General features: G+C 41.4%; 4 protein-coding genes across 4 annotated transcripts in view; all 4 read left to right on the top strand.

Annotated features, from left to right (window-relative positions):
* The first annotated feature begins 4960 nt into the window (after window positions 1–4960).
* LOC308105556 (uncharacterized protein) lies at window positions 4961–18528 on the top strand. Its single transcript, XM_080456363.1, has 10 exons — window positions 4961–5057; window positions 9184–9226; window positions 10346–10542; window positions 11158–11304; window positions 11944–12144; window positions 14724–14954; window positions 16194–16439; window positions 16754–16939; window positions 17249–17452; window positions 18022–18528. Exons 3-10 carry the CDS (start codon window positions 10424–10426, stop codon window positions 18197–18199), a joined length of 1512 nt encoding a protein of 503 aa, XP_080312489.1. The 5' UTR covers window positions 4961–5057; window positions 9184–9226; window positions 10346–10423; the 3' UTR covers window positions 18200–18528.
* Window positions 18529–21523: 2995 nt separating this feature from the next.
* Window positions 21524–96208, top strand: LOC308104950 (transient receptor potential cation channel subfamily M member 4-like; the record flags this gene model as incomplete). The annotated part of the gene is made up of 4 exons (XM_080455589.1): window positions 21524–21596; window positions 94362–94535; window positions 95584–95645; window positions 96040–96208. The coding sequence occupies exons 2-4, from the start codon at window positions 94440–94442 to the stop codon at window positions 96206–96208; spliced, it is 327 nt and encodes a 108-aa protein (XP_080311715.1). The 5' UTR covers window positions 21524–21596; window positions 94362–94439.
* On the top strand, window positions 24851–65563 carry LOC308104951 (transient receptor potential cation channel subfamily M member 4-like; the record flags this gene model as incomplete). Its single annotated transcript, XM_080455590.1, has 25 exons — window positions 24851–24946; window positions 28235–28290; window positions 28676–28805; window positions 29202–29397; window positions 30499–30644; window positions 30994–31162; window positions 33460–33524; window positions 36486–36671; window positions 38527–38629; window positions 38827–39092; window positions 39600–39698; window positions 41264–41392; window positions 41734–41875; window positions 48850–48992; window positions 53937–54185; window positions 55184–55305; window positions 55455–55587; window positions 57986–58160; window positions 59036–59201; window positions 61304–61509; window positions 61975–62116; window positions 62216–62278; window positions 63600–63675; window positions 63889–63942; window positions 64267–65563. 25 exons carry the CDS (start codon window positions 24851–24853, stop codon window positions 64324–64326), a joined length of 3372 nt encoding a protein of 1123 aa, XP_080311716.1. The 3' UTR covers window positions 64327–65563.
* An 8414-nt stretch (window positions 96209–104622) lies between the features above and the next one.
* The window catches only part of LOC308104949 (transient receptor potential cation channel subfamily M member 5-like), a 97739-nt gene continuing 77387 nt past the window's right edge, over window positions 104623–124974 (top strand). Inside the window, exons 1-3 of the mRNA XM_080455588.1 lie at window positions 104623–104779; window positions 105146–105314; window positions 107040–107104. Of these exons, the coding sequence (XP_080311714.1) occupies window positions 107072–107104 (33 nt within the window). The 5' untranslated portion in view covers window positions 104623–104779; window positions 105146–105314; window positions 107040–107071. The remainder of the gene's footprint in view (window positions 104780–105145; window positions 105315–107039; window positions 107105–124974) is intronic.

The raw sequence follows: 124974 nt of genomic DNA, 5'->3' as shown, positions 1-124974 counted from the left end.
ACTCTCAGCCACACACACACACACACACACACACACACACACACACACACACACACACACACACACACACACACACACACACACACACACACACACAGTGCTGATGTCATGCCTGACTCTAGATAGAAGACCAGAGAAAGGTGCATGAGCTCGTCAGATCTTTGTCAGGAAGAGTCGTCTATGATGTCATTATGTTGTCAGTCGTCTCCATATGTGAGCAAAGCATCAGCTCTATCTGACCTGTTTTCTCTTGCCGTATTATTGAAAGGCCTAAGAACTAGGGCTCGCCCCCTGTGGTATAGGGCATAGCAGTGGCTGCAGCGACCGTGTTTATGAATAGGCAATGTAGGCAAATGCCTATGTCCTGTCATTGTTCTGGTGACTTTATAGAAATGATATGTGAATAAAAACGATGATTTCACAATGACTTTGACTTTTAGGTCCAAAATGAGCTCAGGGTATATTATTATAACTGAATCAGTCCTCTCTCTTCTGTTCAGGGAACCCTTATCCTCCTGTTGGGGGGTACCCCAACCACCCACCTCAGCATGGGGGCCATCCAGGGGGCTACACCAACCCAGGAGGGTACTCCAACCAACCCCCACATGGAGGGTATGGTCCCCCGGGCTGCCCTACTGGTCCTCCATGTGGAGGGCATGGACAGGGGCACGGGCACGGAGGGCATGGAGGATGCAAAGGTTAAAATGTTGTTTAGACTGTTGTTTAGATGTTAGGTTCATTGTTTACCTGGTATCCTATAGTTTCAAATGTGCAGTTTGTTATCTAAATGTTATTTAGATAGCATGTTGTTTAGAAAGATGCTACAGTAGGTTCATTGTTTACCTAGTTTACTGAGGCACTACAGTGTCTCTGCATTCTATGTACTGTATGTGTTTACCTTGCTTGTTGTAAGTCACTCTGGATTAAGAGCGTCTGATAAATGGCTACTTTGTAAATTGTAAATTCTAATTGTAGGACACGGGCACGGAGGTCACGGAGGAGGCCACAAGCATAAACACCCCCAACAGGGTCATAAACACGACAAGTGCCACAAGAAAGGGAGGGAGAGCCGTGGGGTAAGAGGCCAGTTTACTTCTTTATCAAAACATTCAAAAACTTTTTTAAATTTCAAAATGGAAAATGGAACAAATCCATTTGCACACTCTCAGAGTTACACACCCATAAGGGGCCATTTGGAACCCCCTCAAGGAGCCATGAGGGTACCTGGACCACACTTTAGAGACCCACTGGTGTAGCAGAGTGTTTTCAGTGAGCCAACATGCACAATAGCAGCACCCTGACTCTGTTTGACCAGAATGGAACAGAGAGAGGCTTCATTAATATCATTGGTAACACCTGTGAAGGAAGTTAGGAAGAGGCCCAATTTATCAGATATATATCAGATCTACAAGCTCATCCAGGCTCTTGTCATCTTCCGCCTGGACTACTGCAACTCCCTCCTCGCTGGTGCTCCGGCATCTGCCATCAGACCTCTGGAGCTTGTTCAGAAAGCTGCGGCTCGTCTGGTGTTCAACCGCCCCAAGTTCTCCCACACAACTATCCTTCTCCGTTCTCTACACTGGCTCCCCGTAGCGGCTCGCATCCAGTTTAAAACCCTGGTGCTAGCCTATAGGGCAGTGAAAGGAACAGCTCCTTCTTACCTCCGGGCTATGGTCGATGCCTACACCCCTGCCCGACTACTTCGGTCTGCCACCTTGGGCGACTGATTGCCTCGTCACTCAAGGGTCCTTCTGGCCGATCCACACGGTCACGACTTTTTTCTCTTCTGGCCCCACAGTGGTGGAATGAACTTCCCACTGATGTCAGGACAGCAGAGTCACTGCCCATCTTTTGCCGCAGGCTGAAAACCCACCTCTTCAGGAAACACTACCCTTCCTCTTTGCCTGGCCTACTTGTTGTTAACTAGTTGTACGAACGCTTGTTTTATTGTTGTATTGTTTTATTGGATCTTGTTTAGTCGATACAATTATTTGTTTTAGCTCCTGCTCATTTGACTTTGCTATTTTGTCTCATCTGTTTAAGGAAATAGGTAGCTCAGTAGCTGATATATTGCACTTTTACCTTAGCGCTAGGTATACTCTTGGTTGCTTGTTTTTGCAGAAAATGCACTTAAGACTTCTGGTGATTAGTAGTTTTCGTTCCCTACCTATGTTGAATGCACTTATTGTAAGTCGCTTTGGATAAAAGCGTCTGCTAAATGACTGTAATGTACAAGCTCTCAACACTTTCTGAGCTTGTAGCTTGGCTATTTTCAAATAGTAGGCCAGGGGTTAAAGTGCTTAACCAGAACTTTGATGCTTTATTGACAAATGTGTCTGGGGACCCCCTGGAACCCGACCCCACTTTGAGAACCACTGCTTAAGGAAACAATTTTGACACAAGCTGAAACTGAAACAGTGACCTCTACTTGTAGTATCATGTAATAACACACAGGGGACTGGAAAAATCCTGTATTTGGTTCTTATTCAACTTTACTCAACTGTAAACACAAAGCAATGATTTACATTTAAAATACATTTATATAATGATTATATTATAATATATTTATAATGATTTATATCACATCAATGTACTGACCGATGAAGGCTTGAATCTCATATTATGAACACACAAAGTATAGGAATTTATGTATATATTTAAAGACTCCACCTCACCCCCTAGCACTCACTTCTTCAGACTCCACCTCACCCCCTAGCACTCACCTCTTCAGACTCTTTCTCACCCCCTAGCACTCACCTCTTCAGACCCTTTCTCACTCCCTAGCACTCACCTCTTCAGACTCCACCTCACACCCTAGCACTTGACCTAGTTATGACGACCATGCAGACAGACCTCGGGCATGTGTTCTCATGTTTTTGTTATTTTAGGCTTGTTTTTCTTGATGTTAGAATTCCAATAGCTTGTCATCTATAGGTTCATTGTTTTACCTGGTTTCAGATGTACAGAATGTACAGAAGTTGTTCTCTTTTTTTCCTCCTCTCCCCTGGCTCCCACACACAAAAAAAAGCGATATAAGCGCTATATAAATTCCAGATATAATTATTCAAACAGATGCTAGGTTCAATGTTTACCTGGCATCCTATAGTTTCAATGTACAGATTATTATTATTTTGATAGTATAATGTTTCTAGACTGATGCTAGATTCTTGTTTTTTTCTGTGATCCTAGTTTACTGAGGCACTACACTGTCTCTCTGCTTTCTATGTAGCCTATGTGTTTACCTTGCTTACTGTCTGGATAAGAGCGTCTGCTAAATGCCTACATTGTAAATTGTAAGTAAGTGATTGATTGAATACTTTATTACATTGATTCTCAAAGTGGGGTCCGGGGACTCCCAGGGGTCCTTTGGGGGGGTACCAGGGAGTCCCCAGCAAAATGAGTTAATAAAGCGTCACAATCATTTTAACCCTTTTATCCATATTTTATACTTTGGCTATTCAAAAATAGCAGATCTACAAGCTCGTAGTGCCGCGCTACGAGCTTGTAGATCTGCTATTTTTAAAACCACTCGAAAATGTGTGCAAATATTTAAATCTTTCTTTTAAAAAAAAAATCATTTTTAACACAAATCTTTGCTTCTGGGGGTCCCTGGTACAACACATTTTCAGGTGGGGGGTCCACGGCCACACATATCAATTTGGGGGTCCTTGGCACGAAAACGTTTCAGAACCACTGCTTTATTAGTCAGAAGAACGTAAACAGCACGTGTAAGACATTAAAAAAGGATAACACAAAAAAGTCCTTGGGACTTTACTACGTATTCAATTCAATGCACAATAATACATGTCATCAACACATACAAAACACATAATTATGTACAAAGGAGAAAAAGGAAAAATGTGAATGACACCTCCTGTCAATTTATCTCCCCTTTGGGGTTCTTTTCAGGCCAATTTTGAAAGAACCCAGTGATTCACAACCTTTAATGCATTGGTTCTCAATGTGGGGTCTGGGGACCCCCAGGGGTCCTTGAGGGAGTTCCAGGGGGTCCCCAGCTAAATGATGGATAGTTAGGAACCCTATGTGTCTGTAACTCTGAGAGTGTACAAATGGAACCAAATGGAGTTAAATTAACATTGATTTCACTATATAAATTGGGGTCCCAGAGATAGAAATGCCAGTAAATGGGGGTCCGTAACCTAATGCATGTCAAACTGGGGGTCCTTGAAATTAAAATGGTTGAGAATCACTGCTAGATCGGTAAAAATCTTCTCTTATGGGGGTCCTTGGCATATATATTTTCAAATGGGGGGGGGGGGTCCACAGGCTAATAAGTGTGCATTTGGGGGTCCTTGACATGAAAAAGTTGGAGAAGCACTGCTTTAATGGATGGTGTCAGAGCATTTCACATTTTGGTGGCAGAGTAGGAGAATGAGAACTTTCACATGGCTTGGTTACAGGCTTAGAATAATTTAATTTATATAAATACTTTCGCACACTTTACACCACTAACGCTAACCCTTTACACTGTAAAGTAATTTAATTTTTTTTTTTTTTTTTTTTACACTGTAAAGTAACTAAGTACATTTACTCAAGTACTGTACTTAAGTACAATTTTGAGGTACTTTTACTTTCCTGGACTATTTCCAATTGTCTATACTTTACTTCTACTCCACTACGTCTCAGAGGCAGATATTGTACGTTTACTCCACTACAATTATTTGAAAACTTTAGTTACGAGTTACTATATAAATGATTACGTTATAAAGCATACATTAACCACTCTAGCCCTATTTTATACCTAGGCTATTTGAAAATAGATGATCTACAAGCTCACAATGCGTTGTGAGCTTGTAGATCTGCTATTTTCAAACATTTGACTACTTTTACTTTTGGTACTTTAAGTACATTTTGATACCAATACTTTTACTCAAGTAACATTTTGAATTCCGGACTTTTACTTGTAACAGAGTACTTTTCCACCACTGTGCAGTAGGAGCTACGGTAGAAGGGCCGGGGGTGTGGTCACATATAAAAGGTTGGTGCACTGGGAGAAACAGCTCTTCTACCTGCTGCCATCTGATCTACAAGACCAAGTAAGATCTGTCTGTCTGTCTGTCTGTCTAGTTCTCTCACTTTTATACTTTTTTCCCTCTCTTCAATATTCTGTTTCAGATGCACAGCTCTATCTCCATATTTCACCGTGTATGTTTGATCATGATGTTTCTTTTCTGTGAATTAACGTCCCACTTCGTCATGCAAGAGTGTCGCGCAAAAGTAGTGAAAATAGAAGATCTACAAGCACACAATGCGTCACGTTTACATTTCTTTTAACCCATTATTAAGACCTGGGACGCATCTGTGTCATTTTTAGATTTGAGCTCAAAAGCATTATTTTACACTTTTGGCTATTCAAAAATAGCAGATCTACAAGCTCAGGTGCCGCGCTACGAGCTTGTAGATCTGCTATTTTTGAAAAATCTCGAAAATATGTGCAAATCTTTGAATATATATATTTTTAAAGCAAACACTTTAAACTCAAATCTTTGCTTCTGGGACCCCCTGGAACAACATATTTTGAGATGGGGGTCCGTGGCCAAATACATATACATTTTGGGGTCCTTGACATTAAAAAGTTTGAAAACCACTGACATAGCAACACACGTTTAAAAAAAAAAAACTGTTAGGATTTACAAGACATTTCGTAGAATCGGAACCTCAGGTCTTAATGGGTTAAGTAATGCAAAAGGAACAGATTTTTTTAACATACCAGGTTTCCACCCAATAGCGACGTTTTTTCCGTTCAACCGCAATTCAAACATGGTGTAAGTGTGTGCCACATACTGTACAATACAAACATGGTGTAAGTGTGTGCCACATACTGTACAATACAAACATGGTGTAAGTGTGTGCCACATACTGTACAATACAAACATTGTGGTAATTGTGGTTATGTATACATACTTACATGCACACCACAAGCTTACGAAAGATTAGCTGTAAGGCTGAAAGGCTTCCAGGTGATTTCCTCTGAATGTGGGTGTAATTGCTCGACATGTAAAATTCTATTCATAGATTTTTTTTTACACGTGTCCATTTTCACTCACTTTCAAAGGAAGGCTTAGGGTGAGTGGCTCAGGATCAACGGTGCAATAGGAATGAGATTTTTGGAGAGTTTGTGCTGTTTTTAGGGCTTCATGTACAGCCATACCCTAAATCCACAATAAGCTGTGTGCCTTTTTTTGGGGGGGGGGGGGGGGCTTTTATGCCTTTATTGATAGGAAAGTAGGCTGACAGGAAATAAGGTGAGAGATGGTGGGGAGTGACATGCAGCCAAGGCCGTCGGGCTCGGGACTCGAACGCGCTGTCAGGCTACATTGAGCCTATGTAGGTGCCTGGACCGCTATACGCCAGCCGTCCAGCCAGCTGTGTGCCTTTTTACGATTATGACTAAATAAAAGTGACTTTTCAAAAATAGCAGATCTACAAGCTCATAGCGCGGCACAAAGTGACGCACTATTGCTTGTAGATCTGCTATTTTTTTAATAGCCAAGGTATAAAATAATGGCTAACGTGGTTACACAGATTCTTTCCATGTTTTAATGGGTTAATCTGTCACGTATCCTCTGGGTTTTTGTTGAGTAGATGTTCAGCAGTTTTGAGCAACTGTGTGTCTTAGATAAATGTTATTGCTGCATTATGCAATGCAAGACTGAATAGTCTTAGTATTTCAGTATTTTTCTTGGAAATAACCTCATGAATCAAGAAGGGTTCATTTGTCACAGCGAAATGTCATCTTGTTTACATGTATTTAAGTACAGTACTAATCATTTTCTTCTATAATATTTAGTCTTATGGTCCGTTTATTCACTGTCTGCTTGGAAACATTTGAAACAATCTGCACGATTACAATGGCATAAAGAAAACGCCCAAGAGAGAATGTAGAACGACCACAGATAAAAAGGAGATAATAACATAAAGAGGGATGATAGAGGAACATGTGTGATTCTACAAATGTCTTCTAAATCCTAACAGTTTTCTGAAAAACGTACTGTACAGTATGTTGCTATAATCAGTGGTTCTCAAACTTTTTCATGTCAAGGACCCCCAAAATGATATGTATTTGGCCACCGACCCCCATCTTAATATTTTGTTCCAGGGACCCCCAGAAGCAAAGATTTGAGTTAAAAATGTTCTGCTATTTTTTAATAGCCAAGGTATAAAGTAATGGCTAAAGTGGTTACACAGATGCTTTCCCAGTTTTAATGGGTTAATCTGTCATGTATCCTGTGGGTTTTGTCGAGTTGAGAAGTTCAGCAGTTTTGAGTGACTGTGTGTCTTAGATAAATGTTATTGCAGCATTATGCAATGCAAGACTGAATAGTCTTAGATATAATCAGTATTTTTCTTGGAAATAATCCCAAGAATCAAGAAGGGTTCATTTGTCACAGCGAAATGTCATCTTATTTATATTTATTTAAGACTGTACTAATCATTTTCTTCTATAATATTTAGTCTTATGGTCTGTTTATTCACTGTCTCCTTGGAAACATTTGTTATAATAAATTATAATAATAACTTTATTTATGTAGCACTTAAAAAAAAAAAAAAAACAGGTGTTACCAAAGCGCTGCACGAAAATCCACGCGATTACAATGGCACAAGGAAAACGCCCAAGAGAGAATGTAGAAGGACCACAGATAAAACGGAGATAATAACATATAAGGGGTGATAGACGTGTGATTTTAAAGACATGACACAATCATGGTATGTGTCTTTGTTTTCAACAAGTGATTTCAGAGATAAGATAACATGACTCATCGCCGGTATACAGCATTTCAGAGCTGAGGCGTCATTCAAGAAAAAAACTAAAGTAGGGAGTGGCAAAAAATAAAAAATGTAACCCTATTTGAAAAATAATAATAGTGTGAAAGTGAATACCAGAGGTATTGCTGCAGTATGATCAAGTAGGGCGTTCACTTATGACATGTTTTTAATATGGAGATAAGAGGCCAACCTGGTGCTCACAGGAGATAAAAATGATGACTTTTGACGTAGCAATGGTCTTATTATTAGTATATATTTTTAGAAATGTGCAGATACCCTGTATACACTTATACTATATGTTGGTCTGTTAACTGTTGAATGAGAAAACAATGTTGCACAAAAACAATGTTGCACATTAAGCAAACCATCTGGGGACCCCCCCAAATCATGTGGGGACCCCCCTGGGGGTCCCGGCCCACAGGTTGAGAACCACTGATCTGAGGTATCAGTGTGTTTTTTTTTTCAGAGGTAACATAACATGCCTCACCTCTGGCACAGTAGGCTATTTCAGAGCTGAGGCGTCATTCAAGAAAAAGAAAAAAACTCACAAAAAGTTAGAATATGGAGACAGCAACTGTAATCTCTTCCAGAGAAAATACACAGAGGCCAACCGAGTGCTTACAGGAGATTAAAATGTTGAATTGAAGGTGCTTCTAGGATCAGCGGGAATATAGACTTAAAAAGGAAGAGAATATCCGAGCACTCAGAAAATGTGGAGGAGAGGAAGTAAAGTTAAAATAAATGTTATTCTATAAAAATGCCAACACGTTTCGACCGTTTAAGGTCTTCATCAGGGTGAGAACTGATGAAGACCTTAACCGGTCGAAACATGTTGGCAGTTGTATAGAATAAAATTTGTTTTTACAAGTGTTTACAAGCAGTGTTGCAATGCTGAATTGGAACGTGGTTGCACTGTATTTTAATGACGTGATGCGCACGTCGCTTAACACCTACGCTACAGGTCACACAATGGACAATTGATATGCATCTAGGCTCATTCCTATGTTAATCCACCTGGGTGTGAGTCGGGAGCCTTTGTCGACTTTGTTGAGGTGTGAATTTAAAGTAGTTTTAAATCTATGTGTGTGCCTGCGCGTGCTCCTGGTCAAACAGGTTCATGCACGGCGTGCATGGCCATCCAGTGAGCATTGCACCTCTGTTTACAAGTAGGCTACCTTACTATGACTGAGCTGTCATTCTGAATATTAGTGGTTCACCATGTTTGCCTGTTGCCCACATGATCTGCCTCACGTACTGTACCTACTCACTGGTCCAACCGGTCCGACCACACCTCTCTGTGTGTGTGTGTGTGTGGGGGGGTGTGGGGTTGTGTGCGTGGGTGGGTGGGTGGGTGATATATCTTAAAGACAGTTTTTCTTTCTCCCTACTTTTCAGGATCTGCATTGAGAAGATTAAAACATGTTCGGTCACAACCAAGGTAATTCACAAAATGTTGTAGATTTGTCTGATTTATTTGTATTCATTTATTTATGCATTTTATTTATCACAGTAATTCACAAATGTTTTATCCTCAAAGAATAAATCCATGTGAAACCCTAACAATATTAATAAACTCAGAAACTTTGATTCGGTCGATTATTTCTCCCCTTCAATAATACCAATTGGTATTGTATTTTATATTGTTGGAAAGCCTGATAAATCACCTTTTACAACAAGGTACAACTTGTAAGGATCGTGCATTCGTGGAATGAGCAACACAGCTATCCGTGTGGGTAGCGCCACCCAAACATTTGCCAAAATGCCCTTCAATATTCTTCTGTTGGTATTCACCAGTGGTGGAAAAAGTACTCACATTTCTTACTTAAGTAAAAGTATCAATATTGCGTTGTAGAAATACTCTGCTAAGTAAAAGTCCGGAATTAAATATTAAAATATTTACTTGAGTAAAAGTACAAAAGTATTGGTATCAAAATATAAAAAAGTAAAAGTACTCTATTGTGCATAATTGTTCAAAATGTATAAAAAATCTTTCGAAAATAGACGATCTACAAGCTCACAATGTGTCGCATCGCAACGCATTGTGAGCTTGTAGATCTGCTATTTTCAAATGGTCAAAATACATACAGGGCTGAAGTCTAAAAAAAAGTCTAAAAAAAGTTGTAGTGGAGTAGAAGTACTGAAAATTGGAAATACTCCAGTAAAGTACCTAAAAAATACCTCAACATTTTACTTAAGTACAGTACTTAAGTAAATGTACTTGGTTACTTTACACCTCTGGTATTCACTCTCGTTTTGAGCTTCAAGTGCCGGCAGGTGTGTGCCAGTCACAGGTGTGTGCCAGTGTGACTGACACCTGAGCATGGGTCCTGCAACTTTGTTGAATTTGTGTGTGTGCTCCAAGCATCAACATGCCACGTTTGTCCCTTCAGGATAAGGCCTGTGTAACAGGTCAACTGGGGGATTTTGGCACATTGTCTTTCCAACTATACCATGGTATTATTGAAGGGGAGCAATAATCGACCGAAATAAAGTTTCAGAACCTTTTTTTTCATGGGTTTTGTAATAATTGATGCATTATGGGTGAATCTTTCTTCAGGGCACCAGGATCCTGGTGGAGGAGGGTACCCAAACCAGCAGGGGGTCTATCCAGGGGGGTACCCTAACCAGGCCCCACATGGAGACCAAGGGTACGGACCTCCATCACAATCTGGTGGTTGTGGACGGGGCAGGCATAGGCACAAACGCGGCCATAAGCATGTCAGTTGCCACAAGAAAGGAAGGGAAAGCCGTGGGGTAAGAGTCCCTTCTTTAATTATCAGCCCGTTCCACACTAGTCTATGACAGTGTTGCCATGCAGGTCTGCTTATTATAAGCGACTTTGGACTTGTTTTTCCCTGAAGTTGCTTGTAAATATTGGTAGTTGTGGGTTGCGTTTTTTTGGGCTTGTTTCTAAAGTGTAGTTGTTTTTTTGGGCTCTCTTCCTAAATGTTGATTTCTCAAACATTTTCATGTACCCCCAACTTAATATGTATTTGTCTGCGGACTGAAATATTGTTTTCCAAAATTCTTTTGAAGAAAGATCTACAATCTCACGACATGTCACAATGCGACGCGTTGTGAGCTTGTAGATCTGCTATTTTCATTTTAAAGGTCTCACATTATACAAAGGAGACAGGAGTTCCTATTGCCGCGGCTCCAGGGCTTGCAGATCGTCTATTTTCAGAGTGTGACACCCACGCGCAACCAAGCATAAAATGATTTGTCATCACGGCTTAGGGTTTATTTCGTTTTTATTTGTTTTTTATTTCGTTTTCGTCAGTGAAAAAAAGGTAGTCAACCAACAATTTTCGTCATAGTTTTAGTCAACGTAATTAACAATGGTGTGTGTGTGTGTGTGGGTTTGTTCAGTCTTCCAGCAGTTCTTGCAGCAGTGACTCCGACGGCGATGGGCATGGCCACCGCGGCCGTGGCCACGGCCACGGAGGGAGCAGGCATAGGCACAAACGCGGCCATAAGCATCGCAGTTGCCACAAGAAAGAAAAGGAAAGCCGTGGGGTAAGAGACCCTTCTTTACCAGCACGTTCCACACTAGTCTATGACAGCGTTGCCAGGTCTGCTTATTATAAGCGACTTTGGGCTTGTTTTTCTGTGAAGTTGCTTGTAAATATTGGTAGTTGTGGGTTGCGTTTTTTTGGGCTTGTTTCTAAATGTTGTTTAAACCAGTGTTTCTGAAACATTTTCATGTCACGGACCCCCCAAATTAATATGCATTTGTCTGCGGACTGAAAATATGTTGTGCCAGGAACTGCATGCGTACCAGAAATATTCCTAATTTTTTCCAAGATTCTTTTGAAAATAGCTGATCTGCAATCTCACGACGCGTCACAATGTGACGCGTTGTGAGCTTGTAGATCTGCTATTTTCCAATATCCGATATATATAGGTTTAAAGGTCTCACATTATACAGAGGAGACAGGAGTTCTACTTCCTAACGGCTCCACGGCTTGCAGATCGGCTATTTTCGGAGTGTGACACCCACACGCAACCATAGCATAGAATGACTTGTCATCATGGCTTAGGTTTTATTTCGCTTTTATTTCGTTTTCAGCAGTGAAAAAAAGGTAGTCGACCAACAATTTTCGTCATAGTTTTAGTCGACGAAATTAACAATCGTGTGTGTGTGTGTGTGTTCAGTCTTCCAGCAGTTCTTGCAGCAGTGACTCCGACTCCGACTCCGACTCCGACTCGGACGGCGAAGGCCACAGGCATGGGCATGGTCACCGCGGCCATGGGCATGGGCATGGGCATGGGCATGGGCACGGAGGGAGCAGGCATAGGCACAAACACGGCCATAAGCATGTCAAATGCCACAAGAAAGGAAAGGACAGCAATGGGGTAAGAGTCCCTTCTTTATCAGGGTTGCGTTTTTTGGGGGGTTTGTTTCTAAAGTGTAGTTGCTTATTTGGGCTGGCTTCCTAAATGTTGTTTAAACCAGTGTTTCTCAAACATTTTCATGTCAAGGACCCCCAAAATAATATGTATTTGTTTGTGGACCGAAAATATTACATTAACCCTTGCATTGTGTTAGAACACCCTTGTGGTGTTAGCGGGTCAAAAAAAAAATATATATATATTTTTTCCCCCCACCTCATAGCTGACTTGTAATGCATTCATATCCATGTAAACACGTTTTAAAATATTATGTTGGGTTAGGGTTAGGGTTTCATCTTTCAATATATGTCGTTTTCAATTGTAAAAATGTTAAAATTCACTCATTACATTTCCTATAATGAATACATAATGATGTTATCTAGCAATAATAGACCACACTTAAAAAAAAAAAAAAAAAAGGTAAGACTCTATCAAACAAGATGTCGACAAGGGCAAATATTGCGGCATGGTCATGCTGGACCTCCAGAAGGCCTTTGACACCGTTAATCACCCAATTATGATCAATAATCTCAAAGCAATAGGTTTTGATGATACGTCAGTGAACTGGATGAGATCCTACCTGGAAGGGAAGGAGCAAGTGGTGGAAGTAAACGGCACCCAGTCCCCCCCCCTAACTGTGACTTGTGGTGTTCCTCAAGGAAGTATAGGACCTTTACTGTTCCTGATATATGTGAATGATATGTCTTCAGCCTGCGACTGCAAACTGTTCCTGTTCGCAGATGACTCGGCCCTGCTAGTCTCCGACAGGGACAGGCTGCAGGTTGAGAAAACTCTCACCTCTGAACTCAACAAGATCTGCATCTGGCTCTCTGACAACAAACTTTCATTACACCTGGGTAAAACTGAATCCATCCTCTTTGACAACAAACTTTCATTACACCTGGGTAAAACTGAATCCATCCTCTTTGGGTCCAGTCCTAACCTTAGCAAGGCAGAGAGTTTCACGATCAAAGTGGGTGATGATGTCATCAAAAGAAAGGATGAAATTACCTACCTGGGCTCCATCTTGGAGGCAAACCTCTCTGGTAACAAAAACGCCGAAAAAGTGATAAAAAATTTCAACCAAACAACACGCAATTTGTGGAGGATTGATCGTCTAGTCAGTAAGAATACTCTGAAGATTCTTGCAGGGGCCCTTCATTATGCATGCACTTCATGGTATCACAACACCTCCAAGGCCTTAAAAACAAGGCTCCAAACATCCCAAAACAAACTTGTAAGGCTACTTCTTGGCCTCAATCACAAAACCCATCTAACCCCGCTCATTTAGCTAGGATTGGATGGCTTAGGGTTGAGGACAGAGTACAGCAACTTGCTATGGGCCTGGTCTTCAAGATGCACCACAACATTGGGATCCCCCTGTATTTGTCAAAATACTTCCAAAATGTTAATGAAGTCCATGATCATAACACCAGAGGCAGCTCCACAAATCATGTTCAACCCAGATTTGTCTCAACTAAGGGAATTAACTCGTTCTCATGCTATTCATCAAAAATGTGGAATGCCCTACCAAAAGGAGTAAAGGAGTGTAAAACCCTACTCACTTTCAAAACTGCCCTAAAGATACACCTTCAGGAGGCTGCAATTCGAAAATGGCCCCTGTCTAAGTCTTAACCTACCCCCCCCCTCTTTCATTTTCTTCTTTTGTATATATTTTTTTCTCTCTTCATACCAGTAACCTGAAAGCTGATTGTATGACATTCTGTATAGTAGTGTGTATATCTGTCTGTCTCCTATATGTCATCATGATTTGTGTGCATGGGGTTCTCATCTTAAAAAAGCTACGTGCTTAATGAGTCTTCCAGTTTAGTAGACCTTGTAATGTGAATTTGTACTTCCATGTACTGTGATTCTCATGTCTTACTAAATAAAAGTACATCAATCAATCAATCAATGAAATATACAGTAACAGCATCCAGACAGTCATTAATGTATATTTGACAGTTCAATATTGCCCCCACATGGTTATCTTAGGAACTGCATTTATTCTCCCCTTTTGAGTGAACTAATGTTTTACTTTGTTGGTTTCAGTGTTAATTTTTACAGAAAATGTTGAATTACTTTTAGTCAATTATATGTAATTATATAGTTATTTTCCAATTATTAGCATTAGTCTTATTTTAGTGAAATATTTTTCTGAAATGTTTTACTTTTAGTCTAGTTTTATTTGACTAAATATAAGATTTTAGTCGACGAAATCTACAGTTGATTTAGTTGACAAAAATGTACGTTGGCAGACCTTGATGGCCTGCCATCGTGTAATGCCTGATTTATACTCAGCTGTGTGCCAAAAATAGCCGATCTACAAGCTCAGATCGGCTTGTCGGTCGGAGTGTGACACCCATGCGCAACCAAGCATAAAAGGACCTGTCTTAGTTCTACTGGATCTGTTCTTTTTAGTCATCATGGCTTAGGTCTTATTTTGTTTTAGACAGTGAAAAAAAGCCGACCAACATTTTCCGTCATATAGTTTTAGTCGACGAAATTAACAGTGTATCTGTGTGTGTGTTTTTTTCTTCCAGTATTCCAGCAGTTCTTGTAGCAGTGACTCCGACTCCGACTCCGATGGCCACGGGCATGGGCATGGGCATGGCCATGGCCACGGGCATGGGCATGGCCATGGGCATGGCCACCGTGGGCGTGGGCGTGGCCATGGGCGTGGCCATGGGCACGGGCACGGAGGGCACAGGCATAGGCACAAACACGGCCATAAGCATCGCAATTGCCACAAGAAAGGACAGGACAGCCATGGGGTGAGAGACCTTTCTATATCAGCCTGTTCCACACTAGTCTATGACAGTGTTGCCAGGTCTGCTTATTATAAGCGACTTTGGGCTTGTTTTTCTTTAATCTCTCAAGAACAGCTTTTGAGCTGCGCTTGAATCTGTCGGGAGCTGTGTTGATAACCTATGCACATTGGCTACAAGTGGGCGGGCCTTCAGGTCAGGAAGCAGGCCGCGCTTTACCCAATCACATCTGTGAGCTCGCTTCCCACTGAAAACAAACCGAAACTCATTTAACAATAGCGTCCTCGAAGCCGACAAAACCACGGAAAGATATTCACATTTTAAGTTGTTCTTTCATCATAGAAACAAGTGGGCTTATAACCAAAACGATCCATGTTCTTTGGGAGAAATGGTGTTAGTGTTCCATGGAGAAATATTGTTAGTGGGAATGAATAGGCGCACCACCGGAAGTAGAGGGCTGAAGGTATGTCCAAACCCCGGTTTCCAGTGAGCATGGGGCCAGTTAATGCCCCCCCCCCCCCCAGAGTCAAAAGCGAAAGTGAAAAACAGCAGAGGGCGCTGTTTTCCCTTTTCCTGTGAAGTTGCTTGTAAATATTGGTAGTTAGTTGTGGGTTGCATTTTTTTAGGCTTGTTTCTAAAGTGTATTTGCTTATTTGGGCTTCCTAATGTTGTTTAAACCAGTGTTTCTCAAACATTTTCATGTCAAGAACCCCCAAATTAATATGTATTTGTCTCCGGACTGAAAATATTTTGTGTGTACCAGATTTGTGTTGTTTAAATGTTTCAAAAATAGTAAATTTTTCCCCCCCAAGATTCTTTAGAAAATAGCTGATCTACAAGCTTGCAGTATGTCGCAATGCGAAGCCGGTAGACTAAATCGGTATCTCTATAATAGTGATCAACACGGATCTGTAAAATTATGCACATTCCCACTATGCCGAGGAAGAAATGCCAACCTTTTCACATTAGCCTCTTACCACCAGCAGGTCAATTTTTGCTAAACAAATTTTTCTAACAAAATGCTTCAAATCATGAACTTTTCCATGTCCCATTGCCGTGAAAGGCCTAGGCCTAAATGGCACCCTTTTCACATTGGCCTATTATAGCGCCACCAGGAGGCCACAATAACCTACCTGACCTGGTGGAGACCTGTGCTCTGAGGAGCAGTTTATCTAGTTTAGTTTGTATTTCATTTTCCGTCATAGTTTTAGTCGACGAAATTAACAATAGTGTTGGTGTGTTCAGTCTTCCAGCAGTTCTTGCAGCAGTGACTCCGACTCCGAGAGCGACGGCGATGGCCATGGCCATGGACATGGGCATGGGCATGGGCATGGACATGGACATGGACATGGACATGGGCATGGGCGTGGCCATGGGCGTGGGCGTGGCCGTGGCCATGGCCATGGTCACGGGCACGGCGGGCACAGGCATAGGCACAAACACGGCCATAAGCATCGCAATTGCCACAAGAAAGGAAAGGACAGCCATGGGGTAAGAGACCCTTCTTTATCAGCCCGTTCCACACTAGGCAATGACACTGTTGCCAGGTCTGCTTAATATAAGCGCTTACTTGGTCTATTATAAGTGCTTATTTGGTCTTGCTTCCTAAATGTTGTTTAAACCAGCGTTTTTCAAACATTTTCATGTCAAGAACCCCCAAAATAATATGTATTTGTCTGCGGACTGAAAATATTTTGTGCCAGGGACCCGTGTACCAGATTTGTGTTGTTTAAATGTTTCAAAAATATTCATTTTTTTTCTCAAGTTGACGAAATTAACAATGGTGTGTGTGTGGGTGTGTTCAGTATTCCAGCAGTTCTTGCAGCAGTGACTCCGACTCCGACTCCGACGGCCACGGGCAAGGGCAGGGGCATGGGCATGGGCATGGCCATGGGCATGGCCATGGGCACGGGCACGGAGGGCACAGGCATAGGCACAAACACGGCCATAAGCATCGCAATTGCCACAAGAAAGGAAAGGAAAGCCATGGGGTAAGACTCTTCTTTATCAGCCCGTTCCACACTAGTCTATGACACTGTTGCCAGGTGTGCTTATTATAAGCGCTTACTTGGTCTATTATAAGTGCTTATTTGGTCTTGCTTCCTAAATGTTGTTTAAACCAGCGTTTTTCAAACATTTTCATGTCAAGAACCCCCAAAATAATATGTATTTGTCTGAGGACTGAAACTATTTTGTGCCAGGAACCTGTGTACTACCAGATTTGTGTTGTTTAAATGTTTAAAAAATATTCAAATTTTTTTCCAAGTTGATGTCATTAACAATGGTGTGTGTATGTTCAGTATTCCAGCAGTTCTTGCAGCAGTGACTCCGACTCTGACTCCGACGGCCATGGGCAGGGGCAGGGTCATGGTCATGGTCATGGTCATGGTCATGGGCATGGGCATGGGCATGGCCATGGGCACGGCCACGGAGGGCACAGGCATAGGCACAAACACGGCCATAAGCATCGCAATTGCCACAAGAAAGGAAAGAAAAGCCATGGGGTAAGAGTCCCTTCTTTATCAGTCCGTTCCACACTAGTCTATGACACTGTTGCCAGGTCTGCTTATTATAAGCGACTTTGGGCTTGTTTTTTCTGTGAAGTTGCTTGTAAATATTGGTAGTTGTGGGTTTCAGGGTTAGTTCTAGTCTTTTGAATACAATTATTAGTCAATTATTAGTATTAGTCATGTTTTACTCATCTGAAATGTTTTACTTTAGTTGACTAAATCTACAGTTGATTTAGTTGACTAAAATGTATGTTGGCAGGCCTTGGTGGAGTCGAAATGCCTGACTACTATACTAGAGTATACTTTGCTGTGTGCCTAAAATAGCTGATCTACAAGCTCAGATCGGCTTGTGTGACACCCACGCGCAACCAAGCATAAAATGACTTGTTAGTTCTACTTGATCTCTTCATTTTAGTCATCATGGCTTAGGTTTAATTTTGTTTTTATTTCAATTTCGTCAGTGAAAAAAAGGTAGTTGACCAACATTTTTTGTCATAGTTTTAGTCGACGAAATTAACAATGGTGTGTGTGTGTGGTGGGTGTATGTGTTTGTGTGTGTTCAGTCTTCCAGCAGTTCTTGCAGCAGTGACTCTGACTAGAACACACAACATGGGGGTCAACATAAGGCCCAGGGGCCAGGACTGGCCCGTTGGACGGTCCCCATCCGGCCTGCGGTGTCCTCAAAGGAAAACCTCAAACAAAGATTATTGTTTTTTATTATTATTGCAAAACATACATTAACCATGCACTTCAGCCCTATATATATGGATGGATTTTTTAAACATTAAAAAAAAACTTGTGAAATGGGGACATTTGGCGTAATGAGTACTTTTACTTTTGATTCAAATATAGTTTGCTGACGATACGTTTGTACGTAAATAGTAGAATTGTAAGTACATTTTGATTACCATACTTTTTACTTGTAAGTTTCTTCTTCATCAAATGCCATTGCTCCTGTAACTATTTGATACAATGTGCTTTTCAATAAAGTACACAGAAACAATAACTTGATACTATAAATTTGAAGACATGGAACTATAAAAACAATAAAATAAATATACAATATCAAACATGTGTGTAACTATCTTGCATGATATAAGAACTATTTGAACTGTATTATCTGCTGTGAGTGAGGAAGGAGGAATCACGTTATGTTCTCTCTGCATTCACTGTCATTGCATGGCCGTGAAACAGTTCACTGCTTTGTTCACGTCCCTTCATGTGGTGATGATTTGGAGACCTAGTTTCACCATCATGTCACAGTGAATGAAGAGAACAATACATGATGTTCCTGAGGGACAATAAGAGTCAGTAATCATTATATATAATGTCATAACATGCTTCAGAGGGGAAAATAAGTATAGAGTCAATAACCATACAGTCATGTTAAAGAGTGTACATATTTGATATCACGAGGTGCAGCTCCTTGACATAAACACAGGTGATGGAGCAGACAGTGTGTATTAGTAAGTATTGTGGTCACATGGTGAATGAATTAAGGTATTTGATGATAACACATAATAACACTGCACTGCAGCCACTGCATACGTTAACTACAGTATTAAAGGGCAGATATCCACCAGGCTGGGTAGCCTACCCAGGGCTGTGTGTGTGTGGTAGTTTGTATGTGCACTCCCTAGAGACCAAGAAAAAACCTTTGCCCTATATTTTTCCACATCTGCCTTTTATAGCGCCACCAGGAGGCTGACGCTATACCTCTCGCTCTCTCTTATTCTGTAGTATCGTTCCTATTGTTTCCTGTTCTCCTTATACTTTTACTATGTAGTGATGTGCTAGAGCCGGAGGAGGCGTCTACCTTTACATGTCTATGGTTGAAGTGGTTAATGTATGTTTTCTAATAATAATCAAAATCTACAAAGTAACAAGTAATTAAAGTTTTCAAATAACTGTAATGGAGTAAAAGTACAACATTTTCCTCTGAGATGTAGTGGAGTAGGAGTAAAAGTATTGAAAATGGGAAATCCTCCAGCAAAGTAAAAATACCTCAAAATTGTACTTAAGTACAGTACTTGAGTAAATGTACTTAGTTACTTTACACTAATGGTATTAAATGAGAATAAATACTTTACATTTTACCTTCTCTGCTCCTGCCTGTCTGTTCTGCTTCTGGGTCCTACACTCCTGCCTTGCACCGTGATCCTGTGTTTGTACATTGCAGTATTGATACTTTTACTTAAGAAAAACATTTGAGTACTTTTTCCACCACTGCCTGTTTATTCCTAAGTAAAGACAGTATCTAAAGGCCATTAAACCGACCCCGCGGAGCGCGACGCAGCGCAGGGATGGGTGGGCGCCCTCCAACGCCATCAGCAGTGTCTGGAAGTGGCTCTGGACTTGCTGTCCCGGGTCGAGTCCCGCTTGAACTCATCGGAGGCCAATCTTGTCGGGGGCTGGGCGTCGATCCGGTCCCGGGTCCAGTGGATGTGGGAGCGCATGCTCCGCTTGGACGAAGCGCCCCAGCGAGCCCCGTCGACGGTGGGGGAGAGGGTCGAGGTGAGAGCCGTCTGGGGCGTCTTGCGCCAGCTCGTCAGGGTCCTCCAGCGTGGGACCGGAGACCTCTGCGTTCCCTAGGGAATGGGGCCGTTGCCGCCTTCCTCCTCCGAGAGAGCGCCGCCTGAGGTCCTCGTCCGCGTTGAGAGAACGCCGTCCCCTCCTCCCCGAGGGAGAGAGAGCCACGGTCCCCGCCCGCGGCGGATGCGCGCCGTCCGTCCCCTGTGAGAGAGAGTCGCCGGCTGCCCCCGTCCGGGTTGAGAGCACGTCGCCCCGTCTCCAGAGAGGGAGGGTCGTCTGGAGCCCGCTGCCCCGAGGATCTCGGACGTCAGACCCCGGGGGAGAGAGAGCGGCGTTTCAGGCAAGGACTGTGCCTGTACTGTGGCCACTCTGGCCACTACATCCTTGAATGCCCTGTTAGACCTGTGCGGCCCAGGTTTTAGTTCGGTTTTAGGCCTGCTTTTGATTGTTTTTGAGTTTTGCTTTTTGTTCAGTCTCTCACCTTTTGCCCTTTTTCCTCCCGTCTTCTTCTGTGTGTTTGAGTGTGTGTGTGTGTGTGTGTGTGTGTGTGTGTGTGTGTGTGTGTGTGTGTGTGTGTGTGTGTGTGTGTGTGTGTGGGTTTGTGCCTGTTGAGGCCTGACCTGTGTTTCAGGTCTGGTGTGTTGTTTGAGTGCCTGTTTGTCTCAGCTCCCTTTTCTCCACCGGGTCAGCGGCGATGTGTTGCTGGCGGTCTGCCGAGGTGGTGAACAACTCCGGATCCTGGTGGTGTTGTTGGCGGATCCCGAGAGGGAGTCGTCCTTGGCAGAGCTGCTCGTTTGGCTTCCTTGTCTCGTCGTTGCCCGGTTCTTCTCTTCCCCGGGGTCCTCGTCCCTCTTCTTGACCCTCTGCTCGTTCCTGCTGTGCGGGACTCCACTGCTACCGGCTTTCTAAAACATAAAAACAGATCTTAAGTTGGAGGGACGAGGCCTAGTTTAATTTGGAAAACAATCTCGCTGGGGCGCTTCCTCCAAGCAGAGCATGCGCTGCCACATGCTCCCCGGTCCACGGGGACCTCCGCTGATCCCCGGACCCCCGTGGACCCCCGGCCGCCACAGGGATCCCCGGTAATGCCCGGACCCCCGTGAACCACTGTGGACCCCTGTGGACCCCTGTGGACATCCGGCCACCAAAAGGCAAGTTATTTTTTCGGGCTTGTAGGTCTTCGATTTTCACATAAGAATTTAATAAGTGTGGAAAAACTCATGGGTTTGTGATCAGATTGATGCTTAATGAACAATAAAGGCAATAGGATTAGTTAAACCTGGTCCAGACCAGGCTAACTTCACAGCTACATCTGCCCAGATAACTCAGCTTTCATGAAACCCATTCATGGCTAAACCAAGATAAATTCATCCAGGATAGCTGATAAATCCCGGCTTAATCTCCAATCTAGGTTTGGTGAAACAGGCCTCGGGTCAAAAAGATGTTGTTCATCCACGTACCTGTAGTAACATGGAATGACCTCACTCTGTCACTACCCTCTCACCTGACAATCTCTCAGCCACAGACGGTTGAGGAGGATAGACTGCAGTCGCTGGACACAACTCTACAGGAAATATACAAGTGATTACGATCGTCTGGAGAAAGTGTAAGTTCTCTCAAAGCTACTATATTTACATTATTTTATATTCATTTTATATCTAGATGGAAAGTGGGGTCCATGCGCATAGGGTGGATTTCTTTTCGCCAGCTGGTTTTTCTTATTCCTTGAAGTCTGTATTTTAAGATTCTGCCAGGTGACAGGCTGAAATAAATCTCCCATGGGGTTCATTTTTAACCCTTTATTATACATAATCTGACCCAAACCAGAAAATAGAAAAAATAGAAAAGAGCATAAATTTTGAAGGAAACGACCTACAGACCTACCCCATACAATTTGGACCCAATAAATTCAATAAAGTCATTATTCAGATTAAAGCACATCTTGACTCTTTTACAGGACAAATAAAACGCAAACAAATCAACGCCGAAAATGTTCAGATCACATATATATAGGCTACTGTAATTCTGTTTATACTAAATACTTAAGGTGGATTTTTCAACTGCTTCATCTCAATCCTTGAAGTGTGTATTTTAAGATTGGTACCAGGCTGAAATAATGTCTTCAGACTTCAGTAAAATTAGTATCATTAAGCATATCAGATCAAGTATATCTTGGCTCTATTTCAATATAATATAGCAAAAAAACAGAGACAAAACTGTTCAGATTACATCTATATTTATCTTTTTACTAATACTTGATAGTGTGTTAAAGATTCTGCTCCTGGCTCCTCTCCTGTGGAACCATCTTTGAGGTTTGGTCCAGGAGGCAGACACCCTAACTTTCCTTCCATTTGGGGAACAACAGCGCAATCATCATTCATAGTCTCTAATATTGTTAAAGCCAGTGCCGTGACTTGCCTGGTGAAACATGTTTACAATTTACAATTTAGGCATTTAGCATTTAGCATTTAATCAGGGGCACTTCGAACCTCAGGCTTCCCAGGCGGGCTCACTAACCATTCAACTATTGCCGCCCAACCTGGTACGAGGAATGACCAATAGACCCTGCAGCTGACTTTAGGGTCCTGCTGGGCACATAATATAGTTGTAGCAGGTAAGTGAAGGGTCCTGGTCATCACTATATGCTTCAAAGTGAGGCTCTACTTGCAGCACTGGTGGACCAAAGTACTCTACCCCAGTGCTTGAGTCAAAGTATAGATACTCCTGGTGAACATTACTCAACTAGAAATGAAAGTTGCTCAGTCAAACTTGTTTCCAGTTAAAGTATTGGAGTAGGTGCTTTTAAAAATGCACAAGTATTAAAAAGCATTTTTTTTTAAATATCAGAGCATGCTGTATTAAAATGTAGACACTTTCCAAAACTTTTTCAGTAATTTAAATAAACTAATAGTGAAGATAGCAGCTCTACAAGCTTGACTGTGATGTGTTGTGAGCTTGTAGATCATCTATTTACATTTTCTTTTAAATTGGGCTTAAGTGTGGACAATGTCCCTGAGCAAGACACTTCAACTTTTAACTCTCTCCCCCCCCCCCCCCCTCCGCACTCCTCTGTGGGTAGCACAAAAAGGAATGCCATTCCACAGGTCTTGAGAGCTGCAGCCTCAGTGGACATTTTTAAGAACCACTTAAAAACACTACTGTTCAAACAAGCATTTCTGGAATGTCTTACATTTTTTGTTTTTTGATGTTTGTTTTTTGTGACGTTCAGAGTTGTTGAACATGTTTCACCAGATAGGTCATGTCATTTGTTAATGTGGTAATCAAACATGGCACTGCACTGGCATTAACGACATTAGAGACTATATGGATGATGATGGTGCTGTTGTTCCCCAAATGGAAGGAAAGTTTTAAGCCTGCTCTTAAAGATAGGGTTTCTGCCTCCTGGACCAAACCTCAAAGATGGTTCCACAGGAGAGGAGCCTGATAGTTGAAAGTTCTCTCTTGGAAATTCTAGGACCCACAAAGCCTTCATAGCCTACTGGGAATGCAGGGACGCACGCATGTTTGTGTGCACGCACGCACGCACGCACGCACGCACGCACGCACGCACGCACGCACGCACGCACGCACGCACGCGCACACACACACACACACACACACACACACACACACACACACACACACAGCCTCCAAGGATTATGAAAAAATAGTAGGCAAGAGAACAATCAACAACAAATATTTAGTAAAAAGAGGAATATAGATCTGAACAGTTTTAGCACTGTATTTTTGCCATAAAATAAAGTCCAGATATGCTTGAATCTTAATAATACCAATTTAAGTAAATTCCTTGAGTCCAAATTGTATGGAAATTGTGTTAACTTGTATGTTGTATACTTCTACAGATTTGCTATATGCTATTGTTTGGGTACAATATGTGTATCATATCTCAAAATACACACTTCAAGGATTAAGAAAAACCAGGTGGCGGGAAAAATTCCATCTAGAATATCTAATTATATCGTTGCTGTCGGGCAGAACTTTTTTTTTCAACTGTGTGTGTGTGTGTGTGTGTGTGTGTGTGTGTGTGTGTGTGTGTGTGTGTGTGTGTGTGTGTGTGTGTGTGTGTGTGTGTGTGTGTGTGTGTGTGTGTGCGCGCGCGCACGCGCAGTGGTGTAAAGTAACTAAGTACATTTACTCAAGTACTGTACTTAAGTACAAATTTGAGGTACTTTTACTTTACTGGAGTATTTCCAATTGTCTATACTCCACAACATCTCAGAGGCAAATATTGTGCTTTTACTCTACTACAATTCTTTGAAAACTTTAGTTACTAGTTACTTTGCAGATATCAATTATTACATTATAAAACATACATTAACCACTTTAGCCCAATTTTATACCAATTCTAAAAGCTCACAATGTGTCACATTGTGACACGTTGTGAGCTTGTACATCTGCTATTTTAAAAAATGTTTTTACTTTTACTTTTGGTACTTTAAGTACATGTTGATACCAATACTTTTGTACTTTTACTCAAGTAAATTTTGATTTCTGGACTTTTTACTTGCAACACTATACATTCTACACACACACACGTGTGTGTGTGTGTGTGTGTGTGTGTGTGTGTGTGTGTGTGTGTGTGTGTGTGTGTGTGTGTGTGTGTGTGTGTGTGTGTGTGTGTGTGTGTTACCACTAAAGTAGTGGTTGTTTGAGGGCAAAGTAAAATGTGCTCCAAATCAAAGTGTGTCCATTTTAAGCTGCACAGATAGCTGCTGTTCCCCTCATGGTTTAGACCATGTTAAACCAATACAAAATGATCTCTGTCAACCTAGGAGGAGCGAGGGGCTTGGTGGACATTTTAAACGTCCTTGAATCCACCAGGACACAACAGAAACCAACATGAGCTTCCATGAGGTGGGGAGTGACTCTGAGAGAATAGAGATGAACCCACGTCAAGAGAAAAGAAGCACCAAAACATCTTTATCTGAACAGGAGGTGGGCATAGAAATAAAACTGGTTCTTTATGAAGACCTTTAATCAACAAGTCTGTTTTTAAAAATAATGAATGTTGTAAATGTGTTTTACAGACAGGAATGTGAGGGTTGGGTTTTCTATGTAAGTGAATTAATAAAGAATAATTTATCATATCTCATCACATCCTCTGTTCACACACTTTACTGTGTAAAAACAAAGTAAATATTTCGAACAAACCAACATTATTGCGAACGCAGCGGAAGGCGCGCCTCCGCGCAAGTGGAGCTTACTATGAAACCGTGCTCGGCTTGTGTGTGTGCGTCTCTGTGTGCGTGCACTGCCTCAGCCCTGTGTGCAGCCAAGTAAATGTCCAATATAGACGTACCATACATCAAATGAAAGGCCTTTGAAAACTGAACACACCTGTCAAGGTTGCGTTTAAGCCCGCCCCTTCCCCCGGAAGCCACGCCCCGGAGAAGGTTCCTAAAAACTCCCCATTGAAACCCCATGTTAAATGAAAAGTGCCCGAATCGCTCCGAAACTTTTTCTACCCCCCCTAAGTGGGGGTCTACGAACAAATACTTCGGGCTCGGATTTTGGCTCCGCCCCCCGGAAGTGGGTGAAACAGCCACTTCAAACACTTTGTTGAATTGTTCAAAAACATTCAAAGTTTTTTTTTTGTGAATTTTTCTAAGATGCTCCTTTTAACGCAGATTTTTTATTTATTTTTTATATATTTTTTTATTGGTTACTTTTTTTTAGATGATTTCTTTTCATTATCATTTATTTTTGTTGGCGTTCGCTTCCCGCGTTCGCGCGTCTTACTTGTAAAACCTGCAGTTAAATGAATTCCACCATAATTATGCCCAATAGTGGTGGACAGTAACTAAGTACATTTTTTGAGTGTTTGTTTTCTTTGCAAGCTGATGATTTTCTCTACATTTCAAATATAAATATTGTACTTTTAACTCCACTACATTTAAATATAAATATTGTACTTTTAACTCCACTACATTTAAATATAAATATTGTACTTTTAACTCCACTACTTTTAAATATAAATATTGTACTTTTAACTCCACAAATATATAAAAAATGAACCACTCAAGCCTTGTTTCAAATAAAGTAAAAAAATAGCTGATCCACAAGCTCACAACGCATCGCACTGCAACATGTTTTGAGCTTGTACATCTGTTATTTTCACTGTCTTAGAATGTCTTTATTTTTTTTTATTTTTTTGGGTGGAAATGTTCTAATTTATGTAATATATATAATACAGCAATGCAGTGATATTAAAGGGATATTTCACTTTCAAAACAATTTGGGTCATTTTATCGTCTACTCAGGCTTTTGTGAGCCCCCCAGACCGTTTTTAAGTTGCTTGATTCAATATTTAGATATTTGATATTCATTTTATCAGACCCCCCCCTTCCTATACAAACCCATTGTAACTTCAAACTCAATTTTTAACATGTTAGATTCATCAAAAACACCCGTCCTTGGTTCTGGTGACTCATCCTGCCCTCCTAATACGTGAGGGGGCCGTGTCTTTTCGATTACTTTTTTCATTTTTTTTCCCCCCAAGAAAAACATTTAATTACACATTTAAATGAAAAAAGTAATTGAAAAAACACGGTCTCCTCACGTATTAGAAAGACAATATTAGTCACCAGAACCAAGGACGGTTGTTTCCGATGAATCTAATCTATGTTAAAATGGAGTTTGAAGTTACAATGTTTGTATAGGAAGGGGGCATGTCTGATAAAATTAATAACAAATATCTAAATACTGAATCAAGCAACTTAAACACTTTCTGGGGGGCTCACAAAAGCCTGAGTAGACGATAAAATTACCACATTTTTTAAAAAAGTGAAATATCCCTTAAGGGCGCGCTCCCACCAAGAGTTGGCTGGCCGCTGTTAAACGCAGGTTGTGCGCGGCCACAGTTTTTTGCAGCCAGCGGATTCTAAAAAACGGGAGTGTCGCGCCTGTCACTCAATTTCAGGAGCCTCCCCGTAGCCCGCACCGCCTGTGCCTGCTGCCTTGAGCACTCTATGCTTGAGCACCATGTTGCTTCCTGAGTCTTGAGACGGTCCGCCTTCGACTCACCCGATTGGACAGAGGGAGAAAATCAGCGCCTGCCTCCAGCAGTTTTATGCTTAGTCGCGGAGAGCAGATAAACGCAAGGTCTGCGCGACAAGCGGAAAAATCTGCTCTTGCGTGAATCCACGCATTTACATTGACAATGCATTGGCAGATTCTGCAAACAGCGGCCAGCCAACTCTTGGTGGGAGCGCGCTCTCACCAAAAGTTGGCTGGCCGCTGTTAAACGCAGGTTGTGCGCGGCCACAGTTTTTTGCAGCCAGCGGATTCAAAAAAACGCTGTGACGCACATTCAAGACCGTCCCCGTAGCCCGCACCATAGATATATATAAAGGCAGGTCTATATAAAGGCCTTTATATATATCTATGGCCCACACCGCCTGCTGCCTTGAGCACCATGTTGCTTCCTGAGTCTTGGGACCTTCAACTCACCCGATTGGACAGAGGGGGAAAATCAGCTCCTGCCTCCAGCAGTTTTCTGCTTCCAATGGACAAAAACTGTGGCCGCGCACAACCTGCGTTTAACAGCGGCCAGCCAACTTTTGGTGAGAGCGCGCCCACCGCACTTTTATTTTACCTCTTGGGCAGAATCTGCCAATGCTTTGTCAATGCAAATGCATGGATTCTTGGAAAAAATCCGCAAGACCAGGAATCCACGCATTTGCATTGACAAAGCATTGGCAGATTCTGCCCCAGAGGTAAAATAAAAGTGCGGTGGGCCAAGAGTTGGCTGGCCGCTGTTAAACGCAGGTTGTGCGCGACCACAGTTTTTTGCAGCCAGCGGATTCTAAAAAAACGCTGTGACGCACCTGTCACTCACACCGCACCGCCTTGCCATTTTGCTTCCTGAGTCTTGAGACGGTCCGCCTTCGACTCACCCGATTGGACAGAGGGAGAAAATCAGCGCCTGCCTCCAGCAGTTTTATGCTTAGTCGCGGAGAGCAGATAAACGCAAGGTCTGCGCGACTAGCGGAAAAATCTGCTCTTGCGTGAATCAACGCATTTGCATTGACAATGCATTGGCAGATTCTGCAAACAGCGGCCAGCCAACTCTTGGTGGGAGCGCGCCCTTAAGAAGAAAATTGACTTTGTAATTTGTACTTTAGGATTACTTTGTCCACCACTTCTTATGCATTGGACATTGCAAATATCCTAAATGTTATAGATATGATAACATCTCATAACCTGTGTCTATTATGTTTACAGAGATGGACAGACTTCAAGCAAAGAGAGTGCAACACCTTTATAAAAGATTCTTCCAGGTAAACAAACCTGCATTATTACAACACACTAAACAGACGAGACAAGTTATTGGAAAAAAGGTAGCTGATTAGAATTGATAATGTGATGATTGAATGATAGGATGTCTAAATCATTACTTCTCAATCATTTTCATGTCACAGCCCCCATGTGTAACGGAGGCTGGGGACTCCCATCTGAAAATATAGTGCCAGGGATCTTTGTCATTATGTTACATTATTCAAAAATATAAATAAAATAAAAATAAATCTGTTTTTGAATAGTTGAAAATTCAATTAGGGTTTAAGAGTTTAAAGTTTTCCTCATTTTACTGGGGACCCCCTGGATCCCCCTCAAGGACCCCTGGGGGTCCCCAGATATTGATGTATTGTCCTGTTGTGTCATCAGTGATGGACGAGGTCAGTGTGGACGTCCCAGAGATCATCCAACACACATCAACACAGCTGTGGACTCTGAGTGGACCAGTGAGCAGCACTTTGGAAGGTTGCACTTTGAGGGAGTCACTGATAGTAAACATGTAAGTATCTGACTGACAATGTGATCAATGTTCATGATACTCTGATGATTCATGATACTCTGTCTTACATCATCTATTTAACATTATTCAGTGAAGAGATTCAACATTAAAGTTTTCCACATATTCTAGTACCGTACTTCAGAGTAAAACATATTTAGTTTGATCATAAGGTTGTTGTTATTGCATTAAGGCCCCTGAGGATGATGACAGACAGACAGACAGACAGACAGACAGACAGACAGACAGACAGACAGACAGACACACAACTTCAACTTTAGAATAGACATTAAGGGTAGAAATGAGTGTGTAAACCCCGCCCCTCTTGATATGAAAGTTGAGTGTGTATCTAGGTTGATCATCATCACTGTCATCTGATTTGTCTCTTTGATCACCTAGTTCCTGCGTCTGTCATCAGACACTAAACCCTCCGATGTCTACGACCTGATGAAAAGGAAAAGTGGCCAAGATGATGGGTGGGATTGGACACCCGGCATGGTGGTGTCTGTGGTGGGAGGAGAAGGCAGTGCAGAGGTCAAGACCTGGGTTCAGGAGGTCATCAGACAGGGACTGGTAAAAGCCTTGGATAAAACAGGTTTGTGTGTGTGTGTGTGTGTGTGTGTGTGTGTGTGTGTGTGTGTGTGTGTGTGTGTGTGTGTGTGTGTGTGTGTGTGTGTGTGTGTGTGTGTGTGTGTGTGTGTGTGTGCGACAAACTCAAACAGGATAAACAAGTGAATAGAATAGGAAGTGATGACACAAAGAAGTGAGCAGACAAATTGGAACTTGAACACTATAAAATTGAAGCTGATAAATGGATTCTCTACTGAACTTCTTTGTGCCCGTGAGTTCTCTCTCCTGATTGGATTAAATTAGTATCCCAACCTGAAAATGTATTTTATGTTTATTAAAGAGCTGGAGATACTTGGAGACCCTGTTACTGAACAAACACTCTAGTAATGATTACTATCACAATATAGAGATATTTAACATTGTTACTGAACAAACACTCTATAGTAATGATTGCTATCTCAATATAGAGCTATTTAACACTGCTACTGAACAAACACTCTATAGCAATGATTACTATCACAATATAGAAATATCTAACACTTATTTTAACAAACAATATTGCACCTTTAAATATGGGTATGTCAGGATCCATATATAATCTTATATTTATGACATAATATGACAAATGTGGACTAAGGTTCAGCCTGATCACAGCTCCATTGACTTCTATTATACAATTCAAGTTCAACATTTAAGTATAACACAAGTTTAGAAATCAACTAGTGAAGCTACTTTATGGTCTGATGGCATCATGCATGATGTCCAGTACAGACATACAGACAGACAGACAGACAGACAGACAGACAGACAGACAGAAACTTTCTAACCCCCCCCCCCACAAACCAAACCAACTATCTTCTTATAGTACATGACTAATGAAATTGGTATGAAATGGTGAATATTGAATAATGTATTTCACATCATAATCCAGTTGATGAATGACGTTATAATTGTCTGAAGAGGTCAGTAGAATGTTGATGATTTAATGATTGATTGATTAAAGTTTCCACTTTATATAAAATCCCACATTTGAACTGAGATCATCAGGACATTTATAACAATCAACTTTCTCTCTCTCTGCCTCTGTCTCTCTCCACACACACACACACACACACACATTATCCAGGATTCAGCACCGGGATATTGACAGAAGGCTTTGATGAAGGCGTAGGGAGATGTGTAGGAGAGGCGGTGAGGGACTACAGCAGCGTCTTTGCGTTGGGCATCATTCCCTGGGGCTTTGTCCACAACAGACATCAGTTGGTCAGCAAGGTATTGACACACAAACACTGTTTACAAGTTGTGTTTTCCTCCACCTAATTAACAATCTTTATGAAATTATCATTCTTGCAGACTCCACTATATACAGTAGCATCCTTAACTGTATTGTACAATACTGTACTGTATGTACTGATATTTAATGTCTGTTCATTAATATGTTACTGCCACTCTCTAATAATAATAAACACTGAGATCACACATACAGAAAGGTGTGAATTGTGTTATCAAGTTGCTTAGTATATATAGGACCCTTTTATGCCCCCGTCCCCATCTTAGACTCACCAGAAGCACCTAGATAACACACACAGTAAGATGTAATTCCTGTTATCTTCCATCTCAGGGCACACATGTTGAGTACTCTGTTGAGAACACAACCAGTGACTCCTGTTGTCTGGACAAGAACCATGATATCTTCCTGCTGGTGGATGATGGGAGTGAAGGTCACAGAGGAGGAGAGAAGAACTTCAGGGTCAAATTAGAGGAACACTTCTCTACACAACACATCAGAGGTAAGAGATGGTGGACGTACACGATTGTTATGTCACTGGAATTAAAATAATCATGGTATTATTTACCATAACCAGATCAAAAGGTGACTTAAAAGTAGTAAAACATGCTGCAACGTAATCATTTAACTGTAGTTAATTTGATGTTGAACTGCTACAAGAAAAACTAGGCGGCCACTATTGATTATTTTGTAAGTGATTATTATATCAATTCCTTTTTTGATTAATCAAATAATCAATATTGTTTTATTATAATTCATTAAATTGATTAGTTCAATAAGTGTTTTTTTTAAACAAGGTTAATAAAAGTATCAACCTGTATGAATGAAGAATCACCAAATTAATAGTTTGATGTGAAATATTATTTACATTTTCTGATTGTTTGTTGGACATTCTCCTGGCTGTGAAAATGTAAATGTGAATGTATGGCTGCAACAAACAATTAATCTGTCCATTATTTTCTCTATTATTCATTAAATAATGACCCTAACAGAAATGATGGTTAAATATGTGTTTCCCAAAGTCCAAATGTGAGCACATAATGTCTTTGTCCACAACAGAAAGCTATTCATTTGACTGTCATCATAGCAAACTGTGACATTTAAGAAGCTGTAATCAGAGTACTTTGATGGTGTTTTTTATTATAATTACGGGGCCAGGAGCCAGCATGGCTCTGTTTTGATATTGGCATTATTCTGTTTCTTCTTCTTCTTCTTCCGCCGTTTTTGCCAGTTCTGGCTGAACCGTGCATACGCTTTTTACGAAACTCGGCCATATGATAGATGGTCATGAAAAACTATCAATAAATAAATCTCACAATCTTTCGTCAAAAGGTGGCGCTATAGCACTCAATTGAAAATGCCAACTTTGAACAGGTACAACTCATGCCCTGTTTGACCTACAGCAATAACACTTACATACACACATGCGTCTCCTCATGATGAACAACTTTCACACCTGACTTTTGACCTCTGACCTTTAGATCTCCCACCATTTTGAATTATATGAAAAACATCTCCTCCTGGGATTTTTGAGTAATCTGCACGAAACGTTTTACACATGAACTTTGGACCTATGCCGACAAAACGGTGGGGGCGGATTTTTTCTACGTGAAAAAATGAAGCTTTAATGAGCCAATTAATATTGCAGTTTAATGACAATTATTCATCTGCCCCTAACACATACATGCAGACTCACATTTCTTTGAAACTTTGCGGGAATGTAGAGGGTCATTCCAAATATCACTGAAACCAATCTTACTCTAATTGGTCAAAGGGGGACGCTAAAGCACATTTTTGAAAATGCTAACTTTAAACAGGCAAAAGTCATGCCTCGTTTGGCCGACAGCCATTAAACCTGCCTACACATGTGCCTTGACTCATGAGGAACACATCTATCACCTTGACCAGTAAGCTCCGCCCTTAGATTGTCCGCAATTTTGAGCAGTTTGAAAAACACTTAAACCCAGGATTTTCCAGCTATTTGCGTGAAACTGTATCATCTGTGTGATCTCCTTTTTCACAGGATCTAGTCTGTTGGAATGGCTTCTCGCTTAAGTGTGTGCCTCAGAGCCTCATGGTTGCCAGTTCAAGCCTCACTTGATGCAGACTTCATTTAAGTTGCATTGCACACAACATGATTCTGTCAATTAGTGCAATTGTTAAAGATAACCTGAAATGCTTATTTGAGAGTATATTTTTTCAATGTATGACATACTTCATTCTGAAAATAGCCGATCTACAATCTCAAAACTTTTCAGATAGCAACGTGTTTCTGAGCTTGTAGATCGGCTGCTTTCACTGGTTTCGGTTGCGAGGAGACATACAATTTCTCTATTGGTAAATGGTTTGTGAACGAGTGATCTTAGTTTTAGTGAAACAGGGGCTTGGTTCATGACAGAAGGCAAACGTTTATGATCTTCAACAGACAACCTCAGCCTGGACAAAGCTATAGCACTATAGGTAGTGTTGTAGCCTGTCGATCCGAAGGTTGAGAGTTCGATTCCTGTTAACGGCAATAGGTTGAGATGTCCAACCAATCCATTCTGTTTCCATGTCTCTCTCTGTTCAATCTATTCCGTTTCCATGTCTTTCTCTCTCTCTCTCTCTTCATTCACTGGCCCCGTATTATCGCTGCTTGCAGCTATAGTTATTATTATTATTATTTTATTTGAAAGAATATATCTCATGCTCCGTTCACACTGGCGGAAACATTGTGGTCCTATATATTCAATTAATCATCAAGACTTACAGGGGGGAGGGGGGGAGTTATGATTTAATAATATTCATATTTCCCTACAGGCAGCAGCAGCGTTAACACATCTGTCCTCAACATGCTCATATCAGGAGAGCCATCGATGCTGGAGGTACAATCAATACTTAATACAATATTCATTCATTCAATATCATTTACATTACAATGATTGTATACAATATAACTTGACTTTTATGAGCCAGGAGCATTATAGGAGTATTACTTTCATTATACCTCATTATGTATTATCATAGCTATAGTAGGGGGTACTAAGCACAAAAAATTGCCAAATCGTTACGCGGCGGATAAAAGCATGAAATTTGATACAGATGTCCCTTGGGTCATCCTAAAACATCCTAGAAGGGGTGCCCAAAAAAATCTTAAACAGGAAGTGAGTTATGGACAAAATTCAAAATGGCCACCTAAACTGTTGACCGTTGACTCAAAAGACACCAAAAGAATCTCCAAAAAGCATAACATTTGGCACATATGTCCCTTGGGTCATCCTAAGACATCCTAGAAGGGGTGCCCAAAGGAATCTGAAACAGGAAGTGAGTTATTGACTAAATTGAAAATGGCCGCCTAGTGTTGTCTATTGACTCAAAAGACAACTAAAGAATCTCATAAAAGCATACAATTTGGCATACATGTCCCTTGGGTCATCCTAAGACATCCTAGAAGGGGTGCCTGAAATGATCTGAAACAGGAAGTGAGTTATTGACTAAATTGAAAATGGCCGTGTACAGTGTTGACAGATGATGCAAAAGACACCCATAAAAAAGAATCTCATAAAAGCATGAAATTTGGTACAAATGTCCCTTGGGTGATCTGAATGCATCCTAAGGGGTGCCAAAAAAAGTTTTAATAGTCTCTCAATGGAAAACACTCCTCCCCCACGGGCTGCACTGCTACAACATTCAAATCGAGCAGTTTGCCAATCTGGCATTTGCGGTCCAGAAGCCTGAAAGCTATGCAATCTCTACCATCTCCTGACAAATATGGATGGATTAAAGACGCTGATTCGTGGACACCTTTATGGACACTCTTGCCAGAGGCTGCCAAAGTTTGTAGAGAACTCAAGTGTGGCTGCAAAGCTGAGCCCTTCTGTTCGAGAAAGTGTAGATGCCGGGTTGCTGGGTTACCTTGTATATGCAGACTGCCATGGTCAACTGTTTAAACAGCCATTTAGAATTTCCTCAACATGGTCCCTTCCTAAAAAGTTTAATAAACAAGCAAACAAAACAAATAAATAAATCCTTCTAGGATATATTAAGAAGCACTCAATGTACGTACCAAATTATACACTTTTATGACGTCCCTTTATGTTTTCTTTTGTGTCAACTGCTTTAGGCGGTCACTTCCTGTTTAAAACCTTTTTGGGCACCCTTGTAGGATGCGTTCAGATCACCCAAGGGACATTTGTACCACATTTCATGCTTTTATGAGATTCTTTAGGTATCTTGCATCATCTTTCAACACTGTAGGCAGCCATTTTCAATTTAGTCAATAACTCACTTCCTGTTTCAGATTATTTTGGGCACCCCTTCTAGGATGTGTTAGGATGACCCAAGGGACATATGTGCCAAATTGTATGCTTTTTGGAGATTCTTTAGTTGTCTTTTGAGTCAATCGACAACACTAGGCGGCCATTTTCAATTTGGTCAATAACTCACTTCCTGTTTCAGATTTTTTTGGGCACCCCTTCTAGGATGTCTTAGGATGACCCAAGGGACATGTGTGCCACATTTTATGCTTTTTGGAGATTATTTTGGTGTCTTTTGAGTCAACGGTCAACAGTTTAGGTGGCCATTTTGGATTTTGTCCATAACTCACTTCCTGTTTAAGATTTTTTTGGGCACCCCTTCTAGGATGTTTTAGGATGACCCAAGGGACATCTGTATCAAATTTCATGCTTTTATCCGCCGCGTAACGATTTTTCACTTAGTGCCCCCTACTACTACAGGAACTTAGCAAACAGCTCCAGATTTTGGGTCTGTGCTATTCTACACATTATGTAGAATTGTCGCTGTCGGGCAGAAATAATCTAACTTTTTTATTGTCTTTAATAAATCAGTGCTATTGAACACCTTTACATCTCTATGTGGGTTTTACAAATATTGAACCAATGCAAAGTATTAAAAAGCTCTTCTGACTAAACCTCCTAACTCCATTGGATCCTCAAACTGTCAGTAAAACCTCCTGCAAACCTAACTCAGGTTTTTTTTCCGTCTGACTTGGGCTCCACTTGAGCTGTATTTGGGTAAAGTGATGATAATATAAGGACACATTCAAGTATCTGACAATGTATAAAGTCACCGTACCTGACGAGGCAGAGTTGTGTTGTTCAAAAAACTTTTTTTTATTTTTTCCCCTGAAAAGTTAATATTATGGACATAATTGTTTTTTGCCCGACAGCAGAGATATAAAACAAACCAAATATAAATACTTATAAAAGGCCCAGTGCTTTTGTATCCAGACATTAGATCATTAAAGGACGACTTCACCCTTTTTCAACCTATCTTCATATAATAGGTCCTCAGTAATGCTCATTTTAATGTGATACCAGTTCTGTCCACTCACTCTGTGTCTCAGAGGAGGGCTGTGGACAGTTCAGAAACCTGCCTACCAATGACATCATCGATGGGGAATCCAAGCTAACAGAAACTGCAGGCTTTCTATTCCTGAAAGTTAGCATGCTATAAGAGAAGCCATTGTTCTCGCTTTAATACAAAAACATATATGCCTGCCAAATGATGTCACTGGTAGGCAGGTTTCTGAACTGTCCACAGCCTTCCTCTGAGACAAAAGCGAGTAGGAAACAAGATATACCATGTTATCATGAGCATTAGTGAGGACCAATTATATGAAGATGGGTGAAAAAATGGGTGAAGTCGTCCTTTAATAAATTGCATGTAAAGAAATAAGAGCCAGGCTGTGAAAGTAGAATATATTATAAAATAATTTGCTTATAAGTAATCTGTCTGTCTGTCTGTCTGTCTGTCTGTCTGTCTGTCTGTCTGTCTGTCTGTCTGTCTCTCTCTCTCTCTCTCTCTGTGTCATATATCTTCATCAGAGGGTAAGTGTGTCTTTGAAGAGATCCACACCCTGGTTGGTGCTGGCAGGTTCAGGAGGTGTGGCTGACCTCTTGAGTGACATCTTGGATAACCAATCACCTGCCTCTGCTGGTGATGATGCTGTTAGAGAAGTGATCGGGAAACACTTCCCTTCTGAAGCCGTGACAGATCAACTTGTTGAACAGGTAAGAGCAGTGATTGGTTCATAGTGGGACGAAGGAGTTATCATGCATCATTTTTATGCAAATTAGTGCTGACATAAAATCTATTTTCACTGCAGTCATGCAACCTTTCATCATCAGCATAATTTGCATACATTATGCAAAAACAATTTGATCTCATGTTCGCTTGTGTGGTAGGTCGACTTAATGCTATCACGTGAGTGTTAAAGGGATAGTTTATTTGGGGAGAAATGTATTATTTGAACTACTTATCCAGAGTCAGACATGGTCATGGATGTATTTTGTATGTCTCTGTTTTATGTTTGAATGTATGTTGAACGGTTAGCTTAACTAGGCTATCTTAATTCCTGGACTGGTCTTTGAGATCAAGTAGCAGTTCCTCTAAAACATATGGAAAATACTGTCAGCATACCAGGCCATCATGAGTTTATCTGACTCTGTTTAATTACAGTGAAAAAATAAATATATAATTCCTCCCAAAACCCTTACATTGTCTCTCTGCCTGTGGCTGTTGGCTCAGTGAGGCGTGCTTCAGAATCCCACGGCACTCGCTACGGAAGACGCGCCCCTTGAACCCAAACACGTGACAGCGCGTCCACACTGCGTCACGCCCTGCACTGTTGCTATGAGAACAGGCTATATATCTATCTATCTATAGCTATCGTGACGCAATTATTATATTTACACTTACTTATATTACATAAACGTCAGCTCGACTGCCCTTAATTCTTTTAGATTGCCTTTTAAAACACCATTCTGTTTGCTGCTGCCTTTAACAGTTATTATTTCCCCCCTTTCTCTTCTGGACGATTTTCCTATGAATGGAAGTTTAGTTTAACTGTTTACTGTAACTGCACATAATTTTATTTTATATATTTTTTATATCTACTCGTTTTTTTGCATAGTATTGTACAAAGGACCCCAATGGAAACAAGCCATAGTGCTTTCTTGGGTTTAAAATCCTCTTAGCAGACCTTTTATTGAACTACACTTTTCTCTGCTTGTCTTTGATATCAATATTCAATCAATACATTGTAGGATAATAATAAGTAGGTCTATATGCCACCAACTTGAACTTAATATAATGTAGTATGGAGTAGCCTATATTCAATCATCTGGCTATTGCAGCTATTGTTGAGTTTAAAAATAATAGATGCTTATAGAGAACAAAAAATAGATAGATAGATAGAATAAAAACATACATGCATGTATACAGTTAAAAAAGAACTAAAAGTGCTACAAGTGAATGCATAGAGGTGAATCACCATAATCTTTCTAATTCATTGCTTCATCATCGTCTTCTGGGCCATATTTATTGCAGAGCTTGTTATTGAAGTACTTCAATGAATGAAGTACAAGTACCATGCTAAGGTGCCTCATCATCGTCTTCTGGGTCATCTATTGCAGCTATTGCTATCTATCTATTTATTTTTAGTTAGATAAGTAAGTGTAAATATAATAGTTGCGTTGCGTCTTCGCCTTGATATATAAGTGCGTTAGCCTGTTCTCATAGCAAACACTCAGGACGGCGTGCAGGGCGTGTTTGGACGCATCGCTGTCAATCCGGCCGTGGGGGCGTGTTTGGGTTCCAGGGGCACGGCCTCCGGAGCGAGTGCTTGGGATTCTGAAGCACGCCTCAGTGAGTGCAGATGTACAGTACATCATGTTTCATAGGTTTGAATCTGGCTGATGACATTTGTTGCATCCGCTGTGTAGTGCCAAACAGAGCAGAAAATACATTACACTTTATATGTATTGTTAAACTAAATGCCATCAGAATATCACAAAGTCTTACAATTTCCTATTTTGCAGAAATGTCTAATTTGCCCATCCTGTGACCTTTGACCTTGACCCTCAGGTTCAGACCATCTACCAGAACAGGAAGCTGATAACATTCTACCATGAAGAGCAGGGGAGACTAGAATACTTTGATACAGTCATGATCAGAGCCCTGATGCCAGGTACAATATAGAACAACAATTAAGTTTCTAATTAATAGGAAAAACAATGTGGGCTACAGCACATTATGATGTTCATTTAACATGCTGTGTGTGTGTGTGTGTGTGTGTGTGTGTGTGTGTGTGTGTGTGTGTGTGTGTGTGTGTGTGTGTGTGTGTGTGTGTGTGTGTGTGTGTGCGTGTGCACGTGTGTGTTTCAGCCAGTAAGCATTGTGCATCAGGTAAAACCTTCCCTTACAGTAAGGAGCTGAATCTAGCAATGAGATGCAACAGAGTGGACTTTGCCAGCAGTGAGCTCTTCAACGATGACATCAGTGATGATGACTTCCTGACTTATGGCGTCCTGGAGGAACTCTACAGCATAGTGGTTAAAGACACACTGGTCTACAAGATGCTACTGGAACGCCTGGAGGAGCGACTGGGAACCTCAGACCGTGACTCTCTGAAAGAGATCAGCCTGTTTGAGGTGGGTTTAGTGAAATCTATATTATGATCCTTGATTGATTAGTGGTTCTGAAGAGATGACCTTCACTTACTACTTAATGCTGTAAAGTTGGGGGGGGGCAGTTAAACTCACAATGCAAACTACTTGGAATGTAAATCAAATGTGTAATTCTTTGGTCAATAATATGATCTTATTATCTGTTGAAAATATGGGTAAAAACTTTGTATGGCCAAAACTGTTACTTTTCAGGAAATTGATAAAAATATCCAATTGGCTACAACGTAGTTATTATTTAGTCACAAGCTCTTTTCATCTTGTCATTGGTTCAATATTTATGAAACCCACAGACACACTTCACCATTTTCACTTTCATAACTTTTTAAAAAATCGCAAAGATAGCAGATCTGCCATCTCAATTGTAGATCTTGTAGAGCTTGTAGATCGGCAAAGCCGCTTGATTTCAGAGGATATTTGGGTTTGATGATGATGAGGCTGATGATGGAGGTTTGTCTTATGCTGTCTCTCAAGGTGTCAGGTGTCTTGAAGAAGTTCATAGGTGATGTAAAGCCTTTCTACTTGACTGCCCTGGGTCTAGAAGACTCCATCTCTGACAAGAAGGCTCTGGAGGTATTCCTCTGAATATATACTACTATTATGTTTTTTCATCTAATCTTTGAATAGTCAGCCTCTACTGTGCTGCAATATTTAAAGGATCTGTTACACTTTTTTTCCCTATCAAATCAACTGGTTTCTTCAGTTAAATCAGTAATATACGTTAAACAAATAATAACCCTGGAGCCTGTTACCCTGTAACCAAAAGCAAACAGCGTTTCCTGTGAGGAGAGTGAGGCCACGTTTAGATGAAGACGCTCTCTAGTGAAAACGTCAAAGTGTCGTTGGGTTGTCACTTTTAATTTTGCCTTTAGACGGTGACGCACCACTAATTGAAAACGATGTAGTGTGCATGCCATACCAGCATGTCCACTTATTATAAGCGACTTTGGGCTTGTTTCTAAAGTGTAGTTACTTATTTGTTTCCTAAGGTTGTTTAAACCAGTGATTCTTAAACATCTTCATGTCAAATGATGTATTTGTCCACAAACCCCCCACTTCTGAAAATATTTTGTCAGGGACCCCCCATACAAGATTTGTGTTGTTAAAATTGTTAAAAATGTTTCAAAAATGTTCCAGAATGACCTCTTTTTATTTTCTCAAGATTATTTTTTCTTCTTTCTTTTTTGAAGATAGCAGATCTACAAGCTCACAACGCGTCACGATGCAACGTCGCGATGTGACGCGTTGTGAGCTTGTAGATCTGCTATTTCAAAATAGCCGTAGCCTAGACGCTTTATTTGAGTTTTCATAGACTTGGTTGCTTATTTCTCTCGCAGAGTCTGGCAACACTAGTAAACACCGTCTCCAACACCGTCTTGCCCGTTTACATGGAGACGGTAGGCGCTGTGTTTTCAAAGAATTCCACTCTGGAAGGAGGTTTCACTTTATTGCGTTTTCAACCCCTGATAACACCGTTGCCGTCTAAACGGACGGCACATCTGATACTTTATTTTGCCGTTTTCTGTAGAGACCGTCCTTGTGTAAACGGCACCAGAGGCAGTATAGTCTTGACCAGCCTGCTTAAATACTCCAGAGGACGATTGGAGTCAGGTGTGCCTCGTCCTCTATAGGCCACACCCCTGCAGGCTGGTCCCCTCCTCCTACACATGAACAGTCCTCTATAGGCCACACCCCTGCAGGCTGGTCCCCTCGTCCTACACATGAACAGAGACCAACACCATTAGAATCATACCAAAACTAGAAAAAGTGCTCCTCGGCGCACAGGTCTCCGCCAGGTCATGTAGAATCGGTCTCCTGGTGGCGCTATAACAGGCCCATGTGAAACATTTGGGGCAGAGGTTCCAATTTTATTATACATTTTAATATAGGAAGTTTTTATTCTCTAGGTGACGGGTCTTGATTGAAGGACTAACACTATATCAAACTCTGTATCTGTAAGAATGTATGTGAATACAACCCTAATTTAAAACAATCCCAGATTGGGCCTGGCATTTGGCATTTTGTTTTAAAATACAAAAGGACTATCCTTTTTTTGTCAGGGTTGGTATGGTCGACTTTAATGGTTTAAAGCATATCTCCCTTTTCCTCTTCATAGTCCTGTTCTTCTCTCCTTTCAGCGCGTCAAAGATGTGCTGAAAGGAAAACATTCATACAGGAACAAGCCCTGTGAATCCCCCTGGACTCATCTCTTTATCTGGGCTGTCCTACAGAACAACAGGGACATGGCTGTCTTCTTCTGGGAGAAGGTAAAACACCTGATGCTCAGAGAAGGCTGAAGGATTTGTATTACATGTACATGTTTAAGGTGTGTAGCGTGTCTGTAACCAGCCCTCTGTCACCGTGTATCTCTATCCCTTTGTCCCTTTGTCCCTCTGTCCATCTGTCCATCTGTCCCTCTGTCCCTCTGTCTATCTGTCCATCTGTTCCCCTGTCCATCTGTCTGTATCTGTCCCCCTGTCCCTCTGTCCATCTGTCTGTATGTCCCTCTGTCTCTCTGTCTCTCTGTCTCTCTGTCTTTCTGTCCATCTGTCACTCTGTATCTGTCCCTCTGTCTCTCTGTCCATCTGTCTCTCTATCCATCTCCCAGGCAGATGAGTCAGTGCTGAATGCTCTGAGTGCTTGTAAGATGCTTAGCGAGATGTCTGTTGAGATGTCGAAGGGGACATATGGGACAAAGATGCGACTTTCCACGAAAGAGCTGGCACAGAAGTTTGAGAACCTGGCACATGGTGAGACCTTCAATAAATCATCAAACTGAAGTTTTTAAGTTGTGCTTCTCTCTCTCTCTCTCTCTGTTTTGCGGAGCGAAAATGTGGCTTTTATTTTTTCGAATTTTGCTTATATTCTCTGGCGGCTACACCTCTGACCAATCAAAATGTATTTATGTATTCATTTATTAAATACGCTAGGCCATCCCATCAAACTCCTGTTGAAGATGAGCGCTATATATAGGCCATTGGTTCTCCCAGTGACACATTGCAAAAAGGTTGAGATTCAACTGCCCTAGGGGAACCCATGACAGCTGCTGAAATTGGGGTAGCCACGACCTTCAACCAAAATCAAAATAGTTGAAGTCTGCTTTAAGTAGCATGTGAGCGGTCTAATCATTGGAAACTGAACAATGGAACACACTGGAGCACAGGCTCCCCCACCTTTTGGTCTGGGGGAGAAAGGCTACCCATCAAATGTACATACAATGCCTGTAACGGAAAAGATACCATGGATCAAATGAAACTGAGTTTAAGTTTGTAAATCGGCATAATAATAACCACTTTCATTCGCTGCCTGTTAGAAAAATAGTTGCGCATGTGCTCCGACTCCTAACTCGGAGGGCTCCGCAAATAATGCAAAGACCACAGCTCCCCCTCTTGTCAAAGCAGTTGTCAATGTTTACAACTTGAGGGGATTATGTGGAACTATTCTTATGGACATTTATTCAGCGTTCTTCTATTGGTACGTTATTTGATATGGAAACAGTAGCCCCTGTTAAATGCTGTTGGACATCTGGGTCTATTATATGGTTAAATCAATTAAATGTATTTAATTTTTTCGGGCTCATGGGCTCCGGCACCTACTAATTCACAAATTAAGCACTGCAAATAGGCTATTACTACTAGTAGTTAATTAACTATTATAGTATTATTTTGATTTGTACACACACACACACACACACACACACACACACACACACACATATATATATACACACACACACACACACGCTGTCAACGCACTGCGACATGCCGTGTCTATAGCTTGCAGATCTGTTCTTTTGGGTAGGGTGGGCGGCTGCGCTGCTTCTAGCCCTGGTTCAGAGCGTTAGTGAGTGCTCAAGAGTAGAGAAAATAAACAAAACCATTTTGCTACTCACAGAAGCAAAGGCTGTTTTGTGTTGTTGAAAGTCTATTCTCGGAGGTGGGAAGCCTCTCAGCACCCCAAAATAAAATATGTCAGCGAGATTATTTTTATTTACTCCACAGTGCCCTCTACAGATTTTGGTTAATGGTAAGTTCAATACTCCAGATCTGTAGAGGGCACTGTGGAGTAAATAAAAATAATTTCCGTCTCGCTGACATATTTTATTTGCTGCCCAAAAAGTGTATTTTACAGAGTAGTTGGGGTGCTGAGAGGCTTCCCACCTCCAAGAATAGACTTTCAACAACACAAAACAGCCTTTGCTTTGGTGAGTAGCGAAATGGTTTTGTTTATTTTCACTACTGTTGAGCACTCGCAGGGCAGCGGAATTCCTTGTACAAGCGCAGAGCGAGGGGTCTTCCAGGGCGTTAGAGGGAACTCACTAACGCTCTGAACCAGGGCTACGCTGCTTCGTCCTCTATGCATGAACCCGAAGTTTACAAATTGTACTCTCACGGATGATCCGATCGTCTGATAAAAATATTAAGCATATGCCAAGTTAACTAAAGGTATATAAATGATGCTGAGCTAAACATGTTTACTTAATTTCGAAGTTTTATAGTTAAACGTTATGATGAAAGTCCCCAGTTCCTCTCACAAAGTGACAGCTGTTGCGCTCGCCATGTTTATGAATGGTTAAAAAAACTAGCAGATCTACAAGCTCACAACGCTTCACAAGCTTGTAGATCTGCTATTTTCAAAAGATTTTAATACATATTAAATTTGGGAAATGGGACATTCTGCATTCCTTTACTTTTGGTATTTTAAGTATATTTAATTTACTTGCATAATGGGGACACTTTAGTGTTTTATTTACCTTGCAGATATCACCTCACCGCTGTAATTTAATTTATAAATATATTATTCAAAAGTTGTATTTGGAGTGGACTGCTTCAGGACATCTGACAGTTGGCTCTGGTATTTTTATGATCCATTTCACTTTCGCAAAGGGTGTTTAAACTGCTGTGTAGCGTAGGACAGCACTACGTAGTTTACGTAGGCTTTACGTAGGCGTCGTCCAGGAGGTCTTCACGTGCATGCTGTCTCGCGAATGTAGTTTTAGCACACACGTAACGCTGTGCGATTGAGAACCTACGACGATGGTATCTCCTGAAGCCAGTTTAGATGGCACGTAGGGCACACACAGCTGCTACTAACGAAGATAGTGCGTGGCGGGGTTGCTACTGCGCAGGTGCGTGGAGGCTCTTACGCAGCTTCTAGGCTGCGCACGAGCTCAAATTCGTTTGGGAAACCCGGCCAATGTCACCTTGAGGGCCTGGTACCTCCGTATGGTCCCCAGGGGGTGTGGGGGACTGGGTCCACCTCGGGTGGGTAGAGACAGAGATGTCCACGAGTCTCTGAGCTCGAGTCCGAGTCAAGTCTCAAGTCTTTGAGGCTCGAGTCGAGTCAAGTCTCAAGTCTTTGAGGGTTGAGTCGAGTCGAGTCCGAGTCAAGTCTCGGGTCTTTGAGGCTCGAGTCGAGTCGAGTCTCAAGTCTTTGAGGGTTGAGTCGAGTCGAGTCCGAGTCAAGTCTTTGAGGGTCGAGTCCGAGTCAAGTCTCGAGTCTTTTTAAAGTCTTTTAAAAAAAAAAAAAAATGGGGGGGGGCATAGATGTAAAAGTATAGACAGGTCATAATAAATCACATTAGATTCACAGATTAGAGATTTTATGTATTTTCCCCACAATTTATTTTCATTCAAATGAAATGTGATTGAACTTGCACTAATAATGACTTTAGTTGATTTTTCACTCTTTAAAATATAGTATTTCTTAATTATTAATAATTACAGCTTGTAGATTGGCTATTTTCATGATTTTTAATTGTTTTTAAATAATAATAAAAAAGGAACATACAAGATTTCCACCCGACAGCGATAATATATAGCCAATATGGTTCTGTATCAGTATATGAGTCAGTTGCAGATTTCATTCTAATTGGCTACTATGCCTGCATATGAATTTCATGGGCCTGGGTAGGTCACCCTGGCTTGGCGGAGATATGCCCTGTTGCGCACACTCGACTCCGCACAGGAGTCCAACAGCAGAGCAGGTGAAAGCAATTCACTTAAACGAGGGCTGTGTTGCGCACCAAAAAACTGTCTAAATGTGGATCCCCAGTTCAAATATGATTCTTTTGGGGGGTCACGGCCTGAAAAGGTTTGAGAACCACAGCTTTTATGCAGTGAACATTACATGAGCGTAGCGTTTACCGTGGTGAAGTGTTGAATATTCACCCAGCTAACCTCGCATCACCAGTCTTTCCACCTCGGAGGAAAGGGTTTAACGAAATGAAAATCCGATGTTTCCTAAACGTGCTGTCACAGATGATCCGACCATCTTATAAAAAATGTAAGCATATGCCAAGATAACTGAGGTTATATAGCTGATTCTGAGCTAAACATATTTGTTTAATTTCGAAGTTTTTATATTTAAACTTTATGATGAAAGGCCGCGGCGGCCACACACATAGCAGCTGTTGCGCTCGCCTCTCCATGTTTACGTTAATGAGCAGCATGAAACAGCTTGACTGAAGCCGGCTCCGCGCAGCGCGCACTGGAGCGGAGGTTTCTTTGCGGGGGGGGGGGGGGACAGGGGAGTGGAAGTTTTTTGGGCATTTCATTCATTTATTTGTCCAAAAAATAAACATAAAATAAAGATTGTCCACGAGTCTTTGAGGCTCGAGTCGAGTCAAGTCTCAAGTCTTTGAGGGGCGAGTCAGAGTCGAGTCGAGAGTCTCGTTTTTGGCCACTCGAGTGCGACTCGAGTCCGAGTCCCTAACTCGAGTCCTCATCTCTGGGTAGAGAGGAGCATGATGTACTGTAACAATGCACTGTAACACCTTCAGCTTTGTCGCTTGTAACGCCTGGCGCCGTCAGCGCCATCTTCATAATAGATAAATACACATTCAGAACAGAATAATAATATTAAAAATATAAAAAAAAAAAAAAAAAGGTTTTTTTCGGGTTTTGGGCCTAACATGATGGAAATAGTCGGGTTCGGGCCGAGCCTCGGGCCGGCCCAGTCGGGCCCAGTTAGGGCCGAGCCTTAATTTTCAGGCCCGTTGAGAACTCTAGCCTGAACGTCTGCCCCAACTGAATCTGCTACCAAACTTCACTGAGGTATATTTTCCTAGGTTTATAGTCCGTTCTTAAGCATGCATAGAGGTACCAAAATGTATTGAAAAATATTTTTTATTTAACACATTGAATGCCAAAAACGGTCCGGACCGTTTTTGAGGGTCCAAACGAGAAGTGCCGAAAACGGTCCGGACCGTTTTTGACCCAATTCTATTTTTATACATGTGGGCCACGTGGGGCGCTAAAACGAAACTTTGACATCACCCAAGCAGTTTCTGAGAAGAAGAGGCTGGATGAGGCTCCATGTCAAAAATCCTTCCGGTCGGCGTTTTCAATGTTATCTCCTTGATTAAAAGCTTAATATCTCCATTTCTTTTTAATGTGGTGGAAACGAGCCGTTTTCGATCGGCGATCACGCTGCAATGGAGGGTCGCGTTGGAAATATTATTGTTCCAGGCGTTAGTCGGGACCCTCCGCCGTCTCGCACGCACGCTTTGTTTACATGCATTTCCGCGTCGGGGCTTCTCACAGCACGAAATGTATAACGCAAGTGGATGGAAGAAATGCTGGCACTCAACGTATAATATTTTAATAAACCTCTGGCACCCAATGTGTTAACAGCCATCTTGGACGCCATCTTGAAAATGACACCTTTCCAGATTTTTTCTTAGATTTTTTGTATGTTATTTAGCATTCCCAATACTACCAGAATGCATCCAAAAACCATTAGATTTTTTTTTGGGGGGGGGGGTAAAAGTGATATTTATTGATATATTAACCCGTAATAGTAATGGTACACCCAAAATGCACAACTACTTAGACAACAGGGAATATCTGATGACTGTATGTCAAAGAACACCCTAGAAAACGTAGGTATATACATTATATGAGATTAACATGTTCAGAAGCTGAGATATGCTCTAATTTGTGTGACGCTGAAGGCATGAAGGTCCCAAAGTTCAACCCCTGAATTTACCATGATCCACACTAAATATATAATACACAACTTTTAATATGTTATTTGGACATTTAAAAACCCTGAATGATTACTATTGCAATTTATTTTGGGTCAAACCATAGCTTGACTGGACAATAGGGGAACCTGCAATAGCGCAACAAAAAAGTGGACTCCCTCCTTCCCAGTCAGACCACACAGGTTTAGAATCCCAAGAATTAAGGATTTATTTAATAAATAAATAGTCATTGTAGATAAAGGTCATTGTACACAATTCCTCAGGGCGGGATCATAAAAGCCTCACAACAAAACAGAGGACAAACTAATAACACAAAAGCCCTCACCCACCCCTACACACACAGATTTTTAACCCATGAACATCATAACAACAATACAGAACGCTTGTTTGGAGGCTGGCTAGGAGGAAGACATTTGAATGCTGGTGCCAGCCAGCTTTATAGTTGAGCTCATCATCACAGGAGCCAATCACCTATTAGTTACGCAGTCACCACTCAATCACTATTCAGACCAGCTGGTACTCAATTAAGCAATATTACACGAGAGGGTGTGCTTTACCGTCATTATTGGAACGCCAGTGATGCGGTCAGGAACGAGGCGAAGCCGAGTTCCGCGAGCATCACTGAAGTGCCAATAATGTAAGGTAAAGCACACCCTCGAGTGTAATATTGCGATTATACAACAGTTACCAACAAAACACATCCAAATGTATTCATATTGTGGAGCAATTCATAATAAAAATGTTTCGCTATTATCCGTTTCCCTGTAAAGAGAAGAGTTTTTGACTGAGACATTAAATAGTCCCTGTAGCAGCGCTATGAGCCTGAGGCACCGTCTCATCAACACAGCTGAGCTATCAATGCTTGCGCAGTGGAATGAATTCCAGTAGGCTATATGCTCCGTTGTACGACCGTGTCACGTGGCCAAAATAACTGATCTACAAGCTGACAACGCGTCGCGATGGCGACGCGTTGTGAACTTGTAGATCGGCTATTTTCGCCGTGCGATACCTGGCGACAAGTTGTGAACTTGTAGATCGGCTATTTTCGCCGTGCTGTTTGAGCGTGACGTCAGGTGCGGACTGCAGTGCGGAGTGATTTATTAATGTGATTAGGCCCGTGCTATGATGCTGGTTTGAAGCACGGCTAGATAGCTATTTCAACCAATTAGATTGCTTGGTCGGAACTACCTGTTGTATAATCAGTCACTCACTCCTCACCACTCATTCACAAACACACCAATGAGGGGGAAAACATACATAGGGCAACACCACATAGGGGAATACATTATGACCCTAGGATCTTGTAGACCAGGCCCATTGCAAGTTGCTGTACCCTGTCCTCTACCCTAAGCCATCGCACCCTAGCAAAGCGAGCAGGGGTTAGATGAGTTGTAGGTGTGAGCAGTAGCCTGACAAGTTTGTTTTGGGATGTCTGGAGCCTTGTTTTAAGGCCTTTATGGTGCTATGGTACCAAGAGGTGCATGCATAGACAAAGTGACATTTGATGAGTGCTCCTGCTAGAGTCCTCAATGTATTCCTACTGACCAGTGAGGAAATCCTGTATGTTGTGTGTGTGTGTGTGTGTGTGTGTGTGTGTGTGTGTGTGTGTGTGTGTGTGTGTGTGTGTGTGTGTGTGTGTGTGTGTGTGTGCGCGCGCGCGCACACGCACACGCACACGCACACGCACACACACACACTACATAATGCTTTTATTGTGTGTGGTATTTTTCACCTCAGATGTGTTGGGTTCATGTTGCCAGAGCGATGAGAAGAAGTCCTTCAAGTTGCTCACCACAGAGTCTCCAGTCTACGGAATAAACTGCTTCCAGATGGCCAAAGCTGTTGAATCACTCCTCTTCTTCAACCATGATGGATTAGAGGTTGGTCCATCTCTGACGGGAGCGTATCTATGTTCCCCAGGTTCTATGTTCCCCAGGCTCTATGTTCCCCACTCAATTAAAAAGAGGTTTTATGTTCCCCGTTTACCTAAAAAAAGGTTCTATGCTCCCCGTTAACAAAAAAGGTTCTATGTTCCCTGCTCAACAAACAAAAGGTTCTATGTCCCCCGTTTACCCTAAACAAAAGGTTCTAGGTTGTTTACATCTCTTAACACACACAATGGAACATAATGGGGAACAAATTCTATCAGAAACTTACGCTAAGGGGCCCGCCCCCTTTCGCCCGGCAGCCATCTTAGTGGTATAGATCACCTCTAGGCAGAGAGCCTGCAGCATAAGCCTTTTTCTACCTGACTCCCACTGACTCCTCCTGACTCCTACTGACTTCTTCTAACTCCTACTGACTCCAACTGACTCCCCCGGACTCCTGCTAACTCCTACTGACTCCTCCTGACTCATCCTAACTCCTACTGACTCCTCCTAAAGGCAGGTACACATTGCAGGACCTTAAAGTGCTCGGGGGGTTATCTGATCGTTAAGCATTACACACTGCAGGAGTTTATTTCTTGAAATCGGCTGTCATAATATCGTTGTGGTCTTCACAACAGGATTGATCCCCGACAAGGGCTGACACACTGTAGGATAGTTCACTAGAATGCTATCTCCAGAGTCAGACCCAATACATACATTTGAGTTTATTCCAATTCATTTTAATCGACGTATCCCGTGATATGCCTCTCTCCCTCTCCCTCTCCCCCCTCTCTCGCTCTTTCTCTCTCTCTCTCTCTCTCTCCCTCTCTCTCTCTCTCTCTCTCTCTCTCGCACTTCAAGTGCGCAGAAGCCGTCAGTGACAGCGTTGCCATGTCCGCTTATTATAAGCGACTTTGGGCTTGTTTTTCTGTAGAGTTGCTTGTAAATATTGGTTGTTGCGGGGTGCATTTTTTGGGCTTATTTGTGTAGTTGCTTATTTGGCCTTGTTTCCTAATGTTGTTTAAACCAGTGTTTTAAACAACACATAATATGTATTTGTCCGCAGACCCCCCTTCTGTAAATATGTTGTGCCATCATAGACCCCCATACAAGATTTGTGTGGATTTGGAAAATATTCCAAAATTTTCTCAAGATTTTTATTTGAAAATAGCTGCGACGCGTTGTGAGCTTGTAGATCGGCTATTTTCAAATATCCAATGTATTTGTAAATAGGTTTAAAGTGCTCAAGTGGCCTTTTCTTGGGCTTGTTTTCATAGACCTGGTTGCTTATTTCTCTCGCAACATCTGGCAACGCTGTTCATAACAGCGAGCACATGCTGCGCACACACACACACACACACACACACAGAGCTCGCTCTTGCTCTCACTCTCTGTCTGTCTGTCTGTCTCTCTCTCTCTCTCTCTGTACAATTCCTCTAAAATAAACAGCCCACCAGGCTCGCTCACTCTCTCATTTTGTTTTATAATGTTAACTTAATACAGGACTGGACGGTAATATTGCGGGACTGTTTGTTGTGGTCAGATCCAGCGACGCTCCCCTGGCCACGGTGGCTGTAATGTGCTCTCATTGGCTGTAGCGTGGATCTCCTCGCAGACCCTTTCATAATGTATGATACTGTCCGATCTCCTGTCTGGGACAGAGCTGAATATCTAACATGGTAGTTATCTGAAAACGGTCGGAAAGCCGTCGCAGAGCGGATAATCGCGGCCACATCGTCTCGCGGAACCTTTCACACAGAGCGAGCATTATCTCGCAGATCAAAGGCCGATCTGCGTCAGATCGGGAGGTTTTGTCGGCGAGCGCCAAAAAATGTCGGCGACAGCAATCTCGGACCAAATCTCCTGCAGTGTGTACGAGCCCTAACTCCTACTGACTCCTACTCTGAGTCAGGAGGAGTCGAGACTGCCCCTTAGCCTTATTATATCATGAACTTTGTTCAGAAAATCCACCATGATAACACTGTTATAATGTGATTATTATATAGTTTTGTGATAAAAATGGAAATGTTGATATCGATATCTATATACTAGAGATATCAATATATCGATTTATATTGATATCTCTACTGTAGTTGGCCAAAGGCCAACAAGAGATAAAGACATTAATAATTATTGCTTACAGAAAATAAGTGTATAATTCATTAGCGTTTACATTTAATCTACATGTGTGCTCATTCTATGACATAATTTAATTAATACATAAAAGGTCATATGATTTAACATTTTCAAAAAATGCCCGGCTAAATAATGGACAATATTAAAATGAAAAGGCTATTATGAAAATGTAAATTAAATAAGGCTAATGCTTTTTAATCTTAAGCTAATACACGCCATGTATAATTCAATAGCATTTACATTTCATCTCCAGGTGTGCTCATTCTATGACCAAATGAAAAAGCTAAAGAAAATGTATTCCTTTATCATTTTCAAATCCTATTTTCAAATCCAATAATAGTAGGATTCGAAAATGATAAAGCAATGTCATTTTCTTTAGCTTTTTCATTCTGAAATGAAATGAAAAATAATGAGCACACCTGGAGATGCTATACATCCATTCGTGTCTCAAAAAATGATAATAGCTAAAGATTAAAAAGCATTAGCCTTCTTTAATTTACATTTTCAAAATGGCCTTTTCATTTGAGAATTGTCCAATATTTAGCGGGACTTTTTTTTTTTTTTTTTTTAATCAAATGACCTTTTATGTATAATTTAAATGCTGTCATAGAATGAGCACACCTGTAGATTAAATGTAAACGCTATTGCATTTCACATTGATTTTTGTCTAAAAAAATGCATTCATTTCCTGAAGATTAAAAAGCATTTCTCTTATTTAAATAGAAATTTCGAATTTGCCATTTCATTTGAATTCTGGCATCTATTCGCTTCCATATACATCTAATCTAAGATAGCATCAAAGCCAAATATCTTTTGTATCTTACAACCGACCCTCTCTGCCTCAGGTATACGTAGTTATTTTGCACAAGCTGTTGTTGATAGTGTAACTAGGCTACACTTGGTTGGTAAAGTCCAGATGACAACAATATGACTATGACGTTAGTGAAATTCATATTTATGCAGTATTTATATTATGTTTGTTATTAGTGTCTATTTGTCCTCTGAAACAATTGGTTCACTTGTCCTTTGAGCTTGTATAATTTCATTTATTTTTGCGTGTGAAGCACATTTTAACTTAGTTTTTAAAAGTGTTTTATAAATAAAAGCACTTTAAACTGAAGATGAACAATGTTGATGATCATTTAAATGAATGAATGAATGAATAAATAAATAAATACAATATTGTGTCGTATCGACATTGTGAGCCCAATACCGTGTATCATATCATATCGTATTGTAAAATTAGTGTATCGTGACCTAACTCTATCCCCTAAATAGATTTAGAGTAATTTCAAATACGTTTTCAAAACAGCTGTCATGGCCTGACGTCGACACTTTAAAAACAGACAATTGCAAATAACTAATTGGTTTAAAAAGATTAAAGTGGGTATAAATATACAGTACATGGGAAATCGATCTATATGATCACTTGTTATGTATTTAAACCTTTTTTAATGTCAAATCATTCACTCTGAAAATGTAGGCGTCACGTCATTGACCCTGTGTATATGATTGGTCGAGGGACAGACCGGAACAGTTGATATCAACATAGATGCATTTTTATCACAAAACTATATCATAATCACATTAGTAAATGTGTTATCTTGGTGGATTTTCTGAACAAAGTTCCCGGAAAAAAAACTGCACTTAATGTCAGCTGGATTCAAAACCTTCTGGAAAGGATATAGGCTAATTGCCCAGGGCCCACCATAGATCACCCAATAGTGATTTCTCCCCATTATGTTCCGTTGTGTGTGTTTAGAGATGTTATAACAAAATATGAATGCTACTGCTGTGTTTCCTGCATTTTTGGGTGAGCAGTAGAACCTTTTTACGGTTGAGCAGGAACATAGAACTCTGGGAATATAGAACCTTTTCATGGTTGAGAGGGGAACATAAAACCCGGGGAACATAGAACTGATGCTAGACGAATCAGCTCTATTCAAAATGAGTCGTACTTTGTTTGCTCCCACCACCCCAGCACCACCACTCGGCTCTGCTTGGCCTAAGGGTTCTGTTTCCCCTGATGGGGTTTGTTATAGTATATCTCTGCGCTCTTAAATGGTTTTCTGCTAATGTGCTGAGCAGGGAGTAATGTATAGCACAGCCTTAACGCCAAGATCAAATATAATATTCAAACTTGTATTTACATTTTATGAATACGATGTTTTCAAGCTATTAATGGTCTTAATCTATTCGTGAGCAGTGGTGGGAAAAGTACTCAAATGTTTTACCTAAGTAAAAGTATCAATACTGCAATGTAGAAGTACTCTGTTACAAGTAAAAGTCCGGAATTCAAAATGTACTTCAGTAAAGTACAAAAGTATTGTTATCAAAGTACCAAAAGTAGAAAGTACTCATTATGCAGAATGTCCCGTTTCACAAGTTTTCAAATGTATAAAATGTCTTAAAATATTTTGAAAATAGCAGATCTACAAGCTCACAATGTGTCGCATCGCGACGCATTGTGAGCTTGTAGATCGGCCGAAATGTATATAGGGCTGAAGTGGTTAATAATGTATGTTTTGTAATAATAATCAAAATCTACAAAGTAACTAGTAACTAAAGTTTTGTGAGTTATCTGACTGATAACGAAAGTCTTTCCCACTTTACTGAGAAGACAGACTATCCAAATGAGCACATGGAACAGTTTTTACCTGCAAAACGAATTATCCCCTTTAGTTCTTCTAAGAAATGGTTTTGGAATATACTGTAGCTTATGTAAATCAAATTACCCTCAGTAGGCCTAGTTAAATTACACTCAACTGTGTGTTACATTAACACAGACATGACAAAAAAACTGACCGTTCTGCTTCACAGTCTGTGCTGTCTCAGGTTTGGTGGGGTAAAGCCAAGACATGGCAGAAATTCCTTCTCAGCCTCCTCCTCCCCTGCATGGCTCCAGTCTCTGTCTTTGTGGGCAATACAGTCATGTACATCCTCTTCCTCTTCTTGTTTGCCTACATGCTGCTGGTGGACTTTAAGCCACCGCCCCCTAGTGGGCCGTCCATCAGTGAATGCTGGCTGTACTTCTGTGTGTTCACCTTCTTCTGTGAGGAGATCCGACAGGTGAGTGGAGGGAGCTTCTCTCTCTCTTATTGCATTTCCTGTGTTAAAGGTTTAATGACATTCACTTTTACACCACATTCAAAGTCTTTGTCCTGGTCCTTCAAAAGTGTACAAAAAGTTTTAAGTGAAAATTCCATTCCAGTGATCCATGGCAGGTGTTTTTCTCTCACATTTCTAAAGCCTTTTCAACTGCAATGAAAAAAGAAATCTTTGCCTGCGGGTGTCGCTGGTGAGGGATTTTGCCTGTCAATCATCGCCTCTGCTCCGCCCCCCCCAAAGGAAAGGATAGGGGAGGGGAGGGGCGAGGAGGAGAGTGGGCGGGATTAATCGACTGTGACCTCACTGTCGAAGGGCCAAGCTCAGATTACTTTTCAGCTTAGTTATTCAGAAAACCCCAGACCACAGAAAATCCACTGAATGTTCTAAGTTCAGGTTTTTTGGGTGTAATTGAGGTCATAAAACCCCAAATAAAACATTGAAAATAAAAAAAGTGAAAATGAATGTCATGATACCTTTAACACACTCTCCCACTCATCCAATAAATACCATACACAACAGTGGAATGAGGTTTGAATCATATGTCATTAATATAACAAATAAACACAAAATTATAAAAGAACAAAACCTGCCTTTATTTAAATACAAATAAAACCAATATTCACCATTATTATATATTATTATTATCAGAATATAAATTATGTTTCTATTGGCAAGTTTGCATGTTTGCATAATGTGGCTACAGAAAATGCAATATAAAGAATGTCAACTGCGTTTTAGGTATTTAATTTAGCTGATTTTGACTATTTTGAATCTTCATATTATAATGTTTTGTCCACATTGTTGAGGAGGCTCTAAGTAAAATGATTTCACTGCCTGCAATGTTGCCACAGCTGTAATGTAAGTGCATGTGGCAAATATTGTCCTCTTAGAGCTGATTGTCTATCAACTGTAATCTATCAACTTAATTCAGTTTGATATATGTGTTTAATTACTTTCAGGCTTTATCTGTGGGCTACCGGTACATGAGTTTCTGCCAGAAGATGAGGCTTTACTGTAATGATTTCTGGAACAGATGTGACCTCATTGCCATCATTCTGTTCATTATTGGTCTCATCTGTAGGTTGGTACAGACATGTTTTCCTTTATTATTTACTATAGTACTTGAAGTAAAAAGGGAGTTATAATAAATACAGAAACCGTAATAATAATCATCTAATCATAAACTAGGAGTTTGATTAAAATGTGTTTTCTTCTGCTTGTGTGCTTCAGGATGTTCGAGTGGTCCTATGAGTTTGGACGATGTGTCCTGTGTATCGACTACATGGTCTTCACACTCCGTCTCATTCACATCTCTGCCGTTCACAAAGAGATGGGACCAAAAATCATAATTGTTGGCAAGATAGTAAGATATAAGACAGATATTAGTGCTGTTTTATTACACGGCTTGGTTGAATGTTTGATTCTGATTGGTCAATCACTGAATTCAGTGGTGTGTTATTTTTTAATAATGACCTCTGAACTCAATAACAAACCGCTGTCTAATCAAAGACTCAGAGCACCTGCTGCGCTGCTTGATTTTGTGCCGTATCCAACATGGTAGCCATGTAAACAAACACGCTCAAGAATGTTTTTGAAACATTTGAAGCGAGAAATAGACAATAGTAGAGCAGTTTGACTCCCGTTTTTGAGCAAATCGTGCACTTTTTGTAAGAAGCGTGAAACTTTCAGCATAGTTAGTATATGCCATAATGTTTATTTTCAGACGGGGAGGGAAGTCAGATTTGACCTCTGAGGACCGAGAGGTCAAATCCAAAATGGCCGCTAGTCCAACTTAAATTTGGAACCGAACACAGTAGAAAAACGTTTAAAGTATAATTTCCAACTAAATAGGGGATGCCTTTTCATGTGGTAATACTTTCGAGATCACCAGATTTCAAGGAAATGCATTTAGGTCGAGGTCAAGGTAAAAAAGTGTCCAAAAATATGTAGTGATTTCCTCAGAATCAACAAATGGCAGTGCAACAATCAATGGTCTCTTATATAGGCAACACCAACAATGACACACCTGATGTGGTTCAGACAATTAATTTATTAACATTCCTCTAGTAGAGGGCAAGGAACTTTATGCAACTAATGGGAGTGGAGTCCTCTGTTCTCCTGCTGATTCAAACTTGGCCTGCCCTGCCCCATGTTCGCAAGAGGAGGCTGACACTCGTCTGCTTCTGCATGTGGCAGATGCTGTGCAAAAGGGGTGTAAGAAGGTGACCATACGCACTGTTGATACTGATGTGGTAGTACTGGCTGTGGCTTCATTCAGCAATAAAGGTCCTGGTGAGCTGTGGGTTGGCTTTGGTGTTGGACCAAGCTTTCGGTATATAGCTGTTCATGAAATGGTTCCCACAATGACTCCAACACAGTGTCTGACTCTTCCAGTCTTTCACGCTTTCACCGGGTGCGACACTGTATCTGTGTTTGCTGGCAGAGGAAAGAAGACTGCCTGGGAAACTTGGAAGTCATTACCAGAGGTAAATGAGGCTTTCAGTAAACTCCTACAGATGCCAAGTGAGGTCAGTGAAGGATCAATGTTCCTGCTAGAGCGATTTGTGGTGCTCATGTATGACCGAACCAGAGAGTTCATGGAAGTGAATGATGCCAGGAAACAGCTCTTCACAAAGAAGTCAAGAACGCTAGAGAGCATTCCTCCAACCCAGACAGCATTCAAGCAACACATCAAGCGCATTTGCTACCAGGCAAACTGTTGGAACCAGGCATTGGTACTGGAACCAGAGATGCCAGAGCCATCTGAATGGGGCTGGACAAAGGAAACAACTGGGTGGCAACCATTTTGGACCACTCTCTCTGAAGCATCCAAATCGTGCCATGAATTAATCCGCTGTCGCTGCACGAAAGAGTGTACTGGATGATGCAAGTGTGCCAAAGCTGCACTCATGTACTGCACTGTGCCTCTGTTGTGGAGACTGTTAAATTTTGATTATTACCATTATCATTATCACAACTTTCTTGTTGTGATAATCTAGTTTTTCTCTTTCCTGTACACAAGATGTGACAATAAAGAAGCCTTGAACCTTGATTATTGTCATTTACTATGAATTTAGTATTAAAATAGACTACCACCATATAGGTTTAATCTGTTCATTTGTTTTGTATTATTCCCATTGTCACAAAATGGAGGTACAGTTTCACTATATTGCAGTACCCAGTGTCAAAGCTTAAATATACTTATTACTATGTAATTGGACCTTGACCTTGATTTAATGTATGTTTTTGGGTTCTGGCAATCTCCAACATATCATGAAATGAATGAGCAACCCCAACTTAGTTGGAAAGAACGCCTTAAATGTTTTTTTTAAAGTATTTAGACATTTAGACCCAGTAGACTGGCAGCCATCTTGGATTTGACCTGATCAGAAAATTTATGTTATGGTAATTACTAACTATGCTGAAAGTTTCAGCCTTCTTACAAAAAGTGCACGATGTTTAGTGCCAAACCGCTCTACTACAAAGCACTAGCAGTAATCGAAAATGTATTCTATTTCATCAATACCCGTTGTTTTCCGAGGCGACCCGTTGCACTGGACACACCTGGCATAATTTAATGTAATACTTTCATTACCATAAGCAATGAAATACTTAGTTTTGTTGTTACTTTTGGGTCAATGTATTAATTTCTTTATTAAGTAGCCGTGTAATAAGTGGGATAATCAATGGGGAGAAGGTCATTATTGAGAAATAAATAAATATTATAATGAACACAACATGTCTTGTTTCTCACTGTTCAGATGAAAGATGTGGCCTTCTTCCTCTTCTTCCTGGGGGTGTGGCTTATGGCATATGGAGTAGCCAATCAGGCGCTGCTCTATTCCTACGATCCCAACCCAAGTCGTATCTTACGTCGAGTGTTCTACAGACCTTACCTCTACATCTTTGGAGAATTTAATCTTCAGGAAATAGATGGTGTGTGTGTCAACACAATGCAATAAATAAAGCATTACATTTCAGTTCAAATACATGTATTGTTGAACTGGTTAGTAGGCTCCACATCTGTCCAACAACCCTTTACAACTGTTTAAATATTAATGATTTGCTAGAACATTTACGCTATCAGCTTAAAATTAAATGATTACATCCTGGCACTGTATACCACTCCCAGCGACCGTTTAAACAAAAAAAGAAATTGAAAGAAGTGCTACTCTATTTTTACTAGAGAGACTAGACAGTCAAATAATCATGGGAGGGCCAACATATAAAGGTTCAATACCATTCTGACTAGATTATTTTCAGCTGTTTGAAGTTCAGTTTGAATCTGTTTCAGGGTGCTATGTAATAGCACCCTGAAGTTGCTTACTGTAAATCGCTCTGGATTAAGAGCGTCTGCTAAATGCCTAAACTGTAACTGTAACTTTAATAGAGGCATATCAAACTGAAGCTGTATTGAAACTGACACTAACAATTACGGGATTTCTTTATCCAAAGATTTACTAGACCACCTTGTTTATAACTCTTTGTCAAAATCACAACCAAAGTATTTATCATGTTTTTCAATCAAAGTGTCTCATACTATAATACTGAACTTTAAGGTGGTATTAGAGCACCTCTAATGACAATATTAGAAATGAAGTTGATTGTCCACATGCTGTCGCGTTGCGCTGCTTTGTCCCCGTTATTGGTGCTTGCAGCTATATTTATATTTGTTTTAGTTCCAGTCTACAAGTTTTTATTTTACTACAACCTGCCCAACGCTTATTATTATTATTATTATTATTATTATTATTATTATTATTATTATTAGTATTATTACAATTATTGATGTATTTGTTTGTTTGTCAAAGGGGAACTAGAGTGGGACATTACCTGCAGTAACAACGTGACACAGATAGAGGGCGGTGCTGAGCCATGCAGGAGCGAGTACAACAACTGGCTGGTGATCATTCTGCTGGTGGTTTTCCTGCTGGTCACCAACGTACTGATCATCAACCTGCTCATTGCCATCCTCAGGTAGAGAACCAGCCTTCTGTCTGTTACTCCATTAATGTTACTCTTTCTTTCTTCTTGGTTTCCTGAACTCAGCTCTCATCTCCTCTCCTCACCTCTGATCTTACCTTCTACATGTCATCACCTTTCCAATACTTCTTATTTAACATGCAGGTGCATAAACAGCCAATAATAACAGTTAAAGCATTATATTTGGGACTGAAAACGATTTGAATGTGAATGAGTAGGATATAGAAAATAATTACAGATTCATCTTGCATAAAGCGGGATTAATTATCTAGGCTACAATCCCCCCCCCCCCCCCCCCCGGCCAGGCCGTTAAGGACATTGAGAATGAATGAATGATGGAAAAAGGAAAATAAAGAAAAACCTCTGTCACGTTATTCATTTAAATAAAACATGGGACTGGGTTGGCAAATAAAAGAAAATATGTATTTGTATCTATAAATATCTATTTTACAAATAGGCCTATTTATTTTTAAACTACATTTTTTTTTTTTTGTTCACGAATCAGCGTCTGCCGTCCGTCCGCTGTTTCCTGTTTAGTGTTTGCTTTACTTGCGGGGCGCACAAGCCTCATAGTGAACAGGTTGTTTACAACATGGCACAGAAACAAACAAATGTCTGATTTCTTTGGTGGGCCCAAATCAATTAAGAAAAGCACAGAAGCAACTAGCATTGATATATAGCCACCTGAATATGTAAATGAAGAGCCTCAGCCGGAATCTATCGAGTTGTTGACATGAGGGAATTCATTACCATCACCCCAGATCACAAGAGCACATTTGGAATATTGTATAATAAGGTAAATAGGTGATAGCTCATTTATTTGATTAAAAGCTCTATTGTACTGGAATGTGTATTAGCCTGGCTATTGGGTTTTGTAAAGAAGAAATTGTGTCCTGATGGGCTGCCATGCCAACTGCTATAGCCTACTATATTGTGTTCTGGCCGCTATTAATGCTTTACTGTAACTGTATTGTGTTCTGACGGGCCGCTGTGCCTGCCAACTGCCATACTGTAATATGTTCTGAACTTCTGATAATCGGCGCCTTGCCATAGGCCTACTGTATAGCCTATTTGTTCTTATGGGTCTCTGTGCCATATAGCCTGCTGGCAACTGTGTGTGGGCCAATCCTACTATGTTTAGGCTATTTGATAATTACATTGCAACCTGAGCGCACGACAATTCTGCAATTAATTTGAAAAAGATTTATGTTATTAGAATTGCTGTTTCAGCTAAGCCTAGTTAATTGCCTGTGACAGAATGTTTATTAGTTGGGAAAGTGTCGTTCATGATTGTTATTAAAAAGCCAAAGCAGTCATTTGTTAGTAAAACAACGTCGTAGTAGTGTGTCTTATGTGACGGTATTGCCAGAGTCGCTGTCTGCGGTGCTGTAGGAACTCCCCCCCCCCCCCCCCCGGTCAGATGTAGTTCACGCGGCTATGTCCGTGGCTGCGTAATGATTTCTCAGCATGTTCCATCATTTGTTTCATGCCAAAACATGTTCTTCAGAATAATGAGCAATAGTCTACAAGTCGGGCCCTCAGCGCAAATCTTTCATAAGGTTGATTGATTCATCTGGCCAGCAATGAATCAAAATATCAAGCTACTCACCATATATGGTGATTGGTGACATATTTATGTCGGGAGTGCATCCATGTTAGATGCAACTTTGGGAAAGTTGAATAAGCTTTAGTGGTGATCTTCTACTACAGTCTCCTGATTCTCCTCATAAAGAACTTAAATTCAAGTGTATAATGTTTGTTTATGGACGGGTTGGGACCGTGCGTGCATTCCATCTTCCTGGTTTAACCATGCTACGCGACCTGATGCTGAAATGGACAGCTGTTGTCTCTGCTTCATCTTCAATTAAATGTGTGTGCACTGTTCTTGATTTGTGCAGCCACAGAGAGGCGTAGAGGATTTGAAATGTGTCTGATTTGCAGACAGTGATAATAAGAAATTACTGTGGATTTTTTTAATCAGTCAGGATGTCCGGAGAAAATGTAATTTTCCGGTCTTTCTTGCCAGGAGCAACCATTGGTTTTTTAGTGGTTTGATTTGATAGTTTGTTGTTTTGTGCCTTCAACCCTCCATGCAGCAACATTGTCAACAAGGTGGAGGAGAACAGCGAAATCTACTGGAGGTTCCAGCATTACACCCTTGTGATGGAGTACCAGTCCCGTCCTGTTTGGGCTCCTCCGTTCATTATCTTCTCACACCTTGGTTCCCTCTTCTGCATTTTGAGGGGCCGTTGGCTCAATGACGAGGACGAGGACGACCCTTTTTGGAATAATGACTGCGGCGGTATTTGATTTGTATTAAATCTAATTAACATAAAAAATACTTATTTCATCTTTTATCTTTTGGTAAAGGTTATAGTGTAATTTGACCACTGGGTGAAGTCTTGAACAACATGGGAATCATTGATAACTGTCCATTTTATTGTGTGTGCATGCATGAATCTACTAATGAATGAATACATGAATATATGAATGCATGCATGCATGAGCAGGTTACAATGATGGGAGTCGTTCCTGAGGCATTCATCTTAACAAACTGATCCCATCTGTACAGAATAATGTGTAACTATGTTTTTAGTATCTACCAATCATTACATTGATTATGATGGTAATCAATGTAATGATTTGATTTGTTGACATCGTCTAGGCCAAGCTTTTCACCCCAACATCAGCTCACAGCTGCTGAAATACTGTATACATTATGTTCATGGTGCATGACAATAATTTAACCATTTCCCCCAATGGTTAGGAATCATGGAGGACATTGAATACCATTCCTCGGCTAAACAAGTTAAGAAATGGGAGATGGATCAGAAGAAAAACATCTTGACAGCCCAGAGTGAGACAGAGAGAGGCAGTGACTCTGAGAGGATTAAGCAGATTTTTGACAAGTAAGATGATGATGATGACTCCATGTCAATCACTAAATAGCTGTATTGCATTGCATTGCAATGCATTGCATTGCATTGAACTGTGTGTGTTTTGGACAGTGTGCAGGAACAGCTGACTGAAAGCAGAAACTTTGACCAGAGGATTCAGCAGATTTCTGACAAGTAAGATGATGATGATGACTCCATGTCAATCACTAAATGGCTGGGTATTGCATTGCATTGCATTGCATTGCATTGCATTGCATTGCATTGCATTGCATTGCATTGCATTGCATTGCATTGAATTGAACTGTGTGTGTTTTGGACAGTGTGCAGGAACAGCTGACTGAAAGCAGAAACTTTGACAAGAGGATTCAGCAGATTTCTGACAAGTAAGATAATAAATACTTTGTGTGATTTCACTTCATGTCAATCACTAAAGGTCCTGACAGATAGAAAGCATCAAGGACCGGAGTCATGTCAGGTCACTTGTTCACTTTGAAGGTTGGAGGATTTTATGTCTCTCTCACACACACACACACACACACACACACACACACACACTCACACTCACACTCACACTCACACACACACACACACACACACACACACACACACACACACACACATATAATCAAATTGAATCCAATCGTGAGGCCAATGAAGATGCACATGTAACGGGTTGTGTCTGTGTGTGTATTTGGTGGAGGTGTCTACGGTGTAGCTCTCACTCTCTCACTCAGGTTGTCTTTACTTTGAACTCCTGGTTTGAACACATTAATACATGACACTGGTCATCAACAGCACAGCAGCAGCATACAGTACACAAATCTGTGTAACAAAGAGTGAAAATGATTGATATAAAGCACAAAAGATATATTTATTGTTTGTAACAGAGTTCTCATGCACCTACCTGCAGCATGGAATTCACTTCCTCTGCTGAGCTAAAGTACGGTGTGCAAAAAGGGACACTACACTGCGCTGTTCATCCACCAGGTGACTTTAGTACTATACATTGAAAGGCAAAGCACATCGATTTTGTAGAAATTAATACAAGGATATTTCTAACTCTGTTACACACAACACTAGCATATGTGTGTACACACAACACTAGTGTATGTGTGTACTGTATGTTGGTACGTCAGTGAAATGGTTCTACAGTGGTCACCGACTGACTATTTCAGCATCGCCTAAAAGCTGCCGATCAGTACTGAACGGTGCCGTTCTCAGCTCCGCCCCAGAGAGATATTTATTTACTTTTGATTCATTTTATGTATTTGATTATATTTTAATGTTTTTAGTATCGAACTAATGCCCTCTGCAATCCCCCCCGTACTTGTTTCAATCAATCAATCAATCAATCAATCAATCAATCAATCAATCAGTGTGTGTGTGTGTGTGTGTGTGTGTGTGTGTGTGTGTGTGTGTGTGTGTGTGTGTGTGTGTGTGTGTGTGTGTGTGTGTGTGTGTGTGTGTGTGTGTGTGTGTGTGTGTGTTTTGGCAGAGAGGACAGTGTGTTCAAACAGCTGACTGAACAACTGACTGACTTTGATCAGAGACAGAGAGCTTTGGAGACTAAGGTAACGTCAAGATGTTTATTTAATGTTCTTCTCTCAGAGTCTGTTCTATAGCTTATATATATATATATATATATATATATATATATATATATATATATATATATATATATATATATATATATATATATATATATATATATATATATCTCTTAGCTAATGCTTTGCTAATGTGTAACTAATGTATAGCTAACCATTGATCTGTTGTTCTGACAGCTGACTGAACAACTGACTGACTTTGATCAGAGACAGAGAGCTTTGGAGACCAAGGTATTGCCAGATGTTTATTTAATGTTCCTCTCTCAGAGTCTGTTCTATAGCTTATATATATATATATATATATATATATATATATATATATATATATATATATATATATATATATATATATCTCTTAGCTAATGCTTTGCTAATGTATAACTAATGTATTGCTAACCATTGATCTGTTGTTCTGTGATGACTCATCGTGTTCTTATGGTTCAGTCCTCATGTATAATTTACTATAAATGTTGTCCACCATTCTGTCAAATAGTTTTATCATTTAAATGTTGACATTCATGCCTGTATGCTGTGTTTACTGTTTGTGTCCACTAGGTGGAGAAAATCCTGGATCTTTTGACCAAAGCATCCTGGACCAAACCCCCGTCAACCTAAACATCATGGACCAAACCCCATCAACCACCACAACCTTTAGAACAATCTCTACACACAAGCTATGAAATAACAACATAACTACTTTAAACAGTTATACTGCTTTTTAATTTGATTATGACGGTCACGATCAAATTACCCCAGTATTGATATTAATCATCCTCTCAATCATCTGTCATTGTCCAAGAGTTGCATTAGAATAATTTTATCATGTATTATTACACGTCTTGGTTGAATGCTTGATTCTGATTGGTCAATCACTGAATTCAATGACCTCTGAACTCAATAACAGAACGTTGTCTAATCAAAGACTCAGAGCACCTGCTCATATCAATCAGCTGTCTAATCAAAGACTCAGAGCACCTGCTCATATCAATCTGTCTAATCAAAGACTCAGAACCCCTGCTCATATCAATCTGTCTAATCAAAGACTCAGAGCACCTGTTCATATCAATCTGTCTAATCAAAGACTCAGAACACCTGTTCATATCAATCTGTCTAATCAAAGAATCAGAACACCTCCTCATATCAATCTGTCTAATTAAAGACTCAGAACACCTGTTCATATCAATCTGTCTAATCAAAGACTCAGAACACCTGCTCATATCAATCTGTCTAATCTTGTTAATTGTGTGTATTTTGTGCCGTATCCAACATGACAGCCATGTAAACAAACGCACAATGACATTTACAACTAAACGTTGCTCTCAAGAATGTTTTTGAAAACATTTGAAGTGACAAATAGCTGATGGCAGTAACCGAATATTGATACAATTGTACCAACACTTCCTGTTGTTTTCCGAGGCACACTGGACTCACCTGGCATAAATGAATGGAATATTTTTTATTACCGTAAGCAGTGAAATCCTTCGTTTTGATACTTTTGGGTCAATTCCTTAACTTAAGTAGCCATGTCATAAGCGGGATAATCAATGGGGAGCGGGGTCATTATTGAGAAATAAACCCCTTCAGGATTATTAGACCAGCGTTATTCAAAATGGGTGCCGTGGCACCCTAGGGTGCTGTGACACAAGTCCAGGGGTGCCGCAGAATACTTATATATATTTGAATTATATAATATTATTAGCAGATAATAATTTGGAATTTATCAGTTTAACCCCTTAGACCGGCTATATAAAACGGACCTGAGTTGCACTGTACTTGGTGTGTTCTTTTTCCATCTACACCAAATCTACACCAAACTACAAGCTCACAACGCTTGTAGATCAGCTATTTTTGGCAAATGTCCCTCCCAGATTAGAGATGCTGGGGTTCAAGTGGTTTTCCTCGTGACATAAACTGTCAAAAAAGATCTACATATTTACGTAGAGTAATATAACATAAATGTAAGGTTCTATAAAGTAACAATGTCATTCAGGAGTGGCGTGGACGACAACGTTAATTACAGCACCGGCTTCGAATGCTATCAATGCATTGAATGGGAGATTATCACGTTTTATCAGACCATTGAATGGGCGAGTAGGCGACGAGTAGGCGATATACTGACCTACCCGCGATTTGTCAGACCATTCATGGGGCGTAATCAGGAGCTACTGACCTACTTGGAGGCGGAGCAGTCCCCACAACATTATTTACGATTCTGTGCCTATCGGTACATAACTCCAACGGCGCTGAGTAGGCTCAGGCGAACGTCACACCGTTCAGGACGGCAACTCGGTCGCTTTAGCTCCCTCGGTGGTCCTTCACGGGGTGACAGTTCGCCTGAGACTGCGCGCCTCCGTCATGGTCCGAAACCAAAACCAAAACCGAAACTGAACTATTTATGTCATCTCCGTTGGTAGGTCAGTATGTCTTGATAACACCCAATGAATGGTCTGATAAATCGCGGGTAAGTCAGTATGTCGCCTATTGCGCCCATTCAATGGTCTAATAAAAGGTGATAATGTCCCATTCAATGCATCGATAGCATCCGAATCAGGTGATTACAGAGGTAACCTGAGACAAAACAGTTTGAGAACCACTGGTCTCCGCTATCGTGTCAGGGTTTGATCACCCTGTCACCCTGTTTAACACTGCATGCAGCCTCGTGTTAAACAGGGTGACAGGGTTTAATCGCCCTGGGACGGGGTGATTTTTTTTTTGGGGATGATGTCATTTCCGGTCCTATCCTTCTCTGGAAGTCAAGGCAGCATTCATAAGTTGGCAAAGAGCGCCCTCTAGCTTAATCACTAAAACCATGATCTTTTTAATGGACGCAATATTGCGTTTTTGGCAGTGAAGCGTTGGATTTGAAAGACTTGGCAGTCAATGTGTTGAGTGGTCAGATGGGTGGGCCACCAACGCTTTAGAGATTTCCAAGTGGACCTGATCCTGAAGAGGTTGAGAACCACTGGTCTAGAGGAGCAGAGATCTTTTATTTTGAGGAAAAAATTACGAAGAGAAAACATGTCGGTGGATTTTATTTTGAAAAACTGTGCCAGGTGGCGCCTGCAGTAACTTCTTTGTCTCTTCTGGGCAGCCAATCACGGTCCTGCATTCACTGCTTGTGGTCCTTAATTCTCTGCTGGATTTACTGTTTCACTGACCAGTTAAATCTTTCCCCCAACTCCCGGACCCGCCCCCGTCATTCACTGCTTGAGCAGCGGCCAATCTCGGTCCTGGATTTATTGTTTCACTGACCAGTTAAATCTTTCCCCCAACTCCCAGACCCCATTCCTAGATGAAGAAGAAGGAGGAGCATGAAACAGCACAGAAAGGATTAAATAAAAATAAAGATTGATTTGATTGATTTTTACACTTTGTCAGCTTGTTCTTTTGTCATTCCATGGTACATCATGATCTAGTAATTGTATTCGTTTTTTTACGTAACCTGCAGTCCATTTGGAAATTAGTTGGCTGTTCATTGCAAGAGGAAGTTACAATCTTTTCTATTTTGATTAGCTTACTGCCTTCAAAGTACTCAGGCTGTGCTCCAGTATTTTATTTATTGTGGGTAATCTATTTGAGAACAGCGAAACCGATCATGTATGACTCGAGTTTATAGCCCTGAAACATGACTGTCATATCGTGACCGTCATGGATGAGCTTCAACTTGGTATTTAAACTTTCTCCCTTTTTGGTCCGTACATCTACATGAACGTTCATATTCCAAATATAAAGTGCTTACCCCATGGCTACGGATTTTACAATTATGTACTTTTCCTCAGAAGTACCCGAATATTCTGAATTGTTAAATAAAAAGCATTTTAATCCGATTGGTGGCCATTTCCCCCGTATTTTCTTCATATGCTTTCAACTACGTGACCTACGTGTTCAGTACTTTTACTTCTACTCCACTACATCTCAGAGGCAAATATTATACTTTTACTCCACTACAATTATTTGAAAACTTTAACTAAAACTACAAGTTACTTTGTAGATTTGGATTATTATTATAGAGCATACACTAACCACTTCAGCCCTATATACATTTCAGCCATTTAAAAATAGCAGATCTACAAGCTCACAATGAGCTTGTAGATTAGCTATTTTCAAAGGATTTGTTAACATTTGAAAACTTGAAATGGGACATTCTGTATAATGAGTGCTTTTACTTTTGGTACTTTAAGTACATTTTGATGCCGATACTCTTACTCAAGTATATTTTGAATTCCGGACATTTACTTGTGACAGAGTATTCCTGTATTGCGGTATTGATACTTTTACAAAAAAGTTTGAGTACTTTTTCCACCACTGATTACTAGCAATAAGCAATAACTTGGATAACAATGACACAATTGCAAAATGTCGGCTATTTATTACCTACATAACTAAACGAGTTTAAGGAGTTAGGTTAGGGGAAACAAGAGTTCGTCATAGTGTCAACATTATATTAAGCAAAATATAATGTAGGCTACCTGCGTGAGACGCACAGGACGAGAGAAATACCGGATTGAAACTTTTTATCCCATATGCGACTGCCTTGATGTTGAATTACGGCGACGCAGAGAAGCATACGAGAAGCTACAAGGGAAATTCGGATTCCTCTCACAGATTCATAAATTGAGCAGAAGTGAAATTCGCTCAGCTGCAGAAACGTTTGCGACACAGTATCCACGGGACTTGGAGCAGGAGAAGTTTGTGGATGAGTTTAGCCTCTTCGCTTCATTGTTTAAAAGCTCAGAGCCAGAACAACGCGCGTCCGCTACTACAATGCTTAAATGGATAAAGAACAGTGGCCTGCAGAACAGCTTCCCCAATGTTGAAATAGGCCTTCGCATGTATTTGACCCTTCCACTATCCAATTGCTCGGGAGAGCGATCCTTTTATGTCCTAAAGCGTGTCAAGAACTACCTTCGATCAACAATGACAGAGGAAAAGCTAAACGCCTTTGCATTACTGGCCATAGAGAGCAGCATCACCGTTGCTTTGGACTGTGATGGACTAATTGAGGACTTCGCAATAAAGAAGGCCAGAAGGAAGCCACTGTAGAGTGGGTGTCTGGGTGAGTAACCTAATTAACAAATAATGTATTCATAATGTAACAGTCTAGCATCATAGATGGGTGGCCTTTTAAAACTGAAAAGGGCGTCTCTCTCTCTCTCTCTCTCTCTCTGTGTCTCTCTCTCTACTCAGACATTCGCTGTCCAGGGTGCTGACGTGCGAGGACGCGCACTGCATACAGACAGTCTCAGAGCGAGGGAGGTTGTGAAGAAGAACTAAGAAGACATTTTTTGATTTTATTAGATTTTACTTTGATTTGACATCTTTATCGCTAATGTTCATATTAAAAATACATAGGCCTACTGCCTACATTGCACACTACTGTCAGTGTCAAAAGGATAAAAAGCAAGAAAGCTAAAAACTCGGGAAGTTGCCAAGAAGAAATGTTCTTATTTTATTTTATTTTAGCTTAGATTTGGCGCTTATTATGGTTATTATTACGGTGCCTAGTGCGCATTCTGACCTTAACACGGCCCTGCCTATAGAGTCACTTAGACAGGCAAGATAGACGTTAACAAAATAAATTGCCGTCTGATATGATGTAAAAACGGGGGTCCGGGAACCCTAGGCCCTAGGGGGTCCTCGTAGTTACTACAGGGGGTCCGCCAAATCCATGTGAGATAGAACAGTTTCTCTCTCTTTTTTTCTTCTTTTTTTTACGCTATACCAGCATCCCTATTTTGCAGGGTAACCTACATTCACCGAAAATAGCCGATCTACAAGCTGACAATGCGTCATGCTGCGACAGCTTGTAGATATGCTATTTTTGGTTAAGAAGTTTGGTGGCAAAAAAACAAGTACAGAGCCAAATGTCGAATGATTAATGCTTTAATCTCAACGTCAATTTAAATGTTTTCCGAATGAGAAATACAAATGTATTGGCTACTATAAGCACATCATGCTGCTATTACCCTGACATTATGCAGAGTATAGGCTATAAGCATGAATATTCTTTTATTGCTCAATGATGAGTTTGCCTATTTGTTACATAACTAACAGAGTTTGGGTAGGGTTAGGGAAAGCGTTCACAATCACACTCTACAATTTTATTACACTTCTTCTTCTTATCACATATAGCCAAAATATAATGTAGGCTATACACTTAATAGAAAATTGGACAATGTTTAGCTGTATGTCGGAAAGAAACCATGCAGGAACATTAAGTCAGCCAGTAAAAGCTCTTGTTCCGCTTTGATCAGGTTAATGTTAATGTTACATTATTGGCTGCCTACAAGGATCGTTGAACTCGTGGCTCAACGTGCCCTCGGTGGCTCGTGGTAATTATTAATGCTTTGATCATCTCATCAATTGTAAGTCTAGAATGACAGATGCAATGAATACAAGAGTATGTTACGTTATATGTACAGTATATATGCTACAAGCAAGCAGAGCCACAGTTGAACAAAGTTGGCGACTCAGCCCGCCCGCAACCCGCCAAAAAAAAAAAAAAGCACACAAGCAGGTCAATTCAATTGCTTTCTAGAGAGAGAGAGAGAGGGGGACAGAGGGAGGGAGAGAGAAAGAGAGTGCGCGCGTGAGAGAGAGAGTGAAGTAATCGATGATCTGTCCGCCCGGGTCAACCTGCGGGACCTGCAGGTTACGGCTCGGCCCGCGCATCATTAATGTATAGCCTATATGTCAAACTCAAGGCCCGCGGGCCAAATCAGGCCCGTGAGAAATTATCTTTGGCCCACGAGATGATATTGAATTACAATTATAACTGGCCCGCCAGCATATTGCAAAAAATATATATATATATTGCAGAAATATATTGCAAAAAAAAAAAAAAAAACACTCGCCTCCGGCGTCTATCCGTCTCCTAAACATAACCTCAGTAAACCAAAACAATGGGGCGAGTGGGGTTTTGGGTAGCCTCGATCTCCAGGCTTTTATTTTTTAGTTTTCCTAAAAAATAAAAGGCGTTTTGGGCGAACTGACTGTTTACCAGTCCCGCCATGCAATGCGAGTGTATTTGTATCCAGAAACCGCGTCTTCAGTATTCATCACACTGTGACTGCAGCAGTGGCACTGACTGGCAGCGTATCGCATTCAACTGTGGTCAACAGGTACCCCTCTCCCCAAAAATGGCGAAACGAAAGGTGGACTCTGAGCACAGGGATTTTCAAGCCAGGTGGGAGGCAGAATACATGTTCACCGATGTAAAGGGAAAACCTGTGTGTCTTCTGTGTGGAGACAGTGTGGCGGTAATGAAAGAATATAACCTAAGAACGTCAGCGAAACACAAAGAGATAGACAAATACAAGAATATGGACATGGAACAAAGGCTACAGAAGGTAGAAGAATTAAAAAAAGGTCTGAAGTCCCAGCAGGCTTTGTTCACAAAAGCCAAATCACAAAGCGAGGCTGCTGTCAAGGCCAGTTTTATTGTTGCAGAAGAGGTCGCAAAATCAGCCCGGCCTTTTACCGAGGGAGAGTTTATCAAAAACTGCATGATGAAAGTTTGTGACGCCGTGTGCCCGGAAAAAAGGCAATTGTTTTCAAATGTGAGCCTGAGCAGAAACACCGTTCCTGACCGTGTACAAGAGCTTTCCACCAATCTAAAACAGCAGCTTGTGAGAAAGGGAAAATAATTTGTCACATACTCCCTTGCTGTGGACGAGAGCACGGACATATCTGACATTGCCCAGCTGTCAATTTTCATCCGTGGAGTAGACTCTGGCCTGTGTGTAACTGAAGAGTTTTTGGGATTACGTCATATGCATGGCACAACTACAGGAAAAGATCTGTACGAAGAGGTCTCCAGGTGTGTAAATGACATGGGGCTGCCTTGGGATAAACTTGTGGGACTGACAACAGACGGAGTGTGATAACAACAAGAGTGGATTGGTGGCAAAGATTCGGGAGAGAATACAGGAGGAGAACGACAAAGGTGAGCTGACATCGTATCACTGCATCATACACCAGGAGTCGTTGTGTGGAAAAGCCTTGAAAATGGAACATGTAATGAGCACGATAAAAAAAGCAGTTAACTTCATTAGAGCCAGAGGATTAAATCACCGCCAGTTCAAGACGTTTTTGGGGGAGTTAAATTCAGAGTATGGTGATCTGCCCTATCACACAGAGGTGCGATGGCTAAGCCAGGGAAAGGTACTGAAAAGATGTTGGTGGCAAAGATTCGGGAGAGAATACAGGAGGAGAACGACAAAGGTGAGCTGACATCGTATCACTGCATCATACACCAGGAGTCGTTGTGTGGAAAAGCCTTGAAAATGGAACATGTAATGAGCACGATAAAAAAAGCAGTTAACTTCATTAGAGCCAGAGGATTAAATCACCGCCAGTTCAAGACGTTTTTGGGGGAGTTAAATTCAGAGTATGGTGATCTGCCCTATCACACAGAGGTGCGATGGCTAAGCCAGGGAAAGGTACTGAAAAGATGTTGGTGGCAAAGATTCGGGAGAGAATACAGGAGGAGAACGACAAAGGTGAGCTGACATCGTATCACTGCATTATACACCAGGAGTCGTTGTGTGGAAAAGCCTTGAAAATGGAACATGTAATGAGCACGATAAAAAAAGCAGTTAACTTCATTAGAGCCAGAGGATTAAATCACCGCCAGTTCAAGACGTTTTTGGGGGAGTTAAATTCAGAGTATGGTGATCTGCCCTATCACACAGAGGTGCGATGGCTAAGCCAGGGAAAGGTACTGAAAAGATGTTGGTGGCAAAGATTCGGGAGAGAATACAGGAGGAGAACGACAAAGGTGAGCTGACATCGTATCACTGCATCATACACCAGGAGTCGTTGTGTGGAAAAGCCTTGAAAATGGAACATGTAATGAGCACGATAAAAAAAGCAGTTAACTTCATTAGAGCCAGAGGATTAAATCACCGCCAGTTCAAGACGTTTTTGGGGGAGTTAAATTCAGAGTATGGTGATCTGCCCTATCACACAGAGGTGCGATGGCTAAGCCAGGGAAAGGTACTGAAAAGATGTTGGTGGCAAAGATTCGGGAGAGAATACAGGAGGAGAACGACAAAGGTGAGCTGACATCGTATCACTGCATCATACACCAGGAGTCGTTGTGTGGAAAAGCCTTGAAAATGGAACATGTAATGAGCACGATAAAAAAAGCAGTTAACTTCATTAGAGCCAGAGGATTAAATCACCGCCAGTTCAAGACGTTTTTGGGGGAGTTAAATTCAGAGTATGGTGATCTGCCCTATCACACAGAGGTGCGATGGCTAAGCCAGGGAAAGGTAATGAAAAGATGTTTCGAGCTGCGTGAGGAGATCTGTCAGTTCATGGAAAGCAAAGGGAAAGACACGACAGAGCTTCGAGATCAAAAGTTTATTTGTGAAGTGGCGTTTCTCTGCGACATAACAGGCCACCTTAATGCACTGAATCTGCAGCTGCAGGGGCGTGGGCGCGTCATCTCCGACATGTACGCCACAGTGAAGGCTTTTAAAACCAAGCTGCTCCTCTGGGAGACGCAGATGCGACACGAAAACTTTTGCCATTTTCCGTGCTGCCAGACCATGAGAGAGCAGGGCTCTACCGCCGGGTTCCCGAGTGCACAGTTTCCAAGTGTCAGGCTCAGACAAGTGAGGATCACAGAGCAGCAGAGTGAGCTTGTAATTCAGTTTTATTTTTGCATTTGTTTGTTGCACAGGACTGTCAGGACATATGATTTTTCCTTGAAGGAAATATCTTTTTGGGGCTGTTTGCCTTTATATATTTTTTGTTCAGTTGAATGGACTTAGGAAAGGTTAGAGCTGGCCATTAGAAATTAATGCAACTGATTTCATTTACTTTCTCATTTTACATTAGAAAGCAGTTATTGGTGAGAATCATAGAGCAGCAAATTAAGCTTTAACAATGCATTTTATGCATGCACTTTCATTTTTGTTTCATGTTACTTACATACAGTATTAAGAGTATTTGATTTTTGAAGGACATTTATTTTGTTGCTGTTTGCCTGTTGTTTGCTACTTGAAATTACTGACAAGAAAATATTGCAAAAGATACAATTTGTTTGATTAATAGCCTGTGTATGGTGTGTGCAATACGTTTTTGGGGTTTAATAAAACCAGCATTATCCAGTGTGGATCTTGTGAAAGAGACAACACGTTTCTGTGTCTCATGATGTGTCCTGTGTTTCAGGGTAATGTATAAACTGCATATCAGGTACCCACGCCGTGACCTGAACCAGTCCGGCCCTTGACTTATTCCAATTTTTTAATTTAGGCCCCCTGTGTATTTGAGTTTGACATCCCTGTTGTAAGGTCATTTGCAATTCTTATGTTTTGATACTTCTCCGTTTGATGTAACACGGAGATCTTCCTGAACAAGTTGGTCTTTAGTCATGCTCTGCAGCGTGATCAGAACAGGTCTCCCGGATCTTTCTGGGTCCTCCGCTGTTGTGTTTTCCAAGCCGTATCACTCTCGCAAATGAATCTGCATTCATACGGACTTAGCAAGTTTTGAATACGTCCCTTACAACTTCCATATCTTTTTGTTGTCGCTCTTCTCCGCTGTCCTCCAGGCTTTGCTCCTTTATTCCAAACACCACGATATTTCTTTCCCTTGATTTGCGCTCGTCTATCTCTGTCAGGACACTGTTAAAGGCAAGTGATGTTTCCTTTGGGTCGGCATTTTTCACAATATCAGCCCAGCTTGGCGTGGCCTTTTCCTCGTCTTTCAGTCGCTCCTGAATGATATCAAGAACTCTCTTCTCCAACTTCGACTCCAACTAACTTAGCCGCTCCTCGAGCTGTTGAGTAATTAGTTGGCATTTCTCTTCCATCATTTGTTCCACCGCAATGCTCTTTTCCACGCTTTCTTCACAATGTAGACAAAACCACATTATGCCTGTCCGTGTCTTGTTTCTGCAGGATCGCATACTCCATTTCATCCTTCTTTAAGCACGTTATGCAGTAGTTTTTCTTACATCGTTTACAGATCAGTGACTTTTTGTCCTGTCCACCTGTGGGGGTTTGGCAAAGTTGGCAGGCACTGTCCACCTGTGCTCCACAGCCGACCAGTGACTTCTCCCCCACGCCATTCTCTGTATTACTTGATCTCGTTCCAACGTGATTACCACTTGCGCTTCCTTTTACTTTGTTTTTATCGCCCATATTTCTCCTTCAGATCTAGTGAAGTGCGTAGTTATTCAACTACACTTATTTAACTTTTAACACATTGACCGCCGGGCCCGTAGTTCTACGGGCCGATAAATCCAACCGTAAAGCGCCGATCCCGTAGGCTACGGGCCATGGTCTTTTTAATGGTCCAGGTTAGATTACCCCCTCAGGCACATTGTCAGTTAATCTCATCCATGAAAATTACATAGAAGTTGAAAAAAAAGTGATTTTTTTTTAATTCTTATTATTATTGTTATTATTATTATTACAAAACACTAAAGCCAAGATATAACGTCAATCAGGGGGTCCACCATCAAACCGTAAGTTTAATCCGAGCAGCAAGCGGCTGCATGTGATCAGTGAGGAAGCACCCGGGGAAAACATGCAGCAGCCGTGCTTGCGCTCGTAATGTGCACGCGCGGCTGCCTGTGATCAGTGGGAGGGGGAGCATGCATGCTGCACCGGGGGGAAGCATCCGTGTTCACGTCACATGCTTGCGCTCGTAATGTGCACGAGTATGCTCGTGCACGAGTATGCTCATACACGCTCGGGGATGCACTTTCCCTGACCCCAAACACATCAGCCGAGCCGAGTGATGTGGTCGCCTCGCTATAATTGTTTTGAAACAAATAAAGAAAAACTTACCGCGATCATTGCAACGCGCGCGCGTCACAGTCGCCATGAATCCGTCCATGGAGTTTATTTTTATATGGATACATCCGTGCGCCATGGATCGTCGGGTTGCAGAGGGCGACTGCGAAGGTAGGACTTTGGGGGTCGCTGGTGGTTCCTCTCCTCTCTCTCTCTCTCTCCTCTCCTCTCTCTCTCTCTCTCTCTCTCTCTCACCGGAGGCGGTGTGTGTGTGTGTGTGTGTGTGTGTGTGTGTGTGTGTGTGTGTGTGTGTATGTGTGTGTGTGTGTGTGCGTGTGCGTGTGTGTGCGTGTAGTTGCCGATCGCTGTAGTCGCCGATCGCGTTGTTGTTTGAAACAAAGAGAAAAAGTTACTCTTGTGTTTGTGTGTGTGTGCGCACACACAGACGCACACAAGAGTTGCCAATCGCTAGGTGTTGTTATGAAACAAACAAAGAAAAACGTGGGCGTGTGTGTGTGCGCTCACACACACAGTTAGTATCTTTGAAACAAAAAAAAAGGCATTGGCTTCCGAGGCTAGTCTCTCCCTCTCCCGTGTTCGGATCGCCGTGCTCACAACCGTGTGTTGTGGATCGGCTATTTCCCCACTCGACTTGAAATGTGATGTGTGGACTATTAGTCAATTTAGTAAGTTACGCGGTACAAATAGTACATATCTATCACTTTGTTTGGGCTTGTTTTCATAGACCTGGTTGCTTATTTCTCTCTCACAACCTGGCGTGGAATGTGTCTCACGTGACCGCTAGCAGAGGGTCTTCAACCTGCGGGTTGGGATCTCAACGCCTCGTTGTGAGCTTGTAGACAGATATACTTTATTGTCCTTGCGGAAATTCATTTTGTACCAAGCAGCCATCAGGATACAAAAAAATCACAAAACATAACATAAATATATAGACAGATCACACAAGACAGACAGACAGACAGACAGACAGACAGACAGACAGACAGACAGACAGACAGACAGACAGACAGACAGACACAGAGAGAGACACAGACTCACTTTTCTTTTCAGATGAAAGAAGAGATTCTAAGCTTTGTTTTTGAGATATTCCATGTGTTCATAGTCATAGCACAAAATATTCTGTGAGTCCTCAAAGATGAGTCAGAATGGTCAAAATGTCTGGCAGTGGGGAAGCCTTTTCTAGAAAACCCTATGGCAGTCAATGTGTTAAGCTGAAAGAATTAAAGCCACTCAGCCGAAAAACCTCCCGGCCGCCATAGTCTCTCATATCGTTAAAGCCAGTGCAGTGCCACGTTTGATTACAATTTAGGCATTTAGCATTTAATCCAGAGTAATTTACAGTAATCAAGGTAAACACAAGGTAATACATCAAATGCATAGAAATAGTAATCTAGGAGGTAAACCAAGAACCTAAACAAATGACTATTAATGAACCTGGCATCTGTCTACATAACATGCTATCTAATTTACATTTTAGCTTTTGCATAAGACTGCAAGGTTGTCAAGGCTAGGGCAAGTGCTACGCTTGTTCAACAACTCTTATTAATGTGTAGTGTAGTGAAGTAAGTAAGTATGTTTGTACATTTTATTTGTATGGCACTTCTCACAGAGATAACTCACAAAGTGCTTTACATTCAACATAAATAAAGACACAGCACAAAGCATTCAAATGATTACAAACAACAACCAAAAAAATCTGAGACATTCCACAAATGCTTGTTTGTTTGCTGTAGTGTGTTTAAGTGGTTCTTTAAAAAAAACACAGAGAATGCAGCTCACAAGACCTGTGGAATGGCATTACATACCTTTTTGTTTTTGGGAGCAGTTAGGGGTTAAGTATGTTGCTCAGGGGCACTTCGAACCTCAGGCTTCCCAGGCGGGCTCACTGACCATTCAACTATTGCCGCCCAACCTGGTACAAGGAATGACCAATAGACCCTGCAGCTGACCTTAGGGTCCTGCTGGGCACATAATATAGTTGTAGCAGGTCAGTGAAGGGTCCTGGACATCACCATATGCTTCAAAGTGAGGCTCTACTTGCAGCACTGGTGGACCAAAGTAGGCTACTCTACCCCAGAGCTTGAGTCAAAGTATAGATACTCCTGGTGAACATTACTCAACTAGAAATGAAAGTTGCTCAGTCAAACTTGTTTCCAGTTAAAGTATTGGAGTAGGTGCTTTTAAAAATGCACAAGTATTGAAAAGCAATCAAAGCATGCTGTATTAAAATGTAGACACTTTCCAAAACATTTTCAGTAATTTAAATAAACTAATAGTGAAGATAGCAGCTCTACAAGCTTGACTGTGATGCGTTGTGAGCTTGTAGATCATCTATTTACATTTTCTTTTAAATTGGGCTTAAGTGTGGACAATGTCCCTGAGCAAGACACTTCAACTTTTAACTCTCTCTCCCCCCCTACCCCCCTCCGCGCTCCTCTGTGGGTAGCACAAAAAGGTATGGAATGTTATTCCACAGGTCTTGAGAGCTGCAGCCTCAGTGGACATTTTTAAGAACCACTTAAAACACTACTATTTAAATAAGCATTTGTGGAATGTCTTACATTTTTTAGTTATTTGATGTTTGTGTTTTGTGATCAGAGTTGTTGAACATGTTTCACCAGAGAGGTCATGTCATTTGTTAATGAGGTAATGAAACATGGCACTGCACTGGCTTTAACGACATTAGAGACTATGGATGATGATGGTGCTGTTGTTCCCCAAATGGAAGGAAAGTTTTAAGCCTGCTCTTAAACCTGTCTGCCTCCTGGACCAAACCTCAAAGATGGTTCCACAGGAAAGTTCTCTCTTGGAAATTCTAGGACCCACAAAGTAAGCCTTCATAGCCTACAGGGAATGCACGGACGCACGCATGTTTGTGCGCATGTGTTACAGGTCCCAGATTTAAGACCCATATGCAGATAAGGTTTTTGCTGCTGTTAAAACAGGAATCAAAGAATGAAGACACATGAGACGATCTTTCTCCATTTAGCCTTCCTCAGCAGAATCCAGGCATATTTATTAATGCACAGACTGTATTACTTTTCTCTTTATATCTTGTCATTTTCTTCTTCTCATCAATAAACCTTTACATAGTCACAATATTCTTTCTTTTCATTACATCACATTTCAATGGGTTTCACTGTCACATTTAGTTATAATAACATATTCAGTAACTTTTATCAGTTGCATCTGTACTGCAAAATACAGGGAATGTTCCTTTAAAGCTTAAACATTGCCTTCATAGTAGTGCACTCATTATGTAAATAAACTAGCATACTGTACTGCTACAAATAGGTACTGGGTAAGTATTATTAGTGCATGACAGAGTTCAAATTATTAGGCTTTGGAAAAACGTTTTTATGTAAAGTGCTTCAATGACCATAAAAATACAAAAACGTTTTACATTCAATGATACTGTTAATCAAAAATCGTTCTTAACACTCCTAAACTAATCTTAAGACAAAAATAGAATGATCTGGAGCCCAAAAACGAAGTCTGCCTTGATCACAAACAAAACAAAGCAGATCCACCATTTTAGGAGCACATGAAAACAACAGTTTGGACTGGGTCACAAACCCACTCAAATTGGACACATCACTTCATAAAAATCGATCTTAAATGAAACTAATAACCTCACCAACAACTGTATTCAGTTTATGACACTTTAGTGTTGTACCAACCTGTTAAAACAGGAATCAAAGAATGAAGACACATGAGACGATCTTTCTCCATTTAGCCTTCCTCAGCAGAATGAGGAAGCAACGTCAGTCCATTCAACATGTGTCTCTGAGAAATAATTGCCACACTGCCCCCTAGTGGTGGCAACACTAGGAGAGTCCCACTGTGTGTAGTGTTACTTTGAACACTTGGATTCAACCAAGAAATAATTGTCCATTCTTGTCCATGCAGGTGCATATGAGAAACATTCTTTTCACAAAAATATAATCTTCAAAATAAAACAACATAAATGTGACAATACATTTTGTGTGCGTCACACGCTCCCCGACAAAAGAAAAAATGGCTCCAGACATTCAACTCTTAAATTCAAGATATCAAAAACAACTTCTCAATACCCAAAGGTAAGTGCAAGGTATGTGTGTGTGTTGTGTGTGTGCGTGTTTCCCATAGGTTCAAGGTAAGTAGTGTATCCAGGTAGGTATGTTTGTGTAAGTTTGGGTGTTTGTGGCTGTGTCAATCAGTACACAAAGTGTGGTACACCGTATGGCATGGTTGAGGGGTAAGGTAGCATTGGGTATGGTATGGGATATGGTAGTCTGTTGAAAAGGGTGTGGTATGTCATGGGATGTGGACCCATCTCCCGCACGGTGCACCTGATTCGAATGCTATCAATGCATTGAATGGGGAAATAGGCGAGTGTATTAGACCTTTGAATGGGCGAAGTAGGCGACCTACTACCTACCCGCGATTTATCAGACCATTCATTTGGGTGTTATCAAGACATACTGACCTACCAACTGACATGACTTAATAGTTCAGTTTAGGTTTCGCTTTTGGTTTCGGACCATGACGGAGGCGCGCAGTCACAGGCGAACTGTCACCCCGTGAAGGACCACCGAGGGAGCTAAGGCGACCGAGTTGCCGTCCTGAACGGTGTGACGTTCGCCTGTGCCTACTCAGCGCCGTTCGAGTTATGTACCGATAGGCACAGAATCGTAAATATTGTTGTGGGGACTGCTCCGCCTCCAAGTAGGTCAGTAGCTCCTAAATGAATGGTCTGATAAATCGCGGGTAGGTAGTAGGTCGCCTACTTCGCCCATTCAAAGGTCTGATAAAACGTGATAATCTCCCATTCAATGCATTGATAGCATTCGAAGCCGGTGTCTCCCAGATTGGCAGGGATGGCGTTTCATAGGCTCCCACTGCGTTGGCCATGGTTTGGGGTTGGTAAGAGGGTTGGTCCAAGGAGACGTAGGTGAACATCTGGGGAGGCCTTCTGTCACGAGTGGACCTCCGTGGTTGTGGACTGCTGGTTTGATCACAGGTGGGTTGTTCACTGATTGACTGAGGGTCTACTGGTCCTTCCCTTTGCTGGTTCACATTCTCCTGCTCATCATCTAAAGGTATTGTATCGGCAGGTAACTGCTCCTGTAACTGCTTCTCTTCTCTGTTCTCTTCCACAGGCATTTCCACTCTCCATCCCTGGATAGGATATCCTCTGGTTTCTCTTTCAGGTATGAGCAGTCTGGTTTGTCCAGATCTCTGAGTGTAGGTTCCATGATCAGTGTTTCTCTGAGGCTCACAGCGGGGCTGTACTTGTGAACTCTCACGTTCTCTCATTTCTGGCACTCTCAGCCAGTATCGTGGTCCGTCATCATCTGAATCTGAGGACTCACAGTCACTGCTGAGCCCTTCATTCTGTCTCGTTGAAGTTGACTGTCTGTTCCTTGTTTTTTGCTGGTGTTGGGGTTCAGGTAGGTCTCTAGGGGAGTCTCTCTTCCTTCCAGGTTGTGGTTGCGGGGGTAAGTCTAGAGGTAAGTCATTGACCACGTGGAGCAGGTTGCGGTGTAGAGTTCGGACCCTGTTTCCACCGGTTTCCGGCGTAACCCTGTAAACAGGTCCATCAGCAATTCTCTCCTTCACAACATGGACTGTGTTTTCCCAGTATGATCTCAATTTACCGGGGCCCCCTCTCTCACTCAGACTACGTACCAGGACACGGTCACCTGGTTCAAGGACAACACCCTTCATGTGGCGGTCATAGTATCTCTTTCCTCGAGAACTTGACTGTTGACTATTCTCAGAGGCGAGTCGGTAAGCTTCCTTCATCCTTTGAGCCCACTTCTCGGCATAGCCTCTTGGAGAAGTGGCTTCCTCTTCATTTGCCAGGCCAAATATCATGTCCACGGGCAGGCGTGGGTGACGTCCATACATGAGATAGAAAGGCGAAAACCCTGTTGCCTCATGCCTGGTACAATTATAGGCGTGGACAACCTGCGGCAAGTGGTTTCTCCATCTTTCCTTCTCCTTTTCTCCCAGGGTTCTGAGCATTTGGAGCAATGTTCGGTTGAACCTTTCTGCAGGATTACCCTGAGGATGGTAGGGTGTGGTCCTGGAATGACCAACTCCACTGAGTTGTTTCAGGGTCTTGAAGAGTTTGTTTTCAAATTCTCTTCCCTGGTCGTGGTGTAATTTACTCGCGTACCCAAAGCGTGGAATAAAATCCTCAAAGAGTTTCTCTGCCGCTGTCTCCCCGGACTTATTTCTGGTGGCGTAGGCTTGGGCGTACCTTGTAAAATGGTCAATGACAACCAGAATGTATTCAAAGCCTCCCTTGCTTGGCTCCAAGTGAAGGTAGTCAATGGAAACTAACTCTAGGGGTGAGGTAGAGGTAATGCTTCCCATCGGTGCTCTGATGTGTGAGACAGGCTTCTTCTGCTTTATGCAGGCACATTTCCTTGTTACATAAGCTTCAACATCTTGCTTCATGTATGGCCAGTAGAACCGGTCCCTGGCTAGGCCCATGACCCTTTCTGTCCCCATATGGCCCATATCATTGGGTGTCTCAACACCAGAGTTCGGTACTGGTCAGGCAAGACGAGCTGACTCCTCTGGCTTGTTCTCCGGTACAGCAGACCATCTTCCAGATGGAGTTTTTCCCATTGGTGTAGAAGCTTTCTTGCAAGACCACTAACTCCCTTCTTCATGTCATTGGTCAGTGTGTTGGCGGTTTCTTTCAGCCTGATGACTTGACTGATGGCCGGGTCATCTCGTTGAGATTTAATGAGCTCATCATGGGGGATGGTTGGGAGTAGCTCTGGTGACTGGGAGGTTGAGCTATCTTGTGACAGGTTCAGGACAGCGACATAAGCCACATCGTTCTGCTTGGCAGCATGACTGCCTTCCCACGTTGCCAGTATGATGTCTCTGGACAGCTCCTCTGTGCATTAATCAACATAGTTGTTGATGTCTAATGGCATCCTGGACAAGGTGTCAGCATCCACATTAACCTTCCCCGGTCGATACTTGACTTCAAACCGGAAGTCCGCTAGCTCGCCAACCCATCGGTGGCCGACAGCATTGAGCTTAGCGGTGCTCAGCACGTAGGTTAATGGGTTGTTATCTGTATACACAACAAAGTGGGGCGCATAGAAGAGGTAGTCTCTGAACTTTTCACATATGGCCCACTTTAAAGCCAGGAATTCAAGTTTGCCTGAATGAAGGTTGTAATTCCGCTCTGCAGGCGTCAGCGTCCTGGACCCGTATGCAATGATTCTGAGCTTCCCTCCCTGGCGCTGGTACAGCACCGCACCAAGACCTTGTTGTGACGCGTCTGTGTGCAGCACATAAGGGAGCTCGAAATCAGGGTACGCTAGTACTGGTGGGTTGGACAGAGTGTGGTCGAGGATTCTTTGGTGCTCTTCAGTCCACTGTATTGGGGTTCTGGATGACAGCTGGGCTCCTTTTCCCTTTTTCTGTCTGGGCTGAAGCACAGTGGTGACAGGGTTTTTGGATTGTAAGAGCTCATACATCGTCTTGGCAATTCTAGAGAAATCTTGAATGTACGTTCTGTAGTAGCTTAAAAATCCTAGCAGCTTCCGGACCCCTCCAACAGTGTTGGGGGTTTTACTCCTCAAGGCCTGGATGGCTTCCAGGTCTTTGGGGTGTAGCCGCACTCCATCAGCAGAGACCAGTTTCCCCACATAACAGACCTCTTTTCTGAAGAGCTCACACTTGGTTGGCCTGAGCTTTACACCGTGGCATTGGAGAGCCTTCAGCACCTGTCTCAGTGACTCAACATGATCTTCAAATGTCTTACTGTAACAGAGGACGTCATCCAAGTATGGGATGCAACATTCGTCTCTCAAGGAGTCAAGCATTTCCTCCATGCTTCTCTGAAAAGCAGCTGGGGCGTTCGAAAGCCCAAAGGGGATGCGCACCCACTCGTACAAACCCCATGGAGTGATGAATGCTGTCATATGTCGCGACCCCTCTGCGATGAAGCCTTGATGATAGGCTTTTCCCTGATCCAAAATCGAGAACAAGTTGTACCCACCCAATGTGTCAATGAGGTCTTGAATACGGGGAAGTGGGTGTCTATCTGGGACTGTCTTTTGGTTCAGGAGCCTGTAATCAATGCATAGCCGCAGGCTTCCATCCTTCTTGCGGACACAGACCACTGGAGCGGAGTATGGAGATTTGGACTTTACAATCCACTTCTTTGCCAGTAAGTCTTGGATGTACTCCTTAACTTCCTTGTACAGTGGTTTGGGAATTGCAGCATAGGTTCTCTGTACTGGATGTCATCCTTCAGGGTTATTCCCATTTGGAGGCTTGGAATGCACCCCATATCATTTTCATCCTGAGCAAACGCACTTGACTCCTCATAGAGCATTTGTTTTGCTACTGCTTGATGTTCATTGCTTAGGTGGCTTAAATCAACAGGGGGAGAACACCGCTTGTATGGTTGTCCTTTTTGGTCACTGTTATCTTCATCGACAGGAACAGGTAAGTCGACATTGTTGATGTCGACGCTATCCATCTGATCCGTCTTCACGATCTTGTCGATCGACTGGATACTGCCCAACATTGTGAAGTTGTTCAATGTCACGTTGTGTTGGGTGTGGTTACCCACGGGAATCTCCACATAGGGCTGTCTGACATGGTGGACCTCGACCAAGCCATCACCAATATCTAGCTCCTCCAGTCTCAGGTCTGGATGGTTGACCTCGAACAGTGCCACAGAGGAGGTGAAATCAGCCGGCACCTTGCACTTGATGCGGGCAACATGGCCTGGGCGGACGACTATGTCTTGACGACCAACTCTCACCACTGCATGGTGCTGGTTGGATTCCTGGGTCTGTATCCAGTTCACAATTGTCTCTGCTTGGTCATTTTCAATCTGCATGGCCTCTCTCAGCAACTTGCCAATAACCACAACAACTTCAATTTCGCCCTCCTGCCCTAGGATGAGCTCTTGAATGACGTTGAAGCCCAATATCGGCCTCACGAGGCTCACACGGCTGACCAGGAAGGGTACTCTGATGGCGAGATTTGGATCATCGTTGCCATGTAGATTAAAGGTGAGTTCCACCCATCCATCGTATGGGATCTGTCCTCCATTGGCTGCTGTGACATCCAATCCACTGCTTCCTATGAGTTCACTGAGAGGGCGCACTTGCTGTTGAGGTAGGTATTTGTGTTTCCATGGCTTGTCAATTATACTAACTTGGGCCCCAGAGTCTAGAAAAACAGTCACAGCATGTCCACTTAGATTGCATTTCAATAAGCATTTCTTTCCAATTAGCTTAGCTACTCGCTGTGATGGTGACTTGTCATCAGCTGATGAGTGGGAAGGGGCGGCGAGATTGTGATTGAACTGCTCTGGTACTGGTTTTCTTCTGTCTGGATGAGACTGAAGGCTGGTGCCGGTCACAGGTTGTCTCTCTGCTGTGACCGGGGGGAGTTTCCCGATGGCTTGGGTCTCTTCAGGCAACCGACAGCACGGTGTCCATCTTCTCCACAGGCGAAACAGTGGTTGCAGTTGGGACGGCCATTTGTAACACAATTAAGGCAGCCATATGGTCTCTCTTTCCTTACTTGTCGACTTTGGCTCGGTATATTGGAACACTGGCAGGTGGACTGGGGCTGAGGCTCAGGTGTTGATGGCTTTACTGCAGCTTTTGACTGTAGGGAGGTTACTACTTCCGTCAGAGCCTGTACTTGAGCGCTTAGCTGCTGGATGAGCTCATCTTTAACTTTTGTGTCAGGGGCAGGCTTTTCTTTGTTCACTTCACTGGTGGTGACTTCACCACTGTGAGCTTGAGCTGTCTTGGGGCGAGTACTGCGTCCCAAGCGTCGTTTCCGCTCACTCTCTTCGCTTGTTGTTTTGTTAACTTGTCTGAGCAGTGCATCATCGGTGACTGTAGGGTCTGAGAGGAGGGACTTTAACTCCCACCTGATGTCATCATGCTTCTCATTCAGGCCCTGACAGACTGTGCGAAGGAAGACATTCTGTGCTGTTTGTGCTTCGTACTTGATATCAGAGTCTGTCTGTTTTGACATGAAGATCACTTTTTGTTTGAGCCCCATCATCCTGTAGAGGAACTGCTGCGGTGATTCATGATCATGCTGTTTGGCACTTATCAGTTCCTGGAACAGTTCAGTACTGCTTTTCTCTCCTAGGTGGGATTGTAGGAAACTCTTCAGCTCGCTTATGGTCATGTCATCCTTGCTGGAGAGCATATCCTTGAAGTTTCCAGGCTTTATAATGCGAAACACTGCTCGTATGATTTCACCCTCAGTGTGCATTTCTCTCAGTCCTTGATCAATCTGCTTGCTGATATTGCTGTAGGTTATATCGGATGCATTATCGCCAATCTGTCCTCCATGTACCTTGAATTCCTTCTTCTGGAGGAAAGGCAGGTCTTTGAGGGAAATCATGCTTTCAGAATGGTGAGTGATATGTTGGTTATGGTTGGGAGGGGAGAATGTTATGACATGTGGACTGCGGGACTGGTGAGTGTATTGTGTGCCATTTGTGGTGTGTAGACTGTGGGACTGGTGAGAATCAGTGGGTTGTGTGTCAGTTATGGTGTAGAGCAGGGGTGGCAAACTCATTTTGATGTCCGGGCAAGATTGGTCAAATGGTGACTTGAGGTGGGCAGGAACCAGTTGCGGACGCACATGCGCGCTCACACGCATTCAGTTATACAGCATTGTTTTTCAATCTGTTGTCTTGTCTTGTCTTATTATTATTATTATTATTATTACCCTTATTATAAACCATTTTAAGTAGAATAATTCAATTTGAAATTAAACAATACCTGGTAATGTGTGTGGGTGGTTAAATAATTACATTTATAGAACAGTGGTGTAAAGTAACTAATTACATTTACTCAAGTACTGTACCTAAAGATTTGAGTTTTACTTTACTTTAGTATTTCCAATTTCCAGAACTTTTACTCCACTACATCTCAGTCACTGCTATAACTACAGTATATCACTTTAAAAAATGTTTTATGAAGATTAGCTACTTTAATTATTTACATTAAAATCAAACAATGCAATTTGTAATGAGCCCATCCATTTGAAATAGAACAATTAAATTCATTCAAGTTCTCTCTTCTCCTCAGCTTTCAGGTGAATGGTAAATAGCTGTTTACCTGTGGCTCTTTTTATGCGGTATTTGACGAGTAGAAGAGGACACCTTATGTTAATTTACATGGCCATGGCTTCAATTGCTTGCCTATTGTTCTTTACAGAACAAGTGGGGAGGGGGGAGCGTTCTCTCACACACACACACACACACACACACACACATATATATATATATATATATATATATATATATATATATATATATATATATATATATATATATATATATATATATAATATAGACATATAATATAGACATATAATATAGACATAAAAAAGTTAGAGAACCACATATTATAGCAACATAAGTGTTTCAGAAAACTGTTAGGATTTAGGAGACATCTGTAAAGATTTCCATGATTTTTCAAAAATAGCAGATCTACAAGCTCATAGTGCGAGCTCCTCCTTTCTCAGGGCAAGCTCCTGTGTGTGTGTGTGTGTGTGTGTGTGTGTGTGTGTGTGTGTGTGTGTGTGTGAGACACAGACAGACAGACAGACAGACAGACAGACAGACAGACAGACAGACAGACAGACAGACAATACTACTCGACTTGAGTAGACTGTTAACGAGCCAATCAGCCAGAACAGTCCACAGCTGGCTGTGGAATGTTGGCTGACTACCGGGCCATCAGAGGTACTTGCTGCAGCCAGTGGGGGAGGGGGGAGAGCTGCTTGGACGCTCAGCAAGGCAACGAGGTAGTATCAATTCACTATTTTGAAAAGTATTTCGCGGGCCGCACTGGACCTTTCCGCGGGCCGCAAAATGCCCGCGGGCCGCGAGTTTGACACCCCTGGTGTAGAGTATGTGAAGCCCCACCCTGTTTAACTTTTTGGCGCAAATCATCATAGGTAGACATCAGCTTACTTATTTGCAATTCAAGGGCATCAGTTTGAGCGGCCAAATCAAATGGTGCAATATCAGAGTGTGTATCTGTAACATGTGTGTCAGTGTGGACACCTTCAGATAAGTGTGATGAAACATTGGCATCAGAAACAGCAGGTGGGTTAGTGTGAACACTCTCAAAAACATTAGCATCAGATAAAACATGTACATCAACATCTGCTCCAACCCCTGTAGTAACATCACTCTTAGTACGCATAGCAATAATTTCATCAATAATCTTTTGCATATCTAGTAACTGTGATACGCCCTGATCATCTAACTCTAGCATAGTGGCGCTTTCCATGTAAGCACACACATAATCAATACAGCTCTCTTCATCCTGGTTGACCAACTTAGCTTGAGTAGGCTCTTGTGAGATGAGCTTGGCAAGCTGTAGCAGTTCATCTGAAGAAAGGTTGAATAGCTTCTTCTTTATGGTCCAAGTCAGCTTCTTCCTCTCGTCTGCCATCGTGAACATCAATCAGACACCCTCAGCTCGTGAAGTCCTTGCTCTGGCAACAGTCAGACGCTAGTGCTGCCAACGAATGCCAAAAATAACGTTCGAATATTCCTTTCAAAAACCCACGTGCATTCGATCCATTCGAACCTATCGAACGTCGAACGCATATTTTTGGCATTCGATCCATTCGAACGTCGAACGTCGAACATATGGAGCCGCTCGATATGTTCGACGTTCGACGTTCGAATGGATTCGAGCGTCGAACCCATATTTTTGGATTCGATCCAGTCGAACGTCGAACCCATATTCTTTTGTACATTATATTTACACCAATGCAACAGGAGACCGAACCAATTGTGTAGATACAATTTATTCAACACAAACATGTCTTCAAAAATAGACATTCAACACAAATGTTTTGTAAACTTTTTTTCAATTTAGTTAACATTAATATATATTGCATGCCATAACACTTTTATTCTAAGATCGCTGGCGCAGATCTCTCTCCCCTCGCTCTCTCTTTCTCTCTCTCTCCCTCTCTCTCTTCATGCGCTATCTCTCTCTCCCCTCTCTCTCTCTCTCCTCTCCTCTCCCCTCTCTCTCTCGCTCTCCCCTCGCTCTCTCTCTATCTCTCTCTACCTTCCCTCGCTCTCTCTCTGTCTCTCCCCCCCTCTCTCTCTCCCTCTCTCTTCGAGAGAGATCAAATTAATCAATGTATATTATATATTCAGTCAGCCTGAGCTACTAGTGCTTACAATGTAACATTCGTTTTAAATAAAATTAAGGAAAAATAACAAACAAACAAATATGCCTAGTCTATGCTTTCTTTGTTTAAATAAAATTAAAGACAATTCAGAGAACTGTCGTTACCCTAGAGGTAGTTTTAACCCAGAGGTATGACTTAAAATAAAGTGCTATAAAAACGTAAAATAATTAGGCTAGTACTTATTCAGTCAGCCTGAGCCTACTAGTGCTTTACTGCTTACAATGTAACATTCGTTTTAAATAAAATTAAGGAAAAAGAACAAACACATATGCCTAGTCTATGCTTTCTTTGTTTAAATAAAATTAAAGACAATTCCGAGAACTATATAGATACTCTAGAGGTAGTTTTAACTTTTAACCCAGAGGTATGACTTAACATAAAGTGCTATAAAAACGTAAAATAATTAGGCTAGTACTTACAATATCAGTGCAAAAACGTGAGCAGAAACTGGTAAAGCAAAAGCATATTTCCCATTGAAAGTGCAAGGCCTTTTAATCCAGTCACTGTCAGGCCAAATAGGCCTACAGGTTATTTGACAGAAACACAAGGTAGTCCACATTTTCAGAAGACAGCGCCGATCTCTTTTTATTCACTATATTACCAGCGGAGGAAAAGACTCGTTCGGAACGCACTGAGGATCCAGGGACGGCCAGATATTTTTTAGCCAGCTTGGCGATGTTAGGGTATCTCGCAGAGCACTTTCCCCACCACATCAGAGGATTTTGTTGAGCAGGTATTGGGGCCTCTTGCTCATACAACATCATTTCATTTTGAAGCAGCTGAGCGTTGTCCTGGTCTGGCAGATCGATGCAATAAGTGTCCCCGAAGAGATCCCCCATTGCAGACAGAGCGGTTTTCCGAGTGGCTTGTTGATCATCACAGGGTTGTCCGGTTCCGGTACCGGGCTCGTTCTCACTGCTTGTGCCGCCTTCCAGGTTCTGTCTCATCTCCTCCATTATAGCCGCCTGCACCTATATAGATCGATAGATAAGACAAGACAAGACAGATGCAGGGGGGGGATTCAGTGTCAATGGCATTGGCAGACAATTACAACAATAAAAGTTGACAGGACAGATTAAAAAAAAACAACAACGTAGATATAGCGAGGCCTACCTCCCGCTTTTGTCCCACGTTTAAGTGAACGAGGCGATGGAAGCGTGGATCCAGGTAACTGGCTTTGTTCAGCAGCTTAAATCCGGGCTTTTCCACTCGATTATACCGATCGTCGAGGTCTGTGATGATCTTTGATTTCATCTCTTTCAGTGCGGCAGGTTCTGGTTCGTCATCGTCGTTTGGCGTCTTCTTTAGCTGGGAGAGCAGGACGTGTCGTGTCGGCAGTACAGCCGAAGCAGTTGGATAGTTGTCCGTCGACAATGCTTCTGTTGCCACTTTGAATGGTTTTAGGGCCTTTTCCACCTGTTGTAAATAAATAACATTATACGTCATTATTAAAGCAGGTTTGTATTTATACATTCCATTAACATTCACGGAAAGAATATACAATTGTACCTATTTTAAAAAGATTTCAGAATATACACACTGTGCTCACCTTTTCCATGAGGGTCCATTCACTCGTCCATTCTGGACAGTTTCTTATCAAAGACTACAGCTGACACAGCCGCTTGCTGCTCAGCAGCCCTCTTGATCATGTCGTATGTACTGTTCCAACGCGTCGCACAGTCGTTGATCAATTTCTCTTTGGGCAACTCGAACATTTGTTGTTTGGCCTCGAGGAGGTAGCCGTCGGTGGGAGACCTATTAAAATGGGCTGCTGCCAATTTCAGCCTGGCCACGGGGATTTCAATGTCTCTGACCCCAAGCCCTTTACGCACTGCCAAGTTGATGGTGTGGCACACGCATGGTATGTTCACAGTATGGAGATGTCGTTCCACTGCGTTGACATAGTTGCCAGCATTGTCAGTTGTAATGGCAGTCACAGATTTTTCCTTTATGCCGAATGTGTCCAAAATGCCTTGAATGCATCGTGCAACATTTTCTGCAGTGTGGCTTTCCTTAAGCTCAGCTGTTTTCAGAACGATGTCCTGCATTTCCCACTCGTCTGAAATCCAACGGGCTGTTACAGTTACATATGCTGTTGTTGCAAGCGAGGTCCAACCGTCAGTTGTAAGAGCCACATCCTTGTCTTTAACTGAGCCCTTGATCTTCTCCAAGGTGCTGTCGTACAGCTTGACAATTCTACTGGTGATTGTTGTACGGCAAGGTACACGGTACCGAGGGTCCAGTTCCCGACAGAACGCCCTGAACGCTGTCCCTTCAACCATACAGATTGGCCTCATGTCCTTGGCTATAAACATAGCAAGTTTTTTTGTGCAAACCTCTTGTCTTGCTGCAGAAACTTCAGGCGGTGGAAAGTATGCGTCCAATTTAGGTTGTTTTGCTGGAGTTCCCGTCAACGCGTTGTTCTCTTTCTGATGTGTACTTTCAAGGTGGTTCTTCATGTTGCTTGTTGTGCTATGGTAGGCTAGCTCTACCTTACATAGCTTGCACACAACTTTTTTTTCCCCCAAAACTTCGCCGTTTACAGACCAAAACCCAAAGTACTTCCATACAGCGCTTTTTAAATTACCCGGAGTTAAAATCACTCGGTTCTCTCCTTCTCCTTCCTCCTCATGTGAACTTTCTGCCTCTGCCATCATTTATGCATTGGTCGCTTGGTTTTCAATGAAATAATGCGTGACTGATGACTCCTGACTCCAGGCTGAGATTTAGTTTGTACCTTGTGTGTGCACGACAACAACAACAACAACAACGTGTGCTGTGCCTGTTTAAGTCATGTGACCTGACACAGAAGCAGGAACCTGTGATCTCGCGACAACAACTGCTGAGTAACGTTACAGGCGGCCCAAGTCTCGCGAGAACTCCCGACGCGACTTTTTTTTAATTTGTTATTATAATTCGAACCTTAATTTTGTATAGTCGAACATTCTTTTATTTTTTATATTCAAATTAATATTCGAATATGGAATATTCGTTGGTAGCCCTATCAGACGCTCTCGACTCTCACAGCTGCTTGCTCTGATGATGAAGCACCCTGGCCCACAGGTTCAGAAATCACTAGATCGACGTCCAACTCCGACCAACAGGTGGCGCCGATCCCGGACGAGCCCCCACAAATCTGTTACAGGTCCAAGATTTAAGACCCATATGCAGATAAGGTTTTTGCTGCTGTTAAAACAGGAATCAAAGAATGAAGACACATGAGACGATCTTTCTCCATTTAGCCTTCCTCAGCAGAATCCAGGCATATTTATTAATGCACAGACTGTATTACTTTTCTCTTTATATCTTGTCATTTTCTTCTTCTCATCAATAAACCTTTACATAGTCACAATATTCTTTCTTTTCATTACATCACATTTCAATGGGTTTCACTGTCACATTTAGTTATAATAACATATTCAGTAACTTTTATCAGTTGATCTGTAGGCCTACTGCAAAATACAGGGAATGTTCCTTTAAAGCTTAAACATTGCCTTCATAGTAGTGCACTCATTATGTAAATAAACTAGCATACTGTACTGCTACAAATAGGTACTGGGTAAGTATTATTAGTGCATGACAGAGTTCAAATTATTAGGCTTTGGAAAAACGTTTTTATGTAAAGTGCTTCAATGACCATAAAAATACAAAAACGTTTTACATTCAATGATACTGTTAATCAAAAATCGTTCTTAAAACTCCTAAACTAATCTTAAGACAAAAATAGAATGATCTGGAGCCCAAAAACGAAGTCTGCCTTGATCACAAACAAAACAAAGCAGATCCACCATTTTAGGAGCACATGAAAACAACAGTTTGGACTGGGTCACAAACCCACTCAAATTGGACACATCACTTCATAAAAATCGATCTTAAATGAAACTAATAACCTCACCAACAACTGTATTCAGTTTAAGACACTTTAGTGTTGTACCAACCTGTTAAAACAGGAATCTTATCAAAGAATGAAGACACATGAGACGATCTTTCTCCATTTAGCCTTCCTCAGCAGAATGAGGAAGCAACGTCAGTCCATTCAACATGTGTCTCTGAGAAATAATCGCCACACTGCCCCCTAGTGGTGGCAACACTAGGAGAGTCCCACTGTGTGTAGTGTTACTTTGAACACTTGGATTCAACCAAGAAATAATTGTCCATTCTTGTCCATGCAGGTGCATATGAGAAACATTCTTTTCACAAAAATATAATCTTCAAAATAAAACGACGTAAATGTGACCATACATTTTGTGTGCGTCAAACACGCACGCACGCACGCACGCACGCACGCACGCACGCACGCACGCACGCACGCACGCACGCACGCACACACACACACACACACACACACACACACACACACACACACACACACACACACACACACACACACACACACACACACACACACAGCCTCCAAGGATTATGAGAAAATAGTAGGCAAGAGAACAATCAACAACAAATAGTTAGTAAAAAGAGGAATATAGATATATTAAAAAAATATATATACATTTTTGGCTCTGTATTTTTGCCATAAAATAAAGTGCAGATATGATTGAATCTTAATAATACCAATTTAAGTGAATTCATTGAGTCCAAATTGTATGGAAATTGTGTTAACTTGTATGTTGGATACTTCCAAAGATTTGCTATATGCTATTGTTTGGTTTTGGGTACAATATGTGTATCATATCTCAAAATACACACAAGGATTAAGAAAAACCAGGTGGCGGGAAAAATTCCATCTTGTCTAATTATATCGTTGCTGTCGGGCAGAAACCAACTCTCAGTTTTTCATTTTTTTAAAATAAATAAATCAGTGCTTTTGAATTATTTTGTGTGTGTGTGTGTGTGTGTGTGTGTGTGTGTGTGTGTGTGTGTGTGTGTGTGTGTGTGTGTGTGTGTTTGTTTGTGTGTGTGCAGTGGTGTAAAGTAATTAAGTACATTTACTCAAGTACTGTACTTAAGTACAAATTTGAGGTACTTTTACTTCTACTCCACGACATCTCAGAGGCAAATATTGTACTTTTACTCTACTAAAATGTTTTGAAAACTTTATTTACTAGTTATTTTGCAGATATCAAATATTGCATTATTATAAAACATACATTAACCACTTTAGCCCAATTTTATACCAATTCTAAAAGCTCACAACGCATCACATCGTGACGCGTTGTGAGCTTCTGCTATTTTCAAAAATGTTTGTACTTTTACTTTTGGTACTTTAAGTACATTTTTATACCAATACTTTTGTACTTTTACTCAAGTAAATTTTGAATTCCGTACTTATACTTGCAACACAGTAATTCTACATTGCAGTATTAATACTTTTACTTAAGTAAAACATTTGAGTACTTTTTCCACCATTAATACTTTTACTTAAGTAAAACATTTGAGTACTTTTTCCACCTGTGTGTGTGTGTGTGTGTGTGTGTGTGTGTGTGTGTGTGTGTGTGTGTGTGTGTGTGTGTGTGTGTGTGTGTGTGTGTGTGTGTGTGTGTGTTACCACTAAAGTAGTGGTTGTTTGAGGGCAAAGTAGAATGTGCTCCAAATCAAAATGTGTCCATTTTAAAGAGAGCTGCACAGATAGCTGCTGTTCCCCTCATGATTTTTAGACCATGTTAAACCAATAAAAAATGATCTCTGTCAACCTAGGAGGGAGAGAGAAGGAGCGAGGGGCTTGGTGGACATTTTAAACGTCCTTGAATCCACCAGGACACAACAGAAACCAACATGAGCCTCCATGAAGAGGGGAGTGACTCTGAGAGAATAGAGATGAACCCACTTCAAGAGAAAAGAAGCACCAAAACATCTACATCTGAACAGGAGGTGGGCATAGAAATAAAACTGGTTCTTTATGAAGACCTTTAACCAACAAGTCTGTTTTTAAAAAGAATGAATGTGTAAATAAATGTGTTTTTACAGACAGGAATGTGAGGGTTGGGTTTTCTATGTAAGTGAATTGATAGAATAATTCATCCTATCTCATCACATCCACTGTTCATACACTTTACTGTGTAAAAACTAAGTAAATATTTCGAACATTATAAAACCTGCAGTTATATGAATTCCACCATAATTATGCCCAATAGTGGTGGACAGTACATTTTTGGAGTGTTTGTTTTCTTTGCAAGCTGATGATTTTCACTACATTTCAAATATAAATATTGTACTTTTAACTCCACTACATTTAAATATAAATATTGTACTTTTAACTCCACTACTTAAAAAAAAAAAGAAAAAAAGCCCCCCAGACCGATTTTAAGTTGCTTGATTCAATATTTAGATATTTGATATTAATTTTATCAGACACGCCCCCTTCCTATACAAACCCATTGTAACTTCAAACTCAATTTTAATATGTTAGATTCATCAAAAACACCCGTCCTTGGTTCTGGTGACTCATCCTGCCCTCCTGAGGAGGTTGTGTTTTTTTTATTACTTTTTTCATTGATTTCTTTCTATTTTTTATTGTATTACATTTTTTTCATTTTCCAAAATGAAAAAAATAAAATAAAATGAAAAAAAGTAATTGAAAAAACACGGTCTCCTCACGTATTAGAAGGACAATATTAGTCACCAGAACCAAGGACGGTTGTTTCCGATGAATCTAATATGGTTAAAATGGAGTTTGAAGTTACAATGGGTTTGTATAGGAAGGGGGCATGTCTGATAAGATGAATAAAAAATACCTAAATACTGAATCAAGCAACTTAAAAACTTTTAAAGTGAAATATCCCTTTAAGAAGAAAATTAACTTTGTAATTTGTACTTTAGGATTACTTTGTCCACCACTGCCTATGCATTGGACATTGCACATATCCTAAATGTTATAGATATGATAACATCCTATAACCTGTGTCTAATATGTTTTCAGAGATGGGAACCAGCAGACTTCAAGAAAAGAGAGTGCAACACCTTTATAAAAGATTCTTCCAGGTAAACAAACCTGCATTATTACAACACACTAAACAGACGAGACAAGTTATTGGAAAAAAAGTGAGCTGATTAGAATTGATAATGTGATGATTGAATGATAGGATGTCTAATTCAGTGCTAGTAGCTACTCAATCATTTTCATGTCACAGCCCTCATGTGTAGCTGAGGCTGAGGACCCCCATCTGAAAATATAGTGCCAGGGACCTTTGTCATTATGTTACATTATTCAAAAAGAATACATAAAATAAACATAAATCTGTTTTTAAATAGTTGAAAATTCAATTAGGGTTTAAGATTTCAAAGTCGTCCTCATTTTACTGGGGACCCCCTGGATCCCCCTCAAGGACCCCTGGGGGTCCCCAGATCTTGATGTATTGTCCTGTTGTGTCATCAGTGATGGAGGATGTCAGTGTGGACGTCCCAGAGATCATCCAACACACATCAACACAGCTGTGGACTGTGAGTGGACCAGTGAGCTGCACTCCTCTGAACGGCCCACTGATGCTTTTGGATGTGTGGGCTTTGAGGGAAACACTGATTCCAAGAGAGGTGTAAGTATCTGACTGACAATGTGATCAATGTTCTCTGTGGTTCATGATACTCTGTCTTACATTATTTAACATTATTCAGTCAAGAGATTCAACATTAAAGGGGCGGATTTTGTTACTTTTCCCCCTGGTTTTAGTTTAGTTAGGGAATGTTAGCAAGATGTTTGGACCATCTGTGAAAAAATGTACTACCAATAGCTTTCTTCACCAATGTGTTCTTATAGGTGTCAAGTAGTTCAAGTGCTAGCAGCTCCACATCCACATCCACAGCTCGGTTTTGCATTCCAAATTGTATCTTAGTTTGGGGTCATCTCCGTTTTTCCAGTCCTCATGTAGTCTTCTGATTAATGCTGCATCATCCACACTCTCAGAATAAGACAAAATCTGTGCATAGCCTTTTTGGGTGACTTTTGAGAGCTTTTGAATCTCAGTCTCAGGACCACCACAGATTAAGCACCTGAAGCCACAAGCTACAGAATCCTCTTCCATGTTGTTGCCTACTAAAAGACAAGTGTCATGATTGTTTAACTAATGGTTGTTCAATGTAAGCAATAGGCTAGAGAAAATTGTTATTCTAAATTCACAGTAATCGAAAGTTCTGCCAGCAGAGGAAAATAAATGCCAGAAAGTAGATACACTACCATACCTTAAAATCGTCCAGAAATATTTTCCAGGATTCAACACTCCCGCTCCTTCCCCACATGCAGACAGTGTATCCCACTGAGCATGTGCACAGTAGGTTTACACTCTTATCAAGTGTTTAGCAATATTTTATTATTTTACTTTTCAGAATAGAATCAATTCAACAACACCCCAATCCCCTACCGTTGATTATACAGTACACTGTGCTTTACATTACAGCTTAACAATAACCAATATACCAATATTAGATGGCCAGGGAGACATTTTTACTCAAAGATAATGGTTGGAATGGATTCAGCACCCCTGAAAACCCCTAGTTAGACACCTCACAAGTTCATTTTAGACTTCTTTTCCCCCCCCATATTTTTCACCCAAGCCCTCTGGGCTCTTTAACTTTGATTGGCTCGTCAGGATTTTCCACAAGGATTTGGGTTTGCATTAATTGAGAGGTGATTCTAGACACCTATAAGAACACATTGGTGAAGAAAGCTATTGGTTGTACATTTTTTCACAGATGGTCCAAACATCTTGCTAAAATTCCCTAACTAGTTACTTTATTTTGGTTTTAGGGTTAGGCGGAGCACGGGTGAGGCGTGAGGTTTTAGGGTGAGGCGGAGCACGCAAAGTGCGTCTAATTCTAATAAAATAAAGGTCCATGTGATCTAACGGCCCGGGCCCCCGGGGTCGCCGGCCCGTAGGCGGCCGCCTACCTAGCCTACTCGGACTCTCCGCCACTGGTTAATGCATTAAGGCCCCTGAGGATGATGTCACTGAATAATCCCAATCTGTGGAGTCTCCCGTCGATCCGACGGATGAGTAGACATGCAGTCATTTCCTTTTAGCGTGGCTCCTCATGTGGGAGCGTAGCCCTATCCCTGGGACACACAGTCTTCCACAGATACTGCAGGGAGTTTTGTCCTGTGTTGAGGTGAGAGGTCCACGTGTCCTGCGGTCTCTCTTGTCTTGGATTGATGCCGCTCTTGCCTGTTCGAAAGTCTCAATGCCTTGGGTAACTTGGTGCCTCCACCCTTCCCTGTCGGTAGCTTTATCCTCCCAGTTTGCTGCATCAATTTTGCAGCTCCTGAGGTTGGCCTTCAGTGTGTCTCTGAAGCGGAGAAGGGGTCTTCCCAGGCCACGCTGCCCCTCCTTCAGCTGCCCGTAGAGCAGCATCTTTGGTATGCGGCTATCAGGCATTCGGACAACATGACCTGCCCACCGGAGCTGGGCCTTGATGATCAGGCTTTCAGTGCTGGGTAGACCACACTTCTGCAGTACCTTGAGATTTGACACCTTGTCCTGCCACTTGATGTTGCATATTGAGCGCAGGCACCTCTGGTGAAACTGTTCCAGTTGCTGGATGTGACGACGGTAGGTTGTCCAAGTTTCACAACCGTAGAGTAGGGCACTCAAGACTACTGCTCTGTAGACAGCAGTTTTTGTGTTCAGTTTTATACCATGATTTTTCCACAGCTTCTTTGTCAGTCTTCCAAAGGATGAGCTTGCTTTGGAGATGCGCAATGAGATCTCGTTGTCCAGAGATCCATTGCTAGAGATGGTGCTGCCTAGGTAACAAAACTTATCTACGGTCTTGAGATCCGTATTGTCTATGGTCACTGGTGGTGGGGGGAGCACAGCAGGGTTCCGAGTTGATGGAGGTGGTTGGAACATGGCCTCTGTCTTCCCCAGGCTTATAGTCAGACCAAAGCGCCTACAGGATACTGAGAAGCGGTTTACGATGTACTGGATGTCGTCAGGAGTGGTAGCTGTCAGTGCACAGTCATCAGCAAAGAGGAATTCCCGCAGTAGAGCCTCAAACACTTTGGTCCTTGCCTGGAGTCTCCGCAAGTTGAATAGTTTGCCACTGAAGCGGAACTGGATGTAAACACCTCTTTCACAGTCTGTGAAAGCATCTAGCAGCATCGCGGAGAACAGGATGGAGAAGAGGGTTGGTGCCAGAACGCATCCTTGCTTCACTCCATTCCTGACTGGGAACGGCTCGGATGCATCACCATTTTCTTGGACCCTGGCTTGCATTCCATCATGAAAGGAAGCGATGAGATCGATCAACTTATCTGGACAGCCAAACTTGCCAAGGATCTTCCACAGGCCCTCACGATTGACTGTGTCAAAGGCCTTGGTGAGGTCGACAAACACCATATAAAGGCCTTTGTTCTGCTCTCTGCACTTTTCTTGCAACTGGCGGATGGCAAAGATCATGTCACAAGTACCTCTGCCTGCGCGGAAACCACATTGGGATTCAGGGACAGCATTCTCAGCTACATGGCTGATGAGCCGGTTGAGGATGATTCTCGCCAAGATCTTTCCTGCGATGCTCAGGAGGGCTATACCGCGATGGTTATCGCAAGATGCCCTGTCCCCTTTCCTCTTGTAGATATGCACTATGGATGCGTCCTTGAAGTCTTGAGGGACTTCACCCTTCTTCCAGATTAACTGGTACAGGGACGTTAGCTTCTCTACTAGTGCCATACCTCCTCTCTTGTAGATGTCTGCGGGCAACCCATCACCTCCCGGTGCCTTTCCAGAAGTGGTCTGTTGGAGAGCTTTCACTGTCTCTGCACTGGTAGGGGGGTCAGCCAGTTCGACTTTCACTGGCAGCTGAGGTATTATGGCAATTGCCTCTTCAGAAATGGAAGACTCTCTGTTTAAGAGCTCGCTGAAGTGCTCTGCCCAGCGTGCCAGGATGTCACTCTTGTCAGTGAGCAAGGCAGACTTGTCAGAGGAGCGGACTGGAATTGAACCAGTGGTTTTGGGCCCATAGACAGCACGCAGGCCTGCATGGAAGGACCCAAAGTCCTTCATGTCAGCAGCAAGCTGAAGGTCTTCCGCAATCTTATCCCACCAGTTGTTTTCCATCTGCCGAGTCCTCTGCTGCAGCTTTTGTTTGGCTTGTTGGTATTGCTGCTTCTTCTGGCTGCAAGCCTTATCATCAAGATGTTGTTTGTGGGCTTCATGGAGCCTGTTGATGAGGATGTCAATCTCGGTATCATTCTCGTCAAACCAGTCTCTGTGCTTCCTTTTGACGAAACCGAGAGTGTGAGCAGCAGCAGTGTAGACACTCTCCTTAAAGATCTTCCACTGTTCTTCCATTTCTTCATTCTCTGGGTCAAGACTGCGCAGCGCTTCATTGATGTTTTCTTCTAGCGCATTGTTGTCACGTTCTAAGCGTCCAACATTGAGCTTACGCATGGGCTTGTCTCGGGCTGTCTTCCTCCTCTGGGCAAGCTGGATGTTTATCTTGCTCCTGAGTAGACGATGGTCTGACCAGCATTCTGCACCTCTCATGCAGCGTGTGATGTGCACGTCACCTCTGTCTCTCTGGCGGACTATGACGTAGTCTAGCATGTGCCACTGTTTGGAGCGGGGGTGCATCCAGGTGTTCTTGTATCTGTGGGCTTGTTGGAAGAGAGTATTTGTGATAGACAGCTCATACTGCGCACATAGAGACAGCAGACGTAGGCCATTGGAATTACAACTGCCGGTGCCATGGCGACCAAGGATGTTTGGCCAGGTAACATGATCTGATCCCACTCGGGCATTAAAGTCCCCGAGTAAGAAGAGCTTGTCCTTGTGGCTAACCTTAATGAGGAGGCTGTTGAGTTCTTCATAGAAGGCATCTTTGGCATCCTCAGGATTGGTCATGGTGGGAGCATAGGCACTGATGATGGTTGCATATTGATCTTTTCCTATCCTGATGCGCAGTGTCATGAGACGGTCACTGATGCCCCGAGGCAGGCTGTCAAGTTGTCTTGCTAAGTTTGTACGAATAGCAAAGCCAACTCCGGAAGTTCTCACGTCGTCTTCGGGCTTCCCTATGCAACAGAAGGTGTAGCCTCCTCCAACTTCCTCAAACTGAGTCTCACCCGCGATTCTGGTCTCGCTCAGGGCAGCTATGTCAATCCGGTAGCGGCCAAGCATCCTGGCAATGAGGGCTGAGCGGCGCATTGGTCGATCGACTCTGTCGAGCAGAGTCCGTACGTTCCATGATCCGATAATTAGGGGGTTTCTTTGTTTCTTTTGTTTTTGTTTTCGACCGCTGAAATTGGATGGCCAGGTAGGTGCGGTTGCCTACCAGGCTCAACTGGGGCAGGCTTTTTTTAGGGAACCTTTTATATCCCCTTCCCCATACGGGGAGAGCAGTGCCATCCCTAGATAGGGCTGCTCTGTCGCTGTAGGAGGACACGGGCACCGTATCTGCCCCGATGTACGGTGGACGGCCATCACCCTACAACCGCCTACGTGCAGAGTCATGGCTAGAAGCTCTGAGCAACATCCTCTGCCTGCTCCCGTCGCCACTTCTCCATCGCCGCAGGACTTGGGGGGGTATGGGCTGGTGTGGATGTCAGGTGCCTTGGGCAGGATACCTGCATGTCTTACCAGCACAAAGATTGTTTTAGGTGTTGAGCGGTCGTGCAGTCCTCTCACCACCCTCTCGCCTTCAGAGGGTCATTGCCCAACAGGTGCAGAAACTGCCACGTGTAGAGCGGCCCAAGAAGGTGCAGCTTTGTTATTCGGAGTGGGCATCTCCTAGCCTTTGCCTAAAAAGACATAGCCTACAAGGCAGCAGGTGGATTTTGGGTCAGAGTTACCTTCTCCTAGCCTGTTCCTAAAAGGAATGACCTGCCAGGCAGCAGGTGGTTTGGAATCAGAGTTTCCCTCTCCTATCCGATGTGTTGGCTAGACTGGGTACCATCGGACGTACCATACAAGCATGCAGAAGGACCAGGTCTGTCAGCAGGGACATTTCCTTAGCCAAAGGGCCCTTGCTGAGGTAAGGGGCTACCTCTCTGCAGCCTGCGGTTGCAGTTTATCGTCATGCCCAGGACAAGTGCCAACGTTTTATTGTTGTTTTTTGTTTTTTTCACGTCGCCATAGACCTCGTTAAAATCCTTAAGATTGAGCTGTGCACTGTTTGTATACATCGCGGAGATCTCCCTGCGTCTACCAGTGAAAACCACGTGTCAAACGGAGCCGCCATGTTGTAGTTAGAACGGTTTATGTTAAACAGTGATCAGCGAGGAGAAAAACTACAATCGAAGAAAATGGCGTTTTAGTGTGCGCTTTAGAATGGAGGCCGACGGGATCGGCAAAACGTGATCCCGAATAATTCCGTTTCCGGTGGTGTTACAATGAAATGTGCCGTATAGAAAATTGAAAAAAGTTATTTTTTTTCGAAAAAAAGGAAAAAGCACCACAGCCCGTAGGCTACGGGATCGGCGCTTTACGGTTGGATTTATCGGCCCGTAGGTTACGGGCCTGGCGGTGGTAGTGTTAACACAGACACACACACACACACACACACACACACACACACACACACACACACACACACACACACACACACACACCCAACCCGAAATGAAAAAATGCACAGAATGAATGTTTATCAGAATAGTAGGATACATTAATTTAGGCTCCTTTGCGTCTTATAGCGCAGCTCAACTGCGGAAGGCAGAGGCTCACACACAGCCTGACCAAGGCAACTGCTTTTAGTTAGTCTACATACCTATTATTAAGAAAGATTGACATGTCAACGTGTTTGGGTATACATCTAGTGCGCACTGCTGTGCTGTCTCTTGAGCGTAACAGCCATGGACATGCATCCCCCGACCAACCCCCGGGCGGTACACAGTCACATACAATAGCATAAGGCTATGAGTTGGCCAGTTTCAGGAAAGGCACTATGTACTCAAGTTGGCTGTTATTGTTACGTTCCGATCCTTTCCCACCATTCTAATGGATTCCAGGGGTGTGTAAACATCTCTGAAGTAGCTCCATTTAGTTTCCTCTGAAGTGACGCAGTTATGGCCAAGTATTGCCCCCTTTGTGCAATAATCCCGAACCGAGCTACAATATTGTGACAACTGCCAGCTATAATCTAGTAGGCTACTGTAAGTTTACATCAATCATAGCCTCTTAAACCCAGATAAATGCGTAATGTGCGTCACCTACCCAAAAGAACAGACATACAAGCTATCAACGCACCACGTCATGGCGTGTCAACAGCTTACAGATCTGTTCTTTTGGGCAGCATAAACAATGAGGCGCGACGGAGTAAACAACACTAAGCATTTTGGAAACCAAATAAGCCTGTAAAGCCTGTAACATTACGTGGTCAACAACATAGACATGTAACTTGCTTTTAGCTTACTTTAATACAGTGAACATGAACGTAGCGTTTACCGTGTCTGTGGTGAAGTGTTGGACATTCACCCAGCTGGGTTTAACGAGACAGCAGCGCAAAATGAAAATCCAACGTTTCAAAAACGTGCTATCAGAGATGATCCGATCATCTTATAAAAAATGTAAGCATATGCCAAATTAACAGACAGACAGACAGACAGACAGACAGACAGACAGACAGACAGACAGACAGACAGACAGACAACTTCAAATTTAGAATAGACATTAAGGGTAGAAATTAGTGTGTAAACCCCGCCCCTCTTGATATGAAAGTTGAGTGTGTATCTAGGTTGATCATCATCACTGTCATCTGATTTGTCTCTTTGATCACCTAGTTCCTGCGTCTGTCATCAGACACTAAACCCTCCGTTGTCTACGACATGATGACAAGGGAAAGTGACGAAGATGATGGGTGGAGTTGGACACCCGGCATGGTGGTCTCTGTGGTGGGAGGAAAAGGCAGTGCAGAGGTCAAGGCCTGGGTTCAGGAGGTCATCAGACAGGGACTGGTAAAAGCCTTGGATAAAACAGGTTTGTGTGTGTGTGTGTGTGTGTGTGTGTGTGTGTGTGTGTGTGTGTGTGTGTGTGTGTGTGTGTGTGTGTGTGTGTGTGTGTGTGTGTGTGTGTGTGCGCGCGTGTGCGCGTGTGTGTGAGCGCACGTGTGTGTGCACGTGCGTGTCTGACTAACTGAAACAGGATAAACAAGTGAAATAGGAAGTGATGACACAAAGAAGTGAGCCGACAAATTGGAACTTGAACACTATAAAGTTGAAGCTGATAAATGGATTCTCTATCCTGAACTTCTTTGTGCCTGTGAGTTCTCTCTCCTGATTGGATTAAATTAGTATCCCAACCTGAAAATGTATTTTCTGTTTATTAAAGAGCTGGAGTGGAGAGACTTGGAGACCCTGTCACTGAACAAACACTCTAGTAATGATTACTATCACAATATAGAGATATTTAACATTGTTACTGAACAAACACTCTATAGTAATGATTGCTATCTCAATATAGAGCTATTTAACACTGCTACTGAACAAACACTTATTTTAACAAACAATATTGCACCTTTAAATATGTGTATGTCAGGATCCATATCTTATATTTATGACATATTATGACAAATGTGGACAAAGGTTCAGCCTGATCACAGCTCCATTGACTTCTATTATACAATTGAAGTTCAACATTTAAGTATCACAAGTGGAGAAAACAACTAGTGAAGCTACTTTATGGTCTGATGGCATCATGCATGATATCCAGTACAGACAGACAGACAGACAGACAGACAGACAGACAGTAACTTTCTACCCCCCCCACAAACCAAACCAACTATCTTCTAATAGTACATGACTAATGACAGAAATTGGTATGAAATGGTGAATATTAAATAATGTATTTCACATCATAATCCAGTTGATGAATTAAGTTATAATTGTCTTATATATAAAATCCCACATTTGAACTGAGATCATCAGGACATTTATAACAATCAACTTTCTCTCTCTGCCTCTGTCTTTGTCTTTCTCTCTCTCTCTCTTTCTACGACCAAAACACGTGCACGCACGCACGCACGCACGCACACACACATATCCAGGATTCAGCACCGGGATATTGACAGAAGGCTTTGATGAAGGCGTAGGGAGATGTGTAGGAGAGGCGGTGAGGGACTACAGCAGCGTCTTTGCGTTGGGCATCACTCCCTGGGGCTTTGTCCACAACAGACACCAGTTGGTCAACAAGGTATTGACACACAAACACTGTTTACAAGTTGTGTTTTCCTCCACCTAATTAATAATCTTTATGAAATTATCATTCTTGCAAACTCCACTATATAGCATCCTTAACTGTATTGTACAATACTGTACTGCATGTACTGATATTTAATGTTTGTTCATTAATATGTTACTGCCACTCTATAATAATAATAAACACTGAGATCACACATACAGAAATGTGTGAATTGTGTTATCATTGATTTTGATTCCATGAATTAGGAAGTTGCTTAGTATATATAGGACCCCTTTATGGCCCCCAACCCCATCTTAGACCAGAAACACCTAGATAACACACACTGTAAGATGTAATTCCTGTTATCTTCCATCTCAGGGCACAGATGTTGAGTACTCTGTTGAGAACACAACCAGTGACTCCCGTTGCCTGGACAAGAACCATGATTTCTTCCTGCTGGTGGATGATGGGAGTGAAGGTCACAGAGGAGGAGAGAAGAACTTCAGGGTCAAGTTAGAGGAACACTTCTCTACACAACACATCAGCGGTAAGAGATGGTGGACGTATACGATTGTTATGTCACTGGAATAAAAATAATCATGGTATTATTTACCATAACCAGATTAAAAGGTGACTTAAAAGCAGTAAAACACGAAGCAATGTAATCATTTAATTGATGTTGAACTGCTACAAGAAAGTGCTATGCAATAATAAAACATAGCATAGCACTATAATAAAACAATATTGATTATTTGATTAATCAAAAAAGGAATTGATTAATCAAATAATCAATATTGTTTTATTATCATTTATTACATTTATTAGTTCAATTAGCTGTTGCTCCACTTGTTTCTTTTTTTTTGCCAGACCCAAGGGGTCGGGCTTACATGAGGCTTTGTATCTGTTTTCTCCATACATGGGCATGGTCACTTTGTCCCCCGGCCCCAGCCAAAAAAGTCTGTCCCCCTTTCGTCCCCTTTCGTCACAAACTATTCATGACATAATAATGATGTCATGAATAAAGTGGTTTGTAGGTGTGTTACATACTAGGACTTCATTCTGGGTCTGGCAGAACCAGGTCTCCTGGTCTTTTTTAAACAAGGTCAATAAAAGTATCAACCTGTATGAATGAGGAATATTATAATAAATATATTATATTATTATTATATTATATTATTATAAATATTATTTATATTTTCTGATTGTTTGTTGGAGATTCTCCTGGCTGCGAAAATGTAAATGTGAATGTATGGCTGCAACAAACAATTAATCTGTCCATTATTTTCCTCTATTATTCATTAAATAATGATCCTGGTGGTTATGGTTAAATATGTGTTTCCCATTGTCCAAATGTGAGCACATAATGTCTTTGTCCACAACAGAAAGATATGAATTTGAATGTCATAGCAAACTGTGACATTTAAAAGCTGTAATCAGAGAACTTTGAGGGTGTTTTTTATTATTATAAAATGTTTTTTTTTTTTTTTTTTCTTCACTTAAATTTTATTAAGTTTTCAAGAACAAAACACATAAAACCAAAAGACAAACAATAGACATCACATATGTTGCCAAACATCATCTTATATAATAATAAAATAAAATAGGAGGGCACAGGTGCTGTTCAATGTTAATAAACGATAGCACATAAACTGTAAATTTTTTGTTCAAAAGGTTTTAGCTCGTTCAATTCTTACAACAACCATTTTCATTTATATCATCTCACACATAGTACCTTCTCCCTCGATCGTCAGAAAAAAAAAAAAAACATATATACACATATATGAATATATATATATTTAAGAAGTCATGCGTTGTGTATATACAGTACATGAGTATGTATGTCATGGGTTAAGTACTGTAACAAGACCAAAAACATATATTTATTTGAAATAACTATCCTATTCCCTAGACCTCTTGTCGCTCATAATCAATCAATTTCCCCCATTTGTTCTCAAATATCTCTTTCTTCATCCTCAAGTTAGCAGTCATCCTCTCAGAGACTACCTGAAACCAATCTTCCGCAGATGGAGATTCCGATCTCTGTCACTTCCTGAAATTTCCTCTGGTAAGTCTCCCAGGTACAGCAATAGACAGGACTTTAATATTTGTATACCTAGAATCTCCTGTTATTATAAAATGTTTTAATTGTGAAAAGAATATATCCCATGCTGCGTTCACACTGGCAGAAACATTGTGGTATTCAATTAATCATCAAGACATACAGGGGTGAGGGGGTGAGTTATGATTTAATAATATTCATATTTCCCTACAGGCAGCAGCAGCATTAACATATCTGTCCTCAACATGCTCATATCAGGAGAATCATCCATGCTGGAGGTACAATCAATACCTAATACAATATTCATGCATTCAATATCATTTACTTTACAATGATTGTATACAATATAACTTGACTTTTATGAGCCAGGAGCATTATAGGAGTATTACTTTCATTATACCTGATTATGTATTATTATCATAGCTACAGGAATTTAGCTAACAGCTCCAGATTTTGGGTCTGTGCTATTCTACATATTGTCGCTGTCGGGCAGAAACAATCTCCATGTTTCAACTTGTTTATTGTCTTTAATAAATCAGTGCTATTGAACACCCTTTACATCTCTGTGTGGATTTTACAAATATTGAACCAATGAAAAGTATTAAAAAGCTCTTCTGACTAAACCTCCTAACTCCATTGGATCCTCAAACTGTCAAACTCTGTCAAACTCTGTTTTTTTTCCCGTCTGATATTTGGGTAAAGTGATGATAATATAAGGACACATTCAAGTATTCATATAATAGGTCCTCAGTAATGCTCATTTTAATGTGATACTATTTCTGTCTACTCACTCTGTGTCTCAGAGGACAGTTCAGAAAACTGCCTACCAGTGACATCATCGATGGGGACTCCAAGCTAATAGAAACTGCAGGCTTTCTATTCCTGAAAGTTAGCATGCTATATAGTCCATGAGCCAGACAAGATTTCATTATCAAAAGAGTGGGCAAAACCATACCTATATTAAATTGTTTATAGGGTCAAAACGAGTAAATAAATATGTGATAACCTTTCCACAGGAGCAGCTTTTTCATGGTTATCACACATTTAGTTATTTTCCCCATACGTACATGACAGGTGAAAAAATGACAACATTTTAAAAAGAGTTATCATAATGAAACTTCCTGAGTTGATTACTTACATGAAGACAATGATTTATCGTATTACAAGTTTTCTGAAATTGTATATTTCAATATGAAAATTAGGCATTACGAAAATATGCCCGAATTTGTATAACTTTCCAGAATCAACATTGGAACATTGGACAAAGCCAGAGTGAACATTCATATTTCATTTTGTTAAGATGTTGGAGTCAAAGGTTTTTAACGAGGGAATATTCAATATCTGGCTCAATTTTGGGGCTCTGGCTCATGGACTAAATGCCTAATTTGCATATTTAAATATACAATTTCAGAAAACTTGTAATACGATAAATCATTGTCTTCATGCAAGTAATCAACTCAGGAAGTTTCATTATGATAACTCTTTTTTAAATTTTGTCATTTTTTCACCTGTCATGTACGTATGGGGAAAATAACAAAATGTGTGATAACTATGAAAAAGCTGCTCCTGTGGAAAGGTTATCACATATTTATTTACTCGTATTGACCCTATAAACAATTTAATATAGGTTTGGTTTTGCCCACTCTTTCGATAATCAATTTTGGGGCTCTGGCTCATGGACTAATAAGAGAAGCCATTGTTCTTGATTTATTTATTTTTTTAAAAGCCTGCCAAATGATGATTTCACTGGTAGGCAGGTTTCTGAACTGTCCACAGCCCTCCTCTGAGACACAGAGCGAGTAGGAAAAAATATATACCATTTTATCATGAGCATTAGTGAGGACGAATTATATGAAGATAGGTTGAAAATGGGTGAAGTCGTCCTTTAATAAATTGTATGTAAAGCAATAAGAGCCAGGCTGTGAAAGTACAATATATTATACAATAATTTGCTGTCTGTCTGTGTCTCTGTCTCTGTCTCTGTCTCTGTCTCTCTCTCTCTCTCTCTCTCTCTCTCTCTCCTCCTCTCTCTCTCTCTCTCTCTCTCTCTCTCTCTCTCTCTCTCTCTCTCTCTCTCTCTCTCTCTCTCTCTCTCTCTCTCTCTCTCTCTCTCTCTCTCTCTCTCTCTCTCTCTCTCTCTCTCTCTCTCTCTCTCTCTCTCTCTCTCTCTCTCTCTCTCTCTCTCTCTCTCTCTCTCTCTCTCTCTCTCATATATATCTTCATCAGAGGGTAAATGTGTCTTTGAAGAAATACACACCCTGGTTGGTGCTGGCAGGTTCAGGAGGTGTGGCTGACCTCTTGAGTGACATCTTGGAGAACCAATCACCTGCCTCTGCTGGTGATGATGTTGTTAGAGTGACAGAAGTGATCAGGAAACACTTCCCTTCTGAAGCCGTGACAGATCAACTTGTTGAACAGGTAAGAGCAGTGATTGGTTCACAGTGGGAAGGGGTTATCATGCACCCCCCGGAAATATACTTCTAATCAGTGTTTTCTGATTGGAAAACATGTGCTGAAAATGATGAGCTATGTTAAAAAGTTGTCAAAATGTCCTATCTACCATTTTTATGCAAATTAGTGCTGCCATAATCAAGAATCTATTTTCACTATATCTCAGCCAATATTGCAATTAACAAATAAGATATCCAGACCTATGTTTTGAGGGTCAAGGATCACAATGAAACTATGCTTAAAGTGATTACATTTACCTGTGGCATGCTGGTATGCAAATCAGTGCTGCCATTACGATATAATCACATTTGTACCAATTATTATTATGCCAATGTTTTTAGCATTTAAAATAAATTCTTACCAATAACCTTTTTCACCAATGTGTTCATAAAGATATCTACTAACCCCTGTCAATTAATTAACTTTGGGGTAGCGATACATTTTCATTATTGGGGTTCCTAGAAAGTCAAATGGAAATGGCTATAATGTAACATTAACTTCTTAAAAGTCCTATATATAAGTTTGTGATGTCCAGAAATTAATATGCTACCATGGTGCAGTCATGCAACCTTTCCTCATCAGCTTAATTTGCATACATTATGCAAAAACAATTTGGTCTCATGTTCACTTATGTGGTAGGTCGACTTAATGCTATCACGCGAGTGTTAAAGGTAGGGTAAGTGATATTTTTGGGTTAAAACAAAAAGTATTTTGTTTAAAGGTTAAAGCACTATATTCTGATAGTAATCATTGCTATAGAGTGTTTGTTCAGTAACAGGAGTCTCCCCGTCTCTCCAGCTCTTTAATAAACAGAAAATACATTTTCCGGTAGGTGTCAAAATCTCAGCCAATCAGGAGAAAGTTCCATTTTTAAGCTTCATTTTTATAGTGGTCCAGTTCCAATTTTGCCTGCTCATTTCTTAGTGTCATCACTTCCAATTTCACTTGTTTAATCTATATCCTGATTGAGTTCTCTATCCTGATTGGATAAAATTGGAAATGAAACTGAAACTGAAACGAAAATGCATTTTCGGTTTTATAAAGAGCTGGAGAGACAAGGAGACTCCTGTTACTGAACAAACACTCTATAGCAATGAGTACTATCAGAATATAGAGCTATTTAACACTTATTTTAACCAAAGAAAATCACTTACCCTACCTTTAAAGGGATAGTTTATTTGAGGAGAAATGTATTATTTGAACTACTTATCCAGAGTCAGACAAGGTCATGGATGTTTTTGTATGTCTCTGTTTTCTGTTTGAATGTATGTTGAATGGTTAAGTTAGCTAGGTTATCTTAATTCCTGGACTGGTCTGTAGCAGTTCCTCTAAAACATATGGAAAATACTGTCAGCATACCAGGCCATCATGAGTTTATCTGACTCTGTTTAATTACAGTGAAAAAATATATATAATTCCTCCCACAACCCACATTGTCTCTCTGCCTGTGGCTGTTGGCTCAGTGAGGCGTGCTTCAGAATCCCACCGCACTCGCTCCGGAGGCCGCGCCCCTTGAACCCTAACACGTGACAGCGCGTCCACACTGCGTCCAAACACGCCCTGCACTGTTGCTATGAGAAAAGGCCATATATCTACCAATCTATAGCTATCGTGCGACGCAATTATTATATTTACACTTACTTATATTACATAAACGTCAGCTCGGCTGCCCTTAATTCTTTTAGATTGCCTTTTAAAACACAATTTTGTTTGCTGCTGCCTTTAACAGTTATTATTTCCCCCCTTTCTCTTCTGGCCGATTTTCCTATGAATGGAAGTTTAGTTTAACTGTTTACTGTAACTGCACATATTTTTATTTTCGATTTCTACTCGTTTATTTTTTGTAGGAAAGGACCCCAAAGGAAACAAGCCATGGTGCTTTCTTGGGTTTAAAATCCTCAATAGCAGACCTTTTATTGAACTGTACTTTTCTCTGCTTGTCTTTGATATCAATATTCAATCAATACATTGTAGGATAATAATAAGTATGTCTATATGCCACCCAACTTGAACTTAATATAATGTAGTATGTAGCCTATATTTTATCATCTTGCTATTGCAGCTATTGTTGAGTTTAAAAATAATACAAAAACATAGATAGATAGATAGATAGATAGATAGATAGATAGATAGATAGATAGATAGATAGATAGATAGATAGATAGATAGATAGATAGATAGATAGATAGATAGATAGATAGATAGATAGATAGAATAAAAACATACATGCATGCATGTATACAGTTAAAAAAGAACTACAAGTTCTACAAGTGAATGCATAGAGGTGAATTCTGGGCCATCTTTCTGCTATTGCAGAGCTTGTTATTGAAGGGATAAGGATAAGGATAAGGATAAGGATACTTGAAGTACTTCAATGAATGAAGTACAAGTACCATGCTAAGGTGCTTCATCATCGTCTTCTGGGTCATTATTCTGCTATTGCAGCTATTGCTATCTTTCTATCTATTTTTGTTAGATAAGTAAGTGTAAATATAATAATTGCATCGCGTCTTCGCCTTGATATATAACTGCGTTAGCCTGTTCTCATAGCAAACACTCAGGATGGCGTGCGGGCGTGTTTGGACACATCTGTCCGATGACATTTGTTGCATCCGCTGTGTAGTGCCAAACAGAGCAGGAAATACATTACACTTTATATGTATTGTTAAACTAAATGCCATCAGAATATCACAAAGTCTTACAAGTTCCTGTTTTGCAAAAATGTCTAATTTGCCCATCCTGTGACCTTTGACCTTGACCCTCAGGTTCAGAGCATCTACCAGAACAGGGAGCTGATAACATTCTACCATGAAGAGCAGGGGAGACTAGAAGACTTTGATACAGTCATGATCAAAGCCCTGATGCCAGGTACAATATAGAACAATAATTAATATTCTAAAAACAATGTGGGCTACAGCACATTATGATGTTCATTTAACATGCTGTGTGTGTGTGCGTGTGCGTGTGCGTGTGCGTGTGTGTGCGCGCGCGTGTGTGTGTTTCAGCCAGTAAGCGTTGTGCATCAGGTAATACCTTCCCTTACAGTAAGGAGCTGAGTCTAGCAATGAGATGGAACAGAGTGGACTTTGCCAGCAGTGAGCTCTTCAATGATGACATCCTGACTTATGGCGTCCTGGAGGAACTCTACAGTACAGTGGATAAAGACACACTGGTCTACAAGATGCTACTGGAACGCCTGGAGGAGCGACTGGGAACCTCAGACCGTGACTCTCTGAAAGAGATCAGCCTGTTTGAGGTGGGTTGAGTGAAATCTATATTATGACCCTTGATGGATTAGTGGTTCTGAAGAGATGACCTTAACTTACTTACTGTAATGTTGGGGGGGGGGGGGGCAGGTAAACTCACAGTGCAATCTACTTGTAATGTAAATCAAATGTGTAATTCTTTGGTCAATAATATGATCTTGAAATTATCTGTTGACAATATGGGCAGAAACCTTGTATGGCCAACACTGTTACCTTTATGGTAATCTCTCAAGAACAGATTCAGAGCTGCTTGCTCAAATGCAAAAGTGAAAAACACTGGGGGCGCTGTTTTTCCTTTTTTTTAACCTGGGATCCCAGATTGCCTTTCAGGAAATTGAGAAAATAACCTGTGTTCCAATTGGCTACAATGTAGTTATTATTTAGTCACAAGCCCTTTTCATTTTTTCATTGGTTCAATATTTATGAAACCCACTCAACCATTTTCACTTTCATAACTTAATTGCAAAGATAGCAGATCTGCAATCTCACTTGTAGATCTTGTAGAGCTTGTAGATCGGCAAAGCCGCTTGATTTGAGAGGATATTTGGGTTTGATGATGATGAGGCTGATGATGGAGGTTTGTCTTATGCTCTGTCTCTCCAGGTGTCAGGTGTCTTGAAGAAGTTAATGGGTGATGTGAAGCCTTTCTACTTCACTGCCCTGGGTCTAGAAGACATCACTTCTGACAAGAAGGCTCTGGAGGTATTCTTCTGAATATACTACTATTATGTTCTTTCATCTAATCTTTAAATAGTCAGCCTCTACTGTGCTGCAATATTTAAAGGATATGTTACTTTGTTACCCTATCAAATCAAACTGGTTTCTTCAGTTAAATCATCAATATAAGTTAAACAAATAATAAACCTGGATCCATGAACAGAGAACAACACAACATTAGAATCAAACCAAAACTAGAAAAAGTGCTCCTCGGAGGACAGGTCTCCGCCAAGTCAGGTAGAATCGGCCTCCTGGTGGCGCTATAACAGGCCCATGTGAAACATTTGGGGCAGAGGTTCGGAATTGGCGTCCAGGGACTGTGTGTGCAAAGTTTCGCTGTGATCAGGCCAACGGTGCCGGAGATTAGCTGTTCACAGACGGAAGGACGGACGGACAGGGTGCAAAACATACTCTCTCGCCATGCCTTCGGCCTGGCGGAGACAACAACACCACACACAATCAATGGGATGGGTCATCACATGTCTGAGGTGGGTGGGTCCTTGGGTACCTTCAGGCTGCTCAGTGACATCATTGAAGGTAGGCTTGTTTCCCTGCCCCCGTCCCTGGTTTTTGGGTGTTTTGGTGATTGGAAGCAAGCTCATAGAATAATAATAATCTAAATAGAGCGTACTATCTATGCTCTTCCATGACAAATCATAAATAAGAAATAATGTTCACAATTTTCAGTTTTCTCAGATAATTCAGTAGAAGCACAATTAAGTGCTTCTACTGAATTGTGAAATGTGAGGGCGGTGTACTATTTGGCCCTCACACTCACACCTACGTTGCACCTCAGATCCGACCGATATGTCATAGTGTCGGAGGCTTTGTCAGAGTACCTGTTGTACCCGTCTGTCTGTGTCCCTTTTGTGACTATACTGTATTATGGAGATCACTGTGTCTGTCTGTCAACCTGTGTCCCTTTTATGCCCATATATGGGCATATCGGTTGGATGGCGGTTCTGGACAACTGGATATCTATATGCCTATATATGGACACATTGGTCGGATCTGTGACTCTGGACAACCGGATCTCCATTTATGCCTATTTATGGCCGTATCGGGTTTGTTTATAATTATGTCTGAGTCCGAGTTATGTGGCCGTGGTCCGCCCGTCCGCCGGCCCTCCCATAAGCCAATTTTAATATACATTTTAATATAGGATGGGCCTCTGGGACAAGTTTTTATTCTCTAGGTCTTGATTGAAGGACTAACACTATATCAAACTCTGTAAGAATGTATCTGAATACAACCCTAATTTAAAACAATCCCAGATTGGTCCTGGCATTTGGCATTTTGTTTTAAAATACAAAAGGACTATGCTTTTTTTGTCAGGGTTGGTATGGTCGATATCTCCCTTTTCCTCTTCATAGTCCTTTTCTTCCCTCCTTCTCAGCATGCCAAAGAGCTGCTGAAAGGAGAACGGTCATACAGGAACAAGCCCTGTAAATCCCCCTGGACTCATCTCTTTATCTGGGCTGTCCTACAGAACAACAGTGACATGGCTGTCTTCTTCTGGGAGAAGGTAAAACACCAGAGAACGCTCAGAGAAGGCTGAAGGATTTTTTATTTACATGTACATGGTGTGTAGCGTGTCTATAACCAGCCCTCTGTCACCGTGTATCTCTATCCCTCTGTCCCTCTGTCCATCTGTCTGTATCTGTCCCGCTGTCTCTCTGTCCATCTGTCTCTATCCATCTCCCAGGCAGAGGAGTCAGTGCTGAACGCTCTCAGTGCTTGTAAGATGCTTAGAGAGATGTCTGTTGAGATGTCGAAGGGGGCATATGGGACAAAGACGCGACTTTCCACGAAAGAGCTGGCACAGAAGTTTGAGAACCTGGCACATGGTGAGACCTTGAATAATCATCAAACTGAAGTTTTTAAGTTGTGCCTCTCTCTCTCTGGGGTCCTTTGTACTCAATTAATCAAAACATGATGACAGACAAATATACACTATATGCAAAAACCCATCGGGTAGGCTTTGACTTTTTACAGGGGCCAGCTCTGAATTGCAGCCACCTGTAGGTGCTCTTTTAGAGCGGTTTTGAAGGAGAGTAAGGATTCACACTTTTTATGACTGTTGGTAGGGAATTCCACATTTTGGTGGCATAGCAGTAGAACAAATTTAACCCCTTGTTTGAACCAAATCTGGATTGAACGTGATTTGTGGAGCTCCCTCTGGTTGTGGACGTCTTTGACATTTTTGAAGTAGTTTGACAGGTACATGGGTGTCTTTGTGGTTGTTACGCCCCGGCCTAGTCAGTCAATCTAAGCCAAAAAAGGCCCAACCCAAAATAAATTGCAATAGTAATGTGATATAGTTTGTATTGGTCCTCCTAATACATCATATATTAAAAGTTGTGCTTCATGGATTTACTTTTTTCAAGGTCAAAAGCAACATTTTGGTTTTAAAGCAGTGCGGTCTTGCTCAAATGGCGTTAAATATTTTTTTATCCGACATATTTGGTGTGTATTCTTGAGTTTGGTGGGTCAATCTTTCCAATAAAACACGTTTTGAGAGGATATTTGAATGTCTGATGCCTGTATTTGGGGTAACAGTACCCCAACACCCATTTGGCACTTACAGTTCGTGCCACACCGCTCATATGGGAGTAAAATGATCTAAACCTGGTATAAATTGTTCCTTATAGACATGTTTAAAAATATATAAGAAGTAAAAGTGTGTCCCCGCAGAGGTCAGGTTGTGAAACTGCAACTATTGAAACTGTAACAGGCTCAAATGACAGCCAAGTAGTCTTGATTTATTACACAAGTCTTGGAATAAATAGCTAGAAATAGAAATTTCTTCACCAATGTGTTTTTGCAAAAAGGTTGAGATTCAACTGCCCTAGGGGAACCCATGACAGCTACTGAAATGTGGGGTAGCCACGACCTTCAACCAAAATCAAAATAGTTGAATTCTGCTTTAAGTAGCATGTGAGCGGTCTAATCATTGAAAAATTAACAATGGAGCACACTGGAGCACAGGCTCCCCCACCTTTTGATTTGGGGGAGAAAGGCTACCCATCAAATGTACATACAATGCTTTTTAAAATATGTTACTTTATGTACCTTCCAGTGACCTGTAATGGAAAAGATAGTTTAGTTTAAGTTTGTACATCGGCATAATAATAACCACTTTCATTCGCTGCCTGTTAGAAAAATGGTTGCGCCTGTGAGCCCGGTGATCCTAACTCGGCTGTTGGACATCTGGGTCTATTATATGGTAAAATTTTCAGGCTCATGGGCTCCTGCACCTAATAATTTACAAATTAAGCTCTGCAAATAGGCTATTACTACAAAATATGTTTGTCTTACCTTCCTAGATTTAGAGGGATAGTTTAGTATTATTTTGATTTGTATTTTGTTGTTACATGGGACATGATATGAGTGTAAATGTGATTCAAAATGTATTTTCAAAAGGTATATTTAACACTGTGGCATTCACAAAAACATAGTTTTTAATCATGTTTGCTAACTGCCCGACAGCTTTTTTCCACAGTTTTTCCCCCCTCTTTTTTTAAATAAATTTAGAGTAGCCAATAATTTTTTCTCCCCAATTTAGTCGTTATGCCGATTAATTCCTCCCCACACACATTTCTGTGTTGTCACTGCTGTCGTATCCTACTGACTCACCTGCCAGTGAGGAGCCCCCACCAGGAGGACGTAGAGCCTTTTTCCTACTCCTCCTGCCTAACACTCCCTGCTGACAGGTGCCGCCCCAGTCCCAGTGGCGTAACGGAGGGGCAGCAAGTGCTGCGGTGCCGGGGGGCCGCCTGCGCTGATACAAATATTTTTACAGCAAAAAAAAAGAAAAAAGTTGATTTATATTGGTCAAATAGACCCGAATTAGACCCGAATTAGACCGAATTAGCGCACGCGCGCAGGTTGTGCACGCACATGCACGCGCGCGCGTGCATGTACGTGGGCCTCACGTGAAACTCCCGCGGGGAGGCCCCGCGATTCTGCGTTACGCCACTGCCCAGTCCGTAGCAGTATGTGTAATGACGATATCACCCTCCCCGCCCGGCTGCCCTCCCCCCGAACACGGGGCAATTGTGTTCGTGTGTAGACGCTCGACAAAGCCGGATGCACCAAGGTGGATTTGAACCCACAACCTCTGTGGTGGTGGGCAGTGACTTTACCACTGCGCCACCCTAGCACCCATCCCTACACACACAGATCTTTAACCCATGAACATTATAACAACAATACAGAACGCTGGTGTTTGGAGGCTGGCTAGGAGGAAGACATTCGAATGCTGGTACCACTCAGCTTTATAGTTGAGCTCATCGTCACAGGAGCCAATCACCTATTAGTTACTCAGTCACCACTCAGTCACCATTAACACCAGCTGGTACTCAATCAGTCACTCCTCACCACTCATTCACAAACACACCAATGAGGGGGAAAACATCAGCATACACAGGGTAACACCACATAGGGGAATACATATATGACCCTAGGATCTTGTAGATCAGGCCCATTGCAAGTTGCTGTACCCTACCTCTACCATGAGCCATCCCACCCTAGCAAATTGAGCGGGGGTTAGATGAGTTGTAGGTGTGAGGCCAAGCAGTAGCCCGACAAGTTTGTTTTGGGATGTCTGGAGCCTTGTTTTAAGGCCTTTGTGGTGCTATGGTACCAAGAGGTGCACGCATAGTCGAAGTGACATTACATAATGCTTTTATTGTGTGTGGTATTTTTCACCTCAGATGTGTTGGGTTCATGTTGCCAGAGCGATGAGGAGAAGTCCTTCAAGTTGCTCAGCACAGAGTCTCCAGTCTACGGAACAAACTGCTTCCAGATGGCCAAAGCTGTTGAATCACTCCTCTTCTACAACCATGATGGATTAGAGGTTTGTCCATCCCTGATGGGAGCTTATCTATGTTCCCCAGGCTCTATGTTCCCCACTTACACCCGCAAAAAAGGTTCTCTGTTCCCCAATTACCCCCTCAAAAAAGGTTCTATGCTACCCACTTAACCAAAAAAGGTTCTATGTTCCCCGCGTTCTATGTTTCCCCACTCAATTAAAAAAAGGTTCTATGTTCCCCGTTTACCTTAACAAAGGTTCTATGCTGCCTGTTTTTTGGGGGTTTTTTTATCCCTCAATTTTTGTAATCCTCTTTTTTTCACCCGGTGCCAATTTTCTAAGTGATCCTGGGCACTACACTCCCCCTACCAGCCTAGGGAGCCCAGGGCCAAGCTCATGCCTCCCTCAATGCATGAGAGCCAACTGACCTTCTTGTCACCTGACAGGGGGGAGTTTCCCTGGTTGGACGTAGCGCGTGGAAGGAACACGTTATTCCAACCAGTTCCCTTCCCCTCCATCAGGTGCCCCGGCTGACCAGGGGGAGGCAGTATAGTGACCAGGATTACTACATGTCTTTGTGAGGGTATTAACTACCCTAGGAGACACGGGGAGAACATGCAAACTCCACACAGAGTAGGCCCTTTCGCCAACCCCACCTAGGGTATGGGCGATGGTGACGCGGAGGAGAAGACACGTCCCAAGCACCCACAGCGTCCCCGGCGGGAATCGAACCCAGGACCTTCTAGCTGTGAGGCGACAGCGCTATCGACTGCGCCACCGTGCCCCCTAGCTATGGGGGCTCCCTGTTACCACAAAAACTTTCTATGTTCCCTGCTCAACAAACAAAAGGTTCTATGTTCCCTATTTACCCTAAACAAAAGGTTCTAGGTTCCCCGTTTACATCTCTTAACACACACAACGGAACATAATGGGGAGAAATTACTATCAGAAACTTACGCTAAAGGGCCCCGCCCCCTTTCCCCCGGCAGCCACCTTAGTGGTATAGATCACCTCTAGGCAGAGAGCCTGCAGCATAAGCCTTTTTCTACCTGACTGCGAGCCGCTCCCTCCTGACTCCTCCTAACTCCTACTGACTCCTCCTGACTCCTCCTAACTCGTACTGACTCCTCCTGACTCCTCCTAACTCCTACTGACTCCTCCTGACTCCTACTGACTCCTCCTAACTTCTACTGACTCCTCCTGACTCCCACTAACTCCCACTAACTCCTCCTGACTCCTCCTGACTCCTATTGACTCCTCCTAACTCCTACTGACTCCTCCTGACTCCTCCTAACTCCCACTGACTCCTCCTGACTCCTCCTGACTCCTACTGACTCCTCCTAACTCCTACTGACTCCAACTGACTCCTCCGGACTCCTGCTGACTCCTACTGACTCCTCCTAACTCCTACTGACTCCTCTTAAGTCCTACTGACTCCTACTCCGAGTCAGGAGGAGTCGAGACTGCCCCTTAGCTTTATTATATCCTTTCCAGAAGTTTTTTTTTCTTTGTTCTGAAAATCCACCATGACAACACTGTGATAATGTGATTATTATATAGTTTTGTGATAAAAATGCAAATGTTGATATCGATATCTATATACTAGAGATATATCAATATATCGATATATATTGATATCTATAGTTGGCCAAAAGCCAGCTAGAGATAAAGAACAGAATAATGATTGCTGAATATTTTGAGACAAAAATAAGGGTCTACAGGTGTGCTCATTCTATGACAGAATTACATTAATACATAAAAGGTCATATGATTTAACATTTAAAAAAATCCCCCGCTAAATAATGGACAATATTCAAATGAAAAGGCTATTATGAAAATGTCTCCAGGTGTGCTCATTCAATGACCGAATCAAAAAGGTAAAGAAAATGCATTCCTTTTCATTAGCTTTTTCATTCTGTCATAGAATGAGCACACCTGGAGATGAAATGTAAATGCTATACATTCATTTGTGTCTCAAAAATGTGTTTAATAGCTCAAGATTAAAAAGCATTAGCCTTATTTAATTTACATTTTCAAAATAGCCTTTTCATTTGAGAATTGTCCATTATTTAGCAGGACATTTTAATTAAAATGAAAACCTTTTATGTATAATTTAAACGCCGTCATAGAATGAGCACACCTGTAGATTAAATGTAAATGCTACAGTATTGCATCATACATTTTTGTCTAAAAGAATGCGTTCATTATGTGAAGATTAAAAAGTATTTCTCTACATTTTTAGTAGCATTTACATTTTAATATTGTCCACTATTTAAACTGCATTTTACATTGATTTTGTCAAAAAAAAATGCATTCATTTCCTGAAGATTAAAAAGCATTTCTCTTATTTCAATAGAAATTTCTAATTTGTCATTTCATTAAGGATAAGGATAATTCCTTTTAACAGGTCGTTCATGAAAGTCCTTGCGGTCTTGTTTCCAATGAGAACCTGTGAGCAATTGGGGTTAAGAGTCTTGCTCAGGGACAAATTTCAATATCTTTAATAAATTTCAATATCTTACAACCGACCCTCTCTGCCTCTGGTATACGTAGATATTTTGCTCGAGCTGTTGTTGATAACTAGGCTACACTTGGTTGGTAAAGAAAGTCCAGATGACAACAATATGACTATGACGTTAGTTGAATTAATATTCATGCAGTATTTATATTATATTTGTTATTAGTGTCTATTTGTCCTCTGAAACAATTGGTTCACTTGTCCTTTGAGCTTGTATAATTTCATTTATTTTTGCGTGTGAAGCACATTTTAACTTTAGTTTTTAAAAGTGTTTTATAAATAAAAGCACTTTAAACTGAAGATGAACAATGTTGATGATAATTTGAATGAATGAATAAATAAATAAATACAATATTGTGTCATATCGACATGGTGAGCCCAATACCGTGTATCATATCATATTGTATCCTACAATTAGTGTATTGTGACCTAACCCAATCCCCTAAATAGATTTAGAGTCATTTCAAATAAGTTTTCAAAACAGCTGTCATGTCATGGCCTGACGTCGGGCCACATGATATTTTGACACTTTAAAAACAGACAATTACAAATAACTTAATTGGTTTAAAAAGGTTAAAGTGGGTATAAATATACAGTACATGGGAGATCGATCTATATGATCACTTGTTATGTATTTAAACCTTTTTTAATTCACTCTGATAGAAAATGTAGGCGTCACGTCATTGACCCTGTGTATATGATTGGTCGAGGGACAGACCGGAACAGTGGATATCAACATAGATGCAGTTTTATCACAAAACTATATCATAATCACATTAGTACATCACATGTGTTATCTTGGTGGATTTTCTGAACAAAGTTCCTGAAAAAAAAACTGCACTTAATGTCACTTAACGGCTGGATTGAAAACCTTCTGGAAAGGATATAAGCTAATTGCCCAGGGCCCACCATAGATCACCCGATAGTGATTTCTCCCCATTATGTTCCGTTGTGTGTGTTTAGAGATGTTATAACAAAATATGAATGCTACTGCTGTGTTTCCTGCATTTTTGGGTGAGCAGGGAACATAGAACCTTTTTACGGTTGAGCAGGAACATAGAACTCTGGGAATATAGAACCTTTTCATGGTTGAGAGGGGAACATAAAACCCGGGGAACATAGAGCTGATGCTAGACGAATCAGCTCTATTCAAAATGAGTCACACTTTCTTTGCTCCCACCACTCGGTTTGTTATAGTATATCTCCCCGCTCTTAAATGGTTTTCTGCTAATGTGCTGAGCAGGGAGTAGTGTATAGCCTTAACGCCAAGATCAAATATAATATTCACACTTGTATTTACATTTTATGAATACAATGTTTTCAAGCTATTAATGGTCTCAATCTATTCGTGAGCAGTGGTGGGAAAAGTACTCAAATGTTTTACTTAAGTAAACGTATCAATACTGCAATGTAGAAGTACTCTGTTACAAGTAAAAGTCCGGAATTCAAAATGTACTTCAGTAAAGTACAAAATAATTGTTATCAAAACGTACTTAAAGAGGTGGTGCCATGGTTTTGCACTTTTTCTGTTTTTCATGTCTATGAGGTTGATAGAACTTCATTAAGTTCTGGTGGTGTTTTTATGGTGTTTTATGTCTTCTCTGACTATTTTGAGTTTCTACCTGGAGGCTGAAACCTTGAGGGTCAAACATGCCAATAGAGAAACAGCGCTTTAGTGACATAGTAAAAACATACCCTCCTCCTCATTATCATAACACAACAGGTGTGGGCATGAGGAGGAGGAGGGACTAGGACAGGTGGGTGGTGCTAAGGTGGTGGAGGAGGTGCTAAGGTGAGAACCAGGTATACTTAATGAACTGGAGGCGGGTCCACATAATAACATAATTTTAACAATTTCTGTACACTTTTTTGAAAAAAAATCTTCCTCCTAGTATAACCATAATACCTGATGATTATGTTTTAGGGGGGGGGGGATCACTGAAAATCACGGCACCCCGTCTTTAAAGTACCAAAAGTAGAAAGCACTCATTATGCAGAATGTTTCACAAGTTATCAAATGTATAAAATGTCTTAAAATATTTCAAAAATAGCAGATCTACAAGCTCACAATGCATCGCATCGCGACGCATTGTGAGCTTGTAGATCGGCCGAAATGTATATAGGGCTGAAGTGGTTATAATGTATGTTTTGTAATAATAATCAAAATCTACAAAGTAACTAGTAACTAAAGTTTTCAAATTACAGCAGTGGAGTAAAAGTACAATATTTGCTTGTAGTGGAGTAGAAGTAAAAGAACAGAACATTGGAAATACTTCAATAAAGTAAAAATACCTAAACAATTTACTTCAGTACAGTACTTGAGTAAATGTACTTAGTTGCTTTACACCACTGTTGGTGAGTTATCTGACTGATAACGAAAGTCTTTCCCACTTTACTGAGAAGACAGACTATCCAAATGAGTTATTGCACATGGAACAGTTTTTACCTGCAAAACTAATTATCCCCTTTAGTTCTAAGAAATGGTTTTGGAATATACTGTAGCTTATGTAAATCAAATTACACACAGTAGTTAAATTACACTCAACTGTGTGTTACATTAACACAGACATGACTAAAAAACTGACCGTTCTGCTTCACAGTCTGTGCTGTCTCAGGTTTGGTGGGGTAAAGCCGAATCATGGAGTTGGTTCCTTCTCAGCCTCCTCTTCCCCTGCATGGCTCCAGTCTCTGTCTTTGTGAGCAATGTAGTGATGAACATCCTCTTCCTCTTCCTGTTTGCCTACATGCTGCTGGTGGACTTTAAGCCACCGCCCCCTAGTGGGCCGTCCATCAGTGAATGCTGGCTGTACTTCTGGGTGTTCACCTTCTTCTGTGAGGAGATCCGACAGGTGAGTGGAGGGAGCTTCTCTCTCTCTTATTGCATTTCCTGTGTTAACACACTCCCACTCATCCAATAAATACCATACACAACAGTGGAATGAGGTTTGAATCATATGTCATTAATATAACAAATAAACACAAAATTATAAAAGAACAAAACCTGCCTTTATTTAAATACAAATAAAACAAATATTCACCATTATTATATATTATTATTAGAATATTAATTATGTTTCTATTGGCAAGTTTGTATGTTTGCATAATGTGGCTACAGAAAATGCAGTATAAAGAATGTCAACTGCGTTTTAGGTATTTCATTTAGCTTATTATGACTATTTTGAATCTTCATATTATAATGTTTTGTCCACATTGTTGAGGAGGCTCTAAGTAAAATGATTTCACTGCCTGCAATGTTGCCACAGCTGTAATGTAAGTGCATGTGGCAAATATTGTCCTCTTAGAGCTGATTGTCTATCAACTGTAATCTATCGACTTAATTCAGTTTGATATATGTGTTTAATTACTTTCAGGCATTATCTGTGGGCTACCGGTACATGAGTTTCTGCCAGAAGATGAGGCTTTACTGTAATGATTTCTGGAACAGATTTGACCTCATTGCCATCATTCTGTTCATTATTGGTCTCATCTGTAGGTTGGTACAGACATGTTTTCCTTTATTATTTACTATAGTACTTGAAGTAAAAAGGGAGTTATGATGAATACAGAAACCGTAATAATAATCATCTAATCATAAACATAGGAGTTTAATTAAAATGTGTTTTCTTCTGCTCGTGTGCTTCAGGATGTTCGAGTGGTCCTATGAGTTTGGACGATGTGTCCTGTGTATCGACTACATGGTCTTCACACTCCGTCTCATTAACATCTCTGCCGTTCACAAAGAGATGGGACCAAAAATCATCATTGTTGGCAAGATGGTAAGATATAAGACTGGTCAATCACTGAATTCAGTGGTGTGTTATTTTTTAATAATGACCTCTGAACTCAATAACAAACCGCTGTCTAATCAAAGACTCAGAGCACCTGCTGCGCTGCTTGATTTTGTGCCGTATCCAACATGGTAGCCATGTAAACAAACACGCCCAAGAATGTTTTTGAAACATTTGAAGCGAGAAATAGACAAAGCAGTAATCGAAAATGTATTCTATTTCATCAACACTACCCGTTGTTTTCCGAGGCGACCCGTTGCACTGGACACACCTGGCATAATTTAATGTAATACTTTCATTACCATAAGCAATGAAATACTTAGTTTTGTTGTTACTTTTGGGTCAATGTATTAATTTCTTTATTAAGTAGCCATGTAATAAGTGGGATAATCAATGGGGAGAAGGTCATTATTGAGAAATAAATAAATATTATAATGATCACAACATGTCTTGTTTCTCACTGTTCAGATGAAAGATGTCGCCTTCTTCCTCTTCTTCCTGGGGTTGTGGCTTATGGCATATGGAGTAGCCAATCAGGCGCTGCTCTATTCCTACGATCCCAACCCAAGTCGTATCTTACGTCGAGTGTTCTACA

The sequence above is a fragment of the Gymnoscopelus braueri genome, assembly GCF_963280865.1.
Source record: "Gymnoscopelus braueri genome assembly, chromosome: 17".
Taxonomy (NCBI): domain Eukaryota; kingdom Metazoa; phylum Chordata; class Actinopteri; order Myctophiformes; family Myctophidae; genus Gymnoscopelus; species Gymnoscopelus braueri.
This window is presented reverse-complemented; position numbering and strand designations above follow the sequence as displayed.

Excerpts from the sequence above, each read along its gene's own strand:
- LOC308105556 (XM_080456363.1), top strand. The coding sequence starts at position 10,424 with ATGGAGACCAAGGGTACGGACCTCCATCACAATCTGGTGGTTGTGGAC. Across the intron at positions 10,543-11,157 it reads AAGGAAGGGAAAGCCGTGGG|TCTTCCAGCAGTTCTTGCAG; the intron begins GTAAGAGTCCCT and ends GGGTTTGTTCAG. Across the intron at positions 16,940-17,248 it reads AAGGAAAGGAAAGCCATGGG|TATTCCAGCAGTTCTTGCAG; the intron begins GTAAGACTCTTC and ends GTGTATGTTCAG.